Below are 144,179 nucleotides of genomic sequence, written 5' to 3' on the forward strand. Positions count from 1 at the left end.
GTGATGGACAGGGAGGCCTGGCGTGCTGCAGTCCATGGGGTTACAAAGAGTTGGACATGACTGAGTGACTGAACTGAACTAGAATAATGAAAATAAAAACAAAAATAAACAAATGGGACCTAACTAAACTGAAAAGCTTTTGCACAGTAAAGGAAACCATAAACAAGATGAAAAGACAATTCTCAGAATGGGAGAAGATATTTGCAAACGAAGCAACCAATGAGAGATTCACCTTCAAAATATACAAACAGCTCATTCAGCTCAATATCAAATAAACAATCCAATCAAAAAATGGGAAGATCTAAATAGACATTTCTCCCAAGACATACAAATGGCCAAAAGGCACATGAAAAGATGCTCAGCATCATTAATTATTAGAGAAATGCAAATCAAAACAACAATGAGGTATCACCTCACACCAGTCAGAATGGCCATCAAAAAATCTACAAATAATAAATATAGAGAGAATTTGGAGGAAAAGGAATCATCTTATACTCTTGGTGGGAATGTAAATTGGTACAGCCTTTATGGAGAACAGTGGGCTTCCCAGATGGCTAAGTAGTAAAGAATTTGCCTGTGCCAATTCAGGAGACATGGGTTCAATCCCTGGGTCAGAAAGATCCCCCTGGACAAGGGAATAGCAACCAACTAAAGTATTCTTGCCCAGATAATCCCATGGATAGAAGAGCCTGGCAGGCTACAGTCCATGGGGTCACAAGGAGTCAGACATGACTGAGCATGCATGCACATTATGGAGATTCGTTTAAAAAGTAAAAATAGAACACCATATGACCCAGAAATCTCACTACTGGGCATATACCCTGAGAAAACCATAATTCAAAAAGACACATGTACCCCAATGTTCATTGCAGTGCTATTTACAATTACCAGGATATGGAAGCAACCTGAATGTCTGTCGACAGGTTAATGGATAAAGATGTGGTACATATAAACAATGAAATATTACTCAGACATAAAAGGAGCTAAATGGGATCATTTGCAGTGATGTGGATGGAACTAGAGTCTATCATACAGAGTGAAGTCATAAAGAGAAAAACAAATATGATATATTAATGCATAAATGTGAAATCTAGAGAAATGGTACAGATGAACCTATCTGCAGGGCAGGAATAGAGATGCAGATGTAGAGAACAGACCTGTGGGCACAGCAGGGGAAGGGGAGAGTGGAACAAACTGGGAAAGTAAGATTGAAATATTTGTTGTTCAGTCACTAAGCCATGTCTGACTCTGCAATTCCATGGACTGCAGGACACCAGGCTTTCCAGTCCTTCACTATCTCCCAGAATTTGTTCAGATTCATGTTTACTGAGTTGGTGGTGCTATCTAACCATCTCATCCTCTGCCACCTTCTCCTTTTGCCTTCAATCTTTCCCAGCATCAGGGTACTTTCTAATGAGTTGGCTGTTTACATTAGGTGGCCAATGTATTGGAACTTCAGCATCAGTCCTTCCATTGAGTAAGACTGACATATATACACTGCTGCTGCAGGTGCACTACCATGTGTGAAATAGATAGCTAATGGGAAGCTGCTGTATAGTACAGACAGCTCAGATATGTATACATATATCTGACTCACTTTGTTATATAGCAGAAACTAAAACAACATTGTAAAGCAATTATACACCAATAAAAAACAAAAAGTTAATAAAAAGATAAATGCTCCCCAGTGTTCATGGCAACACTATTTACAATAGCTAGGACATGTAAGCAGCCCAAGTGTTCTTCAAAAGAGGAATGGATAAAGAAGATGTGGTACATGATTCCGTGGGTGGTGGTGCATGGCCGTTCTTAGTTGGTGGAGCGATTTGTCTGGTTAATTCTGATAACAAACGAGACTCTGGCATGTTAACTAGTTATGCGACCCCTGAGCTAATGAGAAAATAGAAAGAGAAATTAAGGAAACAATTCCATTCACCATTGCAATGGAAAGAATAAAATACTTAGGAATATATCTACCTAAAGAAACTAAAGACCTATATATAGAAAACTATAAAACACTGGTGGAAGAAATCAAAGAGGACACTAACAGATGGAGAAATATACCATGTTCATGGATCGGAAGAACCAATATAGTGAAAATGAGTATACTACCCAAAGCAATCTATAGATTCAATGCAATCCCTATCAAGCTACCAATGGTATTCTTCACAGAGCTAGAACAAATAATTTCACAGTTTGTATGGAAATACAAAAAACCTCGAATAGCCAAAGCGATCTTGAGAAAGAAGAATGGAACTGGAGGAATCAACCTGCCTGACTTCAGGCTCTACTACAAAGCCACAGTCATCAAGACAATATGGTACTGGCACAAAGACAGAAATATAGATCAATGGAACAAAATAGAAAACCCAGAGATAAATCCACGCACCTATGGACACCTTATCTTTGACAAAGGAGGCAAGACTATACAATAGATTAAAGACAATCTCTTTAACAAGAGGTGCTGGGAAAACTGGTCAGCCACTTGTAAAAGAATGAAACTAGAATACTTCCTAACACCATACACAAAAATAAACTCAAAATGGATTAAAGATCTAAACGTTAAGACCAGAAACTATAAAACTCCTAGAGGAGAACATAGGCAAAACAGTCTCTGACAGACATCACAGCAGGATCCTCTATGACCCACCTCCCAGAATATTGGAAATCAAAGCAAAAATAAACAAATGGGACCTAATTAAACTTAAAAGCTTCTGCACAACAAAGGAAACTATTAGCAAGGTGAAAAGACAGCCTTCAGAATGGGAGAAAATAATAGCAAATGAAGCAACTGACGAACAACTAATCTCAAAAATATACAAGCAACACCTACAGCTCAACTCCAGAAAAATAAACGACCCAATCAAAAAATGGGCCAAAGAACTAAATAGACATTTCTCCAAAGAAGACATAAAGATGGCTAACAAACACATGAAAAGATGCTCAACATCACTCATTATCAGAGAAATGCAAATCAAAACCACTATGAGGTACCATTTCATGCCAGTCAGAGTGGCTGCGATCCAAAAGTCTACAAGCAATAAATGCTGGAGAGGGTGTGGAGAAAAGGGAACCCTCTTACACTGCTGGTGGGAATGCAAACTAGTACAGCCACTATGGAGAACAGTGTGGAGATTCCTTAAAAAACTGGAAATAGAACTGCCTTATGACCCAGCAATCCCACCGCTGGGCATACACACTGAGGAAACCAGAATTGAAAGAGACACGTGTACCTCAATGTTCATCGCAGCACTGTTTATAATAGCCAGGACATGGAAGCAACCTAGATGTCCATCAGCAGATGAATGGATAAGAAAGCAGTGGTACATATACACAATGGAGTATTACTCAGCCATTAAAAAGAACACATTTGAATCAGTTCTAATGAGATGGATGAAACTGGAGCCTATTATACAGAGTGAAGTTAGCCAGAAAGAAAAACACCAATACAGTATACTAATGCATATATATGGAATTTAGAAAGATGGTAACAATAACTCTGTATACAAGACAGCAAAAGAGACACTGATGTATAGAAGTCTTTTGAACTCTGTGGAAGAGGGAGAGGGTGGGATGATTTGGGAGAATGGCATTGAAACATGTATAATATCATATATGAAATGAGTCGCCAGTCCAGGTTCGATGAACGATACTGGATGCTTGGGGCTGGTGCACTGGGATGACCCAGAGGGGTGGTATGGGGAGGGAGGAGGGAGGAGGGTTCAGGATGGGGAACACGTGTATACCTGTGGCGGATTCATGTTGATATATGGCAAAACCAATACAATACTGTAAAGTTTAAAAATTAAAAAAAAGAAAATATTATTTCCTGAACATAATTTGGATTCTTGCTTTGTTTATGACATTTTTATTGTACAGAATTGTAAAATAAATTGTAGTCAATTTTAAATTGTTTCCACTGTATCTTCTTGTAAAAGCCTTGCCATCCAATATTATTAAAAAATTAAATAGTGAAAAAAATTTTTAAAAGATGTGGTACATATATACAATGGAATATTACTTAGTCATAAAAAAGAGCAAAATAATGCCATTTGCAGCAACATGGATGGACTTAGAGATTGTCATACTGAGTGAAGTAAGTCAGAAACAGAAAGACAAATACATGATATCACTTATATGTGTAATCTAAAAAATGTATAAATGAATTTATTTACATAATATAAAAGAGGGATAGTCATCAATGTAGAAAACAAATATGATTACCAAGGATAAGTGGGGAGGGATAAATTTGGAGATTGGGATTGACATGTATATGTGTGTGTGTGTGTGTGTATATATATATATATGTATATATGTATATGTATATAACTAAATATAAAATAGGGATGTCCTTGGTGGTCCAGTGCTTAAGACTCTGAACTTCCACTTCAGGCAGCATGGGTGCCATCTCTGATCAGAGAACTAAGAACCCACTTGCCACGTAGCACAGCCAAAGAAAAATAGGTAACTAATAAGAACATGGGCTTCCAAGGCAGTGCTAGTGCTAAAGATCCCACCTGTCAATGGAGGTTAGACATAACCAATGCAGGTTCCATCCCTGGATCAGGAAGATCCCCTGGAGAAGGGCACAGCAACCCACTCCAGTATTCTTGCCTGGAGAATCCCATGGACAGAGGAGCCTGATAGGCTGCAGTCCACAGGGTCGCAAAGAGTCAGACATGACTGAAGCAACTTGGCACGCAACAAGAACATGCTGTACAGCACAGGGACCTCTACTCAATACTACATAATGCCCTATATGGGTAAGAATCTAAAAAGAAGAAAGTGAAGTTGCTTGGTCATGTCTGACTCTTTGCGTCCTCATGGACCATAGCCTACCTTGTTCCTCTATCCATGGAGGTTTCCAAGCAACCATACTGGAGTGGGTTGCCATTTCCTTCTACAGAGGATCTTTCCAACCCCAGGGATTGAACCTGGGTCTCCCACCTTGCAGGCAGATGCTTTACCATCTGAGCCACCAGGGAATATATATATTATATATATATATATATATATATATATGTGTGTGTGTGTGTGTGTGTGTGTATGTATAATTGATTCACTTTGCTGTACATCTGAAACTAACACACCATTGTAAATCAACTATAATTAAAAAAAATTTTTAAGGAGGATGCAAATTTTAAAATTTAAATTAAAAAAGTCAAACTATTAAAAACTGTATACGAAGTGGAAGAGGCAGGGGTGCTGAGGAACATCTAGCTGACTGCCTGACAAGAACTTTAGGACTAAAGAGATCAGCTGCTGCTATCAATCAGTCCTCCCAGGGAACTAATTCAGCTAATCAGCTTCTGGCTAAGCTACTAAAAGCAGTGAGGACATGAGCCTCCAGGCTACCCTTCAAGCCTCCTCTTCATGCATGACTCACTGATAGCCCCCATCCCTAACCTTAGTCCCCAGTCTTGGTCACACAACCTATTTGCAGCCCTCACACAGATATCCACAACTTCTGTTCCCTGGTGGCTCAGACGGTAAAGCGTCTGTCTACAATGCGGGAGACCCGGGTTCGATCCCTGGGTCAGGAAGATCCCCTGGAGAAGGAAATGGCAATCCATTCCAGTACTATTGCCTGGAAAATCCCATGGACAGAGGAGCCTGGTAGGCTACAGTCCATGAGGTCGCAAAGAGTCTGAAACAACTGAGCGACTTCACTTCACAGATATCCATAATCTGCTTCCTCCCTGAGCCCCAGCAAGGTAAAAGGTTTACAAATGCACAGAGATTTGGAGATGATACATTAGTGTGGTTCAGGCAAACGTGTGTGATAACAGGATCTTTCCTGTGTTTCTGAGAAAGGATTTCACTTAGCAGTAGAAAATTCACTGCCAGAATGGGTAAGGAAGTGAGGCCACCAAGAGAAGCCCTTGAGCTGCTCTGAACTTCGCAGTTTTTCCCATTGTTTCACTTGCATTCCCTCTTGTATTGCTTTCTCAATCTTCTCCCCATCTCCCATCAATATTCACATATCCTTAATTTTTCCTCCTAGGACCCTACTCTCTAATGTAACTATAAAATCACAGAATTTGGGGTATACACAATCTAATCATAAAATGGGAGCATAAAGGTATCAACCAAAGTGTGAAAAAGTCAGAGGATGCTTCTTATAAGAAGTGGGGGGATAAGGGGTTTTTGGATCCTCTTGCTATTGACAAGTCCCCCTTCTCTTCTCTATAGCACCCTGTCCCCTGCACCCTTCTAAACAGTAGCTCCACGCTTCATGAGCTCTTTGATCCTGGGCAACTATCTAAATCTCTTTGTGCCTTTGTTTTCTCATCAGCAAAGTGGGATTATTAATATATTGTACCTTTTTCAAAGGATTGGCCAGAAGATTAATGAGATAATCTTATGTGAATAAGTAGCATGGAAACTGGCACTCAATAAGTGTTAGCTCTTATTATTTCTTTAAACCTTTATATCTTGGTTATTCTTTAAGATAATCAGTCCAAATCAATCCCTCTATTAAATAGTATTGAAGGACAATGTATTTTACCTCCTCCAGGTAAGATAACTGCATTTAGCCTGAAAGGATGTTTTCATCCAATGAAGGGTGATACCTGGAGAATCCCAAACTCCTGGGATATGTAAAAGACATGCATCAAGTAAGCAGGATTCATAGATTTCCTGATATCAAGTGAAGCAGGTAGATGTCTATTGTTTCAACATGTGGAGAAAGATTTGGGCTTATTGTCCAAATTCGTTAAAGCCCTAAGCCTAGAAATTGACAACCAGGACTTATTTCCACAGCTCTATTAGAAAAGGGGGTTATGAGCACTTTATTTCTCCTTTTCACACCATATAGTCCATCCCTTTGTAATTTTGATTAAAAGAGTTAAAGCATGACCTGTTTAATTTAAATACCCAAACACTTGGGCTATTTACTGTAGTCTACCAGGCTTCTCTGTCCATGGGATTTTCCAGGCAGGAGTACAGGAGTGGGTTGCCATTTCCTTCTCCAGGGGATCTTCCTGACCCAGGGTTCAAACCCAGGTCTCCTGCATTGCAGGCAGACACTTTACCCTCTGAGCCACCAGGGAAGCCCCATTTAACAACTACAGTAACATTTATTCTTCAGAATTTTATATATTTTTTTAATGTCCAAATCAATTCCACTCTTCTGCAAACACTGACATCAGGTTTGGCAGACATCACAAAGATGTTTCTAGTTTTTCCAAAGGTTGATATTTTTCTCAGTTTATTTCAATTCTACACAAACACCAAAAACTCTCCAAAGGTGAGCTCCATCCTGAACTGTCTTCCAGTTTTGATTAGCAGGGTGCTTTCCAAATGGAAGGCTAAAGTTGTAACATGTTTCCTTCCCTGCTTTTTATCAAATGCTTCCTTAGGGGAGTCTTCATTGCCTTTTAATTGCCCAAGTTTATTTTCATTCCTCTTACTAAAGTGGAGTTGGCAGAGGGGGTGAGGGGGAATGTAGGGGTACCTCAGCAACCTTCAAAGTCCTCTTTAATCTTATAATCATCTTCATCCATCAGCCAGCCTCTCTTTTCCCTTGCCTCCATTTTTTTCTTGGTTATTCAGAAAAGCCTTTCTCATTCTCATTTGCTCACATTAATTCACCCTGCTCTTTGGCTGCCCTAACTCGAGTTGCACACCCTCATTTGATTCCCTCCTGTCCCTTCTCTTTCCAAGTCAGATTTTTCTTTGCTCATAGGTTTTTAAGCCACCCTTTGTAAATCCACTTTGCAAAGAGCGAGCAATCTCCAATCTTCTTTTCCAAAGCAATTGTAATCCACTATGCTTTAATTACAGTGTCTATTCAGATGTTCAAAATTCCATCTAGTTATAGACTTTAATACATCTTCCCTCTTCCCTCTGCATCATACTTATTAGATTAATTCTCTAAATGTGCTTTTTTTTTTTTTTTTGAAGTTTAATACCCTAGGTCTTTGAAGCCACTGCTTACTTAAAGAATTCCAGAAGATCATGATTACCACTAACAAGGCAGCTTTCTGGCTTTAACTATATAATGCAGCAGTTGCTAGTCCCAGGAGCTCTAGTCCTGTTCCACTCTTAGCTTGAGTTGCTAACATCTTAGTCAAAACACTGTCCTTTCCCGGGACACAATGATGGATACACTTTTGCCTATAATCCATGGAGATCCACACCTGGGGAGTGTCAAAGGAAAACAAATTGAGGAAGGACTGGCTTCTTTCTTATTATTATTGTTCACTCTCATCCTGGATGACTGGTGATATGTTGGAGTAATTCATATTATGTATCTCAACCTTCATTTCTATATAAGTGAAATAGGGAAGGAGAATTAGATGGTTTCTAAGGTTAATGTAATGGAGAAAGCAATGGCACCCCACTCGAGTTCTCTTGCCTGGAAAATCCCATGGACGGAGGAGCCTGGTGGGCTGCAGTTCATGGGGTCGTGAAGAGTCAGACACGACTGAGTGACTTCACTCTCACTTTTCACTTTCATGCATTGGAGAAGGAAATGGCAACCCACTCCAGTGTTCTTGCCTGGAGAATCCCAGGGATGGTGGAGCCTGGTGGGCTGCCATCTATGGGGTCGCACAGAGTCAGACACGACTGAAGCAACTTAGTAGTAGTAGTAAGGTTAATGTAATATATATCTCTAACTTATCACCATCTATCTTCAAGTAATATTATGCCACTTCATATATAGTTAAAGAACCTAACAACCACCAATTAGAATTAGAAGCCCTTCTCTGGTGGCACAGTGGTAAAGAACCTGTCTGCAATGCAGGGAGATTGACCCAGTTCAACCCCTGGATAGGGAACATCACCTGGAGAAGGAAATGGCAACCCACTCCAGTATCTTGCCTGGGAAATCCCATGGACAGAGGAACTTTAGTGCTACAGTCCATGGGGTCACAAAGAGTAGGATACAACTGAGCAACTAAACAACAAAGATACCTTCTCAGTCTTGTAAATGCCACGACTTCTATAATTCTAATTTACTCTCACCAAATCATGTAGGTGTAGGTGTTTCTGGAACTTCAATCTGAACTATGGAATACTTTATTACTTAAAAATAAATATTTATATATTAAGTAATTAAATTTATCTTATCTTTTTTAACAGCTTTATTAGGGTAAAACTAACATATCATAAAATGCACTTATTAAAATCTATAATTTGATATATTTTGTCATATGTATATGGTACAAACAAGACAATATCCATCACCCCTACTTTGAGATTAGTTGAGCATCCCTTATGATTTCATATAATCTGCCTTGTTGGATTTCTAAAATAGCTAGAATTATTTGCAGTATTATTTCAGTGGTGACTCTAATTGTGAAATGTATCTCTAACTTATCACCATTTATCTTCGAGTAATATTATACCACTTCATCTATAGTAAAGGAACCTAACAACCACATTTCATTTTTCTCGTAGTCTTTATAATATTGTTGTCTTACCTTTTGCTCTATGTTATAAAGTCCAACAAACATTGTTATTTTTGCTCTAAATGATCATTTTCTTTTCAATAAAACAATTTTTAAAGTCTTACACTTATTCACATATTGACCTTGTCCAATACTCCTCAGTCCTATGTGTAGATCCACATTTCCATCGTATCATTTCCCTTGTGCCTGAAGAATTCCTTCTATGTAATAAGAATATGTTGGTAACCAGTTTTTTCAGTTTAAGTATATCTGACCAATCTTTTTTTTTTAACTTTATTTTATTTTTAAGCTTTACATAAATGTATTAGTTTTGCCAAATATCAAAATGAATCCACCACAGGTATACATGTGTACCCCATCCTGAACCCTCCTCCCTCCTCCCTCCCCATTCCATCCCTCTGGGTCATCCCAGTGCACCAGCCCCAAGCATCCAGTATCATGCATCGAACCTGGATTATTTTACTTTACAATATTGTATTGGTTTTGCCATACATCAACATGCATCCACCACGGGTGTACACGTGTTCCCTATCCTGAACCCCCCTCCCTCCTCCCTCCCCATATCATCCCTCTGGGTCATCCCAGTGCACCAGCCCCAAGCTTCCTGTATCCTGCATCTAACCTGGACACAGAAAAAATGTTTCAAAAGCCAATGTTAAATAAAGATTGGTCAATGAGAGGCGATAAGTCACACTGACCAATCTTTATTTAACGTTGGCTTTTGAAACATTTTTTCTGGGTATAAAATTATAAGTTGACAGTTGTTTTCCATCAGTTCTTTAAACACTGCTTGCCTTTCCTCTTATATTGCTTAATAAGAAATCTATTATCATTTTTAACTTTGTTCCTCTACACATAAGGTATCTTTTTCTCTGGCTGCTGTTAGGATTTTTCTTTATATAACTTATTTATGAACAATTTGATTACAATCTGATTTGGTGTATTTTTCTTCACATTTATTAGGCTTTTGTTGAGCCTTGGAATTACGGGTGTATAGTTTTCATCAAATTTGGACAGACTTTGGCCATTAAACCTTCAGATTATTTTGGTGATTTGTTCTCTTTTTAAGGACTCCAATTACATGTATCCTAGGATACTGGAAGTATACCACATTAATGGATGCTCTGTCCATTACTTTTTCCAGTCTTTTTTTTCTGTTTCATTTTGGATAGTTTCTACTCCGTCTTTTCATGTTCAGTAACCTTTTCTTTTGCATTATCTAATTTGCCATTAGTGTATTTTTAATCTCAGAAATTGTGGTTTTTATCTCTAGAAGTTCTTTTTATATTTCCCATTATACAATCCTTAATACACTCAATCTTTTCTCTAGCTTGAGCATATAGAATGTATTATCTAATAATTTTGTCATCTATACCATTTCTCAGTTGGTTTTGACTGATTTTTCTGATTATAAATCACCTTTTCCTCTTTGCAGACCTGTTTAATTTCTTATTGAATGTTAGAGTTATGATTATTATCTTACTGGATGCTAGATATTGTTGTACTTCTATTAATATTCTTGAGTTTTGTTCTGCTTCGCCATTGATTTACTTGGAGACAGTTTGATTCTTTCTGGTCTTTTATATTTAAATATATATATATATACACACACACACACACACACACACACTATATATATATATATATATATATAATTTTGCTAGGTAGAACCAGAGCAGTGCTTAGTTTAGTACTAATTTCAACCCACTACTGGAGCAGGACCCTTCAGACTTCTCTTACTGAAATCCCATGAGTTATGAGATTTTCCACTCTGGTGGGAGCTGAATATATTTCCAGTTTGTGTGAGTTTTGGATACTGTCCCCTCTAATCCTCTTAAGTTATTCTTCTCTCAGCTTCAGGTAGTTTCCTTAAAAGTATGTGCTGCTACTGCTACTGCTAAGTCCCTTCAGTCGTGTCCAACTCTGTGCGACCCCATAGACGGCAGCCCACCAGGCTCCCCCGTCCCTGGGATTCTCCAGGCAAGAACACTGGAGTGGGTTGCCATTTCCTTCTCCAATGCATGAAAGTGAAAAGTGAAAGTGAAGTCACTCAGGACTCTTAGTGACCCCATGGACTGCAGCCCACCAGGCTCCTCTGTCCATGGGATTTTCCAGGCAAAAGTACTGGAGTAGGGTGCCATTGCCTTCTGACCAGTATCTATTAATACCTGAAGACACAAAGAGATTCTCAGGATATCTCCAAAGTGCTCTTTGCAAGTCTCTCCTTAGAACACTCTATCCTGCAAAATCTAATCACACTGGCCTCCCTGTACTCCCAGCTCTCTCTCTCCTCAATCAAGGAGATCACCTATGTGCCTTCCAATATTACAACTTAGTCATTCTCAAGGATGTTCCTTAGCTCTGTACCTAAATATATATTTAGGTTTACTGTTTCATTAATTGTTTTCTGTTTTCTACAGTAAACAGCTTCACTGAAACATTATGAATTCTTATTGCCTTTTTTTCTACCTTGGTTCCCACTACTTGTAATCACACTAGATACAGAAGTCTAAGTAGAGACAAGGACTTCTCTGGTGAATAAAGGACAGAAATGGTGAGGACCTAACAGAAGCATAAGTGCCGGGGTCCAGCCCCAGCTGATCCAGGGTATTCGAAGGAGAGATGGCATAGGCGAGGGTCAGGAAACAACTGCTTAATTAAACTTTAATTAAGGATATAAAGAGTAATAGAATAAGGATAGCTCAGTGAGGAAATTCAGTGGAGAAAAGAGGCTGAAATAAGGATAGCTCAGTGAGGAAATTCAGTGGAGAAAAGAGGCTGAGTAGCTTGGTTTACGCAGGAGACCAATAAAACTTCAAGACAAGAAGTTTGCACCACGTACGTAGGCCGCAGGCGTCCTTCCGTTCTCCCGAAGGAGAGGAGACACTGAGGCCTCCCCAGTCGGATCTTAGAAGCCCGGGCATAATTAGCAAGCATGGTGGGTTCCGCGCTCCAGATGGAGACTCAGCCAGAATTTGGGAGAAAGAGTGACATGGGGAGACCAAGTTTCAGTGAACAAGGCCCGCAGTTTATTTTCCAAAGTAGTTTTTATACCTTAAGTTATGCATAGAGGATAATGGGGGAAGGGGTGGAGTCATGCAAGGACAGCAGTTCCTGGTCCTAATCGAAGCCAGGCTTTCAAACTTATCATATGCAAAAGTTCAGGTGATTGACATCATCTTCTGGCCCGGAGGCCTGTTAACATTTTAAGAAACTTATTTTTCTCTAAAGGTGATTATTCCAAAGTCAGGCACCAGCCTCCAAAAAAGCATTGGACAAAGCTGCATTTTACATTTCTATACACCCATTATATCAATCAATACACTGCCAAGGACACAGTAGGTAAGGAGTATGGAGACTTAGCAGCAAACATTGGCCCAACAAGTGAAAAACCCTTCACCAATACAATTTCTAATCAATCTTTTAACTACTCAAAGGAATCTGTGTTTAGGCAGTTTAGAACATCTCCTGCCTCTCACAGTTGGGAGGCTCTGAGCAATCACATGTGGCCGGAAAAACCTATTCAGGCAGGCTAGAGGATTTCCAAAGGAGTTTTTAGGTTGAAACACTGTCACACCCAGGAATTATTAACTGGAGCTGTAAGCTAACTCTTTTTTCAGAGAGAGGTAGTGGGGGACAGCCCCCTGTAAAGTCAGAGGTGTAGGTGAAAGCACAAGGCAGAAAGTAGGCAGACTCTGGCTTGGGGGGTAGATGCTCAAGAATTTCCAGGGGGACTTCTGAGGCTCGATCGCGCCTTTGCGTATGCTGAGCCTCCTTCCTCATGACCTTTGTCATGGGCGGAGTTCCTCATGCTGGTTCCCGGCAGTGATAGAATTCCAGTTGAGCTATTCCAGATCCTGAAAGATGATGCTGTGGAAAGTGCTGCACTCAATATGCAATATGCACTCAATATGCAATATGCACTCAATATGCAATATGCCGGCTCCCGGCACATAAGAGATTAAGCAGCAGTGGCAAGAATACACAAAAGAGCTGTACAAAAAAGGTCCTAACGACCCGGATAACCATGATGGTGTTGTCACTCACCTAGAGCCAGACATCCTGGAGTGTGAAGTCAAGTGGGCCTTAGGAAGCATTTATATGAATAAAGCTAGTGGAGGTGATGGAATTCCAGTTGAGCTATTTCAAATCCTAAAAGATGATGCTGTTAAAATGCTGCACTGAACATGTCAGTTATTAAAATTAAAAAAAAAAAAATCAAAAGATCAGTTTTCATTCTAAGCCCAAACAAGGACAATGCCAAACAATATTCAAACTGCTCTACAGTTGTGTTCATTTCATATGCTAGCAAGGTAATGCTCAAAATCCTTCATGCTAGGCTTCAACAGTATGAGAACTGAGAATTTTAAGATGTACAGGCTGGATTTAGAAAAGGCAGAGGGATCAGAGATCAAATTGCCAACATCCGTTGAATCATAGGAAAAGCAAGAGAATTCCAGAAAAATGTTTACTTCTCCTTCACTGAATATGCAAAAACCTTTGACTGTTCAGTTCGGTCGCTCAGTTATGTCCGACTCTTTGCAACTGCATGAACCGCAGTATGCCATGCCTTCCTGTCCCTCACCAAATCCCGGAGCCCACCCAAACCCATGTCTATTGTGTTGTTGATGCCATCCAACCATCTCATCCTCTGTCGTCCCCTTCTCCTCCTGCCCCCAATCTTTCCCACCATCAGGGTCTTTTCAAATGAGTCAGCTCTCCACATCAGGTGGCCAAAGTATTGGAGTTTAAGCTTCAACATCAGTCCCTCCAATGAACACCCAGGACTGATCTCCTTCAGAATGGACTGATTGGATCTCCTTGCAGTCCAAAGGGACTCTCAAGAGTCTTCTCCAACACCACAGTTCAAAAGCATCAATTCTTCTGCACTCAGCTTTCTTTATAGTCCAACTCTCAAATCCATTCATGACCACTGAAAAAATCATAGCCTTGACTAGACGGACCTTTGTTGCTGTGGATAGCAACAAACTGTGGAAAATTCTTAAAGATATGGGAATGCCAGACCACCTTACCTGTCTCCTGAGAAACCTGTATGCAGGTCAAGAGGCAATAAATAGAACCAGACATGGAACAACAGACTGGTTCAAAATTGGGAAAGCAATATGTCAAGGCTGTATATTGTCACCCTGCTTATTTAACTTACATGCAGAATATATCAAATTAAATGCCAGGCTGGGTGAATCACAAGCCAGAATCAAGATTCCCAGGAGAGATATGGACAGCCTCAGAATGCTGATAACACCACCCTTATGGCAGAAAGCAAAGAGGAACTAAAGAGCCTCTTGATGAGGGTGAAAGAGGAGTGTGAAAAAGCTGGCTTAAAACTCAGCATTCAAAAAACAAAGATCATGGCATCTGGTCCCATCACTTCATGGCAAATAGATGGGGAAAAAGTGGAAACAGTGATAGAATTTTTCTTGGGCTCCAAAATCACTGCAGTCAGTGACTGTAGCCATGAAATTAAAAGACATTTGCTCCTTGGAAGGAAAGCTATGACAAACCTAGACAGTGTATTAAAAAGCAGAGACCTCACCTTGCTGACAAAGGTCCACATAGTCAAAGCTATGGTTTTTTGAGCAGGCATGTATGGGTATGAGAGTTGGACCATAAAGAAGGCTGAGTGCCAAAAACTAATGTTTTCTAACCGTGGTGCTGAAGAAGACTCTCGAGTCCCTTGGACTGCAAGAAGAACAACCAGTCAATCCTAAAGGAAATCAATCCTGAATGTTCATTGGAAGAACTGATGCTGAAGCTCCAATACTTTGGTCACCTGATGGGGATACAGACCCATTGGTAAAGACCCTGATGCTGAGAAAGATTGAGGGAAGGAGAAGAAGGGGACAACAGAGGATGAGATGGTTGGATAACAACACGGACTCAATGGACATGAGTTTGAGCAAACTCTGGAAGATAGCGAAGGACAGGGAAGCCTGTTGTGCTGCAGTTTGTGGAGTTGCAAACAGTCAGATGTGACTTAGCAACTGAACAACAGCAAAGTAGAGACAATTTCGTCAGTGCCAAGAACCCAGAAACAAAGGTTCAGCCATTTTGATGGCCTCATATAAAACTATTTTACCTGTTTAATATTTACTGATTGGTGATGGCTTTCAAGAACAAGGGAAGATTCTCTTCTGAAAAGAAATGTGTCTTTGTGCATAAGAGAGAAACTTCCTCTCCTAATTATTCCCTTTTTTCGAAGCCTGATCTGGCCTTGATTTGCAAGCAATGCCACAACTGAATTGTAATGATTTGTGCAAAATTGTTTCTTCTTTAGCTCCCATCTATTCATTGCACACCCTCCTATTTCATCTAATATTTAATGGTGTAATTTAAAATACACACACACACACACACCCCTATCTAGCCCTCTATTCATATCAATACAGATGACTTCCCAACTCATATTTCAGGCACCATAGTAATAATTCTTAAAAAATGAGTGCTACAGTTATCAGAATTGAGGTCCTAGGAGAACCCATTCAACTCAAAGTCTGTTGATAGACAATAAAGCACCCCACACCCTAGAGAAGAAAGATCTATTAAAACCCCAAAATATTGCTGCCACAGTTATACCAGCTCTCTAGTACACAACAGAGGCAGAGATATTTCGTTTAGTCTAGTTCCTGTGATCTCACCATGTCCACTTGATTTTAAATCAGGTGACAGAATAAAAAGTTTTCTGTTCCAATCCTGTCTTCCCAGTGGGCCTCTCCTCCATGCTGACATGCCACTGTTTTCTGTTCTCCCAGCAGCAGGGCAGCAATCAAACACTGTGGATGAGACCCATGCTGGCAGCCTGTCAGGAGCCTGAGGGCCCAGCCTCATCATCCAGAAACAGAGGGAACCAAACTGCTGGCTTCTTCTGAGACTCAACAGTCACTCCCTGTGCATTATTGTCAGGGCAAGCAGGATCAGCCAGACTCTTTCTGAACTCAGTGGCCCAGAGACATTAAAAGGTCACCTTGCCCACTGAAGGCCCATTTCTTCTACACTTTCTCCTCTTGGGCCTACCAGATAAGTAAGTGAGGAGTTGTAAGACTTTGAATTTTCTTGAAAGCCATTTTCTGCCTGCAAGGTTGGACCCCCACAAATTAGCAGCCAATCTTACAAGGAAGACCTTCCAGACAACATTTGCAGGGGTAAATGACCAATCTCATCTCCTTCCTATCCCTGTAAAAGTACACAAGGTGTTGGAGAAAGGTCAGTGACCTTTTGGAATAAAAATGTCCTTACATGGTTCTTCTTTAAATGAATAACAAATTTCCTCCACTCAAAAAAACAGAACTTACATTTGAGTAACTCTATTTATTCATTTAACAAATATGTTCTGAGGCAGGCAGGTGTTAGGAGGTGGACATATGCAGGTGAATCCAGGCTGGTGTAGCCCAGCCTTCACAGGGCTCATAGTTTGTTGAAGAATTCAGATGAGTCAAAAGCACTTGCTGTAATGATGAAGGGCTGTATGAGAGGAGGAGCATAGGATATAAACACACATGAGAGGGGCACTGTATCCAGGCTTTGAAAGTTCAAGGAAGACATCCCTGAGGAGGTCATATCAAAAGTAAAACTAGTAAGATAAGGGAAACTGCAGAGCAAGGAAAATGGAGTGGGAGAGACAGAGGAGACGAGTGCCCAGAGGCAGAGGGAACATCAAGAAACAAGAAAGGGCGTCAACAGAGACTGGTCCAAGGCTTCAGGATTTTAAAATCCAAAGTGTTTGCAATGAGACAGGAGAGAGTGGGACAAATTGAGAGAACAGCAGGAAACATGTGCCTTGCCATATCTAAAATCAGATCAGATCGGATCAGATCAGTCGCTCAGTCGTGTCCAACTCTTTGCAACCCCATGAACTGCAGCACGCCAGGCCTCACTGTCCATCACCAACTCCCGGAGTTCACTCAGATTCACGTCCATTGAGTCAGTGATGCCATCCAGCCATCTCATCCTCTGTCGTCCCCTTCTCCTCTTGCCCCCAATCCCTCCCAGCATCAGAGTCTTTTCCAATGAGTCAACTCTTCCCATGAGGTGGCCAAAGTACTGGAGTTTCAGCTTTAGCATCATTCCTTCCAAAGAAATCCCAGGGCTGATCTCCTTCACAATGGACTGGTTGGATCTTCTTGCAGTCCAAGGCACTCTCAAGAGTCTTCTCCAACACCACAGTTCAAAAGCATCAATTCTTCAACGCTCAGCCTTCTTCACAGTCCAACTCTCACATCCATACATGACCACAAGATAAACCATAGCCTTGACTAGATGGACCTTTGTTGGCAAAGTAATGTCTCTGCTTTTGAATATACTATCTAGGTTGGACATAACTTTTCTTCCAAGGAGTAAGCGGCTTTTAATTTCATGGCTGTAGTCACCATCTGCAGCGATTTGGGAGCCCAAAAAAATAAAGTCTGACACTGTTTCCACTGTTTCCCCATCTCTTTCCCATGAAGTGATGGGACCAGATGCCATGATCTTCATTTTCTGAATGTTGAGCTTTAAGCCAACTTCTTCACTCTCCACTTTCACTTTCATCAAGAGGCTTTTGAGTTCCTCTTCACTTTCTGCCATAAGGGTGGTGTCATCTGCATATCTGAGGTTATTGATATTTCTCCCAGCAATCTTGATTCCAGCTTGTGTTTTGTCCAGTCCAGCGTTTCTCATGATGTACTCTGCATATAAGTTAAATAAGCAGGGTGACAATATACAGCCTTGACGTACTCTTTTTCCTATTTGGAACCAGTCTGTTGTTCCGTGTCCAGTTCTAACTGTTGCTTCCTAAACTCCATACAAATTTCTCAAGAGGCAGATCAGAGGCAGGTCTGGTATTCCCATCTCTTTCAGAATTTTCCACAGTTTATTGTGATCCACACAGTCAAAGGCTTTGGCATAGTCAATAAAGCAGAAACAGATGTTTTTCTGGAACTCTCTTGCTTTTTCCATGATCCAGCGGATGTTGGCAATTTGATCTCTGGTTCCTCTGCCTTTTCTAAAACCAGCTTGAACATCAGGAAGTTCACGGTTCACATATTGCTGAAGCCTGGCTTGGAGAATTTTGAGCATTACTTTACTAGCATGTGAGATGAGTGCAATTGTGTGGTAGTTTGAGCATTCTTTGGCATTGCCTTTCTTTGGGATTGGAATGAAAACTAACTTTTTCCAGTCCTGTGTCCACTGCTGAGTTTTCCAAATTTGCTGGCATATTGAGTGCAGCACTTTCACAGCATCATCCTTCAGGATTTGGAATAGCTCAACTGGATTCTATCACCTCCACTAGCTTTGTTCATAGTGATGCTTTCTAAGGCCCACTTGACTTCACATTCCAGGATGCTGCGACTGGCGCTCTAAGCACGGCCGAGAGGAGCTACCCAACGTCCGAGGTCAGGGGCAGAAGCCAGGAGGACCCCATGCCCGAAGGGCGGCGGCCAAGAGGAGCTACCGCGCGTCCGAGGTCGGGCGGGGGGGACGGCCGAGAGGAGATACCCAGCGTCCGAGGCCAGGGGCTGCGACCGGGAGGACCAACCCCACGTCCAAGGAGCCGTGGCTGCGCGGGCGCAGGAGGGCCTAGAGGAGCTATCACACGTTGAAGATCAGGAAGGGCGGCGGTGAGGAGATACCCCTCATCCAAGGTAAGGAGCAGCAGCTGCGCTTTGCTGGAGCAGCCGTGAAGAGGTACCCCACGCCCAAGGTAAGAGAAACCCAAGTAAGACGGTAGGTGTTGCAAGAGGGCATCAGAGGGCAGACACACTGAAACCATACTCACAGAAAACTAGTCAATCTAATCACACTAGGACCACAGCTTTGTCTAACTCAATGAAACTAAGCCATGCCCGTGGGACAACCCATGATGGGGGGGTCATGGTGGAGAGATCTGACAGAATGTGGTCCACTGGAGAAGGGAATGGCAAACCAATATTCTTGTCTTGAGAACCCCATGAACAGTATGAAAAGGCAAAATGATAGGATACTGAAAGAGGAACTCCCCAGGTCAGTAGGAGCCCAATATGCTACTGGAGATCAGTGTAGAAATAACTCCAGAAAGAATGAAGGGATGGAGCCAAAGCAAAAACAATACCCAGCTATGGATATGTAAAATAGCTAGAGGAAAGTTGGCGTATAACACAAGGAGCTCAACCTGGTGCTCGGTGACAACCTAGAGGGGTGGGTTGGGGTAGGAAGTAGGAAAGAGGTTCAAGAGGGAAGGGACACATGTATACCTATGGGCAATTCATGCTGATGTATGAAAGAAACCAACACAATAAAGCATGTGTTCTCCAATGTAAGATAAAATTTTTTAAAAATCCAAAGTGTTGGGATCTTAACCTGGCAACAGCAGGGTACCACTCAAAGGTTTTAAGCAGGAACCAACAGGATGCAGTTCACATTTCAGAAGATCATTCGGGTTGAGAGAGTAAGGGGTACAGGGAGCAAGGTTGGAAATAAGGGAAATAATTAAGATTATTGTCACCGAAGCAAGAAATGACTCTAGTATGAACCAAGTGAGTGGCTGTAGAGTTTTGGAGAAGTAGATATATTTTAGAAATGTACATGAGGTAGACTTGACAAGAGTAAATGAGTGACTGAGGACAGAGGTTCAGAAGGGAGAGATGGGACCTCAGAAGATGCTTTCACTAAGGGAATGGTGAGGCACTTTGATAAGACAGGAAACATAAGAGGGGACAAAAGCCCAGAGTGGGGACCAAATTTTTCTATTACCAACTTGGTTACCTGGGGAAAGGGAGGGAGGTAGGGAGGTCAGGTATCTTCCAGAAACCCTGCACCCATCCTCATCTGCAAGCAGGTGGGTTCAAAGAAGAATATTACAAAACGGAAAAGCTGAGGCATGACATGAAAAGGGAATTTTCCCCCAAGGACTCACAGTAAGTTCATGGTTTGATCCCCAGTTTCCAATCTGAAGGACCATAGGACCTCTCCTCCCTTTGACCCCTAAGGACCAACCTTCTGACCTGGTATCCTTGAAAAGAGAATCTCTGATTTCTATTAAATGTCAGGTAGTGGTTTGGAGTAGATCCGAGGCCCTAGAGCTGGAGACATATTTTAAATAAGTCAAATAAATCAGTAAATCATGCGGATGGACTGAGGCTACTGAGTCCAGCTCGTTACCTTCAGGCTTGATATTTGCCAGTAACTCCCCTTGCTTAGAAAGATGGGGCAGCTGAAGGCTGGTCCCTCCCACTCACAGGCCCTGGAGGCTGCACTGGGATCACCTGCCACTGCCTCTGACCCTTGCTCCTCCTGCTGAGGATGCAGAGCCCTCCTGGCCCTCTGAATGTCTCCTCCAGCTCTCAGGGTTGGTTCCTCCTCTAGATGTGATCTTACTCTTCTGACCCCTCTTCTGTTTCTCTTACCAAAACAATTCAGGAAACAGTAAATCTGAATATGCATTTAGGTGCAGATCTAAGGAACATTGTGGAGAATGATGTGAAGTTGCAGTATTGGAAGGCAAACAGGAGATCTATGGCAAATAGTAATTAAGCAGTTAGAGGGATGCTCATCCAAATGAGAGTTTTATAGAGTTTAAGATAAGGTGGATGATTTCTGCTTCCACGTGCTATCCACTTCCTCAACAACCTGAAAATATGCTCTGTGTCCTTCAACCCCAGTCCTAGCTGAGGGCTACAATCCGATCCTCTAGGACTCTATGGCCAACCTCCACCCCTTAAATCTGCAAATGCTGGATAACTGAGCTATGATTTTGCTCATAAACTATCATTCCACACAGGTACATTGGGCTGTAAGATCAATGCTTTTACCCATACAACTGGAAATGTAAATAGATAAAAATGTCTGTGTCAGTGAAACGCTCCATAGGACCCCTAAGGACCTAATTACAAATGAACATTAAATATTTAATCTCATCTTTAGTCCTCGAGGCAGAGGCCCACAGTGGGCCTGACTTGTTCCAAGGGCAAAACTCCACAGTTTTCCCATGTTAATTTTTCCCCATGGGAAGTTTAGCCTTACTGTCAACACACACACACACACACACACACACACACACACACACACACACACACAGAAGTCGCTCAGTCATGTCTGACTCTTTGCGACCCCATGGATTGTAGCCCACCAGGCTCCTCGGTCCATGGGATTTTCCAGGCATGAATACTGGAGTGGGTTGCCATTTCCTTCTCCAACTGTAAAAACACACTCCCCGCTTATAAAAAATATTTAATAGACTTGCTCCAGCACTTACCCACTACCCTCTTTGGCTCCTCTTTCTTCCCAGTGACTCTTTCCCAGTTTTAAAAACCAGTGATTGGACTTCCCTGGTGTTCCAGTGGTTAAGAATCCACCTGCCAGTGCAGGAGACAAGAGTTCAATCCCTAATCCAGGAAGATTCCACATGCTGCAGAGCAACTAAGCCCATGAGCCACAACTATTGAGCCTGTGCTCTAGGGCCCAGGAGTTTCAACTACTGAGCCCATGTGGCACAACTATGGAAGCCTGCACTCTCTAGAGCCCAAGATCTGCAACAAGAAAATCTACTGCAATGAGAATTCTACACACCACAACTTGAGAGTAGCCTCTACTCACCAAAGCCAGAGAAACCCACACACAGCAATGAAGACCCAGTGCAGCCAAAGATAAATAAATAAGCTAATGGTTTTACATTGGCCCCCATTTTTAGAAAACAAACCACAGTGATAACGACAATAACTAACATCTACTGAATACTTCCTCTGCACAAGGCCCTGTTGGATGATATAGGAGCCTTATGCATGTGGTCTCATACAACCTTCATAAAACTCTATGAAGAATTTTTTAAACAACTGAGGCTCAGAGAGATCAATTGGCCCAAATTACATTGTGTGGAATTGACAAAGCTGGGATTCAAACCAGATTGCTGACTTCCAAGACAATGCTCATCTTCTGTATGGTTCTCTGTAATGTAGTAAAGAATCCGCCTGCCAGTGCAGGAGATCTGGGAGGTATGGGTTCTATCTCTGGATCAAAAAGATCCCCTGGAGGAGGAAATGGCAACCATTCTAGTATTCTTACCTGCAAAACCCCAACAAGGGAGCCTGGTGGGCTATAGTCCATGGGGTCGCAAACAGTCAGACACAGCGGAGCACAATTTTAATAAAAATTCACTCTAGAACCCAGTGAAATCCTGCTATCCCTTGTATATATATACCTGGGAGGCAGACCTAACTTCAATTCTCCCCAAGATCACATGAGGAGACGTGTACTTCAAGGCAAAGGCAGGCCATTTCCCAAAGTTCAAAGAGGAGGAAACGGTTTGAGGACCTTGTGAGTGGGCCCCTAAGCACTTTATCCTGTTGAACCTACACAACCAACTGGGCAGGATAGGAATCATTACATCTATTTTTCCAATTAGGAATTTTAGGTAACTTGTACCCACTGTCACAGACCATGTGAGTTGTATGTAGAGTTGATCCTTGTCACTCTGTCTACCAAGCCCAAGCATTTTCTTTCTTCTAACCTCAACTACTACCACACAGAGATGGCAGAGTTGCTTCCCTCTTCATTAATTTATATTAAATATCTGACACCAAGGTCAGCAACATGTTACTAGACAATGCCTCCGAGATGTTCCTCTGAGATGGACCCACCATAACTTTGGCTCCATTCTTTGTTTCCATCTGTTCTAAGAGGCACACACTTCACAAGGGCATGAAGATATGTCTGTCCAAAAGTCAAGGTAATTTTCAGTGTTACTTCCACTATAGCCAGGTAACACTATGCGCCAATCATACCAAGTTTCCCTCAGATAACAACTATAAACTCTGGATAAAATCCAAAAAGAAAAAAAAAATAACCTGAAGACTAGATAGTGAAGACTAGACTAGTCAGATCCAGAGGGACAATAAGACTTTGAAGAAGGAAGTTACATGAAGTGAGTTTCCCTATTTTACAACTTTAAAAATGAACTAGATATAGCCAGAGAAAATATAATCCAGAAAAATACTTGCATCCCAGTATTCATTACAGCACATATTTACAATAGTCACAACATGGAAGCAATTTAAATGTCCATCAACAGATGAATGGATAAAGAAGATGTGGTACATACATATAATGGAATATTACTCAGACATGAAAAAGAGTGAAATATTTGCAGCAACATGATGAACCTAGAGATTATCATACTAATTGAAGTAAACCCTACAAAGGCAACATATGATATTATTTATATGTGGAATCTAAGCAAAATTATACAAATGACTTATTTATGAAACAAAAATAGACCCACAGACATAGAAAACAAACTTATGGTTACCAAAGGAAAAAGGGCAGAGGGAGGGATAAATTAGGAGTTTGGGATTAACATATACACACTACTATTATAAACCAGATAACCAACAAGGGCCTACTGTATAGCACAGGGAATAATACTTAATATCTTGTAATAAACTATAAAGGAAAAGAATCTGAAAAAGAATATATATGTATATGGGTGTTTCTATACACACACACACATGCATATATATATATAACCAAATGTATTTATATAACCAAATATATATATATATATAACCAAATATATAAACAAAGTTAGTGGAGGTGATGGAATTCCAGTTGAGCTATTTCAAATCCTGAAAGATGATGCTGTGAAAGTGCTGCACTCAATATGCCAGCAAATTTGGAAAACTCAGCAGTGGACACAGGACTGGAAAAAGTCAGTTTTCATTCCAATCCCAAAGAAAGGCAATGCCAAAGAATGCTCAAACTACCGCACAATTGCACTCATCTCACACGCTAGTAAAGTAATGCTCAAAATTCTCCAAGCCAGGCTTCAGCAATACGTGAACCTTAAATTTCCTGATGTTCAAGCTGGATTTAGAAGAGGCAGAGGAACCAGAGATCAAATTGCCAACATCTGCTGGATCATGGAAAAAGCAAGAGAGTTCCAGAAAAACATCTATTTCTGCTTTATTGACTATGCCAAAGCCTTTGACTGTGTGGATCACAATAAACTGTGGAAAATTCTGAAGAGATGGGAATACCAGACCACCTGATCTGCCTCTTGAGAAATCTGTATGCAGGTCAGGAAGCAACAGTTAGAACTGGACATGGAACAACAGACTGGTTCCAAATAGGAAAAGGAGTATGTCAAGGCTGTATATTGTCACCCTGCTTATTTAACTTCTATGAAAAGTACATCATGAGAAACGCTGGGCTGGAAGAAGCACAAGCGGGAATCAAGATTGCTGGGAGAGATATCAATAACCTCAGATATGCAGATGGCACCACCCTTATGGCAGAAAGTGAAGAGGAACTCAAAAGCCTCTTGATGAAAGTGAAAGTGGAGAGTGAAAAAGTTGGCTTAAACCTCAACATTCAGAAAATGAAGATCATGGCATCTGGTCCCATCACTTCATGGGAAATAGATGGAGAAACAGTGGAAACAGTGTCAGACTTTATTTTTCTGGGCTCCAAAATGACTACAGATGGTGACTGCAGCCATGAAATTAAAAGACACTTACTCCTTGGAAGGAAAGTTATGACCAACCTAGATAACATATTAAAAAGCAGAGTGATTACTTTGCCAACAAAGGTCTGTCTAGTCAAGGCTATGGTTTTTCCTGTGGTCATGTATGGATGTGAGAGTTGGATTGTGAAGAAGGCTGAGCACCGAAGAATTGATGCTTTTGAACTGTGGTGTTGGAGAAGACTCTTGAGAGTCCCTTGGACTGCAAGGAGATCCAACCAGTCCATTGTGAAGGAGATCAGCCCTGGGATTTCTTTGGAAGGAATGATGCTAAAGCTGAAACTCCAATACTTTGGCCACCTCATGCAAAGAGTTGACTCATTGGAAGAGACTCTGATGCTGGGAGGGATTGGGGGCAGGAGGAGAAGGGGACGACAGAGGATGAGATGACTGGATGGCATCACTGACTCAATGGACGTGAGTCTGAGTGAACTCCGGGAGTTGGTGATGGACAGGGAGGCCTGGCGTGCTGCGATTCATGGGGTTGCAAAGGGTTGGACACGACTGAGCGACTGAACTTAACTGATATAAAACCAAATCACCATGCTATATTACTGAAACTAACACAACACTGCAAATCAACTATACTCCAATAATAAAGAAAAAAAAAAGCCAGAATTATATAAGGTAGTTTAAACCAATCAAAACATAAATACAATGTTTCTGGCCTGAAGACTCAGCAGACAGAGTTTGGTGCAACTAAAGCCACTGGAAAGAGGGAATCTCAGAAAGAAAATGGCCAGAAAGACGGAGTGCCAAATCTTATACAGAAACTCTACCTTACCAAAACCTCTGGCTTACCAAAGAATTATGCAGTACCAGACAGACTCAAAAGCAGTTCGGCTAAGGTTAAAAACTGGACTTGACGATTGGCCAACAGACAGAATTTTCAGTTTAAATCCATCCAAATTAATTGCATGGCAAAACAAAAAGTTAACATTCTTGAGAGGTATATAACTGAATCTGGAGTGTCCACAACAAAAAAGCCACAATGTTGAGGGTAAAATAAAAATTATTTGATGTTCTAGGGACCATGAAAATTTGAAAAGCAAGAAAAGAAGTTATCACAGATTAACACGTGGGCACAGATGTCGGCATTGGCAGAGAAGGATTTTATTTATTTTTGTTGACGTACATTTTATTTACAATGTGTTAGTTTCTAGTGTACAGCAAAGTGACTCAGATACATGTGTGTGTGTGTATCATGAATTCTTTTTCATATTCAAATATATATATATATATATATATATATTCTTTTTTGGATTATTTTCCATTTCAAACAATAGGTCCTTCTTGTTTGTTCATTTTCTAACAGTAGTTTGTATCTGCTAATCCCAAACTCCTAATTTATCCTTCCTCACCCCCTTTCCCCTTTGGTAACCATAAATTCATTTTCTAAGTTTGTGAGTCTGTTTCTTTTTTGTAAATGAATTCATTTGTATCATTTTTTTAGATTCCACATATAGTATAGTATATATTTTCTTTGATTAGTTCACTTAATATGATCATCTCTAGGTTCATCTATGTTGCTGCAGTGGCATTATTTCACTCTTGTTTATGGCTGAGTAATAGTTCATCATGCGTATACACACACATACACACACCCACACACACACACACATACCCTGATAGCACATCTTCTTTATCCATTCATCTTCAGTGGACATTTAGGTTACTTCTATGCCTTGGTTATTAGAAATAGTGCTGCTATGAACATTGGGGTACCTGTATCTTCAAATTAGAATTTTCATCTTTTCCATATATATATGTCCAGGAATGGGATTACTGGATCATACAGTAATCCTACTTTTAGTTTTTTTAATGAAAGTCCATACTGTTTTCCATAGTGGCTGCACCAATTCACATTACCATCAACAGAATAGAAGGATTCCATTTCAGAGAAGGATTTTTAAGGAGCTTTATAACTATGTTCAATGCTATAAAGTAAAATATGCTCACAAAGAACAAGAGAAGGGAAATCTCAGCAGAGGAATTTTTTTTTTTAAATTTTGGACCAGGTAAAAAACAGATTCTCAAATCTAAAAATTCACAGAACGGGTTTAACAGTAGGATGAGATTACAGAGGAAAGGAAACATGAAGATAGAGCAATAGAAATTATCTAATCTGAAGAGTATGGGGGAAACAATAAAAAATTAGAGCTGAGGAAAACATCAGAACATCTAATGTATAATTGGACATAATTGGATTGCCAGAGTAAGAAGGGTAAGATAATGTGGCAAAAGATGATGTTTGAAGAAATACTGACCAAATTTTCCCCAGATTTGATGACAAACAGATTTAAGAATCTCAAGACCCTAAGTAAAATAATTATAAAGAAAACCATGTCTATGTATATCAAAATCACATAGTAAAAACCGATGCAAAACCTTGCAAGCAGACAGAGAAACAATATATTACATAAAGACCAAAAAATAAGAATTACATAGCCTTCCTATTGAAAACTTTAAAGTCAAAAGATAATGAAACAATATTTTTAAAGTGCCAAAAGAAAGCCTGTTAACCTAGACTTCCATGGTGAGCCAAATTATACTTCAAGAATGAGGCAAAATTAAGGCATTTTCTGATTTTATTTTTTAATGAGGACTCATCACCAGCAAATTTACACTATAACACATTGTAAAGGAGACTCTTTGGTCTAAAGTAATAACAGATAGATCCTTAGGAGGGAATAAACAACACTGGAAATAGCAAATATATATATATAGATTGCCAGGAGAAATATCAATAACCTCAGATATGCAGATGACACCACCCTTACTGCAGAAAGTGAAGAGGAACTAAAAAGCCTCTTGATGAAAGTGAAAGTGGAGAGTGAAAAAGTTGGCTTAAACCTCAACATTCAGAAAACGAAGATCATGGCATCTGGTCCCATCACTTCATGGGAAATAGATGGGGAAACAGTGGAAACAGTGTCAGACTTAATTTTTCTGGGCTTCAAAATCACTGCAGATGGTGACTGCAGCCATGAAATTAAAAGCCGCTTACTCCTTGGAAGAAAAGTTATGACCAACCTAGAGAGCATATTCAAAAGCAGAGACATTACTTTGCCAACAAAGGTCCATCTAGTCAAGCCTATGGTTTTTCCAGTGGTCATGTATGGATGTGAGAGTTGGACTGTGAAGAAAGCTGAGCGCCGAAGAATTGATGCTTTTGAACTGTGGTGTTGGAGAAGACTCTTGAGAGTCCCTTGGACTGCAAGGAGAGCCAACCAGTCCATTCTGAAGGAGACCAGCCCTGGGATTTCTTTGGAAGGAATGATGCTAAAGCTGAAAGTCCAGTACTTTGGCCGCCTCATGCAAAGAGTTGACTCATTGGAAAAGACTTTGATGCTGGGAGGGATTGAGGGCAGGAGGAGAAGGGGACGACAGAGGATGAGATGGCTGGATGGCATCACCGACTTGATGGACATGAGTTTGAGTGAACTCCGGGAGTTGGTGATGGACAGGGAGGCCTGGCGTGCTGCGATTCATGGGGTCGCAAAGAGTCTGACACGACTGAGTGACTGAACTGAAATATATATATATATATATATATTTATATATAAATATATATAAATACTATTTTCCTTTTAATTAAAAAACAATACACAGACTTATGTAACTATAACCCAGCCTTTTAGGGTCTATATAGATTTAATACATACGACAACCATAGCATAAAGGCATGGTAGTGGGAGGTAAATGCACCCAGACTGTTGCAAATTTTCCACACTTTACTTGAATTGGTAAAATAATAATTCTTACTTAATTGTGAAAAGTTAAGAATTTACATTATAGTTCCTAGAACCACTACAAAAAATGTTCTTAAAATGGAGTTTAGTAGATAAGTTAATATGGAATTCTAAAACTTAAAACAAAGGAACAAAAAACAGTGTAGAAAAGGACAAATAATAAAAGGCAGACCCAAATCCAAACAATATTAATAATTATATTAAATTTAATGGACTAAATCTTTCAATATAAGTCAGAAATTGAAAGAATAATTCAAATAGTCAATACTCAACTACATGCTGTCTATAAGAGACTCCACTTGAAACAGAAATAAATATTATAGATAGGTTGAAAGTAAATGGATGGAAAAAATATACAAGCAAATAGTAAAAAGAAGTCCAGAGTGGCTATTTTAGTATGTGATAAAATAGATTTCAAGACAAAAAGTAACATTAAAGATAAAGGACATTTCAAAATAACAAATGGAGTGATTTGTTTGTATCATCAAAAAGATTTCACAATCATCAATGTGGCATGTGCCTAATAGCAGAGCTACAAAACACAAAACCCAAAAATGTATAGAATTAAAGGAGAAATAGACAATTCCACTACATAGAGGAGATTTTAACACACATCTCTCAACAATTAATAAAACTCTTAGACAAAAAATCAGGAGAGACATAGATGATGTAAACCAGACATTCAACCTCCTTGACCTTATAGCTGTATAATACATCACAATACATAGTCTTTGCAAGCATGGGGTAAGTTTATCAAAATAGACCATATGCTGAGTCATGCTGCTGCTGCTGCTAAGTCACTTCAGTCATGTCCGACTCTGTGCGACCCCAGAGACGGCAGCCCAGCAGGCTCCCCGGTCCCTGGGATTCTCCAGGCAAGAACACTGGAGTGGATTGCCATTTCCTTCTCCAATGCATAAAAGTGAAAAGTGAAAGTGAAGTCACTCGGTCGTGTCTGACTCTTCGCCACCCCATGGATGGTAGCCTACCAGGCTCCTCTGTCCATGGGATTTTCCAGGCAAGAGTACTGGAGTGGGTTGCCATTTCCTTCTCCATAAATCCTGATTCATAAAGAAGTTTAAATAAATTTTAAACCACTGAAAACATAATAGTCCTCTGTGGAACCTAATATTTAAGCTTGATGAGATAAAAGACTTTGTTTCATTCTTTGCTCTATGTCTGGATCAAGCAGACAGAGAGAGAGAAAGAGAGAGAAAAAGATAGAAAGAAGATACATTTTTATTGTGAAGTTTTGGGTTAGCCAAAAAGTTCCTTTGGTTCTTAAGTAAAAATTAAAAGATATATTTTTTATTTTAACCAAGAACTTTATTGAACAACATATTTACCATTTTGTTCCACTGCCTTCTGCCATCTTTCAGGCAACTGCATAACTCCATCTTCCCCTAACTTTATCTTTTTGAGCAAAAGGTACATTTTACAGTCTCTTACCGGTGCTTTTTATAGTCTTCTAGGGAACTGAAATATTTTTCCATTAAGAGAATTTTATAAATATTTAAATAAATGGAAATTTGAAGGTGCAGTGTCTGGTGAATACATAGGATGAATCAGAACTTTCCAGTCAAGTTGTAACAGTTTTTTGGTTGTTGTTGTTTTTTTTTTTTTTTTTCCAAACTGTAACAGTTTTTGCCTGGTGGAAGAAAAATGTGGTCTTGCAGTATTCTGATGGAAGATTATGCATCTTCTGTTGACTAATTCCGAATGTTTGTCAAGTGCTGCTTTTAGTTGGTCTAACTGGGAGCAGTACTTGTTGGAATTAATCATTTGGTTTTCCAAAAGGAGCTCATAATAGACAACTCCCTTCCAATCCACCATATATACAATATCACGTTCTTTGGATGAAGAACAGCCTTTGGCATGGTTGCTGGTGCTTTATGTTGCTTGCCCCACAATCTCTTCCATTCCACATTATTGTACAGTATTCGCTTTTCATTCCCCATCCTAAGTTGTTTTAAATGGAACATTTTCACTATATTTAAGTAGATAATCATATGTAGAAATAAGGTCAAGAAGGTTTTTTTAGCTTAACTTATGTGGAACCCGGGAGTTGGTGATGGACAGGGAGGCCTGGCGTGCTGCAGTCCATGGGGTCACAAAGAGTCAGACACGACTGAGCGACTGAACTGATGTGGAACCCAAACATGAAGTGAGGAATATAACCCAGCTGGTACAAATGATTGTCAGTACTTGACTTGGATATTTTGAGTATGTCAGCTATCTCCCGAGAGGTTTAACGATTTATTATTCTCCCTTAATGTCTCAATTTGATCACTATCAACTTCAACTGGTCTACCCAAACATTGTAGCAACATCCAGCAAGAAATCTCCAGCACAAAACTTTGCAAACTACTTTTTGACACATTCTATCAGTCACAGCACATTCTCCATATACTACACTTTTTTTTTTTTTTTTGGCATTTCAGTGCATTTTACCTTTCTTGAAGTAACAAAGCATATTACGCTAAAAATGTCACTTTTTTCTTCCATCTTCATTAAAATGCTACACAAAACTTCACCAATTTTGATAAGGTTTTTAAAATGCAAGCTGATAGGACAGCTGTCACAATACAGTCTAACAAAATGGTTTTGAATGAAGTTAAAGACAACTAAGCGCTACTATAGCCATCTTATGAAACAAAACGAATAAACAGTTTGGCCAGCCCTACACATATTTGATGCTTTTGAACTGTGGTGTTGGAGAAGACTCTTGAGAGTCCCTTGGACTGCAAGGAGAGCCAACCAGTCCATTCTGAAGGAGATCAGCCCTGGGTGTTCTTTGGAAGGAATGATGCTAAAGCTGAAACTCCGGTACTTTGGCCACCTCATGCGAAGAGTTGACTCATTGGAAAAGACTCTGATGCTGGGAGGGATTGGGGGCAGGAAGAGAAGGGGACGACAGAGGATGAGATGGCTGGATGGCATCACTGACTCAATGGACGTGAGTTTGCATGAACTCAGGGAGATGGTGATGGACAGGGAGGCCTGGCGTGCTGCGATTCATGGGGTCGCAAAGAGTCGGACACGACTGAATGACTAAACTGAACTGACATATATTTGAGAGATTTATTTTAAGGTACTGGCCAATGCAGTTGTGAGGCCTGGCAAGTCCACAATCTGTAAGGCAGACCAGCAGACTGGACGCTCAAGCAAGGGTTTTGTCTTTAAGTCTTTGGTCTCTTGTCTTTAGCCTTGAAGCAGAATTTCTTCTGCAAAAAGGCTATTTTGCAATTAAAGATTTTAACTGATTAGATGAGGCCCACCTACATTATCTTTATTAAAACTGATTGTAGATGTTAACCACATCTACAAAATACATCCATAGGAACATCTAGATAAGTGTTTAATTAAATAACTAGGTACCATAGCCTAACCAGGTTGACACAGAAAGTTAATCATCACAATATCTAAAGCCAAGAAGCTTTCCATCAACAGTTGTTGAATGGATGTTGAATACATGAGACTACAAGGCCACAATCTGAAGGTGGGAGATAGCCTTAGAGACTATCTAGGCCAGAATGCTCAAGCTTCAGAGATCTTTCCATGTCGCATCCTCCAGAGCACCTATGTCAAAGTTTGGGGTTGGGTCCAGAAAATGATTATTAACAAACATACCAGGGCCACCATGCATGGATGTGCAACTTGTCCCGGACACTACTCAACCCCACTGCCCTGCAACCATCCACAGATGATTCTGACATGGGTGGTCCACAGACCAGAATCTGAAGTCTCTAAGATTATTGACTCATCAGATACAATCATCCTCATTCCACATTCCAGACAGTAGCCTGTCAGCACCTCGAAGGACTGAGTGCTCACTACCTACTCAATCAGCCGACTTTAGAAGTTCTTCCTTATATTGGGTCCAAAGAGGACTTTCTGAAATTTTTGACCTTTGGCATCAGTTCTCCTTTGTGCAATTCGCAGTATTTTAGGGTCACAGATGATCAACAGGGCAGTTTAGATTCAGGTGACGGTTCAGAAGATTTGGTCACCTTGACAGCTCTTGCTCACCTGTGAGAGGACCTAATGTAACCCAGATACACTGGTGAGTATGCAAGGACCACAGCGGCACTGATTGGCTAGGAGAGCATCAGGAATCCTCTCTAGGACCATGGTGATGCAGTGAGCACTGTGAACCTGCTCCAAGAAGGTAGGCTGCTATGGCAAATATCTGGTTCTGCTTATTAGAGGATGGACTACTGGAGCTAACAAAAATGCTGAATTATAAATCCAAAGTAAGGAATTAGAATATAGAGTATAGCTGCCTAGGAGGAATGGAAATAGCAAGAGAAATCTGGATGAAGACAATACCAGGGCTTCTGTACCTCAACTGGTACAAGCCTATATACAGTGGTCCTTTGACACTCTAAGCTATTCATTTAGTAATTCACTAAATTCATTCACTTATAATACTGGTTATGTGATTAATATAATCAGGCACTGTGCTAGATACAAGGAATGAGTACTAAGCAGAGCAAAGCTAGTATATGAACTCATGGAATTAGTTTAGTAGGGATGACACAGTAAACTAGTAAGAAAGAAAAATATAAATATGTTACAAGGAGTTTAAAAAAAAAAAAAACAAGGTATATCTGTATGGAGAATAACAAGGCAGACCTTATGTTCAAGGAAGGTTTTTCTTCGAGGAGAGAGTTTGTATTCGACCTGAGGATGAACCAAAGTGTGCTGAGTGATCTGGGCACAGACAGAGAAAGATATGGACAGAATCTCAGAGGCAGGAAAGAACCTGGCCACACAGTATCCGAAAGGATGTCAGTGTGGTGGGAACATGAGTAAAGGGAGGCTGTGGTTTGAGATGAGACTGTAGAGCTAAGCTAGACTGCTGCCTCAGTAGACGGGTGAGTAGGAAGTCATTAACGGATAAAATGCAAACAGTGGCATAATTCATGTTTGAAAGGACAACTCTGATCATGCTGGGAGAAGGGAATGGAAGAGGCAAAACTGAAGGAGGTTACTTAATAAGTAATGGCCCAAATGAGAAATATCAGTGGTAAGAACTAGAGTAGTTGAGGGAGGGAGTGGAGAAAAGCAGATGGGTTCAAAATACATACTCCAGAGTCAGAATGAATACCTTCCATGGAAGAGACCATGCGTGTTTTGGTCTTGACAGTCTATCTTCAATAACATAGCATCTCGTACATCATAGTACATCTAGTACATAAATATTAATATACTGGACTCCATTATTTACAGATTCCACACATGCAAATTCACCTACTCTCTAAATGAAAAGCCCAAATTGATACTTGTGGCACTTTTGCCCTCATTCACAGACATTTGCAGACAGGTGAAAATTTTGATTTGCCTGACACGTGTGTTCCTAGCTGATGGTCCATAAAGCAACACTCCACCCTCTTGTTCCAGCTCTCATGCTATACAGAGGTATCTTTTTCCTTGTCTACTCTGTGCCACTTTCTTGCATTTGTGTGCTTTTTGTTGGTACTTTTGAGCTTAATATGGTCCCCAAGTATACTGCTCAAGTGCTTTCTAGTGTTCCTCAGTGCAAGAAGGCTGTCATATACCTTATGGAGAAAATATGTGTGTCAGATAAATTTCATTCAGGCAAGAGTGATAGCGCTGTTGGCCATGAGTACAGTGTTGACAAATCAACAATATACAGAAAAGAAGTTGTCTTTGAACAGAAACACACATGGACTGTATTCAGCAGTTGGCAAAAATGTTGGACCAGATGCCCAGAGGAACCTAAGCCTGCAATCTCCCTAGGAGCAATGGTTCAGCATTCACTATAATGGTATTCTCAGCAACTTCATAGCACATAACTGTCTCAAATAATGAGAATCAACTGTAAATGCTAACTGAACAAATGAATGCAATAGATACGGCAGTACCTGTTCCTAATTTGAGGGCTGTAGGCTTGAACAATTGCACTGACGGTGGCATCATTTATGGGGAGAATATTCTAAAAGGGAACAGGTGTGCAAGGAAAATGCAAAATTCCATTTTCACTTCTTTCTTTTGCGATGTCTGTGAGATATGGAGAAACAGTGGAAACAGTGACAGACTTTATTTGGGGGGGCTCCAAAATCACTGCAGATGGTGACTGCAGCTGTGAAATTAAAAGACGCTTGTTACTTGGAAGAAAAGCTATGACCAACCTAGACAGCATATTAAAAAGCAGAGACATTACTTTGCCAGCAAAGGTCTGTCTAGTCAAAGCTATGGTTTTTCCAGTAGTCATGTATGGATGTGAGAGTTGGACTATAAAGAAAGCTGAGTGCTGAAGAAATGATGCTTTTGAACTGTGGTGTTGGAGAAGACTCTTGAGAGTCCCTTGGACTGCAAGGAGGTCCAACCAGTCCATCCTAAAGGGAATCAGTCCTGAATATTCATTGGAAGGTCTGATGTTGAAGCTGAAACTCCAATATTTTGGCCACCTGATGCAGAGAGCTGACTCATTTGAAAAGACCCTGATGCTGGGAAAGACTGAAGGTGGGAGGAGAAGGCGACAACAGAAGATGAGATGGTTGGATGGTATCACTGACTCAATGGACATGAGTTTGAGTAAACTCTGGGAGTTGGTGATGGACAAGGAGGCCTGGTATGCTGCAGTCCATGGGGTCGCAAAGAGTTGGACACAACTGAGGGACTGAACTGAACTGAGATATCCGGGTAGAGATGTCAGGTAGCCAGGTAGATATATGAGTCTGAGTCTAAGAAGAGATTTTTGGACTGGGTACATAAATATATATATCATTAGCATATAGAGGGAATTTAGGGCTATAAGGATAGAAGAGATCACATAGGAAATAAGTACATGGAGAGAAGAGGGAAAACCAAGCCCTAGAGCATAGCCACACTCAGAGAGCCTATACTGAAGGGAGGAACTAGAGGGGGAAAGGACAACCAGGAAACATGTGATGTCATGGAAGGAAAGAGAGAACTATGCCAGGAAGAGTGTGACCAGCCATGGAGAAGGTGGCTAGGAGACTGATGAAGATGAAGACTAAAAAGCTGACCCTTGGATGGCACAATGAATAAGTTGGCAGTGCCTTGAGCCACCTTCAGGATAGAGGAGGGAACTGAAGAATGAATGGACATAATTAAAACACAATTTAACAACTTTTAGAAGAAATCTGATCTTAAAGGGTAGCAGAGAATTGAGGCTTTGGTTAGAGAACATAAGCAATCAAAAGAGGACTTCATTTTGATTTACCTTGGAAAATACGTACAATGCAGTAAGAAAAGGAAAAACTGATGATGCTGGAGGGAGGAAAAAACCAAAAACCTGAAGATGGAAGCAAGAAAGAAATGGGACCCAGGGCACACTTGGAGGAACCAGTGTTTGTTACAAGGAGGATGATCATCCTTTGCATGTATGTGCACATGCATATAAACACACACACACACACACACACACCACTATACCACTGTAACTGGCATCAGAAGTTCAAGACTCTTCATGGATCCATATTATCTTATTGATTTAGACCAAAATCCAAACAGAATTCTAACACATACAGGTATTTTGAATCTTTCTTCTAGTATCTCAAAGTTTGCATCCTTTTCCCCCCATGTTTCAACCTTCAGACCTTGGCACCTGATTTTCTCAAGTTACTCTGCTGGGGCTCTCCTAAGTCTCTTTCTGACTCTCAGTTCTTTGTAGAGACTTCTCTCCTTTTCCTTCTCTAAATTTCTAAAGATTTGAGTTGTATCTTTTTTACCACCCAAGGCACTGCCCTAAGGCTGAGAACTGAGCTGGGATAGCTCATCATCTTCTGCCTCCCTGCCACCAAACGGGCATCATACCCCCAAGCATCCCAGGAAGTGCAGGGCTCAGCTTGCAGTAAAGGATATGCTTTCCTTAGGAACTTCATTTCTGGCACTTCTATGCTCATTTATTTTCAGTGTTCAGAATTTGAGGAATGGATGTGTTAATAATTTAAGTTTTACATTGCCCCCAGGGGCTTCCCTGGTGGTTCAGACAGTAAAGAATCTGCCTGCAATGCGGGAGACCCAGGTTTGATCCCTGGGTTGGGAAGATCCCCTGGAGAAAGGAATGGCTACCCACTCCAGTATTCTTGCCTGGAGAATTCCATGGACAGAGGAAATTGGTAGGCTACAGTTCATGGGGTCAAAAAGAGTTGGACATGACTGAGAGTAAAAGTAACACTTTCACTTCAAGGATATCCACCTCTCTGATAATGTACTTTAGCCCATGACATCTGTGGACCTATAGTGTGTTCTGTGATCTTTAAATATATCATCTCATTTTTTTTCCTAACAACCACCTGTGAGTAAGGTACCATCATTCCTCATTTATGGGTTAGGAAACTGAGACTTAGAGGTCACATAGGCAAAATAACAGGAGTTGGGATTTGCATACATGTCACACTCAAAAGCCTAAAACCTTCCCACTTTTGCCATGCTGTGAAGTGGATAGCAGTGGTCACTTGGAATGTCTTTTCAGCCACCATTTTATTCCATGTTCCAGCTCCCTAAAGCTACCGAGATTGCTGTGAAGAAAAATAGTGATTCAAATCAACTCATATCCCCTATTAATTCAATGCCTAACCCAGTGAACCTGTAGCCCCTGGAGGCCATGGTAGTGCTTCCTCTTTGTGAGAAACCACTACGCACTGTCTTTGACCACACTGATCAATCTAAATAATAGAAATAATAAGATGGGGGAGTGGAATTATTTTAAGTCCCTGGCAAAGTCTTTGGTACACTGTGAAAAATGACATTGAAGAGGCCTAGTCTATGTAAAGGTGAGTAATAAATAATGAGCTTCAGAACAAAAAAGAAACAACAATGCTTGGTAAGCGGGCCCTCACAGGTTAGAACACACCTGCTCGTGTGTGCACGCAGGTGACGGGCAGGGATGGCCTATGGCTTCAGAGACTGGAAAGAGACCAGTAGTACCCATGCCAGATCAAGAGAAGACAGCTAACTTCATGCAAAGGAGACAAGCAAGGATTTCCCTGGTGGTCCAGTGGTTAAGACTTCCCGCTTCCACTGCAGGCCTGATCCCTGGTCTGGGAACGAAGATCCCACACAGAGTGGCCAAGAATTAACAATTAAATTTAAAAAGAGAGACGCAGAGGAGAGATCTAGAGTAAGTGGACACGCAGAGTAAACTGGGGTGTTCAGGAGCCCCTTTGCCTGCTGATGGTAAATATGAGCCTCAATTGGAGCTGGAGTGAGGCAGCAGTAGAAGGAGCTGATGAGGCAGGCAGAGAAGGTGTGGACAGACTGAACCTCAGAAACCACGTGGAGACTACCAAGGCTTTCTCTGAAATAAGATGAAGGAAGTACAGAGACAGACCAACAAGAGACTGATAACAAAGATTAGAGTAGGTACCGATCTCATTCCACTCAATAGCCTTTTCTTAACCAGGAGTGCAGAGTCAAATTGCTATAGATCAATTTACACTTTATTCCATTTTAATAAAGAGGGCTCTGACTACTTTTTTAAGCAGATGTGATTTGATTATGTGCTAATCTCTGCCCAATTAATAGTGTGATTCAGACTGTCTCCACAGCGCATCAAAACAACTAGTTAAAAAGGAAGCATTAAGTCAAGTCCATAGTGGTATGTGTTGGAGGTGTACCTGAGACACCGATTTCACAGCCTCATTGTGACATTCAAACCACCTTGAGTTCAGAGTACAGGCTCAAGATAAAGATGGCCAGATTCTCAGGTCCAGCTTCTCCCAGACCCTTCAGCCTCCTTAGGAGGATTTGGTAGGGAGGTTTGTCTAATTAATGGCAAAAATTGGGGCATGAAAACCCACAGCACAACCCAAATGCTTCATCACCCTTTCAAATAAGTTTTCAGAGCAAAGAATTGTGTAATGTGCAGCTGCACAACGAGACACAGCGGGTGGGGGCTACGGTATTTTCATAAAACCATGGCACGTGTGTGTGTACACACTGCACATGCACATACACTGTGACACACGCAGTAGACACACGCAGGAGCACACAGCACACACCATACAGGGTACACCTACACTAACACAAGATTTGGTGCAGAAGAGAACAAATCTCTACTGAGGAAAAGTTTTAAAATTAAGGCTCTTGATGCAATTTCACCTGCTCCACAGCAAGATCATTATCATGACTATTACTGTTAATATTAATAACAAAAAAGCTAGTATTTGCATAACACTTTACATAAATTATCTCATTGGGCTTTGAAAACTATTTTGCTAACATTTCCAACAAATAGTCGAGCCATAAAGAACAAAAAGAAAAAATAACCTTCTTCGTATCAGGGGCTTCTAGGCTTTCTGCCACCAAAGACTTTTTATTCTTTTCCTTATGAGGTTTCTTATTTTTTAATATATTTTTTGTCTAATTGATGGCATTTATTAAAGAATATTCCCCCATCTTTATTCATCAAAGAACAATCAGTATGCAGTAATCAGCATTACCTCACTGAGCAAATATAACTCCATGAACGTGCTGTTTGACTTACACTAAGATGCCTTATTATCTGTAAATCAATTTTAGTTTGACTTTTTGATATACTGAAGATAACTTTAAGGTCCCTGTACACCCTTCTAGGACATCTAGGGAGGGGTCTTAGGGCCCTAAGAAGGGAAGCAGTGTTTGAAATCTCAGATAAAAGATTCTTCAGTTCAGTTCAGTCACTCAGTCGTGTCTAACTCTTTGCGACCCCATTGACTGCAGCATGCCAGGTCGCCCTGTCCATCACCAACTCCCAGAGCTTCCTCAAACTCATGTCCGTTGAGTGGGTGATGCCATCCAACCATCTCATCCTTTGTCGTCCCCTTCTCTTTCCACATTCAATCTTTACCAGCATCCGGGTCTTCTCAAATGAGTCAGCTCTTCAGATCAGGTGGCCAAAGTACTGGAGTTTCAGCTTCAGCATCAGTCCTTCCAGTGAATATTCAGGACTGATTTCCTTTAGGATGGACAAGTATTTTCTTCTTTGTCTTTTTGTTGGCAACTTTTTTTTCCTTATTTTTCTTCCAGTTTTATTGACCCTTTCTTTTTAAACTAAATATGTGCTAATAGAGGAAGAGCTTTAATTGTTTGCAAGAAAACTCAGTCTACTGGAGCAGGTAGCCATTCCCTTCTCCAGATGATCTTCCTGACCCAATGATCAAACCCTGGTCTCCCACATTGCAGGCAGATTCTTTACCATCTGAGCCACAAGAGAAGTTCCAAGAGTATTAATTGCTTGTAAGAAAACTTGGAAGTCTCTTAAATCAGACACCACAAAGTAATCATTTGAGGACACACATACACAAGAAGGAAGGTAATGAACAAACTATTGCAACACTCGTGTCCCACCCAAACACGTCCTGGCCTGGCCAAGCCATTACTAGCAGTACTGGGCTCTGACACCATCTCGTTTTCTTGGCTTCCTATCCTGGCTTCTTAGTTAAAAGCATGGAAATTTTCTGAATTTCTTGCGCCCTCCATTTCTTCATCTGAAGCTTGGGTTCCTAACTGGCTCATTTTTTAGGACTATGGCTACCGTGAGTAAGGAAGTATAAGGAGCTTAACATGGTGTCTGGCATATGACAAGTCAGCAATTTGTTGTTGTTCAGTTGCTAAGTCATGTTTGATTCTTTGCGACCCTATGGACTGTAGCCCACCAGGCCCCTCTGTCCATAAGGATTTCCAGGCAAGAATACTGGGATGGGTTGCCATTTCCTTCTCCAGCGGATTATCCCAACCCAAGGATTGAACCCACATCCCCTGCATTGGCAGATTCTTTACCACTGATCTACCAGGGAAGCCCACTTAATAACACATTTTAGCTATTACCATCATCATCTCACACTTTCAGGACCTGTGGCTGGTTCCCAAGTTTTTTCAGGGCCATGAAAAGGAAAATCTAGTTATTAATGAAGTGTGTTTTCATAAAAGCTCTTGATCCTAACATTATTAGTGTAACTGTGCATCTCTGCTGAGATCAACTCTGATGCAGCCCACATAGAAGTTAGGCATGAGGGTTATGGAGGCAGAATTGTCTCTGTTCAAAGAACTTTTTAGTTATTATCAGCTAGGAAGAGCCAGATACAACCTCAAATATAGGCGTCAACCTCTCTAAGCTTCAGTTTCCTCTTCTGTAAAACAGAGATTGTAACCCTCTCCTGAGGCATTGGTGATTTAATAAGAAATCCCCTCCCTCTCAAGAAAAGTTAGCTATCATGATTACTATCCACTAACATATGAAAGTATATTTGCTAAATCTAGTCCCTGGTGCAAAATAGAAGATTTTTGAAATCCAAATACATTCTCATTTATGAAGGCAAAGCACTTAGATAAACCAATAATTAGCCTTGAAAACAGAAAGCTAAAAAGAAATATGACTAGTGAATTTGTTCGTTTTTCTTTTCCCCTTGCACACATTAACTGTGGCTTGATTTTGAACTATGTCAATATACATCAGCTGCTTTAACAGCTCCATCTCATCTACTTAGTTATTTCGCTGGTTGCTTCAGCTCAAGGACTAACAAATGGTCAATTAGCAGCTGGCTAATTTAGTTAAAAACATCAAGCTAGTTGTTTTCTAAAAGTTCTAGTATATCCTAGGTCCTGTTGGAGACTCAGTGAGAGAAAAACTCTTTGCAAAGATGACTCTTCACTTCTTTGTTCATAAGATTGCTCAGAAACCCCCCATGTCCAGCTCCTCCCCAAATCCCCTTCCTCAGCTGTTGATACATTTTGCCAACTTCTCTCTCCAAATCAAATGTGACAGGGAGGGCCTTTTCCTTTCTTCCTGACTCGAAACTGAGGCCTTTATAGATTTGCTCCGTGTTTCTATGGGGCGAACCAAACCCTACCTAAATAATAAAAAGTGGAAAAGCTTCCCCAGGCAGACTGTCTCTTCCGCACCTTGATTAGCCGAGCAAAATGTAGACATAAAATGCAATTGCTTTTTTTTCCCCAGATGCTAAAAATGTCAGCCTTGATTTACCCCGACACTCTGACTGACTCACGGCAGACATAAATCCTTCACACCCAACGCAATCATTTTTTGACCTGCTCAGCGGTGGAGAGAGGGAGGGCTTTGCGTTTATCTTCCTGGTTGCCAGCACCTCGATCCCCATAACTCTTCCTTCCTCTACCCCTGAGAAGCAAGGGCTCCAGGAGTAAAGGCAGAAAGGCACATGTCTATTGTATTATTTCTGAAATATCATGCAACAAGGGGTTTCTCCCTTATTTGTTAAGAAGGGAAGAGAAAAGGAAAAAGTTTTTAGAGATCGATTTACTGTCACCTAACCCCCAACCTCACCTCATCACAGCTTCATCCTTGATTAGGAGAATACCTTGCACTTTGGAAGCAGCTGTCATTTTTAGTGCAGGAAAAAAAAGAAAGAAAAAAAAAAACCCACCTGATGCCTTTCTGTCAGATTCTTTCCCAGGCAGCCCCTGTGATATTATTCCAGGGACTCACAACAGAGCTGTGAAAATTGCCATTGTTTGTAGTTTGCTCAAACCCAGTTGGGTGGCCTGTCAGCATGGCCTCCAGAAACCTGGCATCTGAAGCATAATCCATTAAGCAAATAGGCATGACTGGTTAATGGGGAAGACATGGGGTCTGATCTCACACCAGCCCCTTACTAAGAGCAGCTTTGAACAAATCATTTCCTTCTTCAGAATTAGGGCCCCAAATCATTAAGAAGCCTCCACTTACTTCTGTCCTTCACTTCTCCCCCAACAAGGATCTTGTACTTTGAAGTGCTTAGAGCTCTTCTAAACCAAGGAGCGAACTGAAGTGAAAGTCACTCAGTTGTGTGCGACTCTATGCGACCCCATGGACTGTAGCCCTCCAGGCTCTTCTGTCCATGGGATTTCACAGTCAAGAATACTGGAATGGGCTGCCATTTCTTTCTCCAGGGATCTTCCTGACCCAGGGATGAAAACCAGGTCTCCTGTTTTGGAGGCAGATTCTTTACCATCTGAACCACCAAGAAAGTTCCCTAAATCAAGGAGAGGTGTAAATTGATGGCACTATTCTCCATGCTCTCTGTGGCTATGGGTCAGAAAAAGGATGTCCACTGCTCCCATAAAAGATGGTCTCTTCCCTTCCAAATTCACGAAGTGGACCACCTATGTCATCCACCTCTGTCTCCTACGTAGCAGTGTGGCTTTCTCTCTCCAGCCCCTCAGACACACAAGGCACTGAAGACCAAGAGTCCCAAGGTCCCCATTTCTTCTTTTACTCATGCTTTTGCCCATGAGGTTTTATCATCTTCTCTCTTAGTTGAGTTTTTAACCTGGGAGTTTCTTAATGACAGAGACTATAGTCCCGTGCCTGGCATATAATAAGCATCCAGGGACTTCCCAGGTGGTAAAGAACCCATCTGCCAATGGAGGAGACATAAGAGACATGGGTTCGATCCCTGAGTTGGGAAGAGCCCCTGGAGGAGGGCATGACAACCCACTCCAGTATTCTTGCCTGGAGAATCCCCATGGACAGAGGAGTCTGGCAGGCTACAGTCCATAGGGGAGGTAAAGAGTTGGACACAACTGAAGAGACTTAGCACGCACACACAAAGAGTTAAAGAAGTGGGCTCTTGTCTCCCCATAGACCGTCTTTCAACACTTGGCCAAGCAATTCTCTCATAAGAAAGATGCTCCTAAATTTTTCCTGAGTCAAATGCTTGAGAGTCCTCCTACTGCACACATATTCCTATATTTCTCTGTCTCTCTCTCCCCCAGCCCACAGAGGTAGGTGTGAAATTAATTTCAGAGCAACTGGAGGAAGACAAAGGCATACCTCTCCCCTTTCTCCAAGACCTCTCTCAGCAGGCCATCTCCTCCAGCTCACCCTCAGCCCCCGGTCAACCTCTACCTGCCCACAGCCACTTCAAGAGGGCTGTGCCTGGTTGCAGAGAAGGCAATGGCACCCCACTCCAGTACTCTTGCCTGGAAACTCCCATGGATGGAGGAGCCTGGTGGGCTACAGTCCATGGGGTCGCTACGAGTCGGACACGACTGAGCGACTTAACTTTCACTTTTCACTTTCATGCATTGGAGAAGGAAATGGCAACCCACTCCAGTGTTCTTGCCTAGAGAATCCCAGGGACCGGGGAGCCTGGTGGGCTGCCGTCTATGGGATCACACAGAGTTGGACACGACTGAAGTGACTTAGCAGTAGCAGCAGTGCCTTGTTGACAGTCCCTCAATTCTCCTCAGAGTTGAGAGGTATAGATGCTCTGGAGTTCCACACACAGAACTGCCTCCAACCCCACAGTCAAGAGGACCTCCAACTCCATCTTCAGGGAAAGTGAGGCTTTAAGAAAGTTGTACCTCTTTAAAGCACCACAAATAAGGACAATGAAGTGTTCAGGCACCAAGGAGGCATATATGTTTCTCCACAGAACAGTCCAACACTATAGGATTTTTCTAACATTACGAAAGGTAAAGTTCAAGGTCATCAGCTTCAGTTGTAGCTCTCTGGTTGGGGATCGCAGGAGTAATACTTTCCCTGAACTCCCACAGAGCTTTCTCCAGGCTCCAGCTAGTCAAGGAGAGAAGCAAAGTAACCAAAGCTCCTTTTGCTCTTGTCCCAAATGGCCCATGAAGACCCATGCCCCACGCAGAAATGAAGGGGACCCTGTCACTGATATCTAGGCTGTAGTCCGAAGTACATTGCCATCTAATCTCCATTCTGCACATCAAAGAGGAAAGGAAAAAAAATTAACACCAGCACTTAAGATGTTATGGAAAGTGTGCAACATGCTCTGTTAGCCAGCCCCTAGCCTTGGAAGCCATACATTATTTAATGGAAGCAAGACTTACCCTAAATGAGCCAGAACAATTGCTTAAGGGAGGGGGAGAGGGTAGAAGAGGAAGGATTGTGTGTATACTTTTTTTTTTTTAATTTCTCCGACCGTGCCCGTTAGTTTTGTTTCTTATTTAGGATACAGTATTAATCATGCTAATATTTTACAGCGGGGCTTTACTCTTTAGTCATTACTTTAATCAAACCCATCAGTGAACGAAGGAACACGTTACCAGGTGGGAATAACTGCTACCGCTCGCTGTTAATTACTTTGCATTTTACAGCAATCAGCAGCAGGAGCTGAGATCATAATAAATTCATGACTTATGGGCCCATAAAATCATTACCGTAGGAAAATATGTTTTATCGGGGATTCGATGGGCTGCTGCTCAGAGAGAGATTTCTTGAAGGAAATGACACCCATGAAATTAAACTGATCTTAGCAGTCAGCAGAAATGCAAATGCACAAAGAGAGCAAAAAATTTTACTGTGGGAGAGAGAGACTGGCAGATGAAGGACTGGGTGCAGATTATGGGGAGAGGGTGTGGCCACGAAGGGGGTGTGGCCATGAGAGGGGCGGGGCCCCAGGTGCTGCGTGTAAGGAGGGTGCTCAACAAAAGGGTTCCGGGCAGAGAGCAAGGGAGGGATGAGACTTAGTGACCCTAGGCTGATCTGGAAGTCTGGGAGAGTAGTCCGTTTACTATAGCCTAGGCTTTAACCCTTTCCCATCCTTCTTTATTTCAGCCACCGTGTTCTCAGAGGCCTCGAAGACAGTGAGGTTAAAGACAAAAGGACAGGTCAATAAATCATCACCGAGACAATCAAAAAAAGGGAAGGACCGGTACTCCTGTGCCTTCTCTCTGGTCCTAAAGCAACTCAAGTAAGCTGTTCATGGACAGCATCACTCCTTAACTGAAACAACCCTGCCCCGCCTTCTAACCCTCATAGCCACCCACACACTCCCAGCCTAGCTGGGTGGGACTTTGTGTTCCTAAAGGCCATCTCTGGTCTGTGGGAAATGCTCTCCATGGAGGATAATTAGCCCGGGTGTTTGTTTCATTGAGGGGTTTCTCTGTCTTCCAATTTCTCGCAAGAAGCAGTCATGCCATTTGTTTGGAAGTAACTGTTTCCCCTTTCCTTTGCTTCTTCCAATTATGCTAGACAAATACAGGCCCTTATTTAGTGTTATTATAAGCATGAAATTATAACAGATCCTTTTAAATGCTAAAGCACTAAAAATAAGTCCTTTTATCAAGGCACACCAGGTCCAGATCTAGCAGCTCATTAATTTCTATAACTCTGACAAGAGGAAATTCAAACAAATTCCAAGAGCTTTCAATGGAAGGTTTATTCATTCTTGCTGGGATGATCACCATCCTTGTTCATCATTATCATTATTGTTCACATTTCTAAAGGGCTAGGGAGGGGCTGTCCTCTCAATGGGGTGAACAGCACAGCTGAGAGAGATCCATGTCACCAGAAAGAAGACAAGGAGCCAAAGATGAGTTTGAATCCCACTCTTACTACTTACTCATCCTGAGGAGTCTTAGGGAACTCACTTAACTTCCTAGACCTCAGTTCTTGTAAAACAGGGAAAATTATATCTAACGTTCAGTCAAGAGTTATCGTGGAAATGAAATGAGTTTACTCTGTATGTGTAGCACAAAATAAAACACTAGGCAGAGTCTCTGACACAGTTGATCCACTTCTCGGAAACTGTTCACAACCCCACCCCAAGGTCGGTCAAGGTAAAACTGTCAGCTTCCTGAAGAAGGAGGGGATACTAAGGAACTGGCTGTAAGAGTTGGCCCACAGGAACCTTGCACAGCAGCAGCCCGTTACATGAAATGATAAATGGATGGTGTGGGGCATTTGGCTACATTCCCACCTGTCACTGTGACTTTCAGGAATATGTACTGCACTCCTTGGTTCTTGGGAGATTCAGAGCCTCCTGAGAGAGAGATTGGCTTCAGGAGCAAGAGTCAGTGACAGCAGGCACCAGCCTCCCTGGGACAGATGGAGACACCTTGGGAAGCTGAGCCTGGGCTCCGGGCTGTGCTATCTCCTTTTCACCATTACAGTCTCCATCTCTTGCCTTTACCTTTTTGAAATTATTCATAATAAACAGAAACAGAGAGGCCTCTCTCATCATTTGCCCCAGCATCTTCTCCTTGCCCATCAAGGCTGTCCAAACCCAGGCCTCCCTGCATCCCACTCACCACCTCCCGAGAGGCAGTGCTGGGAACAAACTTTAGCAAGGAAGCCTGCTCCCCTTAAGCTCTTCATGGTCCTCACAGCCAATAAAAGTAAAGCCAGACCTGCCTCCCCTGCCTAGCTCCTACCCCCAGCCCCGTCCTCTCCCTGAGCACTAGGGAAAGAAAAACAAATAAGGAAATATAGGCCAAATTACTGTAATCAAGAAACCAAGAAATGCCATAACCCTCCAGCATTACCTCTCTCAGGAGATCAGCATTTCAATAGGATTTCAGATCACAAGTGAAATGATTTTGATGGGTGCTGATCCTTTTTAGCCATGTATATGTGTGCTTGGTAAGGTGTGTAAGTGAGCCCCTTACAATAGGTTGAAATAAAAAAAAGAGATTCAGAGGTGTGTATGGAGTTTTCCAGTTTGAAGTCATATTGGAGCAGCTGCGGTACAATGGAAGGAAGAAAAGCACCAGAGTCAGCACAGACAAGTTCAAACCCCAGCTCTGTCCTGTGCTAGTTACCTGACTTTGGTGAGTTATTGAAGATCCTCAATTTCCCCAAGTGAATTATTGGGATTATGCATCGACCTTTCCAGTTGTAAAGGATTAAATGGTTAATGCTTATAAAATATCTATAACAGGATATTCACAAATGCTCAGGGCTATTACTAAATTAGCACCTTGTTACTAAAAAAAAAACTCCAGGGAGCTACTCCACTGAGTATGAGTGACAGTTCCAACCTGTGTTAAAAATCCCAGAAGAGTCTGAGTTATAAAACCCAATATGTGGTGTATAATCCCTGTATCTATCAGGATCCTGAGGCTACAAGAATAAACTTATCTTAGACATCTTTCACAGAAAATGTATTTATTAAAATAGATAGCAGTCACTTGATTTTAAATCTCAACCATAATTAGATGTCATGATGAGGGATTTTAAAGATTTCTATCTGACCGTGTTGAGTAAGCAAAGGAAGACCCTATGGACAAGAGAAAGAGGAATTAAAGCTGGGTCTGTGTCTTCTATGTCTTCATACCCACACTTTACATATATCAAGTCATCTGCATGCTATCACTTAGTTGTGTCCGACTCTTTGAGACCCCATGGACTGTAGCCCACCAGTTTCCTCTGCCCATGGGATTTCCCAGGCAAGAATACTGGGGTGTGTTGCCATTCCCTCCTCCAGGGGATCTTCCCAACCCAGGGATCGAACCTGTGTCTCTTACCTCTCCTGCCTTGGCAGGTGGGTTCTTTAACCTCTGTTACCACCTGGGAAGCCCCAAGCCAAGTCATATAGACTGCCACAAACTGCTTTATCTGTCACAGTTAAATAACAGCATAGAGGTACTTTTCTTCAGATGTACCTGTGTCATTTTCTTTTTTATGTGCTATAACACCTTATAGGAGTTCAATAAATGAATCAATTGATACTGATTATTTTAGCAGAAAAACTTTCCATTAATGACATTAGTTTGGGGATGACAGTAGACAAACTTTTTCTCTTAAAGGAAACAAACTTCCTTTAAAGGAGAAAAAGGAACAATGTCATCAGATGCTTATTTTGTGTCTTGAATTGTGATGGATATTTACACATCACAGAAACCTGTTGTCAATCCTAATTAACAGCCAAGAAGGTAGGGAGACAAAGATAAGAACATAAGAGCATGCTGATGTATTGTGTGTTATTAGAGGGAAGAGTCAGGGATAGAAAAATTCTTGCCCGGGAAATCCCATGCACATAGAAGCCTGGAGGGCTACAACCTCTGGGATCACAAAGAGTCAGACACAACTTAGCAACTTAGAACACACTAAGTATATACAGAATATATATGGGAACAATAAATAAAGAATATAGCTTTTATCACACCCTAGTTACAAAAATAGGCCACATGTCGGATCATTAAAGTAATCTCAATATATTACTGAAGAACAATATCAGACTTCAACAACAATGAAACAGAAATTATCTGCAAAAGGATAACTTACATTTTTATATAAATGAAGTCACATTTTATCAAATAATTATTTGGTTAGCAGGAAGTGGTAAAGGAAATTTAAAAATATTCAGGACTGAATGATAATTTAACTACCACTTGTCAAATTCTGCAGGACACTAGTAAGGTCATGCTTAGAGAAAAATTTATAGGTTTAAATAAATGATCAGGAAATAAGAAAAGTTAGAAGTAAATTAGCTAAGCATGTAACTAAATAAGTTGGGGAAAGAGCCTTAGAGCAAACCCAAGGAAATGAAAACTAAGGAAATAATAATAGGGCAAAAATCAAAGAAATAGAGAACACACACAACAAAGGATTAACAAATTCAAAAGACAATTTGCTTGTCTCATAATGAAAATAAAATATAAATCGCTTGCAATACTGATCAAGGGGAAAAAAGAGGAAAGTTGCATGCCCTCCTCATGAAATTAGGATGGATGGATGGGAGTAAGGAAGGAAGACATTAAGAAACAGCTGTTGGTGAGTATATTTGAAAACACTGATGAAATGAATAGAAGACTAAAAATTTGTAACTGTCAAAATTATAGCAACAAGACTTGGGGACCTTAAAGAAACCAGTTAAGAGCTATAAAAGAAATTCAATGTCTTTCCTATCCCAAAACTAGCATGATAGTTTATGGAAGAGTTCTATAAAATTCTCAAGGGATGATGAATTCCAGTTTTAAGCACTGCTTCTAAAAAATAGCAAAAGAGGGAAACTTCACCTAGCTTATCTTATGAGAAAATGTAATTTTGATTCTGAAACTAGATAAACATAAGCAAAGACAATTCTAGGGTCATTTCACTTACAAATTTCAATACAAAGATACAAAATAAAATAGAAGCTAGCAGAATCAACAATGATATATGTGTATCAAGCTCAAGTGAAATTAACCAGGGATGCATCAAAAATCTAACAACATAATTTATCATGATCAAAATGAAGAAAAATACAGAACAACAATAAGGAGGTTCCCTTAAAAACTAAGCATAGAGTTACCATATGATCTTGCAATCTCGCTCCAGGGCACGTATCTGGAAATGCCAAAGCTCTAATTCAAAAAGATACATGCACCCCAATGTTCATAGCAGCACTATTTACAATAGCCAAGACATGGAAGATGTGGTGTTTGTATGTGTATGTACATATATATATATAGTGTATTATACATACACACACACAATAGAATACTACTCAGCCATAAAAAATAATGAAATAATGACAGGTACAGCAACATGGATGGACCCAGAAATTATCATACTAAGCAAAGTAAGCCAGACTGAGAAACACAATTATCACATGACTTATTTGTGGAATCTTTAAAAATGATGCAAATGAACTTATTTATAAAATAGACTCACAGACATAGATTATGGTTATCAAAGGGGAAAGGGGTAAATAGGAGTTTGAGTTAACAGATGCACACTACTATATAAAAAATAGATAAATAACAAGAACCTACTGATTAGTACAGGGAACTACATTCAATATCCTATAACAACTTATAATAACTTGTAATGAAAAGAATCTGAAAATACATAGATATGTATAACTGAATCAGTCTGCTGTATACCTGAAACTAACATTGTAAATCCACTATATTGTAGTTAAATATATATAGCTATCGGAGAAGGCAATAGCACCCCACTCCAGTACTCTTACCTGGAAAATCCCATGGACGGAGGAGCCTGGTAGGCTACAGTCCATGGGGTCGCTAAGAGTCAGACATGACTGAGCGACTTCACTTTCACTTTTCACTTTCATGCCTTAGAGAAGGAAATGGCAACCCACTCCAGTGTTCTTGCCTGGAGAATCCCAGGGACGGGGGAGCCTGGTGGGCTACCGTCTATGGGGTCACACAGAGTCAGATATGACTGAAGTGACTTAGCGTAGCATATATATAGCTACATATAAATTATAAAATATTAATGAACAATAATTGTATAATAATATCCATTGATTCAGAAAAAGCAGTTGATAAGGTATTACTCCTATGGTGCTGTATTCTATCATCTCTACTAATTTAACTTAGTATAAGAGGTCAGTGTTGCAAAAAAAGTGAAAGAAAATAATAGGTGTAAAGATTGGAAGATGGTAAATTGTCTTCTACATAAATGTGATAATCTACCTAGAAAAATCAGCACAATCAACAGCTGCCAGATACTAGATCAACCTACAAAAGTCAAAGAAATGTCCCTAGACTAGTAAAACCCAACTGAAAATGTCATTTTAAAGAGTGAAAAATACTGATTGCAATATCAACAGCGACAAAGTAACTAAAAGTCAACATCACTGAAAGTATACAGTGCAGGTCAGTTCAGTTGCTCAGTCATATCTGACTCTCTGCGATCCCATGAATCGCAGCACGCCAGGCCTCCCTGTCCATCACCAACTCCCGGAGTTCACTCAGACTCACGTCCATCAAGTCAGTGATGCCATCCAGCCATCTCATCCTCTGTCGTCCCCTTCTCCTGCCCCCAATCCCTCCCAGCATCAAAGTCTTTTCCAATGAGTCAACTCTTCGCATGAGGTAGCCAAAGTACTGAACTTTCAGCTTTAGCATCAGTCCTTCCAAAGAAATCCCAGGACTGATCTCCTTTAGAATGGACTGGCTGGAGTCCAAGGGACTCTCAAGAGTCTTCTCCAACACCACAGTTCAAAAGCACCAATTCTTCGGCGCTCAGCTTTCTTCACAGTCCAACTCTCACATCCATACATGACTACTGAAAAAACCGTAGCCTTGACTAGACAGACCTTTGTTGGCAAAGTAATGTCTCTGCTTTTGAATATGCTATCTAGGTTGGTCATAACTTTTCTTCCAAGGAGTAAGCGTCTTTTAATTTCATGGCTGCAATCACCATCTGCAGTGATTTTGGAGCCCAAAAAAAATAAAGTCTGACACTGTTTCCACTGTTTCCCCACCTTTTGCCCATGAAGTGATGGGACCAGATGCCATGATCTTAGTTTTCTGAATGTTGAGCTTTAAGCATACAAGACCTCTATAAAAATAACATAAAACACAAATAAAGGACATAGAGGAGGATAATGTGCATGTAATGAATAAGTGAAGAGATCCCATACTCTTGGATAGGATGATTTAATAGTCTAAAATGTGGATTACTTCCAAATTAATATATAAATTAAAGCAATCAAAATAAAACCTTAACTCAAATTTCCATGAAACATAATAAACATACCCTAATTTCTAAGAAGGACAATACTAAAGAATGTTCAAACCACCAAATAACTGCACTAATCTCCCATGCCAGTAAGATTATGCTCAAAATTGTCCAAGCTAGGCTTCAGCATTACATGAACTGAGAACTCAGATGTTCAAGCTGGGTTTAGAAAAAGCAGAGGAACCAGAAATAATTGCCAAAATTCACTGAATCATAAAAAAAGCAAGGGAATGCCAGAAAAACATCCACCTCTGTTTCATTGACTACACTAAACCCTTTGACTGTGCGATGCAGAATTGATGCTTTTGAACTGTGGTGCTGGAGAAGACACTGAGAGTGCCTTGGAAATCAAGGAGATCAAACCAGTTAATCTTAAAGGAAATCAACCCTGAATACTCTTTGGAAGGACTGATGCTGAAGTTCCAACACTTTGGCCGCCTAATGTGAACAGCTGAATCAGTGGAAAAGACCCTGATGCTGGGAAACGTTGAAGGTAGAAGAAGAATAGGGAGACAGAGGATGAGGTGTTGGATGGCATCACCGATTCAATGGACATGAACTTGGGCAAACTCCTGGAGATGGTGAGGGACAGGGAAGCCTGGCATGCTGCAGTCCATGGGTTCAGAAGAGTCAGACACAACTTGGCAACTGAACAACAACATTTATAAGGAAAACTGTCTCTATTAATGTACAAATTGTTGTTAAAAGAGAAGACTAAATAGAAAGGACTTGTCCTGCAAAATATCATTATAAGATGACAGTTTTTTAATAACTCTGGCATTAAAATAAAAACAGGTAAATAGACCAAGGAACTGAAGAGAAAACTCAGAGATCTGTGACATCATATGACCATGTTTTTTTGTTTAGTCGCCAAGTTGTATCCAATTCTTTTGTGACTCCATGGACTGTAGCCCACCAGGCTCCTCTGTGCATGGGATCTCCCAGGCAAGAATACTGAAGTGGGTTGCCATTTCCTTCTCCAAAGGATCTCCCTGACCCAGGAATCAAACCCATGTGTCCTTCATGCAGGCAGATTCTTTACTGCTGGGGCAGCGGAGAAGCCATTATACACACTAAAAATAGTTCTATAAGTCAGTGAAGAAAGAATTATTTAGTCATTTGGCTGAAATTGATTTGCTAGAGAGAAATAAAATGGAATCCCTAATTAATATCACATAGAAGAAATACAGAAGAATGTTTTCGTGATGTAAGAGTATCAGTTCAGTTCAGTCACTCAGTCGTGTCCGACTCTTTGCGACCCCATGAATCGCAGCATGCCAGGCCTCCCTGTCCATCACTAACTCCCAGAGTTCACTCAGACTCACGTCCATCGAGTCAGTGATGCCAACCAGCCATCTCATCCTCTGTTGTTCCCTTCTCCTCCTGTCCCCAATCCCTCCCAGCATCAGGGTCTTTTCCAATGAGTCAACTCTTCACATGAGGTGGCCAAAGTATTGGAGTTTCAGCTTTAGCATCAGTCCTTCCAAAGAACACCCAGGGCTGATCTCCTTCAGAACGGACTATCTGAGGACATCTGACTATCTGAGGTTGGATCTCCTTGCAGTCCAAGGAACTCTCAAGAGTCTTCTCCAACACCACAGTTCAAAAGCATCAATTCTTTGGTGCTCAGCTTTCTTCACAGTCCAACTCTCGCATCCATACATGACCACTGGAAAAACCACAGCCTTGACTAGATGGACCTTTGTTGGCAAAGTAATGTCTCTGCTTTTCAATATGCTATCTAGGTTGGTCATAACTTTCCTTCCAAGGAGTAAACGTCTTTTAATTTCATGGCTGCAGTCACCATCTGCAGTGATTTTGGAGCCCAAAAAAATAGCCACTGTTTCCACTGTTTCCCCATCTATTTCCCATGAAGTGATGGGACCCGATGCCATGATCTTCGTTTTCTGAATGTTGAGCTTTAAGCCAACTTTTTCCCTCTCCTCTTTCACTTTCATTAAGAGGCTTTTGAGTTCCTCTTCACTTTCTGCCATAAGGGTGGTGTCATCTGACTATCTGAGGTTATTGATATTTTTCCCGGCAATCTTGATTCCAGCTTGTGCTTCTTCCAGCCCAGCGTTTCTCATGATGTACTCTGCATAGAAGTTAAATCAGCAGGGTGACAATATACAGCCTGGATGTACTCCTTTTCCTATTTGGAACCAGTCTGTTGTTCCATGTCCGGTTCTAACTGTTGCTTCCTGACCTGCATACAGATTTCTCAAGAGGCCGGTCAGGTGGTCTGTAAGAGTATAGAACTGTCTATATAAACTTTCCAAGTCTGAATCATAAAACAACAACTCAATGAATTATATGGCAACAAAATTATTTCTTTTTTAAATTTATTTATTTTTAATTGGAGGATAATTGCTTTACAATATTGTGTTTGTTTCTGCCAAATAGCAACACATGCACTGAATGACATCAGGAACTCAGCTAGCAGACAGACATGCTCAATACTTAAAACTCTAAGGAGCTAATATCTAGAAAGTAGAGCTGCAAAGTAAATTCAAGAAGAGAGCATCTCCATTAGAAAAATGGGCAACTAATATCAACAGACAATTTGTAAAAGAGGAAATCAAAAACCTGAGAAGCATATCAAGAGATACTCCACCTCATCAGTAGTCAGAAGCAGGCAAATTAAAACAACACTGAGATTTCACTCTATACCAATTAGACTGGCAAACATTAGAAAACTGGATGATGCCAGGTATTGGGGCAGAGAATACGTGTATATTGGAATTCCTTTCTATTTCTGGGGGGAATAGAGACCAATGGTATTTTCAGGGGAAACAGTCTTGCATTACTTACAAAACTAAATGCACATACCTTATGAGCTGGCAAATCTGTTCCTAGATTATATAGCTAAAAGGAATTTTCACACAGGTCCAAAGGGTGTGTTCAAGATGTTCACTGTAAATTATTTGCAGGGTATGTCAGTGGCAGCTGCGGAGTTGTGCAGGTGCCAACCTAGCAGGCTGTGCACAGTGGCCTGAACCTGGTCGTCCATCACTGGGTCAGGGAGTAAGTTAAATGTGGCGGATACTCACTGTGTACTAGAGGCAACAGATACATATACACACGCCAACAAGAAGAGATCTTACAGCATAGTGGAAAAGTCATAAAATGAGAGTACAGAATATACATGCTTTTCAAATATACATGCACATAAAACAAAAACAGTTTATAAGAACATGCTTAAACAAAATGATACACATTTTAAAGGGAGATAATTGCCTCTGGGAAAGAAGGGAATGGAGGTTGGAGATGGGGATAAAGTAAAACCTAAGAGGGCCCTTCTCAGACTCATGTAATAACACTCATGAAGTCAGGAGAATAATTAATTCAGCAGTCTCCTCCTGAAGATTCTGAGCCAAAGTATTTTCTGTTGCAACTATCCAACTCTGCCATTATAGCAAGAAGGCAACTGAAGGCAGTATGTAAAGAACAAGTAGGGCTATGTTCCTGGTTTATTCACCAAAAGTTGGTGGGCTGATGTAGTCCACAGTCTGTAGTCTGCTGACTACTGAGTTAGACTCCTGAGATTATAACAGGTACACTAAAGGACTCCTTGTTATGAAGACTGCACTTCTTCATATTGGATCTTCTTCAACCAGATCCAAAAGTCTGGTTATGGGACTTGCCTGGTGGTCCAGTGGTTTAGATTCTTGCACTTCCAATGCAGGGGCCACTGGTTCAATCCCTAGTCAGGAAACTAAGATTCCACATGCCACATGACACAGCCAGAAATATTTTTTTAAACAACAGTAAGAATAATAAAGTATTTTTTTTTAATCTGGCTATGTAGCCTGAAAATTTCTGAATGTAGCCTGAAAAAGGCCAATGTATTTTTGTCAGCAATACAATGGAATAAAAATCCCAAACGGTCTCAAACAACCCTTGGGTTTAGTGTCTCAGACTCCAGGTAAAAAGAGGAGACTGAGTTGAAAGGATCTCTAGGTAGAGTTATTCTTATTGAAACTCTATTCATCCTTTAAATTGCTATTTCCATGGGAGCTACCAAATCCATAAGAGAGGCAGAAGCTGGTCAGGGTTCTGAGCCCTATTATTAGAATTTTTATATAAGCAGAAAATGACAGATACCAGGACTCCACATTCCTACAACCCTATAAATATCCTTTTCTTCTGGGAAGTGTGTCTGACCAAAACATATGAAGCAATGTGACAGACTAGTAAGAGAATAGAGGTTTAAATGTCAGCTCGAAACAATGTTCATTTCCTTTAAAGAAAAAAGAATCATTTGCACAGCTCTCTGAGCCACAAAAGTGAACCTCTTTCAGTTTGAAGTTCATCCAGAAAAATCCTTTTGCAAAATATTTGCTGAAACACTGTAATGTAGGAATTGGAAAGGATTAAGGCTTGTTCGGTTTCTCCTCCCCCACACCTATCTTTCCTGAGCTGACTTGAGCAGCCCAGAAGCTGAAATCCATGTGTCTAAGACCCAGATTCCAAATTCAACATATCATTCTCCCTCTACAACCAAAAATGAGAATGTTACTGAAATGTCTCATTTATAGTAAAAATATGCCTAAGAGAGCAGAACAATGGTCCTCCACACAATCCTGTTATCCAAACACCTCTAATAGAGCCTCTTTTGTCCTTCACTTGTTCTAACATCAGTAAGGTCCTTACAGGGTAGGGTTTCAACCACAGTGCGGGCCCCTGCTCTCAAATTACCCCCCAGTTCAGCCACTGGGGCTCAGAGAAGGAAGAGCTGTGTGGCGGTGACTCTGAGGGCAGTGGTCCAAACAGGGGAGAAATGACTGTGGGCTACACTGGTTTGGGGAGATTCAAGAAATGGGCTCACTTTTTACATAGAAAACATCCTGGAACAAAGATATCAAAAGATAAGGAGATGCCTGGCAGGGAGAAATGACATAATGGCTCTATGTTAACAACAACAAATTAAAAGCTGCAAAAGCACCATGTTTAGGTGGTAAAAATTTGAAAGGCTTAAGGATTTTTCAGTCGTTGCTTGCTAACTTTTGCTCTTATCCACTTTTCTCAATAGAAATCCCTGTCACAAGTCTAGACACTGCAATCATACTATTTACCAGTCAGGTATTTGTAAAGTATAAAGAATTTCAGCTTTCTTAAACTACCATTTCACCAAGTTTTATAGCTCCAACACAGCCCTTGGATTCACATTGACTCTTAGCTTATATGGAACATTTTGTTGTTATTTAGTCATGTCCGACTAAATAACATGTCACTAAATCATGTTTGACTCTCTGCAACCCCATGGACTGAAATTGCAAGGTTCTTTTGTCCATGGGATTTCCCAGGCAAGAATACTGAAGTGGGTTGCCGTTTCCTTCTCCAGAGGATCTTCCTGACCCAGGGATTGAATCTGTGTCTCCTGCATTGGCAGGTGGATTCTTTACCACTGAGCCACCAGGGAAGCATATGGAACGTACCTGGGTCTTAACATGTATAAACCAGATCTTGTCTACACTGAAGCTCATCCATTTAGTCTCTGCCACATTGTTTTTCATACAATGTGCTTCAAATAACTATAATGTATAACGGAGGCTGTATTCAAAAAGCCCTGTGTTGGGGTAAATCTACAAACCCAAGGTTTTCCATCCCTACAAGTAGTCTTGAACTTTACTTGCTATAGCAGGTGTCATTCATATGCCCATGAATGTGTATATGACAATAGGTGGAATAAGAATCTGCCTGCCTCAGCCATGGCCTCATCCACCTGTGTGCCACCCCTACCTCCCAACTGCCTATGAGAGCAGGAGACTGGGGATATGTGAGTGGAGAGAGAGACCCACTGGACGACATTCCATGGAGACCAACATGGTGGTGACCAGTCCTGTCAGTGGAATTTTCTGGTTCTTTTCCCTTTGGGGCACACAGTAGAGCTGCACATCCTGACCCTTTTGTTAAGATAGGACCATATGACTAGTTATAGACCACGAGTCATTCTCAGCCAGAATAGCAAATGGTCAGTGTGAGACCTTCCAGAGCTCTTCTCTCTCCCTGACACAGTGGCTGGCACCATTCAAATGGTAGCTTCTATGTCGGCAGTGATGATCAGAGCCTCCCTACCAACTAGGATGGACTAGTAACTTGAGAGATTTTTCTTGGTTGTGTTTAGCTCCTAAGACTTAGGGGAGTTTGTTACCATGACAGAACTTAGCACATACAGATTGTTACATTAAAGGAGAGAGTACATGGTCTTCCCCTTCCCTTATCATCTTCCATGACAAGGGAAGTATTTTTAGAGACTGAGGATACCAGCAAAAAAGGGAAAGTAGGGACTTCCCTGCTGGTCCCATGGTTGAGAATCCCCCTGCCTATGTAGGGGACATGGGTTCGATCCCTGCTCAGGGAAGACGGCACATACCTGGGAGCAACTAAGCCCAAGTGCTGCAATTACTGAGCCCATACCCTAGAGCCTGTGCTCTGCAATGAGAAGCCCACACACTGTAACAGAGAGGAGCCCCTGCTCTCTGTAACTGGAGAATGCCTTCACACAGCAACAAAGAAACTGTACAGCCAAAAATTAAATACTCTTTTTTAAAAAAACAACTACTCAGTAAAAAAAAAAAAAAAAAAAGGAAAGTGCCCTTTTTTCCCCTGTTGAATATCTGCTTACTGATGACTATTTTGAGCAAGTAAAAAATGAATGAGAGGGAGACAGCAAGGCACAGAAACAAATACAAGTTCATCTGACTAAACATCCACTGTCGTATTTAAGACTATGAGAGAGCCCTGGAGGTCAAAAGGAGAAACTTTGCAGGTCACCTTGATTAATTCTATCCGCGTGCAGATCATCAACACCACTGGAGAAGCAGATGTTCACCTGGGAAGCATGATGCCAAGCTTCCCTGTAGGCGGCTATTCCAGTTTCTCTACAGGATTCTCTGGGTTCCCCCCGCTTCATTGTCACCAACCACACATACCTCACTTGGCTGAGCAGGATGATAAGCAATAGTTGAATATGTGCTGTGTGTCTGTCTGTTCATCTCAGTCCCTCTTTCCAACAGGCTTGAGGATAAAAAGACTACAAAGGAGGGTCTTGGTCTCATCCTCACAGTAGATCCCTCCACCATGGTCAGTTGGAAATGGGACAGGAATTTAAATAAGTCTGTTGTTGTTTAGTTGCTCAGTCGTGTCTGACTCTTTGCAACCCCTGAACTGTGTAGCCCACCAGGCCCCTCTGTCCATGGGATTTCCCAGACAAGAAAACTAGAGTGGGTTGTCATTTCCTTCTCCAGGGGAGCTTCCCAACACAAGGATCGAATCAGTATCTCTTGCATTGGCAGGTGGATTCTTTGTACTGGACTTTTAATAATTGAAAATGATCACAAAGCTCTGGGAAAACATCTATGATACTATTCTAAGGAAGGAAGGTTGGACGAAATTTGGTGGAAAGCAATAATCAGAGAGAGGAAAATTGTTTCATGCTTGTACTGCATTCAGTTTGGAATGTTCACTAAAATAATTACATGTTTAGCAAAAAATAATGATTAATGTTTTTCTAAAGCACTCGGGGACCTCACACATCCAAATGAGTACTGTCATTCAAAGCGATCTCCAAGGCTGCAACTCTTCAACCAGTAATGCTGCCATTGCTCAAAATATTTTTTGGAATTGCCTTGAGTCAGTTTGTGAGCTATAAAATGAAATGTCTCTTACAGTCACAATTCAGCTTTCCTTGGGCTACTTCTTTATTTGCTCTTGTGTCCTTTCTTCTGACTTTATTCAGCCTAACTCCACACTCCTGCCTTCCATTCTATCAAATAAAGCAAGTGAATTTCAGGCTTGCCCTGGGAAAGACCTCTCTGAGTTGAGGCATATAAAGGGTTAGGAGGATGAAGACAGGAAGTAAGGGAGTTTTATAAGGAGAGGGCTGCTTGGATGTTGCTGCTGAAAAGTGGTAAATGGCTAACCAGGGTATTGCTGGCTGACCATCATAAATGTGATCCCCAAAAGTTTAATCCCTCTGATTTTAAAAAAGCATTTTGTGCTATAAAATACACCTCAATAAATTTTAAAGTATTCTAATTATACCAAGTATGTCTGTGGCCACAATGGAGTAACAAATCAATAATAGAAAGTTATATGGAAAATATCCCCCAAGTATTTCTCAGTATATAACACAGTTCTTAAAAAAACACATGTGTCAAATAAGAAGTCAAAAGAAAAATTAGAAAGAATTTTGAACTGAATGAAAATGAAAACACAGCAAACCAAAATCATGGGATACTGCTAACATAGTACTTCAGGGGATATCTATAGCACTAAAGACCTATGTTAGAAAGGAAGAAAAGTCACAAATCACATCAGTTTTAAACTTAGTAAACTAGAAAGAGAAGAGCAAGTTAAGCCCAAAATAAGCACAAGCAAGAAATAATAAAGGTCAAAACAGGAATCAAGGAAATAGAAAATATAAAAAATATGAAACCAAAAGCTGGTTCTTTGAAAAAAGTAATAAAATTGATAACCCTCCAGTAACACTGAGCAGAGGGAATGAAAAAAAAGAAAACATGAATACCAATATAGGGTCTAAGAGGAGACATTATTACAGATTCTATAGGTAATAAAAGGATAATAAGAATAATTTTATACATAGAAAATCAACAACATAGAAGAAATAGACAAACATCTTGAAAGACACAAACTATCAACCTTACTCACCAATAAATATGCAGCCTTGATGGCCAACAGGCATTAAAAAAAGACCCTCAACATCAGTAATTATCAGAGAAATGCAAATCAAAGCTACAATGAGATGTCACCTCATACCAGTCAGAACGGCCATCATAATAAAGTCTACAAATAAATCCTGGAGAGAGTGTAAAGAAAGGGGAATTCTCCTACACTGTTGGTGGGAATGTAAATAGGTACAGCCACTACTGAGAACCGTATGGAGGTTCCTTACGATCCAGCCATAAGATCCAGCAATCCCACTCCTAGGCACATATCTGGAAAAGACAAAAACTCTAATTCAAAAGAAACATGCACCCCAATGTTCACAGCAACACTATTTATAATAGCCAAGATATGTTGTTGTTGCTGGTATTGTTCAGTCACTAAGTCATGTCCAACTCTTTTGTTACCCCATGGACTGTAGCCCCCCAGGCTCCTCTGTCCATGGCATTTCCCAAGCAAGAGTACTGGAGTAGGTTGCCACATCCTTCTCCAAGTGATCTTCTTGACCCTGGGATAGAACCCATGTCTCTTGCATTGGTAGGCAGATTCTTTACTACTGAGCCCTAACCAAGACATGGAAACAACCTAAATGTCCATCGACAGATGAGTGGATAAAGAAGATGCGGAACTATTTCAGTCATAAAAAGGAATGCAGAAATGCTATTTGCAATAGCATGGGTGAACCTAGAGATCACATTAAGTGAAGTAAATCAGAGAAAGGCAAATTCCATATTACATCACTTATATGTGGAATCTAAAATATGACGCATATGAACTTATTTGTGAAACAGACACAGAGATATAGAAAACAAACTTATGGTTACCAAAGAGCAAAGGGGTGGAGAAGGGATAAATTAGGAGTTTGGGTTGCAGATGGTGACTGCAGCCATGAAATTAAAAGACGCTTACTCCTTGGAAGGAAAGTTATGACCAACCTAGATAGCATATTCAAAAGCAGAGACATTACTTTGCCAACAAAGGTTCGTCTAGTCAAGGCTATGGTTTTTCCTGTGGTCAAGTATGGATGTGAGAGTTGGACTGTGAAGAAGGCTGAACGCCGAGGAATTGATGCTTTTGAACTGTGGTGTTGGAGAAGACTCTTGAGAGTCCCTTGGACTGCAAGGAGATCCAACCAGTCCATTCTGAAGGAGATCAGCCCTGGGATTTCTTGGGAAGGAATGATGCTAAAGCTGAAACTCCAGTACTTTGGCCACCTCATGCAAAGAGTTGACTCATTGGAAAAGACTCTGATGCTGGGAGGGATTGGGGGCAAGAGGAGAAGGGGACGACAGAGGCTGAGATGGCTGGATGGCATCACTGACTCGATGGATGTGAGTCTGGGTGAACTCCGGGAGTTGGTGATGGACAGGGAGGCCTGGCGTTCTGCAATTCATGGGGTCACAAAGAGTCGGACACGACTGAGCAACTGATCTGATCTGATCTGATATACACATTACTATATATTAAATAGCCAACAAGGACCTACTGTATAGAACAGAGAACTATATTCAATATCTTACAATAACCTATCATGGGAAAGAATCTGGAAATATATATATATAGATATATATATATACACACACACACATATATATATATTTATATACATGGCTTCTCTGGTGTCTCAGTGGTAAAGAATCCACCTGCAATACAGGAGACACAAGTTCAATCCCTGAGTCAGGAATATCCCCTGAAAGAGAGCATGGCAACCCACTCCAGTATTCTTGCCTAGAGAATCCCATGGACAGAGGAGCCTGGTGGGCTGCAGTCCATAGATCGCAAAGTCAGACAAGACTGAAGTGACTAAGCACAAGCACATATCTATATACCTATCTATATATAATCTTAACCACTCAACTGTATACCAGAAACTAACATTGTAAATCAACTGCATTCAATTTTGAAAAAAAAGAATCTATATAATCTCTTAAAAATAATAACAATAAAATGTACCCTTGACTAGACCTATCTCTATTAAAGAAATTGAATTTGTACTTAAAAGCCTTCCCAAAAAGAAAACACCCAGGTCCAGATGGCTCCACTGGTGAATTCTAATAAACGCTAAAGAAATAATTTGGTTTCATTCTAAACCAAATTCCTCAAAATTTCAAAGGAGAAAATACTTCTCAACTGAGGCTATGAGACCAGTGTTATCCTGATACCCAAAACAAAGAAAGTACACGTAGAAAATGGCCAAACAAAATCTCTCATGAAAACAGATGAAATTTCTAAACAAAATTTTAACAACTCAACAATATATACAAAGGATAGTAAACTATGGCCAAGAAGAATTTATCCCTGTAATGGGATGTTGATTCAACATCCAAAAAAAGAAATCAGTCGATGTAACTAACCATATTAACAAGCTAAAAAAGAAAATATACATGTGATCATCAACAATATAAGGAAAACAAGAGTTAAAAAAGAATCAAGAATGAATCCTAGGATCTGGGCCTGGAAATATGCGTCCAACATTTCCAAAAATCCCAGTAGAACAAAAGAGATGCCAGCTATTTAGGTTTGATATTCAGGAGACCATTTGTAGACATTTTTCATAACAGTTTCTTTAGGAGGATGAGAATAACAGGGATAAGGAGGTGCTAGGGAGAGGGGAGGGAAGGGTGGTAAATATCAACCATGAGTAAGAGATCACTGTTTTTCTATGCAATCCCAACCTCAACCACAACTCTTGATGAGAGAAGAGGAATATTTCTCCCTACTTTCTATCAGATATAAATTTCAACAGATAAATATTCTGAGTCTTCAGCCAATATAAATCAGTCTTGGTCCTACTTAAACTCCAACTATACTTATAAAGTACTTACTGAGAAATATGCTAAAGAAATTCTTAGTCACAAATTATCTTTCAGAACATAGGGATTAAGGGAAAAGAAAATGTGGTGGTAAAGCAGTAGATGCTTTAGATCTAATTGACAAATTTAGAAACAAATAAATTACCAGGAGTAGATGGCACCCACCCAAGGGTCTGAAGGAACTCAAGGATGAAATTGTGAGGCTGCTGGCCAAGTTGCAACCTTGCAGTTACAAATGGCCACACACCATCAGAGTGGCAGACTGCCAGAGTGACTTCTCTCTATGACATGGGCTGCAGAGGAGACCTGAGAGCCACAGACACACGGGTGTTACTTCCAACACCAGTATGCTGAAAACTAGAATAAAGTGGAGGTCTACTATACCCTTGAGAAATCTAATCCCTCTCTCTCTGAGGGAAGCAGAGTAGTCAGGGGAATGAGCAAGAGCTGGAAACTAAGAGCCCCACTCTGAAGTCTATTTTGCCCCTATTGACAGCATAATCACCACGTCTCATTCTCACACACAAAATGAAAATAATATCTACCCTACATACTTCATAAAATTTTGAGGAGGCTGAGAGGAGGTAATAGAGATTACTAATTTTTTTTAATTGCGTTATAGATGATTAACAATGTCAAATTAGTTTCAGGTATACAGCACAGTGATTCAGTTATATACATAAACTGTTAGTCGCTCAGTCATGTCTGACTCTATGCAACACCATGGACCATAGCCTGCCAGGCTCCTCTGTCCAATCAGATTCTCCAGGCAAGAATGCTGGAGTGGATTGCCATTCCCTTCTCCAGGGGATCTTCCCAACCCAGGGATCAAACCTGAGTCTCCTGCATTGGCAGGCAGACTCTCTACCATCTGAGCCACCAAGGAAGTCCTAGTTTTATATGTCTTTTTTTTCAGATTCTTTCCCCTTATAGGTTATCACAAAATATTGAGCATAGCTCCCTGTGCTATAAAGTAGGTCCTTATCAACTATTTCATACATGATATTGCTTAGTGGCTAAGTCATGTATGACTCTTTGCAACCCCATGAACGATAGCCCACCAGGCTCCTCTGTTCATGGGATTTCCCAGGCAAGAATACTGCAGTGAGTTGCCATTTCCCCCTTCAGGGGATCTTCCCAACCCAGGGACTGAATCCACTTCTCCTGTATTGATAGCAGATTCTTTACCACTGCACCACCAGGGAAGCATTTTACATATCAGTTCACTTAAGTTCAGTCGCTCAGTCATGTCCGACTCTTTGCGACCCCATGAATTGCAGCACACCAGGCCTCCCTGTCCCGGAGAAGGCAATGGAACCCCACTCCAGTACTCTTGCCTGGCAAATCCCATGGATGGAGGAGCCTGGTGGGCCGCAGTCCATGTGGTCACTAGGAGTCGGACACGACTTAGCGACTTCACTTTCACTTTTCACTTTCATGCATTGGAGAAGGAAATGGCAACCCACTCTAGTGTTCTTGCCTGGAGAATCCCAGGGATGGGGGAGCCTGGTGGGCTGCCGTCTCTGGGGTCGCACAGAGTCGGACACGATTGACACGACTTAGCAGCAGCAGCAGCAGCAGGCCTCCCTGTCCATCACCAACTCCCAGAGTTCACTCAGACTCATGTCCATTGAGTTGATGATGCCATCCAGCCATCTCATCCTCTGTCATCCCCTTCTCCTCCTGCCCCCAAATCCCTCCCAGCATCAGAGTCTTTTTCGATGAATCAACTCTTCACATGAGGTGACCAAAGTACTGGAGTTTCAGCTTTAGCATCATTCCTTCCAAAGAACACCCAGGACTGATCTCCTTTAGAATGGACTGGTTGGATCTCCTTGCAGTCCAAGGGACTCTCAAGAGTCTTCTCCAACACCACAGTTCAAAAGCATCAATTCTTCGGTGCTCAGCCTTCTTCACAGTCCAACTCTCACATCCATACATGACCACTGGAAAAACCATAGCCTTGACTAGATGGACCTTTGTTGGCAAAGTAATGTCTCTGCTTTTGAATATGCTATCTAGGTTGGTCATAACTTTCCTTCCAAGGAGTAAACATCTTTTAATTTCATGGCTGCAGTCACCATCTGCAGTGATTTTGGAGCCCCCCAAAAATAAAATCTGACACTGTTTCTACTGTTTCCCCATCTATTTCCCATGAAGCAATGGGACCAGATGCCATGATCTTCGTTTTCTGAATGTTGAGCTTTAAGCCAGCTTTTTCACTCTCCTCTTTCACTTTCATCAAGAGGCTCTTTAATTCTTCACTTTCTGCCATAAGGGTGGTGTCATCTGCATATCTGAGGTTATTGATATTTCTCCCAGCAATCTTGATTCCAGCTTGTGCTTCTTCCAGCCCAGGATTTCTCATGATGTACTCTGCATATAAGTTAAATCAGCAGGGTGACAATATACAGCCTTGACATACTCCTTTTCCTATTTGGAACCAGTCTTTTGTTCCATGTCCAGTTCTAACTCTTGCTTCCTGACCTGCAGATAGGTTTCTCAAGAGGCAGGTCAGGTGGTCTGGTATTCCCATCTCTTTCAGAATAGTAATGTGTACATGTTAATCCCAAACTGCTAAATTTTCCCGCTTTGGGTAACAATAAGTTTGTTTTATGTGTCTCTTTCTATTTCATAAGTAAGTTTATTTGTATCTTTTTTTTAGATTCCATGATATACACACACACACACACACACACACACACACACACATGCCTAGGGCGGCTTCCCTGGTGGTCCAGTGACTAAGACTTCATGCCTCCAATGCAGGGGGCCTGGGTTCAGTCCCTGGTCAGGGAACTAGATCACACATGCCACAACTAAGACCCAGCGTGACCAAATAAGTATTTTTTTAAAAAATAAGCCTATATCTGTAGTATTCATGTATTGAGGAGGATAATAATAGTATGATAATGATGTTATTGTTGCTGTTGTTCTTTCTACTAAATGCCTAAAGAGAAGACCATGACTCTCCAGTGATTGTTCTTCTATTACAACCTAGCCAGTCAGTTACTTCTGTCTCTCTCCTCTCTTGATTTTCATTAATTTGAATTTATCACCTTCCACCCAAGGTTACCACTTTCAGTTGTCTCTCTATATCTGTGTATCTTACCTGAGCCTCAATCCTGAAGGTGACAGTTTTGTTTCCAACATTGTGTCTCCACTTGTCCCCTCTGTTTCTGTTAATGATACTCCAATCTTACCTCTGACCCAGGTTCAAAACCCCAAGTCAGACTCTGAGACCTTCCTTTCTTCCCCACTAAACTCACAAGTGTACATATACACATGCACACACATTATAAATTTGCTAATTCTTGCCAGTTCTCTAATTCTTTGACTGTAGAATCCATGCCTTCATTTTCTTTCCTCCAGCACTGACCTAATTCAGCTCCTGTTATCTCAATCATTCTCTGAATACTTAATGGGCAGTCTTCTATTGTAAGGTATCATGAAAAATGCTGAGGATGTGATGGTGAATAAGATATGAGTCTGCCTAGAAAGGTTCTCAGAGGCAAGTGCTGTTAGTGAAGGCTTTCTATAGAAAGGAGATCACATCCCATGATAGAGGTAATAAGAGGGTATTGATAATAGCAGAAGTTCTATGAGAGATGAGGCATCTGATCCAACATTAGGTGGTCAGGAAAGGCCTCCTGGAGGAGCAGATTCCTGAGCTGGAGGCCACCATGAGGCCACTGGTCTACAGAGGTCAGAGAAAGATGCATAGGAAGGAAAGAATTCTAATCAAAAGCTGCAGAATATGTTGAGGAAATTACAAGCATCTCAGGATGGCTGGAACATGATTTGTAAAGGAAGTCTCAAGGGGGATCTAGAAGGCACAGTTTGGGGGACGGGGTTGTAAACTATGTCCAGCACTTCTACTTTGGGATGAAGGGGAGGTGGAGCCACGTGAGTGGGTTTATGGTGGAGGTGACAGATTGTTTTTTAGCGAAATTGCCTTGTCAGAGCTGGGTATCCAGGCTCAATTGCTCAAAGCACGTTGCCCACCCAACTTTGTCTCTGCACTCAGAGCATGTGAGCCTGCAGGATACCCCTCCAACCTACTGCCACCCAGAGCCCAGGCCCCCTATAAGGCTGCAGATGAGCCCTGGGGGCCACCAGCACCTCACCCTCAGCAGACTCTCAGGGCCTGCTGTCTTGGCAAACATGCAGCCTCATGACTCTGCCTTCCTAACCTGAGGCCTGTCTAGTGGTTTATCCTCTTTGTTTCCTCTGTTCCCCAATAGCTTGATGTTTCTTCACCCTGATCCAATTTCTAGCACTCACATTTCTCCTCAGTCCTTGCCCCTGTTGTCTGGAATCTCCATTCCCTGGTGGATGAAACTGGAGCCTATTGTACAGAGTAAAGTAAGCCAGAAAGAAAAACACCAATACAGTATACTAATGCATATATATGGAATTTAGAAAGATGGTAACAATAACCCTGTATACGAGACAGCAAAAGAGACACTGATGTATAGAACAGTCTTATGGACTCTGTGGGAGACGGAGAGGGTGGGAAGATTTGGGAGAATGGCATTGAAACATGTATAATATCATGTATGAAATGAGTCACCAGTCCAGGTTCGATGCACAATACTGGATGCTTGGGGCTGGTGCACTGGGACGACCCAGAGGGATGGTATGGGGAGGGAGGAGGGAGGAGGGTTCAGGATGGGGAACACATGTATACCTGTGGTGGATTCATTTCGATATTTAGCAAAACCAATACAATATTGTAAAGTTTAAAAATAAAATAAAATTAAAAAAAAATTCCTCACATCCTTATCTTCTCCACTGAATGTCCCTTTACTCCCTTATCCTGGCACGGCTGTCCCCTGGGGACCCTACTTCCCCTGTAACATCACAAGTGGAAGCTCCCCAATCTCCCAACACCCCTGTCATTCAGGAGTGGGAGTCAGGTCTAGAAGCATCCTACCTGCACCTCTCAGACATTATTGCACCTTCTTACATGAACAGCCCAGCTCCCTTTCTAACTTCACTCCATAAGACAGTGTCTAGGTCCATCCATGTCTCTACAAATACCATATATTAACACATGTATGTACAATCCAGAAAAATAGTACAGGTAATACTATTTGCAAAACAGAAATACAGACACAGACATAAAGAAAAAAACTATGGACATCAAGGCGGGAAGGGGTGGTGGGATAAATTGGGAAATTGGGACTGACATACATACACTCCTGAATATTCAACCCTGAATATTCACTGAAGGACTGATACTGATTGGAAGCTGAAGCTCCAAATACTTTGGCCAATTGATGCAAAGAGCCAACTTATTGGAAAAGACCTTAGTGCTGGGAAACATTGAGGGAAGGAGGAGAATGGGGCAACAGAGGATGAGATGGTTGGATGGCATCACCAACTCAGTGGACATAAATTTGAGCAAACTCTGGGAGATAGTGAAGGATGGAATCCTGGCTTGCTGCAGTCTATGGGCAGCAACGAGTCGGACAGGACTTGGCAACTGAACAACACTACTGTGTATAAAATAAACAACTAATAGAGCTCGGGGAACTCTATTCAGTGCTCTGTGGTGATCTAAATGGGAAGAAGTCTAAAAAAAGAAGAGATATGTATATCCAATACTTTGGCCAACTGATGCAAGGAGCCAACTCATTGGAAAAGACCCTAGCGCTGGGAAAGATCGAGGGAAGGAGGAGAGGGGATGACAGAGGTTGAGATGGTTGGATGGCATCACTGACTCAATGGACATGAGTTTGAGTAAACTCCAACAGTTGGTGATGGACAAGGAGGCCTGGCATGCTGCAGTCCATGGGGTCGCAAAGAGTCAGACACGACTGAGCGACTGAACTGATGTGTATCTATAAGCATAGCTGATTCACTTTGCTGTACAGTAGAAACTAATGCAACTTTGCAAAGCAACTATGCGCCAATAAAAATAAAATTTTTTAAAAAGATGGGAAAAAAAGCCCAGCACCCTCTCCCTGAGGCGCACGGCACCATCTTCAGCTCTGTGATCTATCGCCCTCAAGGACACTGTTCTTCGTCCCCTGAAACCTTCAGGATCTGTACTTTGTCCTGCCACCATCGTGATCGGCCCCAAACACCCTGATTCTTGAGTTCTTTGACTCTCTAACCTCTAAAGCGCTTCTCTCTCCAGTTCCTTATCATCACCTGCAACTCTTTCACTCCCAGGAGTGTGCTTCATAACCACATACAGTCCCTCCTTCCTTCCAGCTGCCCCACTTTCTCCCATCATACCAGCCCTTCCCCATTACCGAGACCCCCAGGTCGCCCATTTCTCTTCAGCTCCCTCTTCTCTCCAGTGGTTCTCATACTCCATGACCCTTGGTTTGAATCACTCTTTTGCTATATAGAGTCTTTACAGCACCAATCCAATTAGCACTCCCGTTTTCAGAAACCTATGCCCTGTGCTAAATGGGATATCCCAGTATTACCCAAAGGCTCCTCACCAAGCTCTTTGCATGTTAGGTTCTTTCCACTCTAAAACATCTATTACATCACCTCCTGATTCATTCTCCTAAAGCTGAGTTCTGATCCCCCTTCTACCCTGCTCACAAACTTTCAAGTAATGCCAATGGCATATCAAAATAATTTTACCCATCTGAGATTTATATTCCAGAACCAACCCACCTCTCTGACCTTATGTTGCTCCTGTCCATTTCTAATATCCTCTATCACCCTGAACTCACTTCCCATCTATGTTTCCAACACATTTGTTTTTTTTTTTTCCTTTCTCTCAAGGTAGGAAGGTGTGTGTGTGTGCATGCATTTGCGTGCATATTCAGTTGCTCAGTCGTGACCCCATGGACTGTAGCCTGCCAGACTCCTCTGTAGGTGAGATTCATCAGGCAAGAATACTAGAGTGGGTTGTCATTTCCTCTTCCAAGGGCTCTTCCAGCCCAGGGATTGAACCTGTGTCTCCTGCATTGGCAAGTAGATTCTTTACCACTGAACCACCTGAGAAGCCTGTGTGTATACACATATGTCTTAAATTATTGTTGTAAGGCCATACCTTGCCAAAACTTTCCCAGGTTTTTCTGAAAGGACCCAGGATACCACAAAGTGCCTTCATCACCTGTTGCGGCCAGCACTGTGTCTCCTCCCCTCTCCACTCATGGCAGCAACATTGGCCACCATGCCCCAAGTGCTGACCTCCCCCTCGCCCCCGCCCAGTAACAGAGCCACTTCCTGGGCACAGTCCCACCCCAAGTCTTCCTGTGCCAGCATCATTCTGAACTGCAGTCTGGTCCATGAAGAGGGGAGACTTCCCTCATGCCCCACACCCCAGGGGACCTCGGTCTAAAATCTTCATCTTAAAAGTGTGCTTTGGGGTATTCCCAATGCATCACAAAGGGTTTGCATGAAATCTACATTCTGGGTTCCTGCTTGCAATCTCTCGCTTCCCAAGAATCAGATGCAAGGCCTCAGACTGGCAGAGAAAATCTGTGAGAAAAGAGAAAACAAAACTGATTTTCTCTGAATTCCCGTCCATCCCCCACTCCCCATCCCCAACCCCATCTGTTTCCTGCAGCTGCATCGCAGGCCCAATCAAAAAAGGGCTTTCCTTTCACATGGAAGCTTTCTGTGAAGTTTGATGGAAAACACTAGTCAGTAATCCAAAGGCCAAGCTTCGCCACTGGTGACCCTGAGAGAGCCACTTGACTGTTCTGAGTAGCACGCCTATCTGCCTCCTCTACAGCAGAGAGGTTGTGAGAACCATCCAACGTGATACTGCTAAAACCGTGCTGTGAATTATCAATGCTACATACATCAAGCTTCTCAGGGCAGAGATCTTGGTGTGTGACCTAGAGCAAGGTTAATTAACCTTCTAAACCTCAGTTTCTCCATCTATAAGATGAATTGACAAGGATCACCTCACAGTCCACTTTGAGGATTAAATATTATATGGAAATTGACTAATGCTTTACTCGTGTAGAAGGCAATCGTAAATCTCAGTGTTGGTCTGATGGTGGTGGTGGTAATGGTATTCCATGAAAGAAGATGTTATCTCTATTTTGAAAATCTAAAGGTATTAGTCTGCTTATATAGAAGTCCAGCTGGATCTTAACCCCAAGGAAAACAAAGTATCAATTAGCACTAGATGTCCTTCAAAGGCAGATCCCCTGTTACTTATAAAACATTTGAAGATTTTCCTACTAGAGGAGCTTTAAAATTCTTCTATATTATATTATAGAATACCCATAAAACGTCATTATATGTAATGGCATATATAATTTGAATGTTTCAAAATCTATTTAAGATATTACAAAAATTTCTATAGCTATTAAATTATATCTGCCACGTTGGCATATTATACAGACACACTTTTATAGCATCAGTTTAATTGTTCAGTGCCAAGCTTAACTCCTTTATTGTCTGGTATATTTTTTACACAAGATTTAATTTGGGAATAAACAGTCCAATATAAACAGAGCAGAAAAGGCATCACATGATTATTTCATATTTCCAGCACATTGTGTCTGGCCATACATTTTTAATATCATAAAACTGGCTGTTCTGTAATATTTTGATTGGAGATTTATACATACCGTTGCCACATCCTTTAAACAGATGTACGGCAAATTTGATGAAAAAAAAGAAATCTCTTCCTCCTGAAACTAGGACACTGGCTCATTTAAATAATATGGAACAACAACAGTTGCTGTGGATGTTTTAGAAACACAGGATGTTTTATAAAGTCAAAGGGCTCATAACGTGCTGTTACAGTTTTATTCCCAATTCATTGTAGAGCTTCAAAACTTCTGACTGACATGCCGCTCTATTTCCCACAACGACCACTCCTATCCAGACTGCCTCATGTCCAGTAGCAACACAAACACCATGAAATAAGAAGACTGGCCTTCCCGGTCAGGAATGGCAGTCCCACGGAGGGGGTGAGACTGAGTCTATGTCACAGGCTTGATCACAGCCATCCTTACAGGCTGCACAGAAAACTAGAGCAGCACAGAATTAGCCTGGTTCCAGTTCCAGCCCTGGAACTTAATATCTATGGAACTCGGTACTGCCTCCGTTTCCCCACCTGAAATGGAAATAATAAAACCTATTTTGCATGGAGGTTGTAAGAGTTTAATGAAATGGGCCATAATGCCTAGGAAAGTGCATGACACACAACAGATTCTTTGTAAATGATACTCAGTATAATCCGTATTATATTATTATGTGCATTATCTTGCTCATAGGTATCCCTGGTCTAAATGAGCTTCAGTAGATAGGGTAAGAGGATGCTCACAGATCCACACCAGCTACTAGAAAAAAAACAATAACCAGCACAGCAATACAAGTCCCATCCCTTATGGCAACAGGTCTTGTATACAGAACAACAATTACTTGAAAAGCCTCTCCACCTTCAAGAAATTTTCTTGAAAGCTACAGTTCTAAGTGGCCTTTGAGCACCAGTCTGAACAACCTTCCTAATTCCAGAAACCACACACTCTAAAACACCTGAAATAATTTCTGCAGTCTGTACAATGTTTTTATTCAATGTTCCATCTCTATTAATCCACCAGTAATTACAAACCTCATTGATACAAGTTGTTTCCAATGCCTCCCCAGTTGGCTTTGACTAAATTATTTTCACCAGGATCCAAAGTAATTGAATTATTTAAAAAAATTTTTAATAAAAAAAAAACTGATCTGAGTTCTTCCTTCTCTGGTGAAGATGCTAATGAACAAATCAAATGCCAAAACACCAAAGGGAAACCAAGAGATTTTTATTATCTGCTAATGCTAAATAAACAAACTATGTTTTAATTTCTTCCATTACTTGGCCTTGGGAATTTTTACATTTGGAGTCACTCTGTCAATCATATCCTCCTTTATCTGAAATCCGCTTCAGCCAGCACTCTATTTCTGTGCTTCTTTTTAAACTTCTTTAAACAGTTGTCTGTCTGCCTCATTTTCACTTCCTCCCTCCCTTTCTCTCTCAAATCCACTTCAATCAGCTTGTTCATAAACACTTCACCGAAACTGCTTTTATCCAGGTCACAAATGACTTCCTCATTGACAAGTTCAGCGGTTAAATTATTGTTTTCCTTTTCATTTAGAATTTCTTAGGCAATATTTAGATTATATGAAAAGTATAAATAATTCAGTGGTTATCTGCATTCCCACCACCAAGCTTAAAAAGCAGAGCATCACCAACATTGTCGGATATCTCCCGTGTATCCTTCCTGGATGGCTTCCTCTTCTTCCAGTCTTCAAGTAACTAGTATCCTGAATTTAGTATATTTAATTTCCACATATTTCTTTACACTTTTAGTATGTAGGTTTCTCTAAGCAATATGCTTGTTTTGCATTCTTCAACTTCATAAATGGTATTCAACTATAAAGATTCTTCCATTTTCGCTCTTACTACCGAATTTGTGCGATTCATCCATGTGATTCTCATTAATTTTTGTCAGGTGAACAGAATTCCATCATGCAAACGTAGCACAACATATTTCCCCATTCTCCTACTGATAGACATTGAGGAATGCTTCTGATACTTTTGCTAAAAGTAAACAGTGCTTCTAATAGCATTCAGAATGTATCTTGTATGGACTCCAGGGGTCAATTCTCAATGTCTACCTTTACCTCCTGGAGACATTTGACATGGGTAATCAATTTCTCCTTAAAATGGACTCTTAACTTGACTTTAGGGACACCACCTTCTTCATGTTTTCTTTTTATTCCAATATCACTGCTACTTCTCGGTCTCCTTTGTGGCTTCTCGTCCAGCCTCTAAGTACTGAATTACCCCAAGACAGACTTTGTCATTCCTCCCTTCCCTGTTTTCACTCCCAGATAATCTCATTTTCTCCTATGGCTTTAACTCTCATTTAATTAAAAATATAAGTCTCATATGATCTAGATATTCCACTGCTGGGTATATATCCAAAGAAAATGAAAATACTAGTTCAAAAAGATAAATATACCCTAATGCTCATAGCAGCATTATTCACAATAGCTAAGATATGGAAGCAACCCAAATGTCCACCAAACTGATGAGTGGACTAAGATGATATGGTGTATACACACAGACATACATAGGAATAATACTCAGCCATAAAAAATAATGAAATTCTACCATCTGCAACAATGTGGATGCACCTAGAGTATTATGCTTAGTGAAATAAGTCATATGTGCTTAGTTCCTCAGTCATGTCCAACTCTTTGAGACCCAGTGGACTATAGCCCACTAGGCTCCTCTGTTCATGGGGATTCTCCAGGCAAGAATGGTGGAGTGGGTTGCCATGTCCTCCTTCAGGCAATCTTCCCAACCCAGGGATTGAACTTAGGTCTTCCACATTGCAGGTGAATTCTTTTAACAATTGAGCCACCAAGGAAGCCCAAATAATAAGTCATATAGAGAAACACAAATACAGTTTGTTATCACTTAGAAGTGGTCAAACAAGAGATGAAAAGAGTGAACTTCAACATTTGAGGAATCAGTGAACTAAAATGCACTAGAACGGTTGAATTTAATTCAGATTACCATTATATCTACTACTGTGGGCAAGAATCCCTTAAAAGAAATGAAATAGCCCTCATAGACAACAAAAGAAATACAGTACTTGGGTGCAATTTAAAAAATGACAGAATGATCTCTGTTTGTTTTCAAGGCAAATCATTCAATATCACAGTAATCCAAGTCTAGGCCCCAACCAGTAATACTGAAGAAGCTGAAGTTGAACAGTTCTATGAAGACTTACAAGGCCTTCTAGAACTAACACCCAAAAAAGATGTCCTTTCATTATAGGAGACCGGAATGCAAAGTAGGAAGTCAAGAAATACCTGGAGTAACAGACAAATTTGGCCTTGGAGTACAAAATGAAGAGGGGGCATAGGCTAACAGTTTTGCCAAGAGAACGCACTGGTCATAGTAAACACCCACTTCCAACAACACAAGAGAAGACTCTACACACGGACATCACAGATGGTCAACACTGAAACCAGGTTGATTATATTCTTTGCAGCCAAAGATGGAGAAGCTCTATACAGTCAGTAAAAACAAGACCAGGAGCTGACTGTGGCTCAGATCATGAACTCCTTATTGCCAAATTCAGACTTAAATTGAAGAAAGTAGGGAAAACCACTAGACCATTCAGGTATGACCTAAATCAAATCCCTTACAATGATACAGTGGGAGTGACAAATAGATTCAAGAGATTAGATCTGATAGAGTGTCTTAAGAACTATGGATGGGGGTTCATGACACTGTACCGGAGGCAGGGATCAAAACAATATCCAAGAAAAAGAAATGCAAAAAGGCAAAATGGTTGTCTGAGGAGGGCTTACAAATAGCTGAGAAAAGAAGCTAAAGGCAAAGGAGAAAAGGAAAGATATACCCATTTGACTGTAGCGTTCCAAAGAATTGCAAGGAGAGATAAGAAAGCCTTTCTTAGTGACCAATGCAAAGAAATAGAGGAAAACATAGAATGGGAAAGACTAGAGACCTCTTCAACAAAATTAGACATACTAAGACATCCTGGAATGTGAAGTCAAGTGGGTCTTAGGAAGCATCACTACAAACAAAGCTAGTGGAGGTGATAGAATCCAGTTGAGCTATTTCAAATCCCAAAAAGATGATTCTATGAAAGTGCTGCACTCAATATGCCAGCAAATTTGGAAAACTCAGCAGTGGACACAGGACTGGAAAAGGTCAGTTTTCATTCCAATCCCAAAGAAAGGCAATGCCAAAGAATGCTCAAATTACCACACAATTGCACTCATCTCACATGCTAGTAAAGTAATGCTCAAAATTCTCCAAGCCAGGCTTCAGCAATACATGAACTGTGAACTTCCTGATGTTCAAGCTGGTTTTAGAAAAGGCAGAGGAGCCAGAGATCAAATTGCCAACATCCTCTGGATCATGGAAAAAGCAAGAGAGTTCCAGAAAAACATCTATTTCTGCTTTATTGACTATGCCAACGCCTTTGACTGTGTGGATCACAATAAACTGTGGAAAATTCTGAAAGAGATGGGAATACCAGACCACCTGACCTGCCTCTTGAGAAACCTATCTGCAGGTCAGGAAGCAACAGTTAGAACTGGACACGGAACAACAGACTGGTTCCAAGTAGGAAAAAGAGTTCGTCAAGGCTGTATATTGTCACCCTGCTGATTTAACTTATATGCAGAGTACATCATTAGAAACGCTGGGCTGGAAGAAGCACAAGCTGGAATCAAGATTGCCGGGAAAAATATCAATAACCTCAGATATGCAGATGACACCACACTTATGGCAGAAAGTGAAGAGGAACTCAAAAGCCTCTTGATGAAAGTGAAAGAGGAGTGTGAAAAAGTTGGCTTAAAGCTCAACATTCAGAAAACGAAGATCATGGCATCCGGTCCCATTGCTTCATGGGAAATAGATGGGGAAACAGTGGAAACAGTGTCAGACTTTATTTTTTGGTGCTCCAAAATCACTGCAGATGGTGATTGCAGCCATGAAATTAAAAGCTGCTTACTCCTTGGAAGGAAAGTTATGACCAACCTAGATAGCATATTCAAAAGCAGAGACATTACTTTGCCAACAAAGGTCCATCTAGTCAAGGCTATGGTTTTTCCAGTAGTCATGTATGGATGTGAGAGTTGGACTGTGAAGAAAGCTGAGTGCTGAAGAATTGATGCTTTGAACTGTGGTGTTGGAGAAGACTCTTGAGAGTCCCTTGGACTGCAAGGAGATCCAACCAGTCCATTCTAAAGGAGATCAGTCCTGGGTGTTCTTTGGGTGTTAGTTGCTGAGTCGAAAGCAATTTCTACCCTATGTCAAATTCTGCCCTCAATCAATGACCAACTTTGCAAGAACAAATCAGAATCATACCTTTTGAAAGAAAGTTAAATCAGTGATGACAATTCTTGAACTAGAAGTTAAGTACCTGACTCGTAAGATGTTGTACATTTCCTTTAGGAGTAACTAGCATTCTGGGGAGAAGGCAGTGGCAACCCACTCCAGTACTCTTGCCTGGAAAATCCCATGGATGGAGGAGCCTGGTAGGCTGCAATCCATGGGGTTGAGAAGAGTCGGACACAACTGAGCGACTTCACTTTCACTTTTCACTTTCATGCATTGGAGAAGGAAATGGCAACCCACTCCAGTGTTCTTGCCTGGAGAATCCCAGGGACGGGGGAGCCTGGTGGGCTGCCATCTCTGGGGTCACACAGAGTCAGACACAACTGAAGCAACTTCGCACCAGCAGATGCTAAAGCTGAAACTTCAATACTTTGGCCACCTCATGCAAAGAGTTGACTCATTGGAAAAGACTCTGATGCTGGGAGGGATTGGGGGCAGGAGGAGAAGGGGACAACAGAGGATGAGATGGCTGGATGGCATCACTGACTCGATGGACATGAGTTTGAGTGAACTCTGGGAGTTGGTGAAGGACAGGGAGGCCTGGTGTGCTGTGATTCATGGGGTCGCAAAGAGTCGGACACAACTAAGCGACTGAACTGAACTGATCACTTGTATATGGAAGCTAAAAACCAAAAGCAAATAAGTGTATATAGCAAAAATAGAAACAGACCCACAGATATAGAAAACAAACTAATGGTTACCAGTAGGGAGAGGATAGGAGAGGAGCAAGATAGGAGTATGAGATTAAGCGACACAAATTACTACATATAAAATAGACAAGCAACAGGGGTATACTGTACAGCTCAGGAAAATGTAGCCTTTATTTTGTAATAACTTTAATGGGAATATAATCTATAAAAACATTGAGTCACTATGCTGTATACATGAAATATTATGTCAACTATATTTCAATTAATAAGGGAAAAAGAAATAAATCCCAATTTTTTTGATGATTTCAAAAAGTACACCATTAGCTCTGTTCTCCCCCTTGAACTTCCACCCTCTCCATCCAATTTTCTATCCAACATCTCCACTGGGATATATAAATTTAACATATCCAAAACTGATTGATTTCCAGTGTTGTCCCCCCAAAGCTGTTTCCTTATTATGTACTCTTCATTTCAACATATCAAATTATTTGATAAGTTGCTCCAGAAAAAAAAAATTTTTTTTAATCTCTTTTATCCTATATATCATTTCAAACACTTCTAAACACTTCTAATCCATCCACTAATTCTATGGGATCTATCTTCAAAATACGTCTCAAAATAAACCACTTCTATTTACCCCCACATCTGAGGACTACCATACTCTCAGTCAAACTTAACAGCTTTCCAACTGGTCTGCCTACTTTTGCTCTTGTTCTCCTGCAAGCCACCAAGCAGTCAGAGCAATCTTTTAGAAAAGTAAATCATGTAAATTCCATGATGTCTTTCTTCTCTTTGGAACCCCCTGTGGCTGTCCACCTCACTTACTGTGTAAGCCAAATTCCCTGTCACAGCTGTGAAGCTCTGGATGAACCAGCCCCCTTATTCCTCCGCTTCCTCAATCTCCAACCTCTTCCCTTCACTCACTGAGCTCCTATCACACTGGTCTCTTTGCTGTTCCTCACACACACTTAACACTCTATGCCTCAGCTCCTTTGCATCTGCTGTTTCTTCTGCCTGGTTGCTCATCTCCCCCTTAGATGTGCATGGCTTGGTTTCTCCTGTCATTCAGAACTCTGCTCAAATATCTCCTTCCATGCCCATGTTATCCAGTATTTGTCTCCTATTTCTCCTGACTCCCTACCCACATCACTTAGTTTATGTTATGACCTAGATTTCTTTGGAATTCTAGGTGCTCTGTTTCTAAATTCAAGTGTTTAGAAATTAAGATCAAAGCAAAATTTTTCAGTATTTTTGTTTGACATTCGCATTACTATGATTCTTCTCCTGGATAAAAAAAAAAATGGCTGACAGGACTCGAAGGGATGTGCTAAGACACAAATTTGTTATCTGTTTTCAGGGCACCTAAACTACTGTCATCCAATTCAAAATTCCCTAGGGTATTGGTGTAGACAAAAATTCCCAAGTTCATCAGCTGAAACCTGCCTTGGACTTTCATGGAATCATCACAGAATCTGGTGACAGGGACTTCTCTTGCAGGAGCTGCAGGAATAAACTGTTTTATTTAAGTACTGAACAACTATGAGGCACAAAGCAGCACTCTCAGCCTACCTATGCAATAACGTAAAAGTGCAAGGCATGGTGTCCATCCAACCCAGTGTCCCGGAGGCTCCCCAGGAGGCAAAGGATGTACTATGTTAGCTGAGAAGTGTCACACCAAGTGAAGTGCTGCAAGTTCAGAGCAAAGAGGTCAGCAAATGATAAAAGCTAGCATCTGTCAAGCAATCCAAGTGTGCCAGGCTCAGAGATAAATGATTTACATATATTATTTCAGTTAACCCTAAAAGTAATCCATGGAAGTAGACACTAGTGTTATCCGTTATTGAGAAAAATGGAGGCCTGAATTCACACCACCAGAGGTAAAGGACTTGGTTCTGTTTCATGGAAAATTTTGAGTTCTTTACCTATGCCTGAACTGGAAAACTAAGTGCATCATCACCTACCAGAAATTCTGACCGCTGAGCCCTCAGGGTCTCCCTCCATCATGGTAGAGCTTGGAAGATGAAAGAACTAGGATGCATTCTATTCATAAGCAATTATTTCAGTTCAGTTCAGTCGCTCAGTCGTGTCCGACGCTTTGCGACCCCGTGAATCGCAGCACGCCAGGCCTCCCTGTCCATCACCAACTCCCGGAGTTCACTCAGACTCATGTCCATCGAATCAGTGATGCCATCCAGCCATCTCATCCTCTGTCGTCCCCTTCTCCTCCTGCCCCCAATCCCTCCCAGCATCAAAGTCTTTTCCAATGAGTCAACTCTTCACATGAAGGGGCCAAAGTACTGGAGTTTGAGCTTCAGCATCATTCCTTCCAAAGAAATCCCAGGACTGATCTCCTTCAGAATGGACTGGTTGGATCTCCTTGCAGTCCAAGGGACTCTCAAGAGTCTTCTCCAACACCACAGTTCAAAAGCATCAATTCTTCGGTGCTCAGCCTCCTTCACAGTCCAACTCTCACATGCATACATGACTACTGGAAAAACCATAGCCTTGACTAGACGAACCTTTGTTGGCAAAGTAATGTCTCTGCTTTTGAATATGCTATCTAGGTTGGTCATAACTTTCCTTCCAAGGAGTAAGTGTCTTCTAATTTCATGGTTGCAGTCACCATCTGCAGTGATTTTGAAGCCCAAAAAAATAAAGTCTGACACTGTTTCCACTGTTTCCTCATCTATTTCCCATGAAGTGATGGGACCAGATGCCATGATCTTTGTTTTCTGAATGTTGAGCTTTAAGCCAACTTTTTCCCTCTCCTCTTTCACTTTCATCAAGAGGCTTTTGAGTTCCTCTTCACTTTCTGCCATAAGGGTGGTGTCATCTGCATATCTGAGGTTATTGATATTTCTCCCGGCAATCTTTATTCCAGCTTGTGCTTCTTCCAGCCCACAAACAATTATTTAGTGCCAGCATTAAGCTAAGAACTGGGGAAATCAAGACAGGCAAGTCATAGTTGCCATCCTTACAGAGCTCAATCAGTGGAATGGGAAACAGACATCATTATAGGCTGTGTAATGAGGTTAGATGATCCAGGTTGAAATTCTGTTTCTTGCATTTGTTTAGAGTAGCTTAGAAAAGTCACTTCCCCTCTCTATGCTTCAATCTCCTGTCTGTTAAAAACAGTGCCTTGTTCATGCATTCATTTACTGATCATATTTGAGATCATGTTATGTTCTAGGTGCTAGCAATATGGCCCTGAATAAGATCGTCAAAGTCCCAGCCTTCAAGGATCTTGCAGTCTAGTATAAGTCTAGTGTGAGATCAGAGTCTACCTCATAGGTTGTTATAAACATAAAAAGAATAGGAAGCAATTAATATATATTGAGGTTCTTAGTCACTCAGTTGTATCCAATTCTTTGCAACCCTACGGACTGTAGCCCATGACGCTCCTGTATCCATGGGGATTCTCCAGGTAAGAACACTGGAGGAGGTTGCCATGCCCTCCTCCAGGGGATCTTCCTGAATATTCCCAACCCAGGGATCAAATCCAGGTCTTCCCAACCCAGGGATCAGACCCAGGTCTCCCACATTGCAGGCAGATTCTTTACCATCTAAGCCACCAGGGAAGTGGGTAGTCTATCCCTTCTCCAGGAGATCTTCCTGACCCAGGAATCAAACCAGGGTCTCTTGCCATTAGTATATTTTCAATGTATTCATTTATTCAATAAATGTTTGTGAAGTGCCTCTAGTGTGCTAGGCATCTGTTTAGGTGCTAAGGATATTAACAGTGACCAAAATAGATGAAGATCCTGCCCCCACAGAGCTTGTGTTCTAGATAGAGGAGACAGAAATTGAATAAATGTATGATTCAAAGTCAGGAAAGGACCAGGAAGAATATAAATCAGGTAAAGCACTAGAGGATGCCAGGGGGAAAATGTGAGAGAACAAACAGGTCAGGAAAGGCCTCTCTAAGAAGGTGCCACTTGAATACAGACAGACTTTTAGGAGGAGGAGAAAGACATACAACCACCTGGGAGGGGAGAATTCCTCTAAGCTCTTTCTGGGAACAGAGAGAAGAGCCCAGATGAAGGAATGTGCCATGGGCAGCAAGGAGGCAGTCATGGCTGGAACACAAGGACAGACAAGAGAGATACCCAGAGACTTCACTCAGCCAGGGGCCAGGTGGGAATGTGATGAGGACCAAATGACATGGCCTGATAAATAATTTTATGTGTCAACTTGGAGGGTGTATTTAGATGAAATTAACATCTAAATGAGGCTTCCCAGGTGGCGTTAGAGGTAAAGACGCTGCTGCTAATGCGGGATAAATACAGGTTTGATCCCTGGGTAGGGAAGATCCCCTGGAGGAGGGCATGGCAACCCACCCCAGTATTCTTGCCTGGAGAATCCCATGGACAGAGGAGCCTGAGGGGCTTCAGTTCATAGGGTCACAAAGAGTCAGACACAACTGAAGTGACTTAGCACACATGCACCATCTAAATCGGTGAATTTCAGCAAGCCGGCTGCCCTCCATAATATGGGTGGGCCTCACCCAACCACCTGAAGGCCTGAATAGAACAAAAAGACCAGTCACCACCAGCAAGAGAGAATTCTTCAGCAGAATGCCTTAAGCCTTCATCTGTATCCTTGCCCCATCTAGGTCTCCCAGACTGTTGGCCCACACTGAAGATTCTGGACTTGCCAGCCTCCACACTCATTGTCAGCCAATCCCTTATAACAAATCTCCCGGTACTTCCCTAGTGGCCCAGTGGTTATCCACCTGTCAATACAGGGGTTGTGGTTTCAATCCCTGGTCCAGGAATAAGAACTCACTTGCCCACAGGGCAACAAAGCCCATGTACCTCAACTACTGAACCCTCTTGCTGCAACTGCTGAAACCTGCATGCCCTTGAGCCCATGTTCCACAAGAGAAGCCACTGCACAACGAGAGTAGCCCCGACTTGCCACAACTAGAGAAAGCCTGCATGCAGCAATAAAGACCCAGCACAGACAAAAATAAAATGAATAAATAAAACAATACTGTATCAATGAGAAGACTCATAAAAAAAAAAGTCTCCTTTTACATATAGACACATCTTACTGGCTCTGTCTCTCTGGAGAACCCTAAAACACTCTGAAAGCACTGAAGGTTCTGAGCAGAGGAATGATGGAGTTTAATTCGTCATCCAGCTCCTATGTGCAAGGTACACTGTAGGGAGCCCAATAGAGACAAGGACGGCAGGTCAAGGGCATCTCAACAATTACAATGAGAAATGATGGTTCTCACCGGCGTGGCAGAGGCAGATGTGATAGGAAGTGGTCAAGTTTCAGATGTATTTTGAAGGTAGTGCTGACAGGATTTGCTGATGGATTAATTATTATAATCACTGTAAAAATAAACTATGACAGAACGTGGTTAAGAGCCATAATTAAGGGATACATAAGGTCATACAGGATCAAAGATTAAGGAGAAACTTGCTCCTTCAGGAAGGTGAAGAATTTCCAGTCAGGGGAGCATTGACTTTGGGGTTGAGGTTTGAAGAGCAAGCCTTGTGGGCAAGACAGGGCAAAGTGACATTGCAGGCTGACAAAGAAGCATAGAGAAGTAGGTGGGCAAGAACACAGAGGGTGCATGCAGGGAAGGCCCAAGTAGCCTGGCAAGGCCTGAGCAGAGGGCCTGAGAGAGAAGTGCCTGGAAAGGGCTTTGAAAAGGAGATTGGGAAGGTAGGCAGGGGTGCTAGCAGGCACTTTATCCTATTTTAATCAGATGATGGTGCATAAAATGATGCACTGAAGGGGCTGGTAATGGGGCGTTCTAGGCCAATGGAAAAGCCTTAGCCAGTACCTTCAACCCCAGCTGAAAGTGGCCAGTGACCCTCAACCCTTCACACCCTCCAGGTCCTGGAAGCAAGACCAGAATCAAGTCCTGTGGATACAGACTTATATTCATCATCTAATGCCAAAGAAAAAGGTATTTCACTCTACGATGAGAAAAGCAGTTGGATGATTCATTCCTGGAGCTCAGGTTTGCCCTCATCACCTGCTAAACACATTTCTGGCAGTGATCTCTGCCTATTAAGCATCTCTGGCCACAAAGAAGTGATATTGATTTATTTCACTTCTACAGCTACAGGTATTTATTCCTATTTGCACCCTTGCTTCTTTATTGCAATTTTTAAAATATCTATGGTGGTGATAGATGCTGCTGCTGCTAAGTCACTTCAGTCGTGTCCGACTCTGTGCGACCCCATAGACGGAAGCCCACCAGGCTCTCTCCAGGCAAGAACACTGGAGTGGGTTGCCATTTCCTTCTCCAATGCATAAAAGTGAAAGGGAAGTTGCTCAGTCATGTCCAACTCTTAGTGACCCCATGGACTATAGCCTACCAGGCTCCTCCATCCATGGGATTTTCCAGGCAAGAGTACTGGAGTGGGGTGCCATTGCCTTTTCCGGGCGATAGATGCTAGGTCTGATGATTCATGCTTTGGAGACATTTGGGGGAAGGGACACCATGGGGTGAGTGGATGTTCAACATGACTTCTTCTTGAAGATAGACCAAGCATGCAGTCTTTCCTGACTTGGCTAGACCGAGTTGAAAATGACTCAAAAATCAGCATATCAAGAAGGGTCCAAGTTTCCAGTCAGTCATCTCATTGCTTTAGATCCTACTGCATGCCTATTGCTGTGCAGAGAGCTGAAGATACCGAGATGGAAGCAAACAGGGCCTTTGCCTACAAAGAGTTTACAGTGGGAGTCAGATGTGTCAGTAAAACAAACCATTACAAGAGGAGACAGGCATCACTTTAATAGGTGTGTAAACAACTGTTAAGGCCAGGAGAAGCACCAGGCATGCTCAGATCATTCCAGAGAGGTCAAGGATGAGCTCCCCAGGAGGTGACTTGCTGCTGAGCTATAAGGGATGCAGCCATGAGGCAGATAGAAGGGTGTTCTGCACAGAATAGCAGCAAAGGATGCTTCTAAGCAATCCAACAAGAAAGTTTCAGCAGTCTCTCCACTCAGTAAAATTGACCAAGGATCAAAGTTCAGCAACTCATTTCTCCCTAAGACTCTTTTTTTTTTTTTTTTTTTGGAAGAAAATTTTTTTTTTTTTTAAACTTAACATAACTGTATTAGATTTGCCAAATATCAAAATAAATCCGCCACAGGTACACATGTGTTCCCCATCCTGAACCCTCCTCCCTCCTCCCTCCCCATTCCATCCCTCTGGGTCGTCCCAGTGCACCAGCCCCAAGCATCCAGTATCGTGCATTGAACCTGGACTGGCAACTCATTTCATACATGATATTTTACATGTTTCAATGACATTCTCCCAAATCTTCCCACCCTCTCCCTCTCCCACAGAGTCCATAAGACTGTTCTATACACTCACTAAGACTCTTGAGAGTCTCTTGGACAGCAAGGAGATTGAACCAGTCCATCCTAAAGGAAATAAGTCCTGAAAATTCACTGGAAGGACTGATGCTGAAGCTGAAACTCCAATACTTAGGCCACCTGATGTGAAGAACTGACTCATTTGAAAAGACCCTAATGCTGGCAAAGATTGAAGGTGAGAGGAGAAGGGGACGACAGAGGATGAGATGGTTGGATGGCATCACTGACTCAATGGACATGAGTTTGAGTCAACTCTGGGAGTTGATGATAGACAGGGAGGCCTGGCGTGCCGCAGTCCATGGGGTCACAAAGAGTCAGACACGACCGAGCAATGAACTAAACTGAACTCTGACAAGACATTAGGACATTAGTTTAATAAAGAAATACATGGAAACCACTTTGTATTTCTAGTTTTAATCAACTGGAAATCAAAAGTGTCTCCATAATTGTCTTTAATTCTGCAGGTGTTGGGTTTATAGCCATCCCTCCTTCCATGATGCCTTCACTGAGGCCAGAAGTGACTTCAGCAGCACTTGCAGAGTGGGGAGGGTTCTAGGGGGGCCATGAGCTACTCCCCTGGTGGACAAAGCCATAGACAGGAAAGAAGGTTAAAGAGGATGAAGAGAAACAGAACAGGGGAAAGATAAATAGGAAAGAGGACCCAAAAGAAACTCATACTTCATTGGCATGCTGGGGAAATAGCTCACCAACATCTGCCTCACAGTTACTACCCTGCCCTAAATCTACTCTAATGTGACTTATTAACAGCATGTTAATATAGACCTCATCAAATCATCTTCGGGGCCCTCAAAGCTGAAGAAAAGGGTCAGAGCTGGCCTGCCCGAGACACCTGCTGCTGCCCCAAGTCTCTCCCATCCAGAGGCACCAGGCCTCCAGCTTAAGAGCCTCTCAAGTGCCTATAGAAATGTCTTAGACCTAAAAAACTAAAGGAAGTGGTTCCAAATACAAAAAAAAAAAGTATAACACTGAAATTATTGTTTAATTGAATGTCTACAAGATGTAATATTATATCAACTTAATTAATTGTTCAATTTAACATTCATCAAAAAAGTCATTATATTAGACAACCATTTAAGGTCTTCTAATCCCATGAGAATTCTTGAATATGGATATAATTTCTAAAAATCATCATAAATGATATTAAAATCAAAACTAGAAAATAATTTAAAATTTTCACAGCAAAAACAAAAGATAAATTTACCAGGAAGTATGGAGACATTTCACATCACATCATATCCTTGGAAAGTTTGATAAAATCTAGAATAAGGCCTCAAATGTAAGAGGGAGGGCCTAGGGCCTTCAAATTCTTAGAAGAACTCTGGCTGTCTTCCAGGAACTGTCTTTTCCAGGGCTTCTTGACCAACATCTCTCCCTAAGACGATAAACATTGCCTTGAACCACCTTTGAGTGGTTCAGAATGTTGTCTGATAGTAAATAGTGTTTAATAGAAATTGTATTGTCAGTGCAAACTCAGGTTCTTGGAAGGTTCTCTGGAATTCCCAGTAAGTACAGAATGACTTTCCAGCATGTCATGTTTCTGAGGGTGGGATTTACTTGACTGGTAACATGACAAAAGGCTCCAAAATCACTGCAGATGGTGACCACAGCCATAAAATTAAAAGACGCTTACTCCTTTGGAGAAAAGTTATGACCAACCTAGACAGCACCTTAAAAAGCAGGGACATTACTTTGCCAACAAAGGTCCATTTAGTCAAGGCTATGGTTTTTCCTCAAGTATGGATGTGAGACTTGGATTATAAAGAAAGCTGAGCACTGAAGAATTGATGCTTTTGAAGTGTTAGAGACAACTCTTGAGAGTCTCTTGGACTGCAAGGAGATCCAACCCATCTGTCCTAAAAGAAATCAGTCCTGAATATTCACTGGAAGGACTGATGCTGAAGCTGAGACTCCAATAGTTTGGCCACTTGATGTGAAGAGCTGACTCATCTGAAAAGACCCTGATGCTGGGAAAGATTGAAGGCAGGAGGAGAAGGGGACAACAGAGGATGAGATGGTTGGAAGGCATCACCAACTCAATGGACGTGAGTTTGAGTAAAGTCTGGGAGCTGGTGATGAACAGGGAGGCCTGAAGTGCTGCAGTCCATGGAGTCACAAAGAGTCAGACATGACTGAGCAACTGAACTGAACTTGATGAATGCATATACCAGAGCCTAACAGATAGTTAGTGCTTAATATTTAACAAACAAAAGTCCTCCTACGATTCCACAATACAAGATAGATCCCCACCTCTAAAGCAGCATGTGTCACACAGCATTGAATTTTTTGTACCACTGTCTCCTCCAATTAATTATGAGCTCCAACAGGATAGAAATCATATTCACCCACCATTGCATATGTAGTATCTAAAATAGTACGTATTAGGTGTTCAAGAAGTATCTGTTGAGTGAATGAGAGAATAAAGAGATAGACAATAAATCAAAAAGGGTTTCTCCTGTAGCATGAGGTCAGCTCATGCTAATTCTAGTTCTAGTAATAATTTTAGCTGCCAGTTTTTGAATGGTTACCATGTACCATCACATGCTAAATGCTTTTCAATATTGTCTCATTTAACCCTCATGTCTTTGAAGAAGGTATTAGTAAGATAACAAAACAGTTCAGAGAGATTAAGGGCCCAAAGTCATACACTTAAGAAGTGAGGATGACATTTGAACAGTTAATACCAAGCATGCATGCGTGCTCAGTCATGTCCGACTCTCCATGACCCCACGGACTGTAGTCCACCAGGCTCCTCTGTCTATGGGTTTCCCAGGCAAGAATACTGGATCAGACTGTCATTTCCTTCAAGGGATCTTTCTAACCCAGAGATTCGAACTCCTACATCTCCTACATTGACAGGTGGATTCTTTACCACTAGGCCACCTGGGAAGCCAGTTAATACCAACCTCTTCCCTAAAAACAAGCATTGTTCTACTCTATTCTGTACAGTCACTCTGCTCTTTGTGCGAGACTTGATATCACATGGATAAATATAATTTTTTTTAATTGGGTCCGAATTCCTGCCCAGGACTGTATCCGGATGATTTCCCAGGCATGGATTCTAACCATATCCTTCCCACTAACTGGGCCATGAGCACAGGACAGGGTGAAGGGCAAGGCAGAAATGAGAGTCGGTGCCAGGACCCTAACACCCTCCTGGGGCCACATACTGTTACAGGACGTCCCTGGCTGAGGACTCTGGCCCCCTGGGCTCTACCACCAAAAGGCCATCTGATTTCAGTCAAGTCTCCTCTCTTCCCTGGAGCATTCCCATAGCCTCTTGCAGTACCAACATCCTCACCACTAAATGCCCAGCCTCACCTCCCTCTTTTGCAGCCCAGGGGAGGTGCATTTCCTCCTCCTGCCCATCATTTTGTGTCTGGAGGCAGAGGAGGAATTACCTCGGGAATTGCAGCCTTAACCAGCCTAACTGCCCACATGGCTGTTATTCTTCCAAGTCTCTGAAAGCCCGGCTAACCGCTTGCCTCAGTTAATAGCGAGCAGGTTAGGTTCCTTCATAGGTTAATTATACATTGTGTGGAGAGCATTTCCTTTCATCAGTTCTAAATTTGCTCCCTTTTAATTTTGTGGAGTGCTGCCTCCTTCTCTGAAGAGGGGAAAGGGCAAGGCGGAGCCTGCAGTTGGCTGGCTGCTTCCCATTCATTACACTCGCCACCCGGAGCAGGCTTACTCCTCCCCCCCCCCCACCCCCCACTCCTTTCAGAATGGAAAATTTCATCTTTCTTGGTGTGGAAGTCACCCCTTCCCCCATAGCCATCCACTCTGTCCTTCCAGGGACCTTTTCTATTTCTGCTGTGTCCTACCCGAGATTAGGTGAGCTGCAAAGTGAATGAGGTGGTCAAGGTGACCACAGAGCACAGGTTTACCAGAGAGAATAACAATTCTTCCCCAATTGTGCTCCAGTTCGTTCTTAATACCCACTAATGTCTTGCTCACCTTTGGAGTTGCCCCTTTCCTTTAGAAATGAAATCCAATAGCCCAGCCAAGATAACTAGTGGATCCTTCTTATCCAAAAAGGTGCTGGTAATTTAACTCAAACATAGCAGTTTAATTCTTTCCCTCTCCAGAGATACCCAGGACCTTGGCTACTCTGTTCTTTGTCAATATAGAATGTCATCTTTCAAGAAAGAGGGAAGGGAGTTTGTTCTTTCAGGTGAAATAGCACACAGGTCTCTATGAACCTGGCACAGAATCCCCTGTGTGTTGATCTGGAAGTGGCATGCAGGGATATCTGATGGGACTCTCCATCAAGGTTAGCAAGGCCAAAAAGCTAGGGAGTTGTTTCAAGTCTCACATTCTCCATTTGATCATCTAACAACTTATTTATTGAGTACTTACTATAACCAGACACTGTGATAGGTACTGAAAAAGAGGGATGAGTAAAACAGATCTAATCATAATAGCTTACAGTTCTGAGAACTTGCCAGGCATTCTATTAATCACCTTGTATGTTATCTCATGTCAACCTCTCAATAACTCCATGAAAATAACACTGTTATTATCACGCTCACTTTTCATGCCAGGAAACTAAGGCTTGGAAAGGTTATAAAGTTTGTCCTAGATGCCAGTAAGCTGTGGAGCAGGAGCCAAACCCAGCAGGTGTGACATCAGATAGAAGCTCTGTAATCACTCCCCGTCCTAGCCCTGTCTCCTTGGGGCTCTCAGCCTTGTGATCTGGGAGCCCACTGAAGCCTTCTGTTTAAGCCAAGCTGGGGAGCTTTCCTCTTGCTAAGGGATATCAACTACTTCTTCCCACTCTATGACTCTACCACATCCCAGTTCATCAATGGCTTTTTGACTCTGCCTAAGACCCACGTTCACATTGAGCCCTGGATTATACCCATTTAGAGGTTTTCAAGTTTCGTAAGTGATGACGATATATCTGAGAGTCCAGTCTCCCACCTAACCCAGCTCACACTGCCATCTCCAAATCAGATGCCAGAACCCAGAGCAGAACACTGTCTGGGACATTCCTGAAAGAGGGTGCTCGCCAGGCCTCTCCCTAAAGGAGCTTCCACTGGTCTGTTTGAGGTTCTTAAGGCGGGAGCCATGTTGATATGAGCACATGTGGGTTCCAGATTGCATCCAATGAGTACTCACTTCAAATCAGGTGCTGTGCCAAGCACCTCACACACTTGACTTCATTTAAGACCCACAGCTATCCTCTGAAATGGGTACTATTTAATAGAGCAGAAAGAGACATAGAATGGTTAGTTAACTTGCCCAAGTTTGCACAGCTAGGTAGGCTTCAAACCTGGGTTGCCAGATTCCAACACAGCTAAATAGGGAAAGTCTCAATGATGCCTAAAGAAACTCATAGATACCAGGGAACTCAGTGGCCCTTCAACCCAGACTCCTGGCTCTCACTCATAGAACCAGCATATGAATCTTCTCTCCCTGAACTCAGGCCAGTCATGTGACTGGAATTTGGGAGCAGGCAGAGGAGCCTCTGCCCTTCCCCAGCAGAGCTGCCTGCCTAATGCTCCGGCTGTTTATTACTGACTCCTCCTGATCTAATGGGAGTTGAAATTTCCATTAATTAAGAATATAAATAAATAAATGGGTAGGAAAGAAAGCGAGATGGTGGCGTGGTGCCCAGAAGGCTCTGCAGAAAGCAGCCAGTTCACGCTTCATTAGCATCTTTGCTCCCTCTCCAAACCTGCTAATGCAGCCTTTCTTCTGAGACACACTCAGGGAACTCCAGTTTGGAGGTGATGGTTTGGTTGCAAACCTTCCACACTTCTGAACATTTCTGAGTGGCCGTTCACAGCCTTTAGAGAGCCAGCTTGACCCCAACCCAGAGTACATCTTCAGCTTAATCACCCTCCTTCCTACTGTGCCTTCAAAAAAAGAAAGATGATTTCTGCTGCCCGGCCCCCACTGCCCCCGGCCACACACACACACACACACACACAGGAGCCCTCATGCTGTCACAACACAATGTTGTATGATGGTGACTCAGCGGGTCGTGAACGTTTTCTTGGTCAGGTTGTCCTCTCAGCTAGGTCTTTATGTTCCTCAGGTCAAACCTCTCCCCTAGAAGTCAACATTGTGCTGTTGCAGACCAGAAGCAAGAGATGGAAGAGACAAGGGGAGAAGGTGAGGCACCGGTGGGAAGTCCATGCTGCTAGCAATCACGGGTGCCTCACCTACCATGCTGGGCTTTGCGTCAGAGATAAAAGTCACCCCTGCCCCGTGTGCAGCCATTCTGGGGAGAGGACATAACAAGACAGCAGGCAGCATTTAATAAGGACAAAACTGCACACTGCAGCCTTCCCTGGTGGTCCTGTGATTAAGAACCCACCTGCCAATGCAGGGGACGTGGGTTCATCCCTGGTCCAGGAAGATCCCACATGCCTTGGGGCAACCAAGACCACGAGCCCAGGCCCTAGAACCTGTGCTCTGCAACAAGAGACGCCATCACAAGGAGAAGCTCGCACACCACAAGGAAGAGAAGCTGCCAACTCGCTGCAACTAGAGAAAGCTCATGCACAGCAACAAAAGACCCAGCACAACCATAAATAAATAAACAAAACTGCATGCTGCAGACTTTGTACAGTGGAGCTTATGAGAGAAAGAGATAATGGAGTGGGAGAAGTAAAAGTTCCAGAACGTCTATATAGAGGGGTTAGGGAGGGGCAGCAAGCTGTGTGACTTGTGTCAAGGCTGCACTACCCGACAAGCACACTGCTTTCTTTTGCTGCAGCTTAGAGTTTTCACCATGATGAGGGTGCTGCCCACACCTCCCCCAAGGCTGTCCTTTGATGCTGCTACTCTCATTGAGGGTTCTACAACCCTGAAGTTGAGGCTTATGCTGGGCCAAGAAAGGGTGGTAGAAATTCCTTTCTGCCTCCTCATGCAGAAATAGGATTAGGATTAGCAGCTAAAATGGGTGAGTGAAGCTGGAATCAATGGAGAATTTTTTAGAAGCAGAGGCAGAAAATTCATTCACATGCAAGAGTGACACTGAATCGCTATCTTATACCATACACAAAAATTAACTGAAATAGAAGAGGCAGCCTACTGAATGGGAGAAAATATTTTCAAATCATACCTAATAATGGTTTAATATCCAAAATATATAAAGAACTCAGGCTCTAGTTTTTCAAGAGATTTATAGGTGACCAACATCACTAATCAGGGAAATAAAAATCAAAACCACACGATATCACCCACACCTGTTAGAAGGGCTATTATCAAAAAGGCAAGAGGTAACAAGTTTTTAAGAATGAGAAGAAAAGGGGATCCTGGTACACTGTTGCTGGGAATGCAAATTGGTGCAACCACTTTATTAAAGAGTATGGAGGTTTCTCAAAAACCTAAAAACAAAACAAAAAAGAAACTAAAAGCAGAACTACAATATAATCTAGCAATTCCACTTCTGAGTATTTACCTAATGAAAAGGAAAACACTAACTCAAAAAGATATCTGCACCCACAAGTTAGGTTCAATGCAGCGTTGTTTTACAAAAACCAAGATATGGAAGCAACTTAAGTGTCCACCAAGGAATGAATGGATAAATGTGGTATATGTGTGTGCAATGGAATATTATTCAGCTGTGTAAAAGAGTGAAATATTGTTCATTGTAACAGTATGGACAGACCTTGAGGGCATTATGCTAAGTGAAATAAAGTCAGAGGAAGATAATGTGTAATTTCACCTATATGTGAAATCTAAAAAGAAAAAAACAAGCTCACAGATACAAAGAACAGATTGGTGTTTGCCAGAGGTGGGGGTGGGGGAAGAGAAATGATTGGAGGGAAGCCAAGGTACAAACTTTTCCAGTTATAAAATAGTCATACAGAGTCATAGGGGTATAATGCACAGCATGGTAACTATAGTTAATTATACTGTATTACATATTTGAAAGTTGCTAAGAGTAAATCTTAAAAGTTCTCATAAGAAAAAAGTTTTAACTATGTATGGTGACAGACGTTACTAGACTTAGTGTGGTGGCCATTTCACAATGTACACAAATGGTGAATCAGAATGTTGTACACCTGAAACTAATATAATGTCAATTACACTTCAATTAAAAAAAAAAAACACTGATTTGAGAAAGTTGTTGTAACATCAAAAGGTTTTACATCATTGGCTTCTGAGACTGCCATTCACAATAGGTCTTTCCTTTCTTACATAGATTTCTTTGTAGTGGCAGATGCCTGGACGGTTTTTAATAGTTTAACTTGTGCCTACTTAGACTGAGGGTCAAAACAGTCTCAGTTTCTTTTCTGAATGTATTTTCCTAAGTCCCCCAGCAGCTTATGCTGTGAACTCACCTCTAGGCTTTGCAAATTGCCAAACAGCTGTCACCCATTATGGACTTCCCATAGCGCAATCCTGAACTTTCACAGAAATGCAGAACTTTTCCAGAAACAGTATATATGTTTTTAAATAAAGCTGTTTAGATAGGAGAGCTGCACACAGTAAGTAGAGTTCAGATCCAAGAGCGACTCACCAGGTCCCTCAGTAAGGATGAGAACAGTGAATTCAAAGGGCTCTCGGCTGCCTCACTGGTGCTACGAGCAGTCAGCTTCCAAGCTCACTCATCAACAGAAACTGTTACAACGAAAATGATTTTTTTTTAACTTGGATTTTTAATTAAAACACCTTATTAAAAGTATTAAAACAAACTTTAATACTTCCTGAAGTAGGTGGTCTTCTTTCAGAGAACTGCAAGATGAGGCAGAAAGCCAGAAGCTTTTATGGGAAAGAACAAGGACGATAGAAACAGAAAATACGATTGGTTGGGGTCAAGGAGTCAACCTTGTGTGGAGAGAGTGGGCTTAGCTTTGGGGGACAGGCTGAGATTTCTGTTCAAGAGTAGTATTTTCAGGGACAAGAAGGCTATCTTTATCCTACCCCAGGCTGAAATGGCTCCATCATGGGCCTAGAAATATATTTCAACAGACCCCCAACCCAATTTTTAGCCCTGCGTCCCCCAATTTCCTTTACGTCCCTTAATTTTCCTATTTTTTTCCTCCCAAAACTAACAATAACACAGTAGGCTGGCACCCCCATGGATTTGCCTCTTGTTTCAACAGCTTTGGGACAAAACAGACCCAGGGACTCCCTTTCTTTGCAGCTTGTGACCATACTCTATAACCTCCTTTCTAGGCACAGCCTCCCTCGGAAGCAAGCTCTCAGCTGTCCTCTGCCTCCAGCATCAGCCGACACCAGCTTTTGTCATTAGCTTATCACCAAACAACCACGAGCTCCTAGGCCACCATGAGCTGCCAAGACAAGCTGTATCTGAGGGCCTCCTACACATACCTCTCTCTCTGGGCTTCTATTTCAACCACGACAGTGGGGCTCCAGAAGGCTTGGACCACCTCTTCCATGAATCCCAAGGAGAAGCTTGAGGGTGTCCAGTGTCTCTTGTAGACACAAAACCAGTGCAGAGGCTGCTCTTGTTCTACTGAGAGCAACACCATCTCATGGTGTTGGATGGGCCAACACCAGCCCAAGATGAATGGGGTAAAGCCCTGTACACCATGAGAGACATGGTGGCCCTGGAGAAGAACTTGAACCAGGCCTCTTGGGGTCTGTATCCCGAGCTCTGCATTGACCAACGCCCAGCTCTTAACCCAGCAGAACCTGACGAGGCCCTCCCAGTGAGATCCCTCCCCCACATTCTCTGCTGTAGCTCCTCCCTGAAGTACCCCATGTATATTTCCTGAGTTTTTCAGATGTCAGAAAGCACCACCAGGTGGAGGAAATTAACCATGTGAGGACCATGAGCACATAAACCCCAGGCCTTCTGGAGCCTAAGGACTGATAATGGTAACCCCTGTGACTCAGCCCTGTTACCCACCATCAGCCGGAGAATTGTGCATGAGCTAATCACAAGCCCTACAATGTCCCTGTGACTCCTCAGTTCAGTCCAGTCACTTAGTCATGTCCCACTCTTTGAGACCCCATGGACTGCAGCACACCAGGCCTCCCTGTCCATCAGCAACTTCCAGAGTTTACTCAAACTCATGTCCATCAAGTTGGTAATGCCATCCAACCATCTCATCTTCTGTCATCCCCTTCTCCTCCCACCTTCAATCTTTCCCAACATCAGGGTCTTTTCCAATGAGTCAGTTCTTTACATCAAGTGGCCAAAGTATTGGAGTTTCAGCTTCAGCATCAGTCCTTCCAAAGAAATCCCAGGGCTGATCTCCTTCAGAATGGACTGATTGGATCTCCTTTCTGTCCAAGGGACTCTCAAGAGTCTTCTGCAACACCAAGTTCAAAAGCATCAATTCTTCCATGCTCAGCTTTCTTTATAGTCCAACTCTCACATCCATACATGACTACAGGAAAAACCATAGCCTGTACTAGACAGACCTTTGTTGGCAAAGTAATGTCTCTTCTTTTTAATATGCTGTCTAGGGTTGGTCATTGCTTTTCTTCCAAGGAGCAAGTGTCTTTTAATTTCAAGGCTGCAGTCACCATCTGCGGAGATTTTGGAGCCTAAGAAAATAAAGTCTGTCACTGTTTCACTGTTTCCCCATCTGTTTGCCCAACCTGGCCTTTAAAAATGCTTTCCTGATAAAACTCTTAGAGGAAAACACAGGCAAAACACATGATGATATAAATTAAAGCAAGATCCTCTATGACCCACCTCCCAGAGTAATGGAAATAAAAACAAAAGTAAACAAGTGGGACCTGATTAAACTTAAAAGCTTTTGCACAGGAAAGGACTATAAGAAAGGTGGAAAGACAACCCTCAGAATGGAAGAAAATAATAGCAAATGAAACAGATAGAGGATTAATTTCCAAAATATACAAGGACCTCATACAACTCAAAGCCAGAAATACAAACAACCCAATCAAAAAGTGGGAAAAAGACCTAAACAAATTTTTCTCCAAAGAAGACATATATATGGCTAACACATGAAAAGATGATCAGCATCATTCATTATTCAGTTCAGTTCAGTCGTTCAGTCATGTCTGACTCTTTGCGACCCTATGAATTGCAGCACGCCAGGCCTCCCTGTCCATCACCAACTCCTGGAGTTCACTCAGACTCACATCCATAGAGTCAGTGATGCCATCCAGCCATCTCATCCTCTGTCGTCCCCTTCTCATCCTGCCCACAATCCCTCCCAGCATCAGAGTCTTTTCCAATGAGTCAACTCTTTGCATGAGGTGGCCAAAGTACTGGAGTTTCATTATTAGAGAAATGTAAATCAAAATTACAATGAGATATCACATCACACCTGTCAGAATGGCCCTCATCAAAAAATAGACAGACAATAAATGCTGGAGAGGGTGTGGAGAAAAGGGAACCCTCTTGCACTGTTGGTTGTAAACTGATACAGTCACTATGGAAGATGGTATGGAGATTCCTTTAAAACCTGGGAATAAAACCACCATGCTAAGTCACTTCAGTCGTGTCCAACTCTGTGCGACCCCATAGACGGCAGCCCACCAGGCTCCCCCATTCCTGGGATTCTCCAGCCAAGAACACTGGAGTGGGTTGCCATTTCCTTCTCCAATGCATGAAAGTGAAAAGTGAAAGTGAGGGTGCTCGCTCAGTCATGTCTGACTCTTAGCGACCCCATGGACTGTAGCCTACCAGGCTCTTCTGTCCATGGGATTTCCCAGGCAAGAGTACTGGAGTGGGGTGCCACTGCCTTCTCCGAAAACCACCATATGACCCAGCAATCCCACTCCTAGGCATATACCCTGAAGAAACCACAATTGAAATTGTGAAATTGAAAATGTGAAATATCCCATTGTTCATTGCAGCACTATCTACAATAGCTAGAACATGGAAGCAACCTAGATGTCCATCGACAGATGAACGGATAAAGAAGTTATGGTACATATATACAATGGAATATTACTCAGCCATAAAAAGAAACACGTTTGAGTCACATTCTAATTCTAATGTGAATTCTAATTCTAATTCATTCTAATTCTAATTCTCTTATGAGGTGGATGAACGTAGAACCTATTATATGGAGTGAAGTGAGTCAGAAAGAGAAAGATAAATACCGTATTCTAACACATATATACATAATCTAGAAAAAATGGTACTGAATAATTTATCTACAGGGCAACAATGTAGAAACAGACATAGAGAATAGACATGGACATGGGGAGAGGGGACGAGAGGATGAGATGTATGGAAGAGTAACATGGAAACTTACATTACCATATGTAAAATAGATAGCCAACAGGAATTTGCTGTATGGCTCAGGAAACTCAAACAGGGGCTCTGTATCAACCTAGAGGGGTGGGACTGGGAGTGAGATGGGAGGGAGTTTCAAAAGGGAGGGGATATATGTATATCTATAACTGATTCATGTTGAGGTTTGATAGAAAACAGCTAAATTCTGTAAGGCAATTATCCTTCAATAAAAAATAAATAAATTTTAAAAAATGCTTTCCTGAAAGCCTTTAGGGAATTTGGGTTTTCACTGGGGGTGGGTGGCATAAGTACCCTTCTCCTTACAGGGCCCTACAATAAACCTTTCTCTGCCCCGAACTCCGATGTTTCAGTTTCATTGACCTCACTGTACACCATGAATGCATCATGAATGTGAACTTGCAAGCAGTAACTGAACCACTCCCTAGATGAGGAGGTGAAGCTCATCAAGAAGATGGCAACCACCTGACTGCCCCCCACAGGCTGGCGCCCTTCCCCCCAGACTGGGCTGAACAAGGATCTAGTCCAAGCACCAGAGCCTCTGGAACCCAGCAGCCTTTGGGTTGGGGTGGGGGGAGCCTTTTGCATCAAGACTTCCACCTGAGCCTCCCCCTGCAGCCACCAGGCAGCTTTATAAAGACCCTGGAGCCTTGGACCCAGCTGTGGAACAAATGGAAACAATAAAGCCTTTTGCAGAAGGAAAAAAAAAAGAAGAAACAAATAAGGTTCCCTGCAGTCTGCCTACTTCACAGGTTAGCCTCATCAAAAGAACTCCAGAGTATGGTTATTATAAATATTGTCCTATTTTGGTTTCTTTGAGGTTAGGCTTAAATCAGAGTCATTCACTTAGTAGTCCAGGGGGTGTTGGTGGGAATAGAGACATGGATACATTTTAGGATATTAGGGGGAAAAAAAAAAAAACCATCCAGCATATCCAGCTTTCTTCCAAATTAAAGTGCAAATCAGGTTCTGTTTCACTCCTTTTTCCTCTCAGTACCTGCCTTCTCTCCTCCGTTTCCAGAGAATAAGCCCACCCAGCTTGATTGTTTAAAAGAGAAAGGAGCTGCTATTCTTAGCCAGGGAAGATTCACTTGTGTTGCGCTAACAACCTGCCTTTCTATCCTTTCCCCTGAGAGCACATCTCTTTCTTTAATGCAGTGGTTCTCAGCATAGTTACATATTAGAATCACCTGGGGGTGCTCTTTTAAAAATACCAACACTCAAGCTCCATCTCCAGCTTCTGACCTAATTGCTCTGGAGAGCGGTTCTGATATTCAGCCAGGCTGAGAACAACTGCTCTACCATGTGAAATAAATTCATCATCTATGTCCCTACCCCCAAAAAGCAACCAGCCTCCCCCCCGACTCTGCTAGTATGAGAGTTCAGTTCTATTCATGATCTGCTTAGATTTGGATGGCTGGGGATTTTTTTATTAGGTTTGGGGGTGCTTTTTAATGAATTAGAGAATTAAGACCTTTATCCTTCAGTGAGATGTCACGATATTACTTGAACTCATTCCTCTTTGACAAAAATATTTTTGAAAATATTAACCAAAGTCTAAGATTCTGTGAGATTCCCAACTCACTATGAGAGGTCTTGGGGTCATTTCATCCAGTATCTCACAACAATAGGCTGCATCAGAATCACCTGGGCCCTGCTCAATGACCCATGATAAAAATCTAGATTGCCAGGTCCCATCTCCCAGAAATTCTGACTCAGTAATTCTGAAGTAGGGACATGAATCTGAGGCTAAAAGGTCCTAGACTATTCTGCTGCATGACCAAATTGGGGAAGCACTCATTTTGATGATTTCTCTCTTGTATGAATAGATATGAGTGCCTTAATTTCTTCAATAATGTTCTTCAATCATTGTCTTTTCAAACAGTGCCCAAACTTTGAACTGCATTGACACCCCTCCCTTAGCATCCCTACTAAAACTGTCCTTTTTACAGTTAGAAGTTATGTGGAAGGTTCTTCAAGGAAGTTTAGGGTTATGTTTAGAGTTGAACTGGAGAAGGCAATGGCACCCCACTCCAGTACTCTTGCCCGGAAAATCCCATGGACAGAGGAACCTGGTAGGCTGCGTTCCATGGGGTCACTAAGAGTCAGACACTACTGAGCGACTTCGCTTTCACTTTTCACTTTCATGCATTGGAGAAGGCAATGGCAACCCACTCCAGTGTTCTTGCCTGGAGAATCCCAGGGATGGGAGCCTGGTGGGCTGCCATCTATGGGGTCTCACAGAGTCGGACACGACTGAAGCGACTTAGCAGCAGCAGTTAGAGTTGAATTAGGGTCACAGGACTTTCTTTGGGAATAATACCATGCAGTGTACTGCAGTGAGAGGACACTTGAATCAGAAGGAAAGTGAAAGGGGAAAAAATATTTGAATAAGACTTTGACACTCTCCGGATTCATTGGCCATGAAAGGGACCCCCTCATGGAATGCTGAGGAGAGTCTATCCCTTTACCCAACTCTGCAAACTCTAAAACACAAAGAGAATGAAGAGAAGCATTGAAAGGAAAAAAAAAAAAAAAAAACAGGATAATGCTAAGGTACAAGAGAGTATGGGCTTCCTGGGTGGCTCAGTGGTAAGAATCTACCTGCCAATTCAGGAGACGTGGTTTGACCCCTGAGTCAGGAAGATCCCCTAGAGAAGGAAATGGCAAACCACTCCAGTATTCTTGCCTGGGAAATCCCATGGACAGAGGAAGCTGGCATGCTACAGTCTATGGCGTCACAAAAGAGTCAGACACAACTTAGTGACTAAACAACAGAAGAGAGTATGGGAAGGGATGGAAAAAAAGTCCTATAAGGGACAGTACTGAGAAGCCTCCAAGTTGAGTTTGACATTGGGAAAGAAAAAAAAAAAATCAAAGAGAGTGAAAGTAGTGTCAGCCACATGTCCCAGCCCCTAGTACTCTGACTACATGTCTTCAGACTGTCCACTTCCAAATGATCAAAAACCTGATGCAACCCAGAAAGTCTTTTTTTTTTTTTTTCCAGAGCAGTATCTGTCATACAGATGTCATATAGGGCTCCACCACCTTTGTCACAGGCTTTTTACCAAGCCACAACGCCCCTCCTTGCTTCCTGCCTACAAAAACCTTTCCTATGGCTCAGCGGGTAAAGAATCCGCCTGCAACACAGGAGACTCAGGAGACAGGGGTTCGATCCCTGGGACAGGAAAATCCTCTGGAGAAGAAAATGACAACCTGCTCCAGTACTCTTGCCTGGAAAACCCCTTGGGTGGAGGAGCCTGGCAGGCTCCAGTCCAGAAGGGTCGTAAAGAGTCAGACATGACTAAGCATGCAGGCAAGGCAGAGAAAAGTGGAGGGGTGCTGGCTCCAGCTAGAGTCGCACAAATGTGGGTTGAGATTGGCATCCAAGGAGCCAGTGTTTGGGGCATTTGTCACTAAATCCCTTTGATTTCTCTCTTTGTAAACAATAAAAAAATAAAAAAATAAAAATCACTGAGCATCTGTTAGGTATCATGCATTTACACACACATTATCTCATTTCTTCCTCAACACAGCCCTAAGAAACAGGATTATCATTTACATTTTACAGATAAGGAAACTGAAGCTTAAAGAAGTGGCATGACTAACCCAGGGAAGTAGAGACAAAAATCAAACCCAGGTCTCCATTACCCAGAACAGGGCTCCTTCCACAGTAACTCAGCTGCCTCTAGACTTAAGCTTCAGGCTTTGGCCCAGTAGAACTAGAATGTCATCATTTTTCCTATTAACTGCTGCATTTGCAATTTGAAGGAGGCATTCACATTAAGAGAGTTACTAAAAGCTATAGTGGGTTTAGGAGATAAATGCATCAGAGGGCATCCCTTTATTACTTTGTGGTCTCTTTCCTAAATTATCTTCACTCTATTGGTGCCCTCACAATGGTCCCTTACAGTCCCCTGTCTTTCATTCAGAATAATTTTCTAGCACTATTCCCATCCTGATGGATTATATTCAGGATTATTTTTAGGGATCCCTGGTGGCTCAGACAGTAAAGAATCATGCGCCTGCAATGCCGGAGACCTAGGTTCAATTCATGGGTTGGGAAGATCCCTTGGAGGAACGCATGGCAACCCACTCCAGTATTCTTGCCTGGAGAATCCCCATGGACAGAGGAGCCTGGTAAGCTACAGTCCATGGGGTCACAAAGAGTCAGACATGACTGAGCAACTAAGCACAAGAATAATTATGAGAGCAATCACTTTTGCTGTTTTATTTTTTAATTAATTTTATTGGAATATAGTTTATTTACAATGTTGTATTAGTTTCTGCTATACAGTAAAGTGAATCATGGTGTGATTACTGACCTAGAGCCAGACATTCTGGAATGTGAAGTCAAGTGGGCCTTAGAAAGCATCACTACAAACAAAGCTAGTGGAGGTGATGGAATTCCAGTTGAGCTCTTTCAAATCCTACAAGATGAAGCTGTGAAAGTGCTGCACCCAATATGCCAGCAAATTTGGACAACTCAGCAGTGGCCACAGGACTGGAAAAGGTCAGTTTTCATTCCAATCCCAAAGAAAGGCAATGCCAAAGAATGCTCAAACTACCGCACAACCGCACTCATCTCACACGCTAGTAAAGTAATGCTCAAAATTCTCCAAGCCAGGCTTCAGCAATATGTGAACCGTGAACTTCCTGATGTTCAAGCTGGATTTAGAAGAGGCAGAGGAACCAGAGACCAAATTGCCAACATCTGCTGGATCATGGAAAAAGCAAGAGAGTTCCAGAAAAACATTTATTTCTGCTTTATCGACTATGCCAAAGCCTTTGACTGTGTGGATCACAATAAACTGTGGAAAATTCTGAAGAGATGGGAATACCAGACCACCTGATCTGCCTCTTGAGAAATCTGTATGCAGGTCAGGAAGCAACAGTTAGAACTGGACATGGAACAACAGACTAGTTCCAAATAGGAAAAGGAGTCCGTCAAGGCTGTATATTGTCACCCTGTTTATTTAACTTATATGCAGAGAACATCATAAGAAATGCTGGGCTGGAAGAAACACAAGCTGGAATCAAGATTGCTGGGAGAAATATCAATAACCTCAGATATGCAGATGACACCACCCTTATGGCAGAAAGTGAAGAGGAACTAAAAAGCCTCTTGATGAAAGTGAAAGTGGAGAGGAAAAAGTTGGCTTAAAGCTCAACATTCAGAAAACGAAGATCATGGCATCCGGTCCCATTACTTCATGGGAAATAGATGGGGAAACAGTGGAAACAGTGTCAGACTTTATTTTTCTGGGCTCCAAAATCACTGCAGATGGTGACTGCAGCCATGAAATTAGAAGACGCTTACTCCTTGGAAGGAAAGTTATGACCAACCTAGATAGCATATTGAAAAGCAGAGACATTACTTTGCCAACAAAGGTCCATCTAGTCAAGGCTATGGCTTTTCCTGTAGTCATGTATGGATGTGAGAGTTGGACTGTGAAAAAGGCTGAGCGCTGAAGAATTGATGCTTTTGAACTGTGGTGTTGGAGAAGACTCTTGAGAGTCCCTTGGACAGCAAGGAGATCCAACCAGTCCATTCTGAAGGAGATCAGCCCTGGGATTTCTTGGGAAGGAATGATGCTAAAGCTGAAACTCCAGTACTTTGGCCACCTCATGTGAAGAGTTGACTCATTGGAAAAGACTTTGATGCTGGGAGGGATTGGGGGAAGGAGGAGAAGGGGATGACAGAGGATTAGATGGCTGGATGGCATCACTGACTTGATGGACGTGAGTCTAGGTGAACTCCAGGAGTTGGTGATGGACAGGGAGGCCTGGTGTGCTGTGATTCATGGGGTCGCAAAGAGTCGGACATGACTGAGCCACTGAACTGAACTGAACTGAAAGTGAATCAGTTATACATATACATATATCCCCTCTTTCTTAGATTTTTTTTCCATATAGGTCACCACAGAGTACTGCGTAGAGTTCCCTGTGCTACATGATAGGTTCTTATTCAGTTATCCACTTTATATATAGTAGTGTGTATATGTCAATGCCAGTCTCCCATTTTTAGTGAGAGTTTAACATACCGAGAAACTGAATTAAGCACTTCATAGGCATTATCTCACTTAATCCTTACTGTACTCTTGAGACCAGTTCAGTTAGTATCTCTGTTTTACACAGGAGAAAATTAAGACATAGAATTAATTTAACTTAGTTGAGACCTCACAACCACTTAATAGTTACTCTAGAAATTCATACCCATTTTAAACCCCAGAGTTCACATGCCTAAACCAACCTAGATGAGTCAAGAGAACCCTGAAGCTCTCAGGCCATTCTATTCAGAAGCAGCACATAGCCCACATCAGAGTTCAACAAAGATGAGCATGAGATTACAATTCTAAGAATTTTAACCCTGAAATTTATATAGACCCTCAAAAGACCCTGAATAGTCAAAGCAATCTTGAAGAAAGAACAAAACTTTCTGATTTTAAACTATTTTACAAAGCATAGTAATCAAAACATAATAGTATTAAACAGTTCACAGAGGATGAAATGGTTAGATAGTATCACTGACTCAATGGACATGAGTTTGAGCAAACTCTGGGAGATAGTGAAGGACAGGAAACCTCGCGTGCTGCAGTCCATGGGGTCTCAAAGAGTTGGACACAACTTAGTGACTGAACAACTGCAACAATTCAATATCAAAAAAAAAAGCAATCAAAAATGGATGTACTGTACAGCAAGGTGACGATAGTTCATAATGCTATACACTGTGTATTTGAAAGTTGCTAGGAGAATAAAAGTTCTTACAACAAGAGAAAAATAGTAACTACATGTAGGAATGTTAACCAGACTTCTTGTGGTGACAAAAAATGAACTCATTTGCAAATAGATCTAGTTCTTACATTTAACAAGAGAAAGAGAGGATATTGGAAGCTCTTCTGAAAAGTTAACTTGGGAGAAGAGGAAACAGAGAAAAGACCATGAAAGGAAAACCAATCATTCCTGGTCAAGCATGCACAGGGAGATTATACTTTGTAACATACTCTCTGTTCCACACACTTACCAACGAGGCAAAACATGAAAATAGAAAAAAGTAAAAGAGACAAGCTCGACAACCAAAATAAAGCTTCTGTGATCCAGAAATAGAATAGAAAGACAAAATGATAAGTGGAGCGAAAGCTGCAGCCTGCTGGATTCTGGGTCTGTATACAAAAAAGGTGGCCAGGAAGTTGACCATCAAGACAGAGGAATCGAAGAGTGCTCATGAGTTCAGGCCCAGAGTTTGGTAGGGAGATTTCCCTGTCCCACAACCTCCCTTTGGCCAGAGCTACCAGAGTGGCTAGAAGACCAGATACATCCTCTCCATCAGAAATTGAACTCAGTAGCTCATGACATAGTGAATGGATCTGTGCTATCCCCAACCTCACTTCAGAACAAGAGTTCCAGTGGGTATAAACCTGAAGTGGCGGAAGCAAGATAGAATGAATGACAAAGCCACTGGACATGGAAGATGAGTACAGAGTGAAGGGGTGGACTTCCCTGGTGGTAAAGTGGATAGAAATCCACCTGCCAGTTAAGTGGGCATGGGTTCAATCCCTGGTCTGGGGAGATTCCACCTGCTGTGCGGCAACTAAAGCTCAGGCACCACAACTATTGGAGCTCGTGTGCTCTAGGATCCACGAGCGACAACGACTGAGCTCCATGTGCCTAGAGCCTGTGCTCTGCAACAGGAGAAGCCATTGCAATGAGAAGTTCGTGCACTGCTACGAAGAGCAGCCCCTGCTCATCGCAACTAGAGAGGGTGGGCATGAAGCGGGGAAGATCTAGTGTAACCAAAAATAAACAAATAAATAAGTTTTAAAATAAAAGAGTAAAGAGGGGAAAGGAGACACAGAGAGAGAGAGACAAAGAGAAAGAGAAAGTGAAGGAGAGGGAGACAGAGGAGACCAATAGTATTTAGCCAGAAAACTAAAATTTCAAAACACAAGAAGAAATTTAATGCTAAGAAAAACAGTCAACAGAATCACTCTCTGAACATAAATTCATCCCAGACTAAATTACCTTTATGAAACAGTCTGACAGAGAATTTTTTTCAAATTGTATTGGAGTGTAATTGCTTTACAACGTTATGTTAGTTTCTGCTGTATAACAAAGTGTATCACCTATATATATATATACACATATATATCCCCTCTTTATTGGATTTCCTTCCCCTTTAGGTCACCACAGATCAATGAGTAGAGTTCCCTGTGCTACACAATAGGTTCTCATTTGTTATCTGTTTTATACATAGTAGTGTATATGCGTCATTCTCTGACAAAGTTGCATTTACATAACTCAAAGTAATAAAGTCACAACTTCCATTTAAAAAGAGTAATTGTGAAACTACAGAACCCAGATGGGAATGAGAAGATCCCAACCAGCTTGACTGTGATGATCATTTCATTTTATAATGTATAGCTATATCAAATCACAAAGTACACCTTACATGCTATATAATTTGCATTTATCAATCATACCTCAGTAAATCTAGGGAGGGGAATCTTATAAATGAGAGACATTACAAAATTTAAATCTCAAATAGTGAGATAAACTCTAGATTGGGCATTCAAAGAAATAATTCATATGTTGACAATTTTTTATACAGAGAAGTTCACTCAGAAAACATCACAGAGAAAACAAAAATATAAATTAAAAGGCAGTTAAGAAACAAGAGAATGGAATGAAAAATATCTAGTGCTATCCCAGAAGTTAAAGAACTAAGAATTTTCCAGAATTAATAATACAAGAATCATCAAATCAAGTCTGCCTTCAGACTTCTGAGCAGGAAAAGTAAAGATAAATCTACCTCTAACACTAGTAAACCTGTGGAACATCAAGGAGAAAAGAAAAAGAGAAAAATGCCTCAGAACCCCAAACAGAAAAGCCAAATTGCCCACAAAGGAATGACATTAAAATGATAACACACTACTCGCAACAAAGAGGATAATTGATGATGGAGTTATGTCTAAATGCTGAGGAAAAATAAATATTAAATTAGAATTATATATATTTTAATATAAATTTATTTATTTTAATTGGAGGCTAATTACTTTACAATATTGTATTGGTTTTGCCATACATTGACATGAATCTGCCACAGGTGTATATGTGCTCCCCATCCTGAACACCCCTCCCACATCCCTCCCCATCCCATCCCTCTGGGTCATCTCAGTGCACCAGCCCCGAGCATCCTGTATCCTGCATCAAACCTGGACTGGCAATCCATTTCACATATGATAATATACATGTTTCAGTGCCATTCTCCCAAATCATCCCACCCTCTCCCTCTCCCACAGAATCCAAAAGACTGTTCTACACATCTGTGTCTCTTTTGCTGTCTCACATACAGGGTTATCGTTACCATCTTTCTAAATTACATATATATGTGTTATTATACTGTATTGGTGTTTAGGGACAAAATAAAGGTAGTTTTTAGTCACACACAAAAAAAGAAAAATAAAGAATGTATTCTCCATATATCCTCACTCGCACAAAAGGATGTACTTCAGCAAAAAGTGAAGACAGGAGGAAAGCATGGAATGCAAGAAGTTAAAAAAAAATGAGAACAGAAAATAATTTAAGTTGATAAATTTAATTAACTACCAGCTATAAAAATCAAAAACATTTTTATATGTTAAAAAAAAGTAAAGTTAAACTTTAGACCGCAATAACACGATGCAATAGATAAACTCAATTCAAAAGGATGGTAGGTCCATATTATGTTCAAAAGAAGGATAAAAGTGCTTAACAACCTGAAATTATTACTAATTATTTATAGTAAAGTGTGTATTTTTTTAAGGTTAGGGGGAGCTATCGACAAAAAGTACTACCATCTTTATCTTCCAAACCAACAGAGGAAAACGAAGGGGTTGATGATGGGAGTATAAAAACTTAATCAATGCACAGATGGCAAAAAGACAAAAAATAAAAGAAACAAGGGGAAAGAATGATAAAAACACAAAATAAAAATGTCAAAATAACAGGAGCTCATCAAACGCCTCCATACCGACACTGAAACCAAGCACCACACAAGGGCCAACAAGTTCCAGGGAAAGACATAACAAGCAAATTCTCCAGCAACAAAGGAACACAGCCCTGAGCTTCAAGATACAGGCTGCCCAAAGTCACCCCAAAACCATAGACATCTCATAACTCATTACTGGACATTTCATTACACTCCAGAGAGAAGAAATACAGCTCCATCCACCAGAACATCGACACAAGCTTCCCTAACCAGGAAACCTTGACAAGCCACCTGTACAAACCCACACACAGCGAGGAAACGCCACAATAAAGAGAACTCCACAAACTGCCAGAATACAGAAAGGACACCCCAAACTCAGCAATTTAAACAAGATGAAGAGACAGAGGAATAGCCAGCAGATAAAGGAACAGGATAAATGCCCACCAAACCAAACCAAAGAAGAAGAGATAGGGAATCTACCTGATAAAGAATTCCGAATAATGATAGTGAAATTGATCCAAAATCTTGAAATTAAAATGGAATCACAGATAAATAGCCTGGAGGCAAGGATTGAGAAGATGCAAGAAAGGTTTAACAAGGACTTAGAAGAAATAAAAAAGAGTCAATATATAATGAATAATGCAGTAAGTGAAATTAAAAACACTCTGGAGGCAACAAATAGTAGAATAACAGAGGCAGAAGATAGGATTAGTGAATTAGAAGATAGAATGGTAGAATTAAATGAATCAGAGAGGATAAAAGAAAAACGAATTAAAAGAAATGAGGACAATCTCAGAGACCTCCAGGACAATATTAAACGCTACAACATTCGAATCATAGGGGTCCCAGAAGAAGAAGACAAAAAGAAAGACCATGAGAAAATACTTGAGGAGATAATAGTTGAAAACTTCCCTAAAATGGGGAAGGAAATAATCACCCAAGTCCAAGAAACCCAGAGAGTCCCAAATAGGATAAACCCAAGGCGAAACACCCCAAGACACATAGTAATCAAATTAACAAAGATCAAACACAAAGAACAAATATTAAAAGCAGCAAGGGAAAAACAACAAATAACACACAAGGGAATTCCCATAAGGATAACAGCTGATCTTTCAATAGAAACTCTTCAAGCCAGGAGGGAATGGCAAGACATACTTAAAATGATGAAAGAAAATAATCTACAGCCCAGATTATTGTACCCAGCAAGGATCTCATTCAAATATGAAGGAGAAATCAAAAGCTTTTCAGACAAGCAAAAGCTGAGAGAATTCTGCACCACCAAACCAGCTCTCCAACAAATACTAAAGGATATTCTCTAGACAGGAAACACAAAAATTGTGTATAAATTCGAACCCAAAACAATAAAGTAAATGGCAACGGGGTCATACTTATCAGTAATTACCTTAAACGTAAATGGGTTGAATGCCCCAACCAAAAGACAAAGACTGGCTGAATGGATACAAAAACAAGACCCCTGCATATGTTGTCTACAAGAGACCCACCTCAAAACAGGGGACACATACAGACTGAAAGTGAAGGGCTGGAAAAAGATTTTCCATGCAAATAGGGACCAAAAGAAAGCAGGAGTAGCAATACTCATATCAGATAAAATAGACTTTAAAACAAAGACTGTGAAAAGAGACAAAGATGGTCACTACATAATGATCAAAGGATCAATCCAAGAAGAAGATATAACAATTATAAATATATATGCACCCAACACGGGAGCACCGCAGTATGTAAGACAAATGCTAACAAGTATGAAAGAAGAAATTAACAATAACACAATAATAGTGGGAGACTTTAATACCCCACTCACACCTATGGATAGATCAACTAAACAGAAAATTAACAAGGAAACACAAACTTTAAACGATACAATAGACCAGTTAGACCTAATTGATATCTATAGGACATTTCATCCCAAAACAATGAATTTCACCTTCTTCTCAAGTGCACATGGAACCTTCTCCAGGATAGATCACATCCTGGGCCATAAAGCTAGCCTTGGTAAATTCAAAAAAATAGAAATCATTCCAAGCATCTTTTCTGACCACAATGCAGTAAGATTAGATCTCAATTACAGGAGAAAAACTATTAAAAAATCCAACATATGGAGGCTGAACAACACGCTGCTGAATAACCAACAAATCACAGAAGAAATCAAAAAAGAAATCAAAATTTGCATAGAAACGAATGAAAATGAAAACACAACAACCCAAAACCTGTGGGACACGGTAAAAGCAGTCCTAAGGGGAAAGTTCATAGCAATACAGGCACACCTCAAGAAACAAGAAAAAAGTCAAATAAATAACCTAACTCTACACCTAAAGCAACTAGAAAAGGAAGAAATGAAGAACCCCAGGGTTAGTAGAAGGAAAGAAATCTTAAAAATTAGAGCAGAAATAAATGCAAAAGAAACAAAAGAGACCATAGCAAAAATCAACAAAACCAAAAGCTGGTTCTTTGAAAGGATAAATAAAATTGACAAACCATTAGCCAGACTCATCAAGAAACAAAGGGAGAAAAATCAAATCAATAAAATTAGAAATGAAAATGGAGAGATCACAACAGACAACACAGAAATACAAAGGATCATAAGAGACTACTATCAACAATTATATGCCAATAAAATGGACAACGTGGAAGAAATGGACAAATTCTTAGAAAAGTACAACTTTCCAAAACTCGATCAGGAAGAAATAGAAAATCTTAACAGACCCATCACAAGCACGGAAATTGAAACTGTAATCAAAAATCTTCCAGCAAACAAAAGCCCAGGTCCAGACGGCTTCACAGCTGAATTCTACCAAAAATTTAGAGAAGAGCTAACACCTATCCTGCTCAAACTCTTCCAGAAAATTGCAGAGGATGGTAAACTTCCAAACTCATTCTATGAGGCCACCATCACCCTAATACCAAAACCTGACAAAGATCCCACAAAAAAAGAAAACTACAGGCCAATATCACTGATGAACATAGATGCAAAAATCCTTAACAAAATTCTAGCAATCAGAATCCAACAACACATTAAAAAGATCATACACCATGACCAAGTGGGCTTTATCCCAGGGATGCAAGGATTCTTCAATATCCGCAAATCAATCAATGTAATACACCACATTAACAAATTGAAAAATAAAAACCATATGATTATCTCAATAGATGCAGAGAAAGCCTTTGACAAAATTCAACATCCATTTATGATCAAAACTCTCCAGAAAGCAGGAATAGAAGGAACCTACCTCAACATAATCAAAGCTATATATGACAAACCCACAGCAAACATTATCCTCAATGGTGAAAAATTGAAAGCATTTCCTCTAAAGTCAGGAACAAGACAAGGGTGCCCACTTTCACCATTACTATTCAACATAGTTTTGGAAGTTTTGGCCACAGCAATCAGAGCAGAAAAAGAAATAAAAGGAATCCAAATTGGAAAAGAAGAAGTAAAGCTCTCACTGTTTGCAGATGACATGATCCTCTACATAGAAAACCCTAAAGACTCCACCAGAAAATTACTAGAACTAATCAATGACTATAGTAAAGTTGCAGGATATAAAATCAACACACAGAAATCCCTTGCATTCCTATACACTAATAATGAGAAAACAGAAAGAGAAATTAAGGAAACAATTCCATTCACCATTGCAACGGAAAGAATAAAATACTTAGGAATATATCTACCTAAAGAATCTAAAGACCTATATATAGAAAACTATAAAACACTGGTGAAAGAAATCAAAGAGGACACTAACAGATGGAGAAATATACCATGTTCATGGATTGGAAGAATCAATGTAGTGAAAATGAGTATACTACCCAAAGCAATCTATAGATTCAATGCAATCCCTATCAAGCTACCAACAGCATTCTTCACAGAGCTAGAACAAATAATTTCACAATTTGTATGGAAAAACAAAAAACCTCGAATAGCCAAAGCGATCTTGAGAAAGAAGAATGGAACTGGAGGAATCAACCTACCTGACTTCAGGCTCTACTACAAAGCCACAGTTATCAAGACAGTATGGTACTGGCACAAAGACAGAAATATAGATCAATGGAACAAAATAGAAAGCCCAGAGATAAATCCACGCACATATGGACACCTTATCTTCGACAAAGGAGGCAAGAATATACAATGGATTAAAGACAATCTCTTTAACAAGTGGTGCTGGGAACTCTGGTCAACCACTTGTAAAAGAATGAAACTAGAACACTTTCTAATACCATACACAAAAATAAACTCAAAATGGATTAAAGATCTAAACGTAAGACCAGAAACTATAAAACTCCTAGAGGAGAACATAGGCAAAACACTCTCTGACATACATCACAGCAGGATCCTCTATGACCCACCTCCCAGAATATTGGAAATAAAAGCAAAAATAAACAAATGGGACCTAATTAACCTTAAAAGCTTCTGCACATCAAAGGAAACTATTAGCAAGGTGAAAAGACAGCCTTCAGAATGGGAGAAGATAATAGCAAATGAAGCAACTGACAAACAACTAATCTCGAGAATATACAAGCAACTCCTACAGCTCAACTCCAGAAAAATAAATGACCCAATCAAAAAATGGGCCAAAGAACTAAATAGACATTTCTCCAAAGAAGACATAAAGATGGCTAACAAACACATGAAAAGATGCTCAACATCACTCATTATCAGAGAAATGCAAATCAAAACCACTATGAGGTACCATTTCACGCCAGTCAGAATGGCTGCAATCCAAAAGTCTACAAGTAATAAATGCTGGAGAGGGTGTGGAGAAAAGGGAACCCTCTTACACTGTTGGTGGGAATGCAAACTAGTGCAGCCACTATGGAGAACAGTGTGGAGATTCCTTAAAAAACTGGAAATAGACATGCCTTATGATCCAGCAATCCCACTGCTGGGCATACACACTGAGAAAACCAGAAGGGAAAGAGACACGAGTACCCCAATGTTCATCGCAGCACTGTTTATAATAGCCAGGACATGGAAGCAACCTAGATGTCCATCAGCAGATGAATGGATAAGAAAGCTGTGGTACATATACACAATGGAGTATTATTCAGCCATTAAAAAGAATACATTTGAATCAGTTCTAATGAGGTGGATGAAACTGGAGCCTATTATACAGAGTGAAGTAAGCCAGAAAGAAAAACACCAATACAGTATACTAACGCATATATATGGAATTTAGAAAGATGGTAACAATAACCCTGTGTACGAGACAGCAAAAGAGACACTGATGTATAGAACAGTCTTATGGACTCTGTGGGAGAGGGAGAGGGTGGGAAGATTTGGGAGAATGGCATTGAAACATGTAAATATCATGTATGAAATGAGTTGCCAGTCCAGGTTCGATGCACGATACTGGATGCTTGGGGCTGGTGCACTGGGACGACCCAGAGGGATGGAATGGGGAGGGAGGAGGGAGGAGGGTTCAGGATGGGGAACACATGTATACCTGTGGCGGATTCATTTTGATATTTGGCAAATCTAATACAGTTATGTAAAGTTTAAAAATAAAATTAAATTAAAAAAAAAAAATAAAAAATAAAAAATAAAATAAAAATCAAAAAAAAAAAAAAAAAAGTCAAAATAAGTCCAAATATATCACTGTGTGGTGTGCATGTGCAGATTAAACTCTCAATAAAACATCAGAGAACATCATATTGGAATTTGTTTTTAATACAGCTATTATTGCTGAAAACAGACACACCTAAAGCAAAACGTCCAAAAAATTCAAAATAAAGGGTACACCACTTAGGAGAGTATTTTCTCAATATTTAATAAAATCCAAGATGTCCGAAATTCTTATTTCCTGGTAATACATCATAGAACAGTGTTTTTTAAACTCCAGTCTATGACCCAATCCTGGGTCATAAAATCAATTTAGTGAATCGCAATCAGCACTTTTTTTAGATGAAAAGAAAAAAGGATGGGAAAAGGAATAAATAGAATAGGATAGGAAAGAATGGGGAAAGACAGGACAGAACAGAATAGAAATCAAAGTAAATATCACAGTGCTTCATGGAAATAAGAATATACAGTTTGAAAAAACTTTCCTTTGTGGGGTGTATACTCATGAGTAGGCAAATATGCATGTACTACATTTGTGATGGAAAGTGCATCTCTTCCTTTTTTCATTTTAAGTTTCAAAAACTCTAGCCTAGGACTTGCAAGCATGAGCCAAAAGACATACTATGAAGTTTACCGCAATATTATTTGTAATCAGGAAAAATTGGAAATATCTTGAAAGTTGATCAATAGGAGAACAGATAAGTTAATTGAGGTAAATAAATACACATACAAAGAGCAAATTAACTTAATCTTTGTATGTCAACATAAATAAATCTCAAAAACAAAATATTGCATGAATAAAAGCAAGCTATAGAAAGATATACATAAGATATTCACCATATGCTAAAAATTTTGCAAAGTTTGAGAGCAAGTAAAACAATAGCTTGTATGATTATAAATACACACATATATTATATAGAGTAATGGTATAAAAACTTGTATGGGATGATAAATTCAGAGGATAGTTAACCCTTGGAAATCGAGTAGTGACAGATAATGGAGTCAGGGAAGACTTCACAAGCGGTAGTTTTCAATCCACAATGTTTTCTTTTATTTTTCGTTTATTTATTTTTTGGCCATATGTATGTTATGTGGGATCTTAGTTCCCCAACCAAGGGATATAACCCACACCCCTGCACCAGAAGCATAAAGTCTTAATCACTGGGCCATCAGAGAAGTCCCTAAATCCGTAAGGTTTTAACAAAAAAAATGTAGACATAAATATAAGGGAAATGTTAAGATTTGATAAAGCTGGCAGTGATATATGCATGTCAATAATTTGCTCCTTATGTGCTTTCCATATGTTGGAAAACTTTTATGGCCCCAAATTATAAAGCTTACAAAATCTGTGGTTTTTAGTTCCTGTGCTAATCACAAATGATTAGCATGAGATTCTGTCCTCCCCAAACTTTATATATTTGGCTCATCAATATAGCAAATACTGACCCATTATCTTACTTCCAGACACGCAAACACAGTCAGCTTTTCCATAGTCACACGAGGCAAAAGGAAGTTCCCTGAGTTGTGAACCTGATAAACGTACTTTTTCCTGCAGCAGAAGCAGAGTTAGAACTCAGCTCTATGTATATATGTAAAAAAAAAGCCACCACGTTAACCCCGAGTGCAATATAGTTTCCACTGTGCTTCTGATGAGCAAAAGACAGATGTGTGACTTTACTCCACCTAATGAACATTTCAATCTTCCAATAAACACCCTAATAAAGAAAAATTGAGATTTAACTCACTTTTATTATCACAACCGACATGTCACAAGGTTTTAATTGGGCTGAAAACAGCTTCCAATAATAATACCCTCCTTAATTGATTCATTAAAGGAGCCCCTACTGAGACAGAAGCGCTAGTTTCAGGAAAAAGGAATGAAATAAGCCCCGATTTCCCACTGAGTGGCTATGATCCCTCTGCCATCAACTCTCTAGGCCACTGAAGAGGATGTTAAGAGTGGCCAACGCCTGAAATTGTTCTGCTCATCCCAGAGTGGCCACGGACCGAAACACAGTCCTCACACGCTCACCACTCACTTAGCAGGGTAACGAAAGAGAAAGCTGGAACTTGACAATATTCTGTCTTCGTATGAAATCAATCAGCATATAAAAAACCACAAGTGAGAATGCATCGATAGCAAGAAGTGAAAGGTTTTTACAAGACTGAACAAAAATCACCACCACATCCCAGCTTGGCTGGGCAAGGAGCAGAGGGGGCAGGGGCAGAAGAGGGAAGACTTATGAAGAACAAATGGAAATCATCTATTTGTGGGGAAATTAGCATTGATCATATAATACAGAAAATAGAGTGTAGTGCTTAGAGGCATGGCATCTGCAATCAGGTAGACTTGGAAGTCTGTCCTGCTCTTGCACTTATCAGCTCTGTCACCCTGGACAGGTGAGCCATCTAAACCCCGGTTTCCTCAGCTATAGAACAGGAGTGATAATCACCTACCACAGCAACCGGAGTACATCAGATCATATTCTTTTGCTCAGAACCCTCTGAGGGCGCCTCATTATATTCCTACCCTATCTGCACCTTCCATTAACTCTCTGGTGTCATCTCCTTCTCCCCTCCTCCAATTCACTCCACACTGAGCCACACCTCTTCCCCCTGCTCTCAAAAGTACCCAGTGTGATATATGTGGAATCTAAGAAAATGGTAAAGATGATCTTATTTGTAAAGCAAAACATAGAGAACAGACATATGGATACCAAGGAGGAGAGGAGAGTGATGAACTGGGAGACTGCGATTGACATAAAATAGATAACTAATAAGAACCTACTGTATAGCACAGGGAACTCTACTCAATGCTCTGTGGTGACCATAACGGGAAAAAAATCCAGAAAAGAGCAGATATGTGTATAACTATAGCTGTTATACAGTATAACAGCTATACAGTAGAAAGATGACATTGTAAAGCAACTATACTCCAATAAAAATTAATTTAAAAATAAAGATGAAATATTAAAAAATTTAAGTACCCAGCATGCTCTCACCCCTGGCCTTTGCTGGTTCCCCTCTCCTCCAGTTCTCTGCAGCACTCATTCCTTCATATCTGCCAAGTCTTCCATCCAACATCATCCACCACCACCCTATTTAAAATGGCCAACTGTCCCTCTGCATACTCCAAATACCCTCATCTCTTCTATGCCTTTTTTTTTCTCTTTTTTTTTTTTTTTTTTTTTTGCATAACACTCATCACCTTCTAGCATACCATATAACTCAATTGCTTCATCTGTTGTTTATACGTCCCTGCTGTTTGGCTCACTGATCTATCCCAAATGCCTAAAACAATGAAGAGCAGATACCAGGTGCGTAATTTTTGTTACACTAAACACTCCTAAGATTGTCCTGATGACTAAATTAGATAGTGCATGCCAAGCACTTAGCTCAGTGTGGGCACACAGAAGCGCTCAGTAAATGTTATCTGTCGTTATCATCATGGTTGCTATTATTGTCATCATTGTTTTCCATCGGACGTGAGGATATTATTAAACAATCAAATCACAGTTCTTCCAGACATTGGTTCCTGAAGATGAAAGACCTAGATTTAACTGACTAGAGTTTGCTGACACTATATGATATCTTGTTATGTACAGACAACCCTGCAAATGATGAAAGGTACCAGGTTACCTGGAGTTCACCTCCCCCAACTCATCTAGTCACACAGGGCTTCGGACAGCTGCTACGTCAAGAATGTGTATCAGGGTACATCTAGGAACTGCTGCTCTCCCTTGACCTGTTAGGACTGCACTGCCTGTAAATACCAACTTGACAGCAAGAGGCTAGAAAGCATTTTGTTTTACGATTAACAAAAGGTAAAGAAAGGGACAGAGAGAGGGACTGGTCTGCCTTGGCTATCGAAGTCCCCAGAATTTAAGCTTCCACTCCATTCTCTGAGACATTTGTGTTTCTGTCCAGAAAAAGAAGAAAACAGCCATCTGCCCACCCCATAACTTCCCAGGCACTAATGAGATGCCTTCCTCGTTGTCAGACACTTAGGAGCTCCTGTGATAAAGCGGTGTCCTGGGTAAATAATGACTGGGACAGACACATCAGTTCCAAGTTCAACTGCATCTTCTATCTCCTAAACATTAAGGAGGACAGGATCCGCCACGGCAACGAGTCCTTCACCATTCAGAGCCAAAGCTCACTCTCCTCTTCTCAGCTGGTAAACCATGTGAAGAGCACGTGGCAGCCAAGATCCCTTTCCCAATGTGCTCAGTTCCCTTTGCATACTATAGATGGGCACCTGCATAAGGAAACACGGGTCAGTGCATGTGAGAGTACAGATGCCATCAACTTGCCATTTACAGAACGTCAGGAGGCAGGAGAGGGCAGGGGTTCAAAAGCACCAGCAGTTGAGCAGCAATGTGCTCTGTTCAAATCCTGAATGTGCCCATTAGCATCTGGGTGAACTCAGGCCAGTCCTTTTCTCTCTCTGAGCCTTGGCTTCCACATCTGTGAATTGTGTTGATGATACATAACTCATGAAACTTATAGATAGCTAAATGAAATCAATTAACAAGGAGTCAGAGCATAGTACAGAGAAGACAAAGGCACCCCACTCCAGTACTCTTGCCTGGAAAATCCCATGGACAGAGGAGCCTGGTAGGCTGCAGTCCATGAGGTCGCTAAGAGTCGGACACGACTGAGCGACTTCACTTTCACTTTTCACTTTCATGCATTGGAGAAGGTAATGGCAACCCACTCCAGTGTTCTTGCCTGGAGAATCCCAGGAACGAGGGAGCCTGGTGGGCTGCCGTCTATGGGGTCGCACAGGGTCGGACATGACTGAAGCGACTTAGCAGCAGCAGAGCATAGTAAGTACTCAGTGAAACATTTTGAAGTGTGGAGGATCTGCAGCAACAGAAAGCTTGAATGCCAATACATTCAGTTATCTATTCATTGTATCATTCATCACATTAGTTAGTTAGTTCAGTCTCTCAGTCATGTCTGACTCTTTGTGACCCCATGGACTGCAGCATGCCAGGACTCCCTGTCCATCACCAATTCCCAGAGTTTACTCAAACTCATGTCCATTGAGTCAGTGATGCCATCCAACCATCTCATCATCCTCTGTCATCCCCTTCTCCTCCTGCCTTCAATCTTTCCCAGCATCAGGGTCTTATCCAATGAGTCAGTTCTTCGCATCAGGTGGCCAAAGTATTGCAGTTTCAGCTTCACTATCAGTCCTTCCAATGAATATTCAGGACTGATTCCCTTTAGGATGGACTGGTTGGATCTCCTTGCTGTCCAACAGACTCTTAAGAGTCTTCTCCAATACCACTTCAAAAGAATCAATTCTTCGGCATTCAGCTTTCTTTATAGTCCAACTTTCACATCCATATGTGACCACTAGAAAAAAACATAGCTTTGACCAGACAGACCTTTGTTGGAAAAGTAATGTCTCTGCTTTTAAATAAGCTCTCTAGGCAGTCATAACTTTTCTTCTAAGGAGTAAGTGTATTTTAATTTCATGGCTGCAGTAACCATCTGCAGTGATTTTGGAGCCCAAAAAAATGAAGTCTGCCACTATTTCCACTGTTTCCCCATCTATTTCCCATGAAGTGATGGGACCGGATGCCATGATCTTAGTTTTCTGAATGTTGAGTTTCAAGCCAACTTTTTCACTCTCCTCTTTCACTTTCATCAAGAGGCTCTTTAGTTCTTCTTTGCTTTCTGCCATAAGGGTAGTGTCGTCTGCATATCTGAGGTCATTGATATTTCTCCCAGTAATCTTGATTCCAGCTCGTGCTTCATCCAGCCCAGCATTTCTCATGATGTACCCTGCATATAACTTAAATGAGCAGGGTGACAATACACAGCCTTGATGTACTCCTTTTCCTATTTGGAACCAGTCTGTTGTTCCATGTCCAGTTCTAACTGTTGCTTCCTGACCTGCATACAGATATCTCAGGAGGCACATCAGGTGGTCTGGTATTCCCATATCTTTCAGAATTTTCCACAGTATGTTGTGATCCACACAGTCAAAGGCTTTGACATAGTCAATAAAGGAGAAGTGGATGTTTTTCTGGAATTCTCTTGCTTTTTTGATGACCCAACAGATGTTGGCAATTTGATCTCTGGTTCCTCTGCCTTTTCTAAAACCAGCTTGAACATCTGGAAGTTTATGGTTCACGTATTGTTGAAGCCTGGCTTGGAGAATTTTGAGCATTACTTTGCTAGCATGTGAGATGAAGTTTTAACATTCTTTGGCATTTCCTTTCTTTGGAATTGGAATGAAAACTGACCTTTTCCAGTCCTGTGGCCACTGCTGAGTATTCCAAATTTGCTGGCATATTGAGTGTAGCAATTTCACAGCATCATCTTATAGGATTTGAAATAGCTCAACTGGAATTCCATCACCTCCACTAGCTTTGTTCATAGTGATGCTTTCTAAGGCCCACTTGACTTCACATTCCAGAATGTCTGGCTCTAGGTCAGTGATCACACCACTGTGATTGTCCGGGTCATGAAGATCTTTTTTGTACAGTTCTTCTGTGTATTCTTGCCATCTCTTCTTAATATCTTCTGCTTCTGTTAGGTCCATATCATTTCTGTCCTTTATCGAGACCATCTTTGCATGAAATGTTCCCTTGGTATCTCTAATTTTCTTGAAGAGATCTCTAGTCTTTCCCATTATATTGTTTTCCTCTATTTCTTTGCATTAATCACTGATGAAAGCTTTCTCGTCCCTCCTTGCCATTCTTTGGAACTCTGCATTCAAATGGGTGTATCTTTCCTTTTCTTCTTTGCCTTTCTCTTCTCTTCTTTTCAGAGCTGTTTGTAAGGCCTCCTCAGACAACCATTTTGCCTTTTTACAGTTCGTTTTCTTGGAGATGGTCTTAATCCCTGCCTCCTGTACAACGTCACAAGCCTCCGCCCATAGTTCCTTAGGCACTCTGTCTATCAGATCTAATCCCTTGAGTCTATTTGTCACTTCCACTGTATAGTCATTAGGGATTTTATTTAGGTCATACCTGAATGGTTTAGTGGTTTTCCTTTTCTTCAGTTCATTCATAGCATGTGTGTGTACCAAGTTGCTTCAGTCATGTCCCACTCTCTGCGACCCCAAGGACTGCTACCCACCAGGCTCCTCTGTCCACGGGATTCTCCAGGCAAGAATACTGGAGTAGTTTGCCATGCCCTCCTCCAGGGGATCTTTCTGACCCAGGGACAGAACCAACATCTCCTGTGTCTCCTGCATTGCCAGGCGGGTTCTTTACCACTAGTGCCACCTCATCAATCAACAAATTTTTACTGAATGCTTACTGGTTCCAGGCCCTAGTGTGTGTGTGTACTCAGTCTTGTCTGACTCTTTATGACCCCATGGACTATAGCCCACCAGGCTCCTCTGCCCACGGGACTTTCCCAGCAAGAATACTAGAGTGGATTGCCACTTCCTCCTCCAGGGGGTTTTCCTGACCCAGGTGACCCAGAGCCACCTCTCCCGTGGCTCCTGCATTGGCAGGCAGATTCTTTACCACTGCGCCATCCAGAGGTTGGAATCCCCCTCCAGTCTCTAGGCTAGCTGCTACATACACAGCAGTGAGAAAATCAGATAAGATCCCTGCCCTCACAGAGCTTACAGTCCAGTGGATAATACTGGCCAATATAGAATGTGCCACCTTAGTATGTGCCAGGCAGTATTCTAAGTGCCTTACCTGTATTAACTGACTTAATGTTTAAAGGGCTTCCCAGGTGGCACAGTGGTAAAGAATCTGCCTGACAGTGAAGGAGACACAAGAAACTCAGGTTCGATCCCTGGGTCAGGAAGTCCCCTTGGAGGAGGAAGTGGCAACCCACTCCAGTATTCTTGCCTGGAGAATTCCATGGCCAGAGGAGCCTGGTGGGCTATAGTCCTTGGGGTCTCAAAGAGTTGGACACGACTGAGTGACTAACACAATGACAGGAGCTAGTGAGGCCCAAAGCACTTACATGAACTCCAAGGTCATAAGGCCACGAAGACTAGAACCAGAGACTGAACCCAACTAGACCAGCTCCAGAGTCCATGCTCTTAAGCATGACATCTATTGCCTTCTTGCAACTACAAGATAGCGAGCTCTTTGCGGGTAGAAAATACATCTCGTTCATTTCTATATCCCCAACGAAGCACCAGGCTTGTGAAAATGCTCAATAAATGCTTACTTAAGGAACAAAGGACAGATTTTCTTTGAGGCATGAGAGCCACTCTTTTTGTCAGTCTCATAACACCTCTCCATAAACCTTGAATATATAATGAAAATATATTATTCTACTTATGCATAGAGACTATTATTGATCTTCTGTCCATAGACTATTAAATGTAAGGCTGTTTTTCCAGAAATGGTGATGAATTTTCCTTGAACTACCTGTATGCATTTGAGAGGGATCTGGCAGGGATTGAGCTATAATTTAAAAATCTAGACTCGGTGGTTTGAAGGGAAAAAATACACAGCACTTCTGCTATTTTATTTTGAAAACCAATGAAATATCCCAACTGCACTTGGCATATCTCACTCAAGGCCTGAGTTCTCCCACTTGAATACTTCCAACTCTTCACTATGCTCAGGACTACTTATAGACAAACTAGTTGAAGTCTAAGTGGACCACAGTTGAAGAGATGATAGAGGCAACTACTACAGGGAAGGTGGTGGAGACAGAAGAAGAGGGGGGTTCCCTGTGAACTAGAACTGACAGTTTCTTAGAGCTGATAATCTTCACTGACTTTGTCTAGAACTTGATCAGTAGTTATTATAATTATTATAACAATTATTATATTAATTGTATTCTATATATTAGTTGTTTATATTTATATCAATTACATATGTGTCTAGTATGTTACTACTCAGTTCAGTTGCTCAGTCATGTCCAATTCTTTGCGACCCCATGAATCGCAGCACGCCAGGCCTCCCTGTCCATCACCAACTCCCAGAGTTCACTCAGACTCACGTCCATCGAGTCAGTGATGCCATCCAGCCATCTCATCCTCTGTCGTCCCCTTCTCCTCCTGCCCCCAATCCCTCACAGCATCAGAGTCTTTTCTAATGAGTCAACTCTTCGCATGAGGTGGCCAAAGTACTGGAGTTTCAGCTTTAGCATCATTCCCTCCAAAGAAATCCCAGGGCTGATCTCCTTTAGAATGGACTGGTTGGATCTCCTTGCAGTCCAAGGGACTCTCAAGAGTCTTCTCCAACACCACAGTTCAAAAGCATCAAGTCTACTAGGTTCTTGGATTTATTCACATTATCTCACTTAATCCCTTCAACCACCATGAAGGGTAGTATAACAATCTCTATTCTTTAAGAAACCAACTATGTTCCTTTAACAGAGAAAATGCAGTGGTTTAAACAAGATAGTTTTTCCCCTATGGTGTAACAATCTAAAAGTATTTTGTACAGTTTGTGGCATCCAGTCCTATTACTTCATGGCAAATAGGTGGGGGGAAGTGGAAGCAGTGACAGATTTTATTTTCTTGGGCTCTAAAATCACTGCAGACAGTGACTGCAGCCATGAAATTAAAAGATGCTTGCTCCTTGGAAGAAAAACTATGACCTACCTTGACAGAGTATTAAAAAGCAAAGACATCACTTTGCCAACAAAGGTCCATGTAGTCAAAGCTATGTTTTTTTCCAGTAGTCATGTATGGATGTGAGAGTTGAACTACAAAGAAGGCTGAACACTGAAGAATTGATGCTTATGAATCATGGTGCTGGAGAAGACTCGAGAGTCCCTTGGACAGCAAGGAGATCAAACCAGTCAGTCCTAAAGGAAATCAACCCTGAATGTTCATTGGAAGCACTGATGCTGCTGCTGAAGCTCCAATACTTGGCCACCTGATTCGAAGAAATGACTCAGTGGAAAAGACCCTGATGCTGGGAAAGATTGAGGACATGAGAAGGGGGTGACAGGATGAGATGGTTAGATGGCATCACCAACTGAATGGACATGAGTTTGAGCAAACTCTGGGAGATAGTGAAGGATAGAAGCCTGACGTGCTTTCATTCATGGGGTTGCGAAGAGTCATACACATATTAGTAACTAAACAGCAGCAGCGAAGCTACTGTAACAAAGATTTCTTTTTTAATGTGACTTAAACAAGAGAAAAGGTTCTCATTCACATAATAGTCCAGAACTGGGAAAGCAGCCTGCCATCAACAATGCGTGGCTTTCATTTGGGACCTTAGACGCTCTTTAAATCCTAGCCATCGTATGAAATGAGTTGCCAGTCCAGGTTCGATGTACGATACTGGATGCTTGGGGCTGGTGCACTGGGACGACTCAGAGGGATGGAATGGGGAGGGAGGAGGGAGGAGGGTTCAGGATGGGGAACACATGTATACCTGTGGCGGATTCATTTTGATATTTGGCAAAACTAATACAGTTATGTAAAGTTTAAAAATAAAATAAAATTAAAAAAAAAAAATAAATCCCAGCCATCAGGAGTTAGAAAGGAGCAACAGGAGAGCATACCCGTTCTTTCAAGGCCACAATCCAAAAGTTCACACATCATTTGCATCCCATTTGTCAGAACTAGGTCATAGAGCTATGGTGAGGAATAAATTGAAAATCTTGAGTAAGACATTTGATAAATATCCATTTCTTTTCTCTTTCTGACACCAATATCTTGAAAGTAAATCCTAGGGTGATCACTTGAATGAAATCATCTAAAAAGTCATTCCTTCCCCTTCCCACTGTAGACAGAATATGCTTCCCTGTTCCACTGATGTTAGGTTTGGTCATGTCATTTGCTTTGTCCAGTGGAATGTTGGTGGGTATGATGCAAGAAGAAGCTTTCCATGTGTAGTTCGACTGGGCTAGCACTCAGTGATAACACTATAAAAAGAGCTTATCCCCAAGCTGCTGCTGCCCCTTTACAGTCTAGTCCGAAATAGTAAGAAACATCTGAGCCCAAAACCTAGCCTGGAGCCAACATCAGTCAATACACAGCCTAAGACAGGTTCATTAGTTTAAGTCAGCTGAGATCAGTTGAATAACAATCACCCAGGACACAGGTGGCTGTGAGCGTAAGTGCTTATTACTGTAAGTAATGCATTTGGGGGTAGTTTACAATGCAGTATTATTGTCACAATAGTTAGGCAACACAAATATTGAGCAGAAGTGCAGTCCTGCCATCGTGAAAGTCTAAAATACGTGACCATAGTTTGGTGATTAGGCAGCAGATGATGAGGAAACCGTTATGGAGAGCTAGAAACATGCCATCCCATGTTATAGTGATGAAGCCCTTGGCAAAACTCATCTGGGATAACTTGGAAGATAGAAAATGTGCCTAATGAATTTGAAGCACTGAGTAAGAAAGTGTCAGGGCAGAACGTTGATAGTATAATTTGGTTACCAGCTGGATAAGGTTTTGCAAGACAAACTTGAGTTTAAAAAGAAACTGAGCAGCTGGCCAACAAAACTGAGAAAGAATATAGAACGCCCAGAATTTCCAGGGGTTTAAAACTGTTTTTCACCTTAGCATCTTATCAGCCTCAGGACAAAGACTATATCAAGGGTGCAGTTCTCACATCCTTTGTCACAACTTTTGAAAGGACTGCATTGGTGATTATCAGTTCCTTTCAGCTGAACAAAGTGCTCCTAGAAAGACAGAAAGCATAATCCCATGGACACTTAATAAACCCAAGATACCTAAAATTAGTCTCAAGAGAGAGGCACTTCTCAGAATTTATTAATGTTATAGGTGTAACTAACATGGGAGGGATTGGGAGCAGGAGGAGAAGGGGACAACAGAGGATGAGATGGCTGGATGGCATCACCAACTCGATGGACATGAGTTTGAGTGAACTCCGGGAGTTGGTGATGGACAGGGAGGCCTGGAGTGCTGCGATTCATGGGGTCGCAAAGAGTCGGACACAACTGAGCGACTGAACTGAACTGAACATGGAATTGACTAAAATCAGACATAGGAGACACAAAACTTTTGAGACATCTGTATTGGTAAAATATTCTCAACTTGGGACTAACTGTTTGAGATGCCAAAAGATGTCCTGTCCCCAAATTTCTACAAGCAGAAAGCAGGCTGAGGGACTTCTTGGGCGGTCTAGTGATTATGACTTCACTTTCCAATGCAGGGGGCATGTGTTCCATCCCCGGTCAGGGAGCTAAGACCCCACCTGACTCACAGCCAGAAAACAAAAACTTATATGGAAGCATTGTTATAAAAGATTCAATGGTCCACATCAAAAAAATCAAAAGAAAGCAGGCTGAAAAATTTGCTGATACAGAAAGAAATGTGTATTCTCTAAAGGTCTCTTCAGAAGTGAATAGGCATGGGAGATGATGGAATAAAGAAAGACCCCTGAATGTTAGCGCCCAAAAGAATTGGAGAACAAGTGATTGGTAAGTCACTTCCAGGGAACAGAACTAGGACCTAATCCAGGAGTCAGTGAATCATGAGCCCACAGGTCAAACCCTGCCTGTTACTTGCTTTAGTAAATAGAGTTTTATTGAAACACAGCCACACCCACGCATTTAAATATTTTCTATGCTGCTTTTTACTACAACATCAAGTTAAGAAGTTGCAACAGATACTATCTGGCCTGCAAAACCTAAAATAGTTATTATCTTGGGCTTTACAGTTGTCAACCGCCCAGCCTAGTATAATAAAAGAACATTCTATACCTACACAATAAGGAACTCTGGCTAATTTGTATAGCAGGGTTTCAGAATTGCTGTGTCTCAGTGACAGAGTTGGACCATAAAGAAGGCTGAGCACCAAAGAATTGATGCTTTCAAATCATGGTGATGGAGAAGACTCTTTGAGGGTACCTTGGACAGCAAAGAGATCAAACCAATCAATCCTAAAGGAAATCAACCCTGAATACTCATTGGGAGGACTGATGCTGAAGGTCCAATACTTTAGCCATCTGATGTGAAGAGCCAACACATTGAAAAAGGCCTGATGCTGGGAAAGATTGAGGGCAGAAGGAGAAGGGGGCAACAGAGGATGAGATGGTTGGATGGCATCACTGACTCAATGGACAATGAATCTGAACAAACGCTGGAAGATAGCCAAGGACAGGGAAGCCTGGCGTGCTGCAGTCCATAGGGTTGCAAAGAGTCGGACATGACTTAGCAAGTGAACAACAATAGTGACTACAATGCGCCTGCCATTCTTACCTTTTTCAAATGGGAGTGCTTATTGAATTTATTCTGTTCCTGTTAACATGGTTGGAAAGCAAATAACTTGTCTCTTTATTTCATAAATGTCTCAGTCAATAGGAGCCACATCAGGATTTGCTATAACTGCAAGATCTTAGATGTCAAACCTGGTGTAGAGAGGGGGAGTAATCTAAGAGCGTTGGGATGGGGATAAGTATATTTTGCATACCAGAGAACAATGAATAAGAGGCCCAATTGTGATGGCTTATCTTATTCACTTCCCTTCCCCTCCTACTGTGGGTGTTATTACCTTCCTCATTGCATGGGCTTGGCCTTGTGACTTCTTTTAGCCAAAGAACTATGGCCAGGCATGGTAGGAACAAGGACTTTCAATGTGCTTATGTGGTTCATCCTAGATCTTGTATTCTGCTGATCTGCCATGAGAAGAGCCTCTTCTTCTATTTGGTCTTCAGAATAAACACAACATGCAACAGATGTGAACACAAGACACAGGATTAAGTCAAATACAGCCAACCTAAAGCCGAAAGCAGAGCCTCCTAGGCAAAGCCAAGCTAAATCTGCTAGCCACAGTTAATCTGCAGACGTGTAAGTGACAGCATACGTAATCTGTTGAGAGCCACTGAGCTTTAAGGTGGTTTGTTACACAGCATTATTGTACCAATCACTGACTGATACACAGGGCTCTATAAAATAATGAGGTCTCTAGAATCTCATAGATTGAACTTTAATTCTGAAATTAACTTCAGTTCAAAACCCAGATCTACCATTTACCTGCTATTTAATTGGAGGAAGTCACAACTTTCCTGGTGGTCCACTGGTTAAGACTCTATGCTTTCAATGCAGGAGGCGTGGGCTCAACTCCTAGTTGGGGAACTAAGATTCCACATGCTGCATGGTGTGGCCAGATTTTTTTAAAAATTAATTGGAGAAGGTCACTATATCTTTCTGAGTCTTGGGGTGGGGAGGTTATTATAACAAGGATGCTGCTACTGCTAAGTCACTTCAGTTATGTCTGACCCTGTGTGACCCCATAGACAGCAGCCCACCAGGCTCCCCCATTCCTGGGATTCTCCAGGCAAGAATACTGGAGTGGGTTGCCATTTCCTTCTCCAATGCATGAAAGTGAAAAGTGAAAGTGAAGTCACTCAGTCATGTCCAACTCCTAGCGACCCCAAGGACTGCAGCCTACCAGGCTCCTCCATCCACAGCATTTTCCAGGCAACAGGACTGGAGTGGGGTGCCATTGCCTTCTCCGATAAAAAGGATGAAAACAACCTGAATCAAAGGGTCATTATAAGACTAAATAAGATGATAAACAAGTATATTTTATAATTTCAATAAAAGATACAAATACAAGATATTTTTATAATTAACTTCAGTTCACATAAAGCAGCCCCGATTTTTATTTCAATAGAAAGAAGGAGTTATGCCATTTCTGTACTCTGACGCTGAGAAGTGGCTATGCTACGTCATAAAAGATATGTATCTGTAAGCTGTTAGCACTATGATGTTTTAATAATTCTTTCTTGATCTTGTTTATGTCATTTTCTGATTTTTCTCTAATCTCAGTTCAGTTGCTCAGTCGTGTGTGACTCTTTATGACCCCATGGACTGCAGCACACCAGACTTTCCTGTGCATCATCAACTCCCGGAGCTTGCTCAAACTCATGTCCATCGAGTTGGTGATGCCATCCAACCATCTTATCCTCTGTCATCCCCTTCTCCTCCTGCCTTCTCCTCCCGCCTTCAATCTTTCCCAGCATCAGGGTCTTTGCCAACAAGTCAGTTCTTTGCATCAGGTGGCCAAAGTATTGGAGCTTCAGCATCAGTCCTTCCAATGTATGTTCAGGACTGATTTCCTTTAGGATGGACTGGTTGGATCTCCTTGCTGTCCAAGGGACTCTCAAGAGTCTTCCATAATTTCATAAGAAAAAAACAAATAAATATGACATTTTTAAATTGATTATGCAACCCAAGCCTAACACTTCTGAGCCCGCTTCCTTTGGCCACCCTCTACATGAGGAACACACAATGCCACTGACAGCAGCAATCTAACTACTAGACTAGAAGAAGGTTCTCTGAGCCCTCGTCCTTCCCTTACTGCAGAGCGAGCAAAAAATCAGAATGTTCTCCTTTGTATACCATCTACAAATCACTGAAAATCTCAACCCAGCAGAGAAGGAACTTCCATCAGAAATAAAAGCCCACATTAAAATTATGTCCACCAAATTGTTTTCCATGGACTCCAGTGTGCCACACAAGCAGTGTCTGGGGTATCACAACTCCATTATTTTGTACTCATGTCAAAATGTTTTTCCTTATCCAAAATGCTGAAGGGAAGGGCAGAGGTTTCCTAGAAATGGCTCTAAAGTGTCTCACTGCTCCCGAGAGAAAGGAGGGATGAGGACGCAGATGCTGCCCACCAGGAGAGGGGGAAAGGGCAAATCAATAATGCTGACAACATCCATTTGTTCCACAAAGACAGCCAACGAAGGTGTCTGGGGAGGATTATTTGAGGAATAAATCTACCCACACTCGTCCTCTTAATCCCTCCAGCCAAAGTAGCATAACCCACTAGAAATCAGAACACACCTCTCAGCTCACTTGCTGACAAAGAAGCCAAGCTAGGCAATAACACCACGGAATGCAACCACTGATCAGATCAGCATGGCGCAGAGTGCTGTGGGCATGGGGTGCAGGACACCTCATGGGAAGGGCTTTGATGGAAAGGAGAGAATGGTCCCCCAGGAGAAGTCAGACACCTATGAGTGGAGTCCTTCCTAAGGCAGAGCAATTATGGCAACCACCACAGGGCTAACTTCCGAGAGTTGCTGTCCTGCTGTGGACAGAACAAGCAGAAGAGGAAGAAGCAGCAGAAATGGTGGTCCTGCCAGCTAGTCCTCATGATGATCCTAAACTAATGATAGAAGATAGAGCACTCAGGTTACTCATTCCCCCTACAGACATTTCTTGTCTATCTACCACTTGCTTGCACCATGCTACTTGCTGCTGAGTATGCAAAGATAAATCAGAGACAGTTCCTGTTCTTAAAGTTATATGTTCCATCGTGCCTAGCATGTTACAGGGGCCCAATAAGTTTTCACTGAGTATTACCTTAGCCTTCAGCTCTGTGTAGCCTGTATTCTCTGCCTTCCAAGGTACTTTCATATATTGTTCTGTTGTTGTTTACTTATTAAGTCCGACTCTTTTGTGACCCAGTAGACTGTAGCAGGTTCCTCTGTCCATGGGATTTCCCAGGCAAGAATATTGGAATGGGTGGCCATTCCTTTCTCCAGGGGATCTTCCTGACCCAGGGACCGAACCCATGTCTCCTGAATTGGCAGGTGGATTCTTTACCACTGAGCCACCAGGAAGCCCACCTATTATATTGCTCTGAATTTTAGTTACTGTTGCATAATTTATTCCCCCAGTGACACAATAGGATTGCTGAATACAGGATCCATATATTCTTTTTTTTTTTTTTATTTTATTTTATTTTTAGACTTTACATTCTTCTCAATAAATAGTGATTGAATGAATGACTGTGTAATCCTAACTGGTATGTCACCACCACCCACTGCCATCAGCAGAAAAGGGTGGAAGGTCTAGGGCTTGTAACTGCAGGAGAAAGCGTGCTGGGTTGGGAGTCAGGAGACCTGCCTTCTAGCAGAAGCTGCTGTCACCAGCTTGCTGAGAGACTGCGAACAGCTGCCTGAGAGCCTCGGCTCAGCTGGAAGAAATGGTAGTTGATGGTGGTAGATGATCTCTAAGGTACCTTCCAGCCTTAAGAGTCATCACCTTAATCGTAGATCACAGATGACATTCCCTGAGCACACGGCATGTTCTAGCACCGTGTAAGAACTTTGCCTGCATTATGTCATGTAGTCCTCAGGATAAACTTTTGGGGTGCTATGATTATCCCTATTCAGATAAAGAAAGGAAGCCTGGGGAGGCTAAGGAAGGACTGGGGATTGGAACCCAAATCTGACCAATTTGCAAACCCACGTACAACCACTAAGCCAATCTGATCCCACTTCCACAGTCACACTTCAGCCCGTTGGGTGCCCTTAGAGCCATCATTTCTTTTCCTGAACAGCTTCCTTTTCTATCATAGCAAATTTTTTAGAAAATTGCTAGACATCCTTTAGTGGAGAGGGGCACGGTGAGCAGGCTTTGCATACCTCCCATGGGTAGGCAGTGAGTTTCCTTAGGCTCACTGGTGAAGCTGCAAGGAATCCAATAACAGGAGGAGAAACCCAGCAAATAGTTACAGGGGGTGCCAGCCTCGGCCCAGGTACAAAGCAGTTTAAGCCACATTTGAGAAATCGTCAGAGAAGACACGTGTGTGTGCTCAGTTGCGTCCGACTCTGAGACCCCATGGACTGCCTGCCAGGCTCCTCTGTCCACGCGATTCTCCAGGCAAGAATACTGGAGTGGGTAGCCATTTCCTCCTCCAGGAGATCTTCCCAACTCAGGGATCAAACCCACTTTTCCTGCATTGGCAAGCAGATTCTTACTCTTGAGCCACCTGGGAAGCCCATCAGAGAAGGCAAGAAAAAAGAAAAAATATATATTGTTTTGTTGAAAGAACTTTGCAGAATTTTAAAGACTGTGGCTGAACTCCAGACCCACCTGACAGATTCTTCTCTTCATTCTTCCCCATATTTAAAGCATGGAGGGAGAAGAGGTTGACTCTCCAACAGACAACAGGGCTAAAAATTCCAACCAGGTTCAGGAAAAGATGGTACCTCACCCATGAGCCTCCAAATACCCAAAGTGTAGCAGTGCTCAATGGCACCAATCAGAGAACTGGGGACAGACTAAAACAAGGATTTCCTAAAAAGAACATATTTTTATAAGGAGACAGCAAATCAAGTAAAGTCCTAAACCTCTTTTAAAGCAGTACCCCAATCTTTTTAATGTAACAACAACAGTGAGATCCCCAAAGTCACAGATAACTAAGCACATGCTACTCAAAGGAGAAATTAGCAGAAAACACAGTTCATATTTAGAAAGTAAAAGATACTGAGGAATTTGGCAGGAGGAAAGAGTGGGATTCATTAACTGCCTGCACACAAAAGGGCCTCTCTGCTAAATCAAATGACCTTAAACCTATGGCAGGAAAAGAATCTAAGAGGATGAGATTTGGAGGAAGACAAATGGATTTTTAATTGTTTCAAAGACAAACTTATGAGTGGAAATCCAGGGAGTTTGTGGAGGGGGGTATGTGTGTGAGAGAGAGAGAAGGTTTCTTGGTGACAAAAAATAGAAACCAGTGGCACAAGGCCGCTGTGTTCTCACAGTGAGAGGAAGTCCCGTCACATCTCCTAATAAGCAGCACCATGAGCCTTCCTATTAGTCCTGGGCAAAGGATCTTCCGGATATGTCTAAATCCAAACCACACAAAAGGAGCCAGGGCACAGAAAGGCAGTCTGCTCTGAGGCAAACTGACATCTTTCATGCTTAAATTACTAATTCCCTCCTCCTCCATCCCCACCCCTACTTTGAAACGCTGAATTGTTCAAACAGTGGGCACGCTAGAAAAACAGGCAGGTAGAGATGTAGATTTGTCCCCAGAGAGCACAGCCCACCTGCCTTTGCAGCCCTCCTGGGAGCTCCACTGCCCACCTCCACCCAGCTGGGCCCTGCCACCACCACCCCCTGCCCTCGTTCCTCTTCTGAGGTGGGTCCCCAGCACACTCTGCCAGGCCACCTCATCTTGGGCTGACCTGAAACACCCTCTGTTGACACAGCCTCCCTAGTCCTGGCTGATAAGCCTGTCTTGGGTCTGCCAGGCACAGCCAGCTGTTCCCTCAGCCCCCAGCACCCCGGACACACCCAGCCAAGAGTGTGAGGCCATTTTGAATTGCTTCCTTGGCTGCCTCTAAAAACAGCTGCTTTCCATCTTCCACTCTCAGAAAAGCATGACCCATCCACATCTTCAAATTGTAAATGGAGTGTATCAGAAGTAAAATTCTACACCAAGTATGTGAGTGGAGGAGGCTGGGTCTCCAGGAGACCTTTTCGTTTGTCTCGGTCCTTACAATGGCATCTTGATGTTTCTAAAAACCTATGAAGAGACTGAATGGATAAGTAGAAGTGCAGATGGGAGGAGGAGAGGGAGAGAGAAAGAAAGGGAGAAAGGAAAGAGAGAGAGGAAGAGGAAAGAAAGGCAGGTGCCCTAAGGGGCTAAGATTTCCCGACTTGACACACGACCTTACTTTGAGCACAGTAACACTGCCACCTAGAGGCTGACGAGTGCCTTTCTGCACTTGTACACCAGGATACAAAGACATCTTATTTGTATAAGAAAGCTTGTTGCGTGCATGCTAAGTCACTTCAGTCTTTCTGACTCTTTGTGACCCCATGGACCGTAGCCTACCAGGCTCCTCTGTCCAAGGGATACTCCAGGTAAGAATAATGGAGTGGGTTGCCATTTACTCCTCCAGGGGATCTTCCAAACCTAAGGATCGAATCTGCATCTCTTCTGCACAGGCAGGGGTTCTTTATCACTGGTGCTACCTGGGAAGGCCCAGTAAGCTTGTTTAAGGAGCTCTTAATGGGGTGGTATATGATGGCAGGGTGGGAAGTACCATTAAGAACTTCCACTTCTAACCATTTCAAAGTGGCTGATATTTATTAGGCACCTACTGTGTGCCAGGCACTGAACAAAGTCCCAAGAACACAAGCACAGATGAGACATTGCTCTCAAGGATGCTCAAGCATCTCAGTATAAGGAGAAGACAGGCACGCAGAGAAATAATGCAGACTGTGAACATGACCATTACATTCAAAATCACAGTGCTCACTGTATAGGTGACAGTAATTCTGACCAGAGCTGTTAAGGCCAGAGCAGGGTCTGGAGAGAATTCAAGAAAGAGATACAGATGAGTTAGGTCACAGGAAATTTGGACAAGTGAGCAGGAACTCCAGGTTCAGGTAACCACTCAACTAGTCACAAAGAAAGGACACAAATGATACCCAGTTTTGACAGCATGACAAGAGACATAGATATACCTGCAGATCAGCAGAGAGGTGACAAAGGCCAGAAAGATGAGTTCAGCCAAATTGCAGATGGTTTTGAACGCTAGGCTGAAGAGCATATGTTTTTGTAGTCACACGAGGACAGGGTTCTGTAGCTGCTTTGTTGACTCTGCTATACCCACCGCTAATAGAGCATTTGGCAGTTGCTCAATTCACACCTGAGGAATAAATGACTATAACAGGAGGCCAATGAAGAGTTTGAAGAAAGAGAACAATTGAATGAGATCCATGTTTCTGGCAAAGGAGATGCTCTCAAGAAGAGTGGACTGAGAGAGGAATGGAACAGGAGGAAAGAGTCCCCACTAGACATTGACTTCTAAAGTCCAGGTAATGTAGATGTAACCTGAAGCACAGCAGTGGGACTGGACCGACTGGGACGGCTGTGAGCAATTCTGTTGAAGTAGAGTCCAGAGGTCTTCAACACAAATCCCCAGTGCTGAGCCTGGGTGATGCACCTGGACGAGGTGGAGAAGGCAAAAGGAGGAGCAATGTTAGGGAGAAGCTAATGAGTTTAGTTTGAGAAATGGAATATTTCCATTTCTGGGAGTATAACCAAGTGGAGGTGGCTAGAAGGCAGTTTAGAAAAAGTATGAAGCTCTTTGTACATACATACCCTGTGCATGCGCAGACTTGCACACACTCCCCTGAACTGAATGCTGCTGGCCTTTCTCTTTCATCATAGTCTTAGAGACAAGGGGAGCCTGTAACAACCTTGACGCTGAACTACAGTCTGTGCTTCAGTAGAGCCAGAGGCTGGAGGGAGCACCCTCTGTTTCCATATGGAAAATGGGGATTGTTATAAGGACCGAGTGGCCTAACCTAGGTGAAGAGCTTAGCCCAGCATCTGGCATAAAATAAATACACAGCATTCCTCATAATCTAATCCACCATTACGACATGGTAGGAAGACTCGTGGCTCAGTGGCTCGGTTGGTAAAGAATCTTTCTCAAGGCAGGAGACCCAGGTTCAATCCCTGGGTGGGGAAAATTCCCTGGAGAAGGGAATGACAACTGGCTCCAGTATTCTTGCCTGGAGAATCCCATGGATGGAGGAGCCTGGAGGGCTATAGACCATGGGGTCACAAAGAGTCAGACATGACTTAGCAACTAAACCACTGCCACCAGGAAGACTAGAGGGTTAATGGGCAAAGCCTGGCTCACCTCTTTATCATACGCATGACCTTGAACAGGAAACCTGGCCTCTCTGAGTCTCAATTTGCTCATCAAGTAAACAGTTATTGCCACACCTGCCTCATAAGATAAAATGCACATGGGTCAGTTTGTAAACTTGAACTTGCTTTGTAAATAACATGTATGCTTTATCAAATGGAAGACTGAACAATAAAAAAATCTCTGAATTCCTTCACAATATTAGGGTTCTATGTAAGCATGTATCTTTTTAACACCACTTGACCTAAAGAGATTCTTTTCTGCCCCCACTTAGCAAGAAATTCTTCACTTGCCATCTTTCTACATTGCAGACATGTTTTCATCACAACACATTTCCTTTGTCCTATTTCAACTGAGATTTAAAAAGTCATCTTTGAAACTCCCCAGCTGGTGGAACCACTAGGGAATCAAAGCACATTTGTTCTCTCTTCTGCGTATCTGCCACCCACATGGGTGACCAATTAAACTCACGCTGTTCATCTGAATTGATAGGAAACAGGATATTATCATGGGGCTTTCCTAGTGGCTCAGTGGTAAATAACCTGCCTGCAGATGCAGAAAACTCAGGTCTGATCCCTGGTCCAGGAAGATCCCCTGGAGAAGGAAATGGCAACCCACTCCGGTATTCTTGCCTGGGAAATCCCACGAACAGAGGAGCCTGGCGGGCTACTCGCAAAGAGTCGGACACGACTTAGCGACTGAGTAACAGCAACAAGAGTATTATCAACTTCTGACTCATGAAGTGTTTTCTATTTGCTCTTTCCCCTGTCAGTCCCTTCTGGAACATTCCTGCAATGAAAGGCCATGACCCTGGACAATGCTGGGTGTAGATTTGTGGCCATTAACCCACCACTGCATCTGTGTTTAGGTGAGAAGTAATCATGGGGGTCACTGGGCGGGAACTGAGGGAAATGGAATAGGATGGGACTCTCTTCACCCTGACTTATAGCCCAAGGAGGAAGTCATTTCACAAAGTACCTGAACAGAAACTGTTGAGCTTCAAATTAATCCCATTCAGGACCAGGCATTCACCACTCCGTAAGAGGCTCATCCCACCGATGGGCAGAGTGAATCAATCCATAGAAGCTGCTTCTGTGTTATCAGTAGAATCCTACCTCCCCCACACCTCCACTCATGGCTCTCAGAGCTGCCGCTGGCTCTGTCAGAATGAACCTCTTTTCCCCACAGCCTTCTCTAAGCTCAGTAGCCCTCATTCCCCCAAGGTGTCCTCATCTGATGTATTTTGCCTCCTCATCTCAAGTCTAAATAAAAAGCACATCTACAAAATTATTTGAGATCTCATTGTTATCTAGCAAACCCCAGATGGTTTTACTGTGGATTAACCTTCAAAGGCACCAAAATTTTATTTTCTTGATTACTAAGTAGCCTTTTTCCAAGAAGGCAGCATCTCCATGTGATATTTTCTGAGCTGTAACAGGCTTGGGGTGATTGATGAACTCGTTGACACTACCACAGTCCCTCTGAGGCGGACAACCATGACCACAATTTATAGATGAAGGTCTGAGGCATTCTCAACTTCAACCAACTGTAACAGCGACTTCCCCTCTATTTCCTAGTTCTGCGGTGGCACCTTCCTGTTAATTTGGTCCTAGAGACAGGGACTCAACCTCAAAGGCTCCTTCTCCATTTCTCACACAACCAGTGATCCCGCCTCTTCATCACTTCTTCACCTTTGCACCTTCTCCTGCATTCACTGCTTTTCATTTTGACTGTTGCCACATACCTCTGCTCAAGCCCTTCTTGTATTCAGAAACACTGAATAACTTCCAAGTAGCCTGATCAAAAGGATATAAAATCCTAAACATAGTCCTTAATGTTCTCCAAAATCTAGCTAAGTGCCATCTTTCTAGCCTAGTCTCCCACTATTCTCTGCATTGGTCAGGGTTCCACCAGAAATAGATGGCACACACACTAAAGGGTTCAACTACAAAGAATTCAGTCAGGGGACTGTTTACACAGGTGCAAGTAGGGATTAGGTAACCAGCAAGGGAAGGTGAGGGCTTTCCTGGTAGCTTAGCTAGTAAAGAATCCACCTGCAATGCAGGAGATCCCAGTTCAATTCCTGGGTAGGGAAGATCTCCTGGAGAAGGGATAGGCTACCCACTCCAGTATTCTTGGGCTTTCCTGGTGGCTCAGGCAGTAAAGAATCCACCTGCAATTCCAGAGACCTGGGTTCGATCCCTGGGTTGGGAAGATCTCCTGGAGGAGGGCATGTCAACCCACTCCAGTATTCTTGCCTGGGGAATCCCCATGGACAGAGGAGCTTGGTGGGCTGTGGTCCATGGTGTTGCAAAGAGTCAGACACGACTGAGTGACTAAGCAGAGCACAGCACACAAGGGAAGGTGAGTCCCACAGGGACCAGGAATCAGTGAGAAGCCATACCTGCCCCTAGGCCTGAAGGAGCAAGAGTAGGAATGGTATTACCAGATCCCTGGGAGAGCTGACACTGAAGGAAGGTGAGCCATGACATAAGTGTTGCTAGAGGAGTGAGGGGCTGCAGTTCTGCCAGAACCTCAGCCAGCTTGGGAGGGGGAGGAAGGAGGGAAGAAAATAAACAACCTGAATTCTCCTCATTCCCAACCTCTGATGGCTTGCCAGGCCGTCTATTGGTTAATTCCAACAGCAAAGCATAGGGCAAGGGAGCCCATATGATTGAACCACAGAAGTCAGCCTCCTGGGGCTCAGAGCAGGGACAAGAAAGGCAAAGAATAAAAAAAAAAAAAAATAGGTACTAAGGGCATCAAAAGAATAACCCCTACACTCCTCACTTGCATCCTATCTTGGGCCAAAGGCACGAGCTTATGATTTCCTGATGGCATACACAATTCCCTGATCTTGTGTCTTTGTTCACACCACCTCCTCTCTTTATGATGCCCTTCCCTGCAGAGGAGATCTGCTCAGGGTCATTTGAGAGTCACTGAGGGTTATATATTCATTTAAGAGTGTTTTGCTGCATGCCTGGTACACAGGGACATATTTGGTAGAATGAAGGATAGAGAGGAGCACAGTTACTGCAGGAAAAGCCCCAAAGGTGGGTCTCATCAACTAGGCGGGATGCTCAAAGAAATCCCCACAGGCCTTCAACACACTCTGTTCATAAAAGAAAGGAGAAGCCAGCTCTGGAAATGGAAATGTGGGCTCGTGTGTGATGACATCTGTCATTGGCAGCCGGGAGGCAAAGCCTGTCTGTCGGCAGCACCTCTCATGCCACGGTCAGGGGCTCATGGCAGGACCACTAGGGAAAGATGGGCTTCAGTGCCTGCATCCTCCTGGGCCAAGCCCCCTGCCCCTGCCGCCAGGCTCCTGAGTCCTCAGAACTGATCTGTGGAACAGTAAGGCCAGCTCTGCATGTCACAATTCTTTTCAGAGTAAAGGTTCTCCTCCCCACACAGTTCTTGTCTTTTCTGGAAGAAAAGAAAAGGAGAATCAACACGGAGTGAATTCCTTGTAGCTGGCTATTTGTAGGCAGCAGATGCAGCCGGGAGCACACGCAGCATATTTGTCTAAAAGCTGCTACCAACGCATAAAGGCGGGGGCCCCTGCTTCTACCTCATCAGGGCCACCCTGAAAGATGGGGCTTGGTTTCCAGCCTTCAGGGGGACACTAAAGCCACATTTGCTTCCGAGGAGGGTAAGTGAGGCCAGGAGGGGTGGAAGGGGCTGGAGGGGGAATTCAAGTATTCTGATGGATCTAGAAAGCTGGTAAATATCCCAGCTATGATGCAAAACACTTTCAGAGAAAACTCAGCAGGGCTCAGGAGGAAGATTCTCACTGGTGCAATCCAGGAACTTTTGCACTTAGCCTGGCAAAGCGGTAAAGAGCATGGACTCTGAAACCAGACTAAATGTGTTCAGATCCCATCCCCATTAACTAGATGTGTGGCCTTGGGCAATTGGGTCCTCTCTGTGTGCCCCTCTGTTGGGAGGCTGAAATAAATCCATATTAAATAAATAGCACAGAGTAAATGCTGTCAAGAAAAGTATCTCTGTTTTCAGATGAAGATGATGGGATGAAAGTTGGGTTACATAATTTGCCCAAGGTCATTCAGCTAGTAAGTTCTAGAGTTTAGATTTGAAGAGTAGCAATAGGTATATCTAAAGATAAATTCACAGTTACAGCTATTGAGCAACACTACAAAGAAAATGAGATGCTCTCAGTGATAGTGCACAGTGGAGGGCTCTCCTCGGAAGGGTGGTCATGGTTACCAAGCTGGGACTTGAAGCAAGAGAGCAGTCACACAAAAAGCAAAGGGAGAAAATTCCAGGCAGAGAGAATGGCACAAGAAGAGACGCTCAAGAGGCAAAGAGAAGGTTGGAGTGACTGGAACAGGGTGATTAAGGAAGAAAGGAGAGTGGGAAGAGCAGGCAGGATTCAGATCATGGTAAGACCTCACAGTCCATTAAAAAGATCTCAGATCCAAATGCAACAGGACAATGCTAGAGGGTCTTAAAAGGAAGAGCAAAGCAATCTGAATGTTTCTATGTGTGAGCCTTGGATGAAAGCACAGAGGCTCTTAAAAACAACTCCATAGTGTTTAGTGGCTTATACCAGGGACATGTCAAGCTTACTGTCAACTAGGGATGGGCCTTGTGATCAGTTCAGAATAAAAGCATCACTCACATCCCAGCCTGAACTTGATACAGGTAAAATTTTTGTGTGTTTTCCATCATCACCATCATCGTCATTGCTCTTGCCATCATTATCAAATCATAGGCAAAGGTCAAAGTGATCCTGTGTTAGTCATGACTCCATTCAGATTCCCAGACAGAGATCCCCCCATCCCCAGGATCACAGCCAACAGCACAGTGTTCCAGCCACAATCCACACACAAACACATAAAGAGACCCTGACTGTAAAGGCTAGAAACAGTGTAGGTATCAACAGCCCCAAGCACAGACAGAGGGGTGAAGACAGCATCATGGGAATTGTGTGTTATATACAACCATTTATCAAATTCCTTTTGCCTGCATTGTCAAAGAAGGACCATCAGCACCCACTGCCCCATTCCCTCTCTGTCTGAATGCTTGATGCATCACTACATAATCTTAGGATATTTACCCATTCATTCATACACCAAAAGTGACTAAATGAATCTGCTGTATCCCCTGTATCAGCTGTTAGGGAAATATTAAGACAAATAAAAAATCATCTCTGTCCTCAAGGAGCTGAAGTCTCTCTACAGACAAGTAAAAAGGCAATAATGCAATGTGACTGGACTTCAAGTACCAGGGAGAACAAGGAGCTGAGGAAGCCCTTAGGATGGACACTAAACCCAGGGGCACAGAGGAGGAAGGTGGGGAGATGAAAGAGGGCGGGGCAGTGTATACAGGACCAAACCACTTCTGGGGCACACAGGAACTGAAGGCACAAGACCAACATCAAGGACTTCCCTGGTAGTCAAGTGGTTAAGACTCCATGCTTCCAATGCAGAGGGCGTGGGTTCAATCCCTGGTCAGGGAGCTAAGATCCTACATGCTGCATGGCAAAAACAGTCATCAAAATGGTGTTAAAGGGACACAGGGGGATACACATTAGGAAGAAGCTTAGGTTACACTAAGAAATTAGGGACTTCTTCCAGATGCTATGAGAAGCCATTAAAGATTTTAAGGGAGTGCATGATGGTCATATTGCACTTTCTGTGTTCAGTGTGATGAGCAATGTAGAAGGGGGAGGGCTGGAGGCAGGAAAGCCAGGGAAGAGTCTACTCTTGTTCAGAGGATTAGCAGGGTGTACGCGAAGGCAGGAGCAAAGGGGTAGAAAGAAGGAGGGCCAATCACTGAAGTAAGAGCAGGGGAGAATCCATAGGAGATTATGACCAAATGGATTTGGTGGGAAGACAGAAAGAGAAAGGTTGAAGTCTCCTTCCTTGTATGGGACAAGAGGCCATATGAAAAAGATCCCAGAAGCCAGTCTAGGGAGTCTGAACCTGACATAGACAGCTTCAGGAAGACACTAAATGATCTCAAGCAGAGGATAGACCATGGCTGTAGCTTAATATGATTAATATACCAACAGCTGTAAAGCAGCTGTTGGAGGAGAGACCCTGGCGGGTAGAAGATAAATATATGCATGCTCAGTCACTACGTCGTGTCTGACTCTTTGTGACTCCATGGACTGCAGCCCGCCAGGCTCCTTTGTCCATGGGATTTCCCAGGCAAGAATACTGGAGTGTGTTGCCATTTCCTTCTTCAGGGGATCTTCCTAACCCAGGGATCAAACCTGCATCTCCTACATTGACAGTTGGGTTCTTTACCACTGAGCCATCTGGGAAGGCTGAGAAGACAAATAAGAACTCTCTTATGATGGCTTACTAAGTGGGAAGAATTAAGGGTCTGAGCTAGGGATATAACCATGGTCACAAAAAATATGAAAAACAATGGGGTGTAGGGGGATAACAAGCAAGTTTTTTGAAAGGAATGTGATCAAGAGAAGGGTTGAAGCACTCTTCATCTTCACAAGAAGGTCATCATCATGCTCAGGCTCAGTCGTGTCCCTTTAATTTCTGAGACAGAGCAAAGCAGAGTGAGGCAGAGACCAGAGGTAACTTCCACGTGGACCAGAGCAAACGTAGTGAATCCATATTTGCCCTGATCTACTCAGTCACATCAGTAACCACGAAGATCCAGCTGAGAGTCAGTGCCCTACATTAAAAACCACATTGAGGGCAAGTACATAATGCAGGCATGTGCGCTCAGTTGCTCAGTCTTTGACTCTCTGAGACCTCGGGGGTTTTGGCGCACCAGGCTGCTCTGTCCATGGAATTCTCCAGGCAAGAATACTGGAGTGGGCCACCATTTCCTCCTCCAGGGGAATCTCCCCAGTCCAGGGATGGCACCTGAGTCCCCTGCATTGGCAGGTGGATTCTTTACCACTGAGCCACCTGGGAAGTCTAGATATATAAAGACATATATAAATATTCAGACTCTATTGCTAAGTGAAAAAGCAAGTTACAAAATGATGAGTACGATCATCCTGTTTGTTAGAAAATGTGTATGGACTGCACAGTCCACCAACAGACTGTTCACAGTGGCCATCTCTCAGAAGGGGAATTCGAGTTGATATTTATGTTCTTCTAGATGCTTTTTTGTATTTTCTACAATGAACAAGCATGACTTTTGTAATCAGAAACCCAGCAGAGTTTAAAATATATTTGTTAAGCTCATATAGCATGGCTGTCTCCCAAAATTGAAGAGAGGGACCTGTTTGTTAACTTATTTTTTCCAGTACATTTATGGTTCTTGAGAAGCAGAGTAGTGTAAATACTCCTGATGGGAAAAGCTGAGGATTCTATTTCAAACCTACACGGTCCCCCCATGACCTAGGAGGGCTCTCACTGCTCACCAAAGGGTCTTCTCCAAATCTTTACCCCAATACGCAGGGTACTGACTTTAAGTCTCCCTCCCTGGAACTCCATGCTGGGGCAGCAACACCCAGCAGGCTGCTGCTGCTGCTGCTGCTAAGTCACTTAAGTCGTGTCCGACTCTGTGCGACCCCAGAGACGGCAACCCACCAGGCCCCCCCCGTCCCTGGGATTCTCCAGGCAAGAACACTGGAGTGAGTTGCCATTTCCTTCTCCAATGCATGAAAGTGAAAAGTGAAAGTGAAGTCACTCAGTCGTGTCCGACTCTTAGCAACCCCATGGACTGTAAGCCCACCAGGCTCCTCCATCCATGAGATTTTCCAGGCAAGAGTACTGGAGTGGGGTGCCATTGCCTTCTCCGACCCAGCAGGCTATACATCCCTAAATCCTTCTTCCTTCCTTCCTCTCCAAACATATTACTGTTCCTTTTTATCTCTCCCCAAGACTCAACCCCAAATCTTCCAGTTCTGACAACCCACTCACCTCTCTTATTTCTGAATTTTCTTTCTCAAACTATTAAAAACATATCAGTCCCAAATCTTGGTGCAAACAGCATGTGTGTGTGCTTAGTTGCTTCAGTTGTGTCCAACTCTTTTGACCTCATGGACTGTAGCCCATCAGGCTCCTCTGTCCATGGGATTCTTCAGGCGAGAATACTGGAGTGGGTTGCCATTTCCTTCTCCAGGGGATCTTCCCAACTCAGGGATTGAACCCAAGTCTCTTACATCTCCTGCATTGGCAGGTGGGTTCTTTACCCCTAGTGCCAGCTGGGAAGCCCTGGGAACAGTGGCCGACTCAAATAAAAACACTCAGGTTTCTTTAAAGGGGAATGGAGGACCAGAAGAATGTGAGCACATCAATCCAAACCTGCCAGGTTGCATATCTCCATCAGATGTCTTAAAGATCAAACAGAATACAGCACTTAGATGCCAGTCACAAGTCATTGCTTGCAGAGGACCTCCAAAGAAATGAAGGCTCAGGCCTTTTCAGTAGGATGAATTCTACCTGTTAGTGATGGAGGACAGTGATGTAGACACAAACAGGGATGAAAGGGGGAAATCCCTACTAGAAGTTCTGCTGCTCTGTGGAGGAATTTCCCAGGAACTCACGGGACTGGGTGTTCCTGGAGTTTCTCACATTCCTCTGAATAGCCAGCAGTAATGGTAATGCCCTTTCCCCTTTCCTCATCTAGTCAGACTCACTGGTCGCTTAAGAGGGGATGTTCCACATTCTTTATCCATTCATTTGTCAATGGACATTCAGGTTGCTTCCATGTCCTATTAATAGCTTTTGTAAATAGTGTTGCAATGAACATTGGGGTACATAGGTATTTTTGAAGGATGGTTTTCTCAGAAGCTGCTGCATAGCACAGGGAGCTGAGCTCCATGCTCTGTGATAACCCAGAGGATGGGTGAGAGGGGGGCTCAAGAGGGAGGGGATATATGTCTACATATGGCTGATTCGCTTCATTGCACAGCAGAAACTAACACAACACTGTAAAGTAATTATACTCCAATAAAGAAACAAAATGGTTTAAATGATAAAAAGAACGTTCTCTCTTCTTACTCTACCAGCTCCTCAAAAGCAGGGCCACTTTATCCTGTGTCTCACCTAGAGGCTAGTCTTCAATTTTAGAGTTAATGAAATAAGACACAGAAAAGTTAAACACAGTGCCCAAGGTTGCGCAGTTATTTTTCATTTTGGTTATTTTACTTATCATTCTTTATTCTACTTGTTATTAAACATCTACTCTATTTATGAAGCACCTCAGGCCCCAGGGGCTCTGTCCAGGTGCTGTTTTGGGTGCCGGGGAGACAGAGTCCTGCCCTCAAGGGGCTTATAGTCCAGTGATTACAGAGTTGGGATTCGAGTCCAAGACCTCTGACACTTTCTCCTCTAACATATCACATTTCTTGAATTTGACTTCCTTATTTATGAAAAAAAAATCTAGATTTATCAAAAATTTCCAACTATCTTATGGAAAAATCTTTCATCTCAAAACAATTATTTGTAACTCAAAGCATATATCATGAAAAGAGTGTCCCTAAATTCTGGGGGAGGGAGCATTACCTGGGGCCTCTTAAAACAAATAAGCTACTTTTTTTATTACGTGAGAGAAATCTTAAAGCACTAATAATAATGCCTTAGGTTTATAATAATAGCTTTCTCAGAGTTTCAACCCACAGTATCCCATTTCTTCTCACAATATTGCAAAGACTTTGAACAAAAGATTCTGGGGGGTGGAGGGGATAAGATATAGAATTTGAAATCATGTGATTAATAAAAATATTAGACTATATATAAGTTGCCTGATTTCCAGTTTGGCTCTGTGAATCTCAAGAGGAACTTCCTAAAACAAGTATTGACAAGATCATAGGAAAGTAGTATCAAATGTGACCATGTGTGCCATTTAGAAGAACCCCAAGCTTTTACAGATGAGAAAACTGAAGCTATTCGGCCAAGCTGCCATCCCCAGTTCCCAAGCGGTTGCGTAATATCCACCATTAAAATTCAGCCCATACTTGGTTGCTGGAAGTCAGGTGATAGGAGAAAGCTATTAG

General features: G+C 41.9%; 2 long non-coding RNA genes across 5 annotated transcripts; both read right to left on the reverse strand.

Moving 5' to 3' along the window:
- Positions 1–13,465: 13,465 nt before the first annotated feature.
- Positions 13,466–95,510, reverse strand: LOC129653262 (uncharacterized). 4 transcript variants are annotated; one of them, XR_008715026.1, is made up of 3 exons: positions 94,482–95,510; positions 93,667–93,767; positions 13,466–13,597 (listed from the first exon to the last, which is right to left on the reverse strand). It is a non-coding gene; the product is annotated as an uncharacterized LOC129653262 (long non-coding RNA). The 4 variants fall into 4 exon arrangements; XR_008715025.1 differs by lacking the exon at positions 13,466–13,597 and adding an exon at positions 47,486–47,614 and having other exon boundaries at positions 94,482–95,508; XR_008715023.1 differs by lacking the exon at positions 13,466–13,597 and adding an exon at positions 70,553–70,763 and having other exon boundaries at positions 94,482–95,503.
- Positions 95,511–116,959: 21,449 nt separating this feature from the next.
- On the reverse strand, positions 116,960–126,452 carry LOC129653265 (uncharacterized). Its single transcript, XR_008715029.1, has 2 exons — positions 126,313–126,452; positions 116,960–117,147 (listed from the first exon to the last, which is right to left on the reverse strand). It is a non-coding gene; the product is annotated as an uncharacterized LOC129653265 (long non-coding RNA).
- Between the last annotated feature and the right edge of the window lie 17,727 nt (positions 126,453–144,179).

This window comes from Bubalus kerabau, chromosome 5 (assembly GCF_029407905.1).
Source record: "Bubalus kerabau isolate K-KA32 ecotype Philippines breed swamp buffalo chromosome 5, PCC_UOA_SB_1v2, whole genome shotgun sequence".
Lineage (NCBI taxonomy): Eukaryota > Metazoa > Chordata > Mammalia > Artiodactyla > Bovidae > Bubalus > Bubalus kerabau.